Here is a 121896-nt window from a genome sequence, read left to right as displayed (position 1 = left end):
TTTCCAGCAACTCACAGGTCACGAAGCCCAGCATGGATCACAACAGGAACAAAGCATTTCCAAAGAAAACAATCTGGCTGTGGAAACAGCCTTCCAGAGGAAACTAGCTGGGCAATCTAGCCCTGAAGGCACACTGCATGCAGAGCTTTCCTCCTCCTATAAACTATTTCATCACAAGCAAAAAGTTTACACAGTTATTCCTACCCCAAAGGACTGCATTCAGCCTCTTTTTTCATATATTCAACATGAATAAAAAAAAAAAAGCACAAGATTTTTTAATGAGTTAAGCCAATACCATACTTTCCCCAACCACAGTTTTTACTCCCCAAAATAAGAGCTGAATAGATAATTCCCAGGAGGAATCAATACTTCTGTCAGACAATACTGGGGCCTTGAGCAAGCTGATCTAGTGGGTGACACCCCTGCCCATGGATGATCTCTGAGGCTCCATCCAACCCACACCATTCTGTAATTTCTATGATTCTGTGACTCCTGCAGATGATCTAAAGAACTAAGCTGGCCAGCACAGCACAGTGTTTCCCCCATAGAGCTGGAAGCCAAGAGGAAGAGGAGATACTTTGCAGGGATTGCAGAGTTGATACCACAAATGCATCCAACTGCTGTGGCCAACAAACTTCAGCTAGCCAAGGCTTGCCACAGCAATTGGAACAATCAATAGCTGGGGGAGCCCCTTTGTGCTTGTGTAGTAACCTGGGTCATGCAGAAGGGAAAAAAATAGTGTGAGCATCCATGACATACTGTAAAACAATCATGATATATTGTAACACAACTGTTCCAAAGCCTCTAGAAAAACCTTAGTAACACAGGTGAGGCTGGCTAGGGCAATAAGATCCTATGGGTGCACCCAGACCCTGCCAATTTGTACTTAATTCCTGCTAATAGAAAGCACCTGAACATTGTCAGGAACCTTCTAGCTAGGGAAAATTTTCCATTTTTGTGGGGGGATTTAACCCTTGGATGGCTGGAATAAAGGAAGAAGCCACATTAGGTGTTGTCTTCCCAAAGCCCAGGCTCCTGATCAACCCCCACTGTTGCCCAGGAGTTCAAACCTAGTAACGAGGCTGAGTTTAAATTTGATGAGCTCTATGAACTGGCACAGCTGCAGAGGATGTGACATAACTGTGCACCTGAAATAATCTGACAGCTTGTCCTTAAGTCAAAATGTCCTCTGATACTTTGCAGAGGCAAAATGAACCCAAACTTGGCTTGGCAAAAGCACCTGACAAATGGCACTTGCGTGAAACCCTCCCAGCTGATGGTGTAAGACCAGAGGGGAGCCAAGCCTGAGGACAAGGAGCACAAGGGGCAGGGATTTCTGTTCCTCACAAGGTGACAGCTCTCCAAACCCATCCCTGAACCCCCAGTCTGGCTGGGACACCATGGCCCATCTGAGCTGCAACCTCTGCTTTTGCACTTGCTCTTTGCTTTTCTCAGCTCTCAAGCTCAGGAGATGAGTTAAGCACATAAATAAAATAAATGGCCTTTTCTTTCCTCCTTTCCCTTTACCATACAATTACGGAATGGTTGGGTTGGAAGGGACCTTAAAAGACCACCTAGCCCCAACCCCCTGCTCCCTGCAGGCAGCTCCTTGGCACTTTGTGCTCTTCCCTGCTTTCTCTTCCAATTCACCAGCAGCATCCTCCCCCCCTCTGCTGCCTGCTGTGGCAGCATTTCTGCCCCACAGAAGAGAAGAAATACATCAAGGCTGTCAAAGCCCTGTTGTTTTGGCTGGGAGGAGGTGGTGCCCCCCTGCTGGGTGAGATTACTTCCCACAGGGATGGATGGCTCTCCCCTCACTGACAGCTCTCCAACAGGGATCAATTCCTGTCCAGCCAGGAAGAGCAGGCAGCAAACGTGGCTAAGTAGCCCTTGGGACTGATGAGGGCAGGGAGCGGGGACAGGAGCTCAGCCCTGCTCACAGCAGCCCTGCTCTGCTGCCTGGGGTGCTGCCAGGGACACAGCTGGGATCTCCTTGCTGGCCCTGCCTGGGATTCCCCAAGCAGGGGGTGGCAGTGAGAAATGGGGATCTAATATTCCTGCTCAAGTCTCAGGGCAAGTGTCAGCCTTAATCCTGCCCAGGCGTGACACCTGGAACCAGCAGCTCTCAGTGCCTATGTTAGTGACTGGGAAATTCAGGAAGACGTGAAGGTGGACAGGGAGGAACGTCTCCCTTTGCCCTTGGGAACACGTGTTTTCCATAGGCCCTTCACACTCCCCAGGCAGAAAATGTTCTGGGCAAAAACTCATCCTGAGCTGCACACTTGGCACAGATTTTGGGACAAGAGCTAGCAGGGAAGTGGCATTCACTTGGGAAATGGATTTCCCGTCGAGGGGGGGGAAGGAAAAAAAGCATAAAGAAAAGGTTTGGTCTGTTTGCATTTCCCAAATCAGTCTCTGAAACATCCAGGTAAGTTGAGGAGCAGCCACCCGACCTGCAGGTCATCACCTCACCCCAGGAACCTGCCATGGTGGTGCTGTGGGCTGGGGTTATGCCAGCTAAATTACCTTTAGATTCTTGGCTTTTTGAATTAAATACACAGAAAAGAGTAAAATGAGCATCGAGCTGCTGTGATGAGACTGAGCAGGATCACAATGAGTCATCTGGAGCTTCTCCACCTCTAGACCAGCCTCTTCAAAGACACTTAAGGGAATCAATTGCCCATATCCCACTCAAATCCTCTCTCTATGTGGTCTGAGAAGCTTTAAGCCCCTTTCCCACTCTCACAACCTCCATCCCTCACCTCTGAAGTCTCTCTGGTCCATTATTCTGGAGGCTGGTTCATGAACAATGTGTTCACTTTCCGTACTGCCTAATGAAGATGTTCCTGGCCCTGAGCATTAGATCTACTGCACGCTTAATGGAAAAAAATAGCTATTCTTACCATTGGTGGGTCAGATGAGTTTCTTGGCAGTGAGGGTGGTACAGTTATGTGGACAATCAAACAAGCCAGTGATTATTGACAATGCATTTTTGAGGAAATCATTGCTGTTTAAACTCTAATCACAACAATACCTCATTTAAAAGCATAAAAGCTTTCACTCAGCAGACCTACCTTTTTTGTAATAGCTAGACAATTAAATAAATCTCCTGACACTTAACCATCATTTACCCAACAGTCAGAAAATGGATTCAATGCCTTTGCATTAGTTAGATGATGATATTAGAGCAAAAATTGAACAAGTACGAGCAGGTGAAGGAAGATCTGGGAGGAGCGTGTGCTGCACTCAAGAATAACAGGGTAGCTTCTGCAGGGGAGAAGGGGATTTTTTGGTCTTCCCTTTTTCAGACACCAAGATCATTTTCAGCATTATTGTGTTGCACATATTTTAGTGTTCTTGGGTGAAAAAAGGAGTTCTTCCCTCTTTTATAGGCTGGAAACTGAAGTACAGGACAATGCCACTCTGAAATTCTGTGTCTGGATCAGGAATTGAGTGTGGATGTGATGAGTTGTTCAAAAAGTAACCTTTCTACACTTAACCCTCAACCAATCTTTATTCTGTCAGCATTTCCACAAAACTGGTACCTGAAGACTTCAGAGTAAGTGTGGATTAAAGTTCAAGAGGCAAAATAATCTGGGTTCTCATGCATTTTTGCTAGCATCTTAGGAAAAGCTGCATGATCTTACACCATAGCCCCCAAGTTAGCACTGAAACAACTGGGATTGACCCTGCACTGGTCTGAGCATCAGCCCCTGGCAGATGACAGATCTTTTATTATCCCTGATCCCAGTGGTGCTCTTAATTCCCAGCTGTAGCACTTCTACCTCATGTTCCTCAAGTGAAGAGCACTTCGTTCTGATGCCATTATTCAGAAGCTGAAGCTAAATAACTCCTAAATTTATTGCCTTCTGCCGGCTGTCAGCTACCAGTAGCTGCAGTGGGAATGTCTTTCTCCTTTTCAGATAGCAACAGCCATGACAGAAAATTCAACTCTTCCAAGCAGTGTTGGAGTTTGAAATGTATTATTATATATTCAATACCCTACACTGAATTTCATGGGTGCTTTATGATGAGCATTTCAGAAATAAAATATAAAGAAAGGAAGGCCTTTTCAGCCTCATTCCAGGCCCTAAATAACTGACAGCTACATAGACAGTTGATTGTTTCCTGATCTCTGCTTACTCAATTTTTAAAGAGATCCCACAGGTAAATTTATTATAGAGATGGATCTTTGTTTTTACCTCCCTCACACACCTCCTTTTGACAGAAAAATACGGCTCCACAAAGGTGTTTATGATGGGGTGGAAAGAGTTAAGGCCTCCTCTTCCACTCCTCCCTCTTGATTGTTTTAATTGGCTGTTGGATGACCTGAGCACCTCTTGGATGGGCATCCACAGGGTCTCCAGGAGGGAGCAGAGATTCCAGACCAGGGTCACCCTGGTTGGCACAGGGCCATCAATCAATGCCCTCAGGATGGATCCAGTGTGGCCCAAGAGCCCTGATGGACACGGAATAACCTCCCTGGCCATAACCCCGGCAGCTCCAGAGGGGTCACTGGCCCCAGGGCCGGCAAACTCCAAACTGGTAAAAGGCAACCATGAGCAAACAGCAAAACCCCCAAAACCAACACACAGGAACCGTCCTGGTGAGCCCCCAGAACCAAGGTGAGGGAGGGGAGACACATGGGAGCCAACAAAGAGGAGGAGCCCCTAGAGGGTGAAGTAGCACAGGTCTCTACCAGTAGTAGCTCCAGTCCTGGGCATCCCCCAGGGAACAGTGGCACCACCACAACAGGACAGCACAGTGACACAAATGTGCTTTCCACAGCAGAGTGAATCAGGGCACAGACCTAAGGCAGCACCAACCACAGGTCCTTTCTGAGATGTGTGGGGACTGTCATGGAGCTGTAAGAATATCCGTGCTATTAAAAGAGCAGAAAGCATGGAAAACCAGCTAAAGGAAGAAGGAAAAGTGGAAATATCTTTTTCTGGTGAGAATACTGGCTTACATTGGCCTCAAGAGCTTAAAAAATTACTGCTTTATGTGCTCCCTGGTATAAGAGCTGCACTAGCAATGACTTGTTTCTCTTGGACAGACACACCAAACACCTCAAACTACTTGAGAGCCTCTGCTTCTGAATAGGGCATAAAGGAGGGGTGATAATCCAGGTAACTCTGCCAGCTCTAAGGTGTCAGTCACTTCAGAAGCAAGATTTTCTCAAGAAACAGCTCCTGAATCACATGAGCACATCCCAGCAGTGGGAGCACACCCTGAAGTCAAGTCCTCGTTTCCCTGTTGCTCTGGAGACCAGGCAGGAGCTTCCTAAACTCTGCAGGCCACTTACCCCAGGGGCTGTGTGCTGGTTTCACACCCTCTGGCCTTGCCCCTGCCCTGGGCTGCACCTCCTCGTGTCGCTGCTCACGTCTCAGAGCTCAGAGGCTGCTCTGCTGCAAATATTTGCACACTCTGGGGGAGGAACACAGTGCATGGCCCCCAGGGGCAGGCGGCTCCGTATTTATCCTGGAATGGCAAACAACACCGAGAGCAAAGAGGAGAAAAAGGCAGATAAGATAAAAGTGTGTTACCAGGTCTAACAACACAAAATCAACAAAGACCACAGCAAAACTTATCTGCAAAGACCAACAAATGCAGCAGCAAGGGATCCTGATGGAGGACATTGGATCACCCAGAGGACTGGTGAGACAGAGCTGTTTGGGTCTTGGAATGCCCAGTATCAAGTCACAGGGAATCACTGTCAGTGGCTCAAGAAAATTGACATAAAAAGATGTTTTTATGGTCTTTGTCCTGCCCACACCATGACCCTGTAACTGCAACCAGCACCTTCATAATACAGAACTGAACCAAAGACTTCCCCACACGTTCTAACTCCAGAACAAGCCCCAGGCTGATGTGTGCCTGAAGAGTGGTGTGAAATGCTGCAGCAATTAATTCCCAGTATGTCATGGGACTGGATAATTCTCCCAGAAGATAGATTCACCCAGCTGTGAAGGTTTTCTCTGTCATTTAAGAAATATCCACATGTGCTGAAGTTTTAATTAATGTGCGTGGTTAATTTATAAAGTGAAATGAAGTGTACTTGTTAGACAAACTGCATAATGATGAATCCAGAGGGGAAAAAGCAGAAAGGAGGTACTAGAAGAACCACATGTGAAAACCATATGGAAGGGTGTTCCACCAGCTTGGAACCAGATGGAAGAAAACATTGTCCCTGGACACTGTACAGAGTCCTACTGATAACAGATGATAAATCATTCACTGAGTGTAAGCAGGAGAGTGAACATCACCACAGACTGAGCTGTGCAGGGACAACAGGACCACGAGCTGGGGGACATTAGATAAAAGGACAGCATGAAAAGCTCAGATGTCACCCCCTCGTGTCGATCTAATCGGAGCCATTATCAGCGGGGACAGCCCGAAGAGCTGCAGAAAGGAACAAAGGCAGAGCAGCAGGGGAGGAATGCACTGAGGGAAACCACAACACAGCCCAGTCTGAGTAATGAGAGGCTGAACAGGGAGAGGGGAGAGTTGTCTGGATGTTCACCCCTACAAAGGAGATATGAACTGAGCCCTGGCCCTGAGCTCTAACTTTTCTGTGTCAGCTCTGACAAGTTATTTAAGGTCACCTGAAGTGAAAGGGCACCGTCCCATTCACTCCAAAGCACTGCTGCCTTCTCCACCACACTGCATTTCCCAGGGAGCCTAAATCCTTCCACACTCCTGCTCATCCTGAGGGTTCTCTGTGACAGCATCTCTTCTCAGGAAGGACAACTGCTCCTGACACAAGAGCACTCAAGGTCTGACTGGGTCAGAAGACAGGACAGCACAACAGACAGTAGTAGCACTCAGAAGTAGGTTAGACAGAAGGTGGCTGTGCTTAATGATCAATAATTTATTCACAGCCATCAGTGTCAAAAAGCACGGCTGCCTGCAGGAGTCCTGCTTGAGATAACTGGCCTGCTACAATGCCATGGAGCTGCAGATTTCAGACTGACAAACAGTTAAAGCTTTCCATCCAGCTGTTTATGGCCCCAGAGGTCATTCCCAATCACAGCTCCTCTGCTCTTGCCAGTGTCTCCGTTTCTTTGGTCACAGCAAATTTTCCTGTGGGGAGGAGGAAAGCCTAATAATAAACATCACTACTTCATTCCCCCATGTGCACAATTACCTGTGTAAGCACCAAATGACTGCTTGCCTTAAAAAAGTCCTGAAATCTCTCTTGCAAGTACAGTGAAATGTTTTTAAGTGGTAGAAGCCTCTGTAACAGACCCCAGAGCAGGACGGGTCACTGTGTACAGAGACACACACAGACAGGGAAGCTGACCAAAACACACGCATGCAGGACCACCAAGGATGACCCTAAATTAGACCACCCAGTCACTTTGCCGGCCCTGTTTTGAGAAGCCAGAATCTCTGAGTATAAAACAGTGTCCACACACGGGTTCCTTGGCCTTCGTTTTAGACCATCACATATCTCCAGTGACTTCCTGCCACTGACCCTCACAATAAATCATTCTAGCCAGCCTCCCTCCCTCCTGGCAACATCCTGTTCCTTCCTCAAAAATCCTCCCACTCACAATTCCAAAGTTTGATATCAATCTTAAATAAATGCCTGGGCTGCATTCCCTGAGCCACCTTATCTCCTGCCTCGCCAGGATGCTGCAGTTCAACAAGCACATGCAGAAGCCCCTTAGGCCTTGCTAATTTTACTTCCATGCTTGTGTCCTTCTTTTCCCCATATTTTCTCACAGGGAAGGGAAGTGATCTTCAGGAGAATGTACACTGCAGTACAGCCATGTGCTGTGACTTCTGAGAGGGGAAAGTGATAGCCCAGAAAAGAGACAGTGCTGCAATTTTCTGTATGAAATATGGTGAGAAGAGAGTCCATGGCAGAGGTTTTCCTCCACTGTCTCCCTTGCTCTGGCTTCCCTCACTTCACAGTTAAGGTGAAGGAAAACTCTGTCAATGCATCTCCCCATCAGAGTTCCATCTTCAGCATCCAACAGATGGGGACCAGCTGCCTCCATCTGAACCTTCCAATTTCCATCCAAAGCACAGCTTGAATGAGGGTGAAAGGACCAGCCTTCACTCCCCAGATCACCACTGCAGAACCTACAGCAGGTCAGCCAGCCCGGGGTCTCCCAATCCCATATTTCAGCTGAACAATTGAACTAAGCAGGATGAATCCAGGCCCTGACACCAGCTATGTCTCTGAAAGGCCATAGAACAATGTGCAGTCAAAAGGAACCACACTGGCCCCTTGATCCAGCAACATCACTGAAAACTGGTTCAGGTTGGACTTAATTTAATTTTCACTCACATACTCTTTCCCCATATATTTGATTATTTTGTCAGTTCTGTCAACCTTTCTGTCACTGATTTTATCCACCACCCTCAAAACCTTTCAACTGGCAGGTTAGACTCCTTCCAAAGAATGGTTTCACAAACATCAGTGAGATTTGCCTGCTTAAATGTCACACTTACAAGGTGATACTGGTGCTTACCTGCTTGTCTCCTCTTCTTCTTATCTTCCTCTGCTCTACCCTCATCTTTCCTTGTGTTTAAGGGCACCAAAATGCCCCGATGATCTAATCCAGCTTCCTGGAGTCTATTTCAATGAGGATCTGTTTCTGGCTGAGGAAGAATTCCTTGGGTGTCCCCAGACTCTTTTTTTAAAAATTTAAGTGTAACTAATTCATTAGCAATTCACTTGATAGTGAGCCAAGGATCATCTCTGAGAAAAGCAGCAGCGACCTAGCAGATTTCCAAGTCAGAAGGAAAAGCTGGAGGAAAAGCAAAGAGAACAGGCTTTAGTCAGAAAAACCAAAATGGGGTGAATAAGATGGCATGGCAGGCTCCTAAAATGCCCTCAGAGTTTCTAAAGTAATCTTATTCCAGCACATGAATCCCAGAGATGCCCTCCTTCTCCTTATCATCCCACTCACTCAACCATGGCACCGACATATGTACTTAGCAGCAGTTATCAGCAGTGGCACAGAAATAAATGGCAGGTATCAAAGAATCAAGGTCGTCAACTCATCATGAATATTTCAGAGAAAAAGCAACATGAAAAGCTTCAGTGTCCCAGGCTCTCAGATTTCCAGCAGAAGGAATAAAACACAAACCACACACACACACAGAGACAGGGGCCGCTGGCTCGGCCATCACATGCACGGAGCTCATTTCAAGGCAGTACCACATATGTTACGAGACAATCTGTCACATTTTAAAAATATATAAATATATATTAGATATCTCCTCTGCATAATGTGCAAACTCTAAGCAGCTGGCAAGAGGGCAGTGGTGATTTAATGCAAGAAAACTGTGCTTTGCTGAAGGGGCTGGGGACTGGGGAGCTCAGGCTGTAAGGAGAAGCCTCTTTGACAAAGGCGCAGAGTGGCATCTTTTCACACAATTATATGTGGGTCACATTAACCTCTGCTGGGCAGGATTCCCCTGAGCTGCCTCTGTCTGTGTCACTGGGAAGAAATCTGAGATTCCTCCCTCCAATCTCCTGTTTTTTTCACAGCATTGGGCATTGCAGGCAAAGGATGGAGAGGGAATCGGGGCTCCCACTGCCAGCACAAGTTTCCCACTGAGCTCCGGAACAAACTCCACACTTCAGGGCCCAGCAGTCCCACTAATGAGATATGTTAATCAAGGGAGAGATCTGAGATTTCCAGCTGTGTCACTGCACTATTTTATATATATATATATATAAATTACTATTTATAACCAAAGAAACCCTGCTAAGCTGCCCTTTCCACTTGCATGCCAGATACTGATGGGAACTATTTCAATTTTGCTCTGTGGATGTGGAATGAAGGCAGACACACATTTTTTCACAGGCTTTGGAGGTTCTAATTTTCTGCTGTCAAGTACAACTCAAATTTGCAATGGGAAATTTTATCAAAACCATCATAGTTTATTAACCAAAACAAATATTTATTTAACCAAATAATTTGGGTATTCCACTGTTCTGGGTTGGCTTGTTTTTTTCAGTCTTTGCAGAGAATTTATTTCAGGCAACTCCATTTCTGGGAGTGGGGTGATAAATTTCCAGTAAGAATAATCTCCCACTTTTTAGTGCCACAAAAGTCTGTTTTTTACAGATTTTTTTTTGTTTGTTTGTTTTCCAGGCACCTCACCATATTCTTCTCTGGGCTCAGCTGGTTTGATGTGTTCTATAGCAAATGAACTTTATGTCCCATGGCAAACTGGATTTAAAGGACAAGATCTTCTAAATTTGAGAAAGTCACCGTGGAAACCCAGATTTCACTTATACTAAAACAGGTTCTTTCTCAATGAACTCCTTCTGGAAATGAAGGAAACATTCCTTGCAGTGACAACTGATACTTACACTGTCATTCAACTCCAATCCTTGTGCTCCTTCACACATTTCCAGTCCCAGTGGGCTGCAGGGTTTTGAACTTGCAGGACACAGTAGCTGAGGAGCCTTTGAAGACGGCTTCAGCCTGGGAGATAAGGACACTAACGGGAAGTGCCTGTCAGGACACCTAAAAGCAAAGATTAAACCCAACAATTTGAAAGGTATTTGAACATTTTTCACATGTTGAGTTCAGCTGCAGATCATGGGCTGATATTAAAGTACACTGGGGCATTCCCAGCACCAGTAATTGCTGCTCACCTTTCACCCTCCGCTGATCATTTCCTCTCCATGCCAAAGTGCTCTTTCCACTCGCTTGTGCCAGGAAAACTCGCTGTGACCAGGCACTGAACCAGACAGAGGAACTTTCCTGCTTTAAACAAACAAACAAACAAAAAAACCAAACACGTGAAACCGTTTTTTCCCCCTTCCCAAGCCCGATGGCTCCTCCCACCTGGTTCCCAGCCACAGGAGTGGCTGTGCCAGCAGAGCAGCAGGAACAAGAGGCCAGGAGACAACAGTGTCTTAAACCAATGTTACCACCAAGCAATTTGTAATATCAAACCACAGGCTAAATCTCAACTAAAAGCTTTTTGGGTTCAGAGTGAACACCTCTATTAAGATGAATTAAGCAATTCACAGTCTACAGAGCTGCACTTTAAAATGGAGTTTAAATCTTTATTTTCAACACTCACCCCTGTAGTGAAAATGGCCTGAAAGAAACCAGCTCAGAAAATCATTAATTCCAGGTTTCTGTTAGAAGAGGGTTTGTGCATATTCATTCTGGTTAATACAAAAGCCTATCTGCACTGCAGTCACTGCCACAGGGACTCCACTACACTGCAGAGACACCAGAACTACCTTAAAACTCACCAGTGCAAGTCCTGATAACCATCTAGACTCAACAGCACAGGCTTAGCATGGGCTAATTTGTCCTGACAAGATTATTTGCAAATTAGGTGAGGAGGTCAGACAGCTGCCATATAACCAGATAAAAATGTGGTAAACAATGGCTCCAAGTTTATGCCCTACCCATTTTTTATATGTTTTTCACTTCACGTGCCCCCTCAGCACCAGGTTTCACCCACTCTTAGGCCCAATTTCTGCCAGAATGTGCTTAAATCCCTTGCCCAGGCTGGATTGCAGATGTGTGCTCACCTGGGCCAGGTGCCTTTCAGCTAGGAGATGTGAAATAGATCCTCAGCTGGGAAGACTCCAGTGTGGTGAGGGAGAAACTGGATCAATGGATTTAATCACATGTAAAGCCAAGGAGGATGAGAGCAGGTTTTGCCTTGAATTAACAAAAGAAGTGCTTTCTAGTGGTTTATACATAGTAAGTCTGCACTAGATGGAAGATCCTGCCCCATCTGGAGGGCTAAACATCAGAAGATGTTACTGTGAGAACAATTTTGGATCCCAATCAGAACATCCTCCTCCATTAACTCTGCAGAGGATCTGTCTGTGTTGTCATGCGGAGGCAGGAGCTGCCTGTCAGGGGAATGAGCAGAGGATGAGGGATTTCCCACGCACAGGGATCCAAACCCCATGGACTCACATGAACCCGTTCCAGATGTCCCAGCAGTTTGTAGTGACACGTGGCATGAGCATGCCCAGATGAGAGAAGGGGCTGGAGGAAGGTTCACGCTTGTCTCTCATTCTTGATTTCACAGTCTGTTTGGAAAATAGTGCTGGAGTTTAGCCCCTGCTCGGTATTTTTGGGAAGTACCAACACAAGGAGGATTGCCTGGTTTGGGCCAAGGTGTGTCCCATGGAAAACAAGAAAAGGGTAGGATCCCCTAAATCCTATATGGAAATGGAACGGTGTCTGAGCACTACACCGCCACATCCCAGACAGGCCCCACAGGTCAGTGAGTGCACACAGGGCTCAAGGGCAGCCTGGGCAAACCCTGTGTCACCTTACAAAACTGTCTCAAGAGGCAAACTCCTTAGAACAAGCATCAGAGATGCCACTGGACCAAAAATCAATGCAGCTCGATACTGATCTCTACCAAAAGCCAGTGTGTGAAGGAGAACACAACACTGAGATCTTCCCAGGACTGACCTTCCCCTGCTCTACCTGGCTTCCATTACAGTAATTGGCTTGATGACTTCCTCCATCAGCACAGCCATCCATGGAGCCACCCTCCAGTTACACTCCTAAATGTACCTTCAGCATATTTGTGCCTTTGGCCACTGGATTCCCTGGTAGTGCCTTCTGCAATCTGTTCAGCCACTCAGGTCCCAACTTACTTCCTTCTACTTGTTTCAGACTCATTTCCTGGAGTGTTCTGCCTGTCCTCCTGACTCCAAAGCCTCTTTGGAAGAGCTATTCAGGAAACTTTTCAGTGCAATTTCATTGGGAAAGATCAAGTTAAACTGAAATTTCTTACAAAAAGAACTCTATTCTTAGTTTAAAAAAGAATTTAAATTCTTAGTTTAAAAAACAGTATGTTCTGAGGACTTGCACGGGATTTCTTCTGCCTCTTCACTCCATGCCTTGCTTTTAGGGTTACCTGAGTATCAGGTACCTGGAGTTTCACCCTCTATGCAAGCATTTAACCATGTGCACCAACCTGAATGTTCCTGTGTCTAATCCCGACCCAGGTAGATGGTTGCAGCACAGATCTCTTCACCTGATCCAGTATCATCAGAAAACTGTTAAAGTCAGCAATGAGAAATTCCCAAGGCATGATTCAGTTTATCCTGAAGTGAATCACTAAACTGGAACATGGATGAGTGAATCATGTAAACATCTCCAGTGTAAACCAAACTCACTTAAAAGGAATCAGGCCTTCTGTCTTTGCTGGGATTCCTGGTGACCACAAGGGAACATCACGCACTCCCATTTGCTCCTTCTCATTTTGGGAGCTTTAAAGGAGTGAATGCTCTCCTCCCACTATCCTTAGTTTTGATGGCACTGTCTTTGACTTTCCTTCTTTTTCCTTTCCCTTTTGAACGGTCTTGTTTTCCACTAACTCCATCAGTTCACAAAGCTCTCACCCAGCAGTCCTGAAAGCAGTAATCTCGTCCCAGAAGGAGAGTCTTCTAGCACTGCTTTATCCTATCCAGAAACCCTTTGTGAAAACCCACTACAGATGCTCTCAGATGGCTGCAATTAATTAGACTGAAATAACAAGAAGTGTGTTGTCTGTACACAACAAAACTTTCAGGTGCCTCCAAAATGAATTCAATTTTTTGGCATGAACGTGACCTCCCAGCACCAAAACATAATGATCCATACAAATAAGAAACTAAATCAAAGCTGTAAAAAAAAATTTCCACCACTCCAGGAACAAGCCTTTCTTACAATGTTGTCATATGAGCAACTTTTGGTTTGGGAGTTTCAAAAAGATATGAGGAAAACAAGGTGGTAGTGTCCTGGGGCTCTCTCTGAGAACATCCCATGGCCTTCTTCCATCTTATGTGTCTCATCTGAGCTCCAAACACATTGCTCTGCTCAGTGGCCTGGGGATGGGGCCGTCAGAAGTCATCTAGGACAAATTATTTGCAACCCTTAGAGAAATTCTAAAAGCTTTTTAGATACAGGGCTGAATTGGCTTTTGTCTGAGCAACTCTGATGTATAAAGGGTAGCCCCCTCAGCAGGTGACATAACCCAGATGCCACAGTGACTTGACACTGACTTTACAGCACTCTAGAGAGAGGAAGCAACTTTCCCTTGATCAGGCAACACCCAGGACCTCTCCTGCATCACTGAACACTCCAAAACACCCCATCCTGCCTACTCCCCCCAGACAAAATGAAATGTTGTCCCCTGTGCACCATTCATCAAAGCCAGGCCCCGTAATTAATGGTCCCATTTGTTCAGGGGATTTCAACAGGTACTGAAATCCAAAGCATCAAAGCATGGATGGTCTCATCCTGGTCTGGCAGACACTGTGTCACTCAGGAATCACTGGCCCTCTGAAAAGGCTGTTAAGGCCTTTCAAAGCACTCATATCCTGTAAACCAGGTCATCAGTTCCAGCATGGATGATCCTAAGAGAGCTCTGTTACTTGAGGGGACCTTGAGTTTGGTCTTTTTGAGCAAGATTTTGGGCTGGAATTGTCTTCACAAAAATGGGAACAGCCACAATTAAAACAAATACAAAGCTCCCAGCATTCCACCCAGCTTATTCTATGATTCTGCGAAATCAGGAGCAGTGAGGTACAAAGCAGCCTGGTCCTGCTGCCTTCTCCTTTGGCAACACTTCCCACCAGGCAGCAGAAACCAGGGAGTGGGCATTGTGAAGAGGCTGCTGCCCCCCTCAGAGATTCAGTCCAGACCTTATAAGGCCAGCAAAACAGAACCTACAAAAACCTTTTCTCCCACCACTGCCCCCAGAATGGCTCAGTCCAGCACAAGATCTCAGCTTTCTTCTTAAAACTCATCAGTTCCCCTGCAACAATTTTTTGGGGCCTGTGGTTTTTCAGTGGAATTTAAAGAACAAAAACTTTGAATCATTACATCATGGCTCCAGTAATGTCTAGGAACATTTTACATTTGATAAAATCTCCCCAGATTACCTTCTGAAAGCCTTGTGGCACGGCTGGGAAGGCAGGAATGATGTAAGAAACCACTGAATAACTCAGAGATCAGCTCCTCACATCCATAGCAGAGAAACTTGGGAGAGGCATCACGCCTTCTTCAAGGGAACCTGGCAATTAGCTGAATTCAAGGAGCTGCTGTGCCTATGGACAGACAGGAAGAATGGCCTGGAGTTAACACATGCTTAGCCTCACTTGGCAGGAATTCTGGGTCCAGGGTTGTCCAAGTGCCTACTCCCTGCCCCTCCTTAGCCATTCCTCCCTGTCACACTTTCCTCTGGGTATATTTTCTCACCTCCTGCTGGTGTAGTTTGGAATTTCCCCGGGGAAAGAAGGTTAAAGGTTTGGATTTGTAGGGTGTGAGCCTCTGCTCTCAGTCCTGGTTCTTTAAAAAGAGGGGAATCTTCCTAAAAGTGGGGACTCATACCTGGAGCTTGGCTATAGGGGTGCTAGAGGGGATGGGCAGAGGGTATCCCTTCCAAATATGCACAAATCTCACTTCTGTTAAAAGTAAATATAGTATCATGTAATAATAATAATAATAATAACACTAAGAACAACAATAATGATAAACAAGACAGGCAGAACACTGGGCGATGAAAACTGCCAAGCCATGCAGGGAAAACCTGAGGTGAACTTTTCCAAGTAACCATGAGTTTAAAGGAAGTCTCTGTTTCATTCTCCCTTCAGGAGACAAACACTTAATTCTGAAAATTCCTACTAACTGGCTAAGCCCTGTGCTTTGGTGGAGCTCTGTACCTCTCAGAGACACCGTGTGGACCTCTGATCTTCATGCAAAGCCGTGTAAGCACAACTTGTGTATTTAACAATGCAAGGATGGGCACAAGGCAACCTAAAATCCTGACCTCAGGTGACTTCTCCCATGTCACCCCAGTCAAAGATAAACTGAGACACAATAACCAAGAATTCTGATTCCCAGACTGTACTTATAACCACTAGTTCATGCTGCTTCTCATCAGAGCAGTGTCACCATGAGACTTTTATTCAGCTGAGAAAACAGAAGTGACAGCAGCTCTTGGTTGGGGCTGGCCCCTGAGCTTCCCTTGTCACACCATAATTGGCTGCACTGCTTTAGTGGAATTGGGGTGTTTCACTCACAAGTGTGTTTGGGTGGTTAATTCAAAGATTAAGTCTCAAAAGCAGAGAATACAACAATGCTAGAACCCCTAAGAATTAGATGTTTATTTTAACTAAGTGGCTTATCCCTTTTACTTGCTTTCTGCTAGACTTAACAAAACTCTTTATTTTTGCCTGGAACACTCAAAGGAGTTAGAGCTTCTCTTGAAAGCACAAGAGTCAAGGAGAGTACCAGCCCCAAAGAGCTGAGTGCCCAAACCAGGCAACTGGTAACAAAAAAAATCAATACTAGCACAAGGTCCTTCTCCTTATAAACCAGGAAATGAACCATGGGGAGATGACATGACCTGCCTGGGATCATTTCAGCCTGGGTAATGACTCAACCAGAAGACCACCCTTCCTCCTGAACTGGAGGTCTGAACCTGAGTAGCCTGGCAAAGGAGGGATGACACGGTTCATATAGCTGAAGGTTTCTAGATACCCTGGCTTTGTCCCCTCCACACCCTGGCACAGGAACTTTGTCCAAGCAGCTGAAGAGAAACGCCCCAGTCTTGTGTTGTTCCCAGTGGTCCATCTGCAAGCTTAGGCTCTGATTTCCTGGTCGGTGCTTTCCTTTAGAACTGGAATCCAATTTACAAAGCCTTTAATTTTAAACTTTCTCATCACTGACTTAATAAAAGTAAATGACAGGTAATGGTCCCAGAAGCCAGGACCCATTAGACCTTTCTCAACACTAATAAGGGCTGATCCGACGCTTGTGCGCTCCTTTTCCAGCTCGCAGAAACCCAGCTCCCCAAGGACTCTGCAGTGGGGAGAGAAACAGGAAGCCAACCCTTTCACAGGCAAGGGAAAAAGGGAGAGAAAGGGGAGGGGGAAAAAAAAATAAACAAACCCATGTGAATGTGAACACTTAGAGCTGAAAATGGACAGGAGGATGGGCACGGGTAACGCCTGCGCTCCTCCCGGGGTTCATCTGGGGCCCACGTGCTCGCTCCATTTCCCCAGCAGGGCACTGGGGGTTCTGCGAGGCGCTACAGGCGTCGTGGCTGCATGGAGCCGTGGAGCAAACCGGCTCTGATTTCTGCCCAAAGGCATCAGTGTCAGGCCGGTTGGGATGTCAGCTCGGCACAATGTCAAAGCAGCAGTCACGGTGTGCTGTCACAAAGAGAAATAGATATCATTTCAAACACACAGCTCTGGAGAGAGGAGGGAGAGGCAGGAAAGAGAATCCCATAATGCACTTTTATGGCGGGGAGAGAGGGACAGGAGCTTAACTCTGCTTTGGCCACACGAGAGGAGGCACAAGTAGAAGATGCTCCAAGTCCTCCAGCCAATGCATCTCCAGGCTGGGAGGGCAGGTGGGTACTCCAGAAAGGACCCAATGCTCCTCTCTTCTATTTACTTTTGGTTAGAAAAAAAGCATCTGGAACCTTGGCCAGCAAAAGCTTTACTCTTCACCTCTAGCACAAAAGGGAATGACAGTGGTGTGGCCACAATGACCAGGATTCTGGTGATTTTCTGTCCTCCTCAGGTTACACCTCCAGATTTTAGTGATAAAAGAGACTTTAAACCCAACCTGATTCCTACCCCAACTGTCTCAGTAAAAGCCAGGCCTTAAAGTCTTCACATCCCAGGTCTAAAATAATCCTGGCCCATACACTGCATGACACCCTCTCCCAGGGAAGGGTGCTTGTTACACCCACATCTTCCCCTCTACAGAAGCCAGCAAGGTGACTTAGGCATTATTTGGAGATGCTCTACCTTATCTATCTCATATCCAAGTGACAGAAGGCAACTGTGGCACAGTGATGACTGGAAAACTCAGCATCAGACTCTCCTTGCTCTCCTCCTTCACTACAAGACCGTGCTGGGGCAGCTCCTCACTCATTCATTTTCTGTTTGTCAGTATTGTCTGGCTTTTGCTTTTCACTGCTGTTCAGCAGGGAATTGCCTCTGCCATGACTTCTCTTTCCCAGACCTGACTTATTCCACACTGATTTTCTGTCCTTCCATGGTCTCAAAGGCACTTGACAGCCAGTGCACCCAGATGGAGGAGAAAAGAGAGAGTTGGAGGGGAGAGAGAGAAAGTCCTCACCTCAGTTTTCCTGGTTTGAACAATTTCATGAGACACCTGCCAGGAGTTCTGCCCACAACAAAGACAGTACCACTACATTCCCAGTGTGTTCATGTAGGTTTGAGTAACCATATTTCCATATTTTCAAAGCAAGAAACACTTTTCTAATAACACCTTCCAGTGTTACAAAAATGCCATCCAAGATTATATGTATTTTAATGAAAGGGAAGGGGATGCAGTTAATTTTTGAGAGAAACATGACACTTCCCAGAACTGATCATTCCTTGTTCCCTGTAGATCACTCCCTTCCTGCTCACTTGCACAGAGGGAATAGCATCAAGGAATCTCAGGCTTCTTCTTTGAGGGAATCTTTGTGGAAGGCTGGGAGACAACACAGCAAGATTATCTCTTACCCCACCACTGATGTCTGTGTAACATTTTTGATACAACAAGTCTGAATCACTGAAAACCCTGGAGCCCATTGCAATATAATTAATGTGATAGGAAATCTTGTACTGGAGCACAGCCAGGATTCTCATCACACTCAAGCCTCACTCAGTAACCACTGGACTTTCCATTCCTACCTCAGCCACCCACCTTATTTTTCTTTGCTTCCCAATTCCTCTGAAGCACCTTTTAAACCCTATTGACATGATTGTTAGCTGTAGTAGCACACAGGGTTTAGGAAGAACTCTGTCTGAAGCAAATTCTTTGCCTGTTGGCTCATCTCTAGTCTAAATCCAGGCTCTCTTATCCCTGCACATGACACTTGCTCACATAGCCTTGAAACCTTGCACTTCCCTACTCCCTTCAGACATTTTTACACTTAAAGTGGTTCCTCCTTCCTCACCCCTGTTCTTTTCCTCCCAAGTCTGGCTTTCCAAACAAAATTCTTTCAGCTTTTCTGAATGGGGAGAAATCTCCTGAGACTCTGCTTTATCCTGGTTATACTGTACCCCGTGCTCTGGATCTCTCTCTGATAATAAGGTGCATACACTGTGTATTACAGCTGTACAAAAAAGGGGCATTTATACATATGGCCTCTTCTAAGAGTAATACAGGCCTGGATACTCTCCCAACATCTGCTCCTAGTGTGGACCAAAGGAATGAGGGATGCTACAAGGTTTTTCTCATAAAGAATTGCAATGGCACAGTCCTAACCCATGGGAGATGGGTATAGACAGCCTCTTGGAATATGGTGTAGCCTCTACACGTTGCTTCATCTTGCAGTGGAGCTTTTTCACCTCACTCCTTACTTTAGCAAACAGCAAATAGCATTTGTATTGCTTTTTACTGCACCGCAGTGCTGGACAGACAAAACTATCTGTGGCTTGTAACAGATTTGTGAAGACATTTATGCCACATCCATACAACAAACTGAGAGCAGAGTGAAGAAGAGAAGTTGATGTCTCGATGGTTGGGGTTACACATCTGTTTATCTGAGTATTTCCTTGCTCTTTTTGGAAAAAGTCAACTACTACTTCTGTTTATTTCTATCTCTTGGCCATCAATGTGTTACACCAGGCTGTCACCCCAAGCAGGGTGTTGGTTCAGTTAATCTAAAATCTGAGTCTGTAGGGAAACCTAGGCAATGCCTTGTTGCCAGCTTTGGTTTAACCTGGCTCTGAAGTAACCCAGCTCCTTTCACTAGTAACACCTCCCTGTCCCCAGATTTTAATGATTTCTATTCCTTACAAGAACACAAACCTAACTGGGAATGTTCTCATTCTCCGTGTAAGGCCCTTTACTTAGATAAACCCAAAGGACTGTTGGGCTTTGTATCCATGGCTGGGGCAGATCATATTTTAGGCCAGAACAAAGCCCATGAAAAATTCCTGAAGTCTGTTGGAACACTTTTTTTGCCAGGATAAGATAAAAATACAAGGTCCATGATTAGACCAAAAGTTTCACAACAATCAGACCCAAAAAAATCCCTTAGACCTCAGAACCCACAGGAATCCTGAATATCAGCCCTTATGCATCTCAGGTAGGGTACCCGAAAATCAGGGTTACTCTAAACCTGTAGCTGAAGAGTTTGAATAACTGTCTAGTGCTGTTGGAGCTTTATCTGTGCTTGGCTTCCCTACATATGCCTTTTTGTGCATGGTTTTGTCCTCATGGGATATCAGTGCTTCAGACACTCTACCAGGATTTCACCTCATTGGAGTAGTATCTGTGGTTGGACCAAGAGTCCAAGCAAAACCCTCACAAATAGTAAACCTGAGATGTCTGAGATGCACTGGGAATGCTGAGATGCTCTTTTCCTGGGCAGGAAAAGAGCAGCCCTCACCTCCAATATGCTTATGTAGGAGCAGGACCTGGTTCATTAATATCACTGACCTTTAAACCAGCCATTTCTCAGGCTGGGTATTTCATTTGTCATCAAAAATATGGGTCAAAAAAGGTGTTTCTGCCTCGAATGGAGAAGAGCTGACTTGCTGTCTTGATCCTGCCATCACCTCTCTTGCAGACTGACAGCAAATTGTTCCATTGCCAGGCCTCAGCTCCCCAGCTGTAAAAGGGACACAACAGGTACCAGCCTCTCTCTCCTCCTCTGCTCCTCTCCACATTCACTGTACTGTTAATTCAAGCATTTCTCAGACCAAAGCAGCTCAGATTCAGTGCAGTGACTTCAGCTGGGCTCTTACAGGAGTGGCAAATCATAAATAGTAACAGGAGAGCTGTTTGTCCCAACAAATTGCAAACAAAAGATGAGATGTTGTAATTTGGATGAATATATTCCAACTCTCACCCTCCGTGACAGGGCTTTGGGAGAGCTGTGCAGCACATGCACGCCACAGCTGGGTTTGGGGATGGGAAGCATGGCCCTGGGAAGAGCAGCTTTGCAGTGAATATTAGCAGCAGAATCTCCCTGGTTGTTACAAGCTGTGAGCTCCTCTTAACTATTATTTAATTAGGGAATAGCACATCTCTTAGCAAGCCCCCTTCCTGTTCCCCTCCTGCGACTTTCCTTCTTGAGCTCCCAGGACTCTTTAATCAGGCAAAGCTTTCAAAGGAGCAGAAGCATGGCCAGATGGCCCAGCCAAACTGAGCTTGCCAAAGTAGAAAATTTGGGATGCACATGTGTCCCCTTAAAACATGTCCAACTGTGGGTGTTGAGGTGGAAGCTTAGGAAAGGCTGAGGGCCTGGGCTGCTCCCTCCCAGAGCCCAGTCCCAGCCCTGACAGACACTTCTCCTTCCCACTGCTCCCCGTCCCTTCAAACCACACAACATCGTCATTGTTCAGATGGCAATTCACAGCAAAAGGTGACTGTCACATCCCTCAGCTGGAATTGGCTGCAGTTCAGATTTCAGAGCCCACAGAAAGGTTTTTTCACAGCAGCTTTTCTGCTGGGACCACACTGACAAGCTCCTACTTCTCTTGTGCCAGGCCCTAATAAAATCACCAGACACCCAGGAGCTCCTCCAGAGCAGCCCAAGGGACTACAAGGGCAGCAGAACAGATGCCCTGCAAATCCCAGGAATCCTGTGGTGTTTAGCAGGACTCTCAGCTCTGTTCCTGCCACTCAGCTGGACCAGCTCCAGGCACTCAGGGTTCACACTGGATTTACTCCAGATTAAATGACAGTGTAATAGTTGATGTATGTCTCTATACTTAGGTTTGAAACCCTACAATTAAAAGGCTACAGGGACACAGCAATTTCCTTGTGAATCAGACCTGTGGGCCCGTTAGAGCAGGATCCTTCCCATTACACTGCTGAGTGCAAGGGTGACAACACACTCCTCTCTTCTCTGCTATTTGGGAAATTGCTACTTTGAGAAGGATGAAAAAGAAAACCTGGACAGTCAGGAGTAAAGAAGAAACAAACTCTGCTCAGAGAAATGAGGAGCTCCCTCTGCAATCCTACTGCTGGAATGTTTGTAACCCACACATAGGTCAGCCTCTGAGTGTAACAGGACTGTTGGGATGAGGGAAAGAATGGAAGTTCCATTTGGTAGAACTTCATTCATTCATTAATTGTGTTTTGCTTTGGAAGAGATCCCTCAGAATCTCAATATTCCCTGCAGAATTTCCTCTGGACTCACTAAAATATATTGGAAAAGTCTAATACACAATTAAACATGAATGTAAAAGAAACAAAAAATCATTGGACAAGAAAAATAACTCCTCTATAAAACCCATGACTACTTCTCTGAAGAAGACATAAAGGAACTAAATCATTGTCATTTCCTTAACCATTTCCAACAGGAAATGGCATTTTCCAAGGAGAACCAGATTATCAAGTTATTTATGACTGATTCTATGTAGAACAGTTCCTAGAGTATCAATGTGAGCTGTGATAATTAGGACAAGTTTTAAAAAGAAACTATGTTGTTGTGAGGGAATTCAATGCTTGGACATGAATTATAAAGCCATATGATTCCCACCACTCTGTTTCCACCTTCAGCTTTCAAGATGTTGGCCAAGGACAATTACTATTTTATTGTCAGCCAAGGACTGAGCTTATTTCAGAGGAAACACATGTATCAACAGCATCTGTCATGAAATTTTATTTTTATTCTGTCTTGTTTAGCTGTTTTCTTTTAGAAAGTCATTTTGCAAAAGAAAATATATCCTTAGTTCATCAGCACAAAGATGACAAAACACTTAGGATATTTATCTTGTCTAGATGCCATTTAAACTTCTATAAATGTGACCAGAAATTATTCTTACCAGCTCAGGGGAATACTTTTTTGGGAAGATTTTCAGTGCTGAGAGCTTTTGCTTACATGAGAAATACTGTGCAGAAGTGCTTTCTCAAGGCACCACGATGATGCAGCTGCCAATGCCAGCCCCTCTGAGGAATCTGAGAAGGGAATGAACAAACATATCAGTGTTTGTGCTAGATGGGGAGCTCTGGGACAGCCAGAAAAGTGGTGCTGTGCTCCACAAATGCTTCTCCCACAGCTCTTCCCTGCCAGTGACAAGCTCTCCCTGGCCCACAGCAGCAGTGAATTGCTGTCCCTGCACTGGCTCAGCTTCCTGGCCAGAACACAGAGGTGTGAGGTACTTTGTGTCTCTCTCCAGCCCTCTCCCAGCCAGAAGCTCTCTGTGAGCACTCCCACCTGCTCCTCATGCCCAGACACAGATAATCCACACAGGAGCACACTTGTGATTCCAGCTCTCAGAGTGGGAGCTCTGCTGGACTCAGGCTTGTTGGTCCCAGAAATATTAACATATATAATTCCCACCTCCCCAGTACATTAGTTGTTACATTTTCCCAGTCCTTTTAGTCCTCTTCAAGCATTCCTTGTGGCTGAGACACTGCCAGGTGTTTACCTGAATGAACTCAGCTGGGCTATTCCGTGAAGGGTCCAGTGGAAGGACACGCTCCCGTACCGCTGGAAATGGCTTTCATACCTGACTGAAGGTTAGCAGGGTCCTTATCTCCACACTTCAAAGAGCCTCCTCCCATTTGACAGCTTGGTGTCTCCCCCTGCATGATGTGAAAATCTTATTCTCAACAGTTTGGAGCCTTTTGATCTTCATAAAAGCCAGGTCACAGAACATCCTATCCTGGCTGTCTTGAGGAATGCCATAAACCCGGAGCCGTTGCCACATCGGGCCTCAGGATCTCTAATCTCCCAGGATTTATGAGCTCACATTTTCTTTGAAGGGACACAGCCTACTTTAAAATCACAAATATCATTACACATGCCTGCAATTTACATCAATAAAGGAAGAATAAAATCCACAATCTACTAATTTTTCTCCCACCAGTCCAACTTCTTTAGTCATTTGCATTTATGCAGATGAGGGAATTTCCAGCCAGCTCCATTCTTTGGGCAGTGCTGCACATGCCAGTACCACAGATATTATACTGCAAACCTTGTGGGGGAGGATTTTAATCTAAATAGAGATAGTGCTTAATCTGGTGTCTTTAAAACAAATGCCTGAATCCATTTCTTTTAGTAATATTTTGTAAGGTTGTTAAAATGCAGACCATAAGCTTATGGATGATGTAAGAAACTTATATGAGAAAATTCTTATATTTAAGAGACTCAGAAGATCAAAAGCAGAATGAGAAGGATTTATTTCTACACACTATTACTGCATTTCTTTTATCTGTCTGTGTGTCAGGACTTCTGAAAGTGCTTGTCATCACCTTGTTATCTCGAGGCCTGATCTCCATCCAGAGCTCTGGAGGTGCAGAGGCCCCTCACAGCCTCCCTGGGGACATTGGGAGCCAACAGCAGCCCTGGCCTCACCTCAGCCTTGCCAGGTCTGGCCACAGCATCAGGCACATTGTCAGAGCTATCACCAGCCTTATCTGCCTGCATTTCCTAAAGTCAAGACACAGAGAAAAAGGTAACATATCCCCAGCTCAAGGCATTCCTGAGCTGAAGAATTCACATGGTGCATTGAAGGAATGTGCCACAGATATAAAATCAGCCTTACAAAATCTCCAACAAGAAATGGGTCTGTCACCAAAGTGGTATTTCTACTAATTCTAGAAGAACTAAAAAATATGCTCTTTTTCTTTCCCAGCTTTGTTAGCAGAATATTCCAGCGCAGGTAGAATAAAATAAAGAATTGTTTATGTAGTCCTGTTTTGATATGTGTGAAAGCAAGCAAATATCCCTCCTTTTCTGGCCCTGCCACCTGTGCAAGGCGTGAGATACTCAAGCCTTGCTCTTGTTTATTAGAAGAGGAAGATCAAGCTAGGCCTCCCTTCACCCTCAAAAGAGCAGAGAATCCTGAAAAATCATGGCATTTTTACTATGTCAGTCAAATACAACACAGATCTTCCTTTTACAAACTCTGTCATGGACTGCGTCCCCTCCTTCCTGCTCGATCAATCCTTGTACAGAGACAGTAGGGCTGATTGAATTTGTGGTGATGCTTCACATTTCATGGAGTATTCCCCATCCCTCATCCACAAAGTGACAACAAGCCAGCACATCCCAAGTCATGGGGCAAAAGATCTACTGGAATTACTTTGCATTACAAAATATGGGAGAAATATTTCTAGTATCATTAAATTTCTCATTTGTCCAGTGCATTTGTCCTGATCATAAAATCACATCAGGGAAAACAACAACAACAAGGAATCAAGACAAAAATCAAATAGGAAAGGGGGAAGAAAAGACTGGAAAAATTAACACTACCTAAGAATTAAAAGATGCCACATTTGACAGTTTCCTTTTCTTTCTCTTTGAAGGGGAGGTTGAGGCAAGGAAGGAAATTTTATACACAGTGCAAAAACAGATGGGGAAGGGAAATAAAAAACAAATCAAAGGAAAGGAAAAAATCACAGGGCCTATGGGATGATGACAGAAAAAAAACATACAAAGGGTGTTGTCCTCCCAGTTGCCAGAGACAAGAAGGCACCTGGTACAACCTTCATCGATGAAGGCTGGGATCTGTGTCACCAGGAGACATCTCCCGAGGTCTGAGCCCTGATTGATGACTTTCAGATAGCCAGCTGTGACATAATTCACTGGGCAGCAAGACTGAGGTCAATACACGTTTAAGTAAAAAGGTTTTTCGTAAGCTTGTGGGGTCAATCAGGAAAAGCTGTCGTTGGAGGGGAGACGGGAGAACGGATGGGCTGGCAGGGGGAGAAGTGACCAAGCACTCAATTCCCGTTAAGTAACTGAGACCATTTTATTGCTGACCAGCAGGAGTCCAGCAGCAAAGCACATCCTGGAGCACGGGAGCCAAAAGGATTTACCCCTTTGGAAACAAATACTGCACCAAGTCTCCTGGCCCTTCCTCCCCATTCCCTGTAAGCAAATTTCTCCCAAATCCAGCCAGGACCCAGATTCACTGAGAGAATTGGGATTGTTCAGCCTGGAGAAGAGAAGGCTCTGATGAGACCTTAGAGCCCCTTCCAGTGGCTAAAGGGGCTCCAGGAGAGATGGAGAGGGACTTGGGACAACAGATGGAGTGACCTCATCCCGTTTCATGGGCAGGGACACCTTCCACTATCCCAGGCTGCTCCAAGCCCCAACCAGCCTGGCCTTGGACACTGCCAGGGATCCAGGGGCAGCCACCGCTTCTCTGAGCACCCTGTGTACCTTCTGTACCTTTACAGTATAGAAGTGACCTTTTTTTCTATACTTTCAGGGTTCAAGGCTGTGTGCAGGACTTTGGGATGTCAAGAGCTTCCTCCAAAACCCCTCTTGCTGCCTACATTCAGAGAAGCTTCCGTTTCTGTTCCAGGTAGCTGGGTCATTTCTGCAACAAATTAGTGTGGAAGCAGCACTATTAAAAAACCATTTGGCATACTAAATAAAAATATCATCCATTTCAGACCTGAGTTCTCCTGAGAAACAGGAATGGGTTGTTGGTTCAGCCTCTGCTTTGAATAACTGAAATGTAAAGCAGCATATGGGAGTTTATGAGCATTCGCTTTCAGCGTGGGACTCTGGAATCCAAGTCTTGTAAATCCAAGATTGGAGATCAGATACTGCTATCACCAGCTCTGGGCACTGCCTTTACAGGGCATTTAGGCCAGGCTTGAGAACCTCAGCTGCAAGGTGCACACAGGCTGCAAGTATTTTCCTCATTATTATTGCAGAGGCCGTAAGTGGCAGAGGCAGCTCATGTTTGCTCCCTGTTTCTAACTTGCGGGAAAGCTCGTTACTGGTGGGGCATCCTTGAAACAGCAACCAAGAGCATTAACTTTTAATATTTAATGCATTCTTCAGGCTCTGGGAGAGCAATGTGAGAAATATCCCGTAAAAATCTATTAGTGTTAATAAAATACCACCCAACAGGTTGTCCATTATCAGCAATTAAAGTTTTCAAAGCAGGTCAGATAACTCCCTGGAATGATTTGTGTGGCCTCTACATCCGTTCTTCTTCTTCTTCCATTTTTTTTTCTTTAATAAACTTTCTCAACTCTTTTTTCCCCCCTCCCTCCCACAGCCCAGCCTGAGTCCTAACCAGTGAATTATGGCACTAATGAGGTGTTTATACTCTCTGCCCATCAATCACAGATGTGTGTGAGTGAAAGCGCCAGCCGATAGTCGGGAAGTGCTGCAGCCTTTGCTGCAGCCAAAGGAATATTAGACTCCAGCTAGATAAATCCCCTGCTCTCTTCCTTTGTTGCTGTTAGCCCCAGGGCAGGAGCAAGCACACTCCATCTGATTTTCCACCCAGCATCTAAACGGGGACATCCTTGCAGCTCATGTGTGTAACCTCTGTCCTCTCATTTGTCTCACTTCACTCCTTACCCACAGCAATGCATCCCTGGAATGTGATATCCCTAACAAGCGAAGGAGCAGCTAACACAGGGTGCCATCAAACAAGGCAGGAGCTGCCCCAGCCCTCCTCTTTCAATGTTTTTCTCGGCTTTTCCTTACCTATGAGCCTCCAGAACACACATGGAGGAACCCTGAAGGACCAGCACCGAGACCATATACTTCCTTCATTTCTTAAAAGAAAACAAAAAAACCCAAAAATCAGACTTGGATTTTTAACACTGAGGCTTTGGCTTTCTTCCTGCTAATGAATTCATTTGAAAAGAAAATCAAAATGAAATCTAAATGAATAAACACCCATGTTTATGGAGACCTCAAAGAGCTTTACACCTACACAAACCCAGTCATTAAATGAGGTCTCTGTGGTCTCCATTTAGCATAAACTGGCAGACAGTGGGCCAAATTCAGTTGTAATGTTCACAAAGAACTCCTCAAGGTACATTTACTGCAGCCTCATGGTTCTCGGGGAAAAGACAAAAGCTCCTGGCTGGTGACCCTAGCAGCCTGAACAACAATGGCAAGTCTCCTGTGGGATCTTTAAGAAAGAGGGTTAGGAGCAAAGAGGAGCCATGGCTGGAGAGGCTAAAATCCTAAAAAAGCAGCTGCTTCTCTTCTAGTTTAAGAGCAGGAGCCTTGGCAACTCAAGCACCCCCCTCATGGTGTCCAAAGCCTGCCTGAGGGTGGTGGTGGTTTCACCTGACCTCAGCACATACTGGGGTGGAGCAGGCAGCTTTTCCTCATCCTGTTGAACTATTAGTATGTAGGGCTTCTGTATTTTTTTTAAAGAAAACTATGTTTTTACTTGAATGTGGTTGATCTCTGCGGTGCTTTTTGGAGCAGCATCCCGCCTTTACAAAAACAGTGAGCAGCCATCCCACCTTCCCTCCATTCCCACCATATTGATCTCATCTCCCTCTCGCAGGATCCTGTTCTATTTGCTCCTCTCTTCTGGTTTATGCTCTGCTCCTGTGAGCAAAGCTCTCTTTGTGTCCTGCTGCCACATGCTCAGGTGCCCACCAAAGGCAGGTCTGTCCTCTTGGGCTGCTCCCCCCTCACCACACTGTCCTTGGGACAACGGCAGCATCCTCTGGGACAGGGTCATGCCCAGGGCAGAGATTTCTGTGCCCATCCACCTTTTTTGTAAGGAAATCACAGGTCTTTGTGCCAATTCCTATCTAATGAAAAAATCACATTCTCCTTAGTTACTTTTCAAGAAAACCCTCCCAGTTATCCATGGACCCCCCAGCCTCCCAAGTAGAAAAACTTGATGGCATTTTCCAGTAGAAATAAAAGCCTTTTGTGAGCCAAACTATTGGGTCAGATCCTGATGGGAACCTGTCCCAGACTCTAGAGGGACAGACAGGCTCATTTCACCTTCTGGCAACACTGTTAAGTGACATCAAGAACATCACCCTGGGCCACAGTGCTTTTGGTACTCCAGAAAATGCCTCTGGAGGTTGCTGGGCTGTCTCGACCTCCCACTTTGTCTGGAGAGAGATCTGGATTTCTTGGTAGGAAGAGGGATGGGAAGGGGAGAGAGAGACAAACAGGCACTAGGTTTGTGGCGAGCAGTGGGGAGGGAGGACTTGGCAGCTCTTTGGAGCAGAGCAGGAAGTTTTAATCCTTGGAGCTGGCTGAGTAACCTTCGTGGTGACCTCCCATAATAGGTGCCAGTGTTCTCACACGGGGGGAAACAGTGGGAGAGGAAGAAACAGAAGCTGAGAGGAGTTGGCACAAACAAGCCCTGCAACACAGGGATGATGGGACACCATCCTAGGAGGGGACAGCAGACTCACTGCCCTGAGCATCTCCTAGATTCCATTTCTGCTCTTAGGGGTTGTGTTTCTATTTGTGCACCAAAACAAGTGGTTGGGCTTTCTCAAGAGCTTGGCACGTTGAGAAAATGTGGCTTTGAGTGTCCCAGGGGCTCCATGCAGATCACGGGGTAGGTGTGCTGTGCTGTCTCAGTCCTGAATCATCCCACTGGTGACATGGCCAGGACATGCTACGGCTCTCTGACTCACATGCCCAGGATTCCTTCCTGTGGAAAGCAGAGCGTGGGAGGGGAGGACACAGAAGGGGTGCACAACCACATCTCACAGCTGGGAAGGTCCTTGACACGAGAGTTGGGAAATGCTGAATATCCCACAGTTCAGCTAAAACCCCAGGGAGCTGCTGGGTGAGAATTTCCCTAAGAATTCAAGTTCTTATAGATTTTATCCTGACATCCCAGGCAACTACAGGACAGGGATTCCCCACTCCACCATGGCCATGAATGAGGTAGTCTCTGTGCATTCACTTCGTGTGTCCTGTTGCTAGAACTGACAACTCAAAATATAACTTGTCACTGAAATATTTTAGTTATCTCTTGTCCCCGCTTTGTCCTGTGCACAGATTAATAATTATTGTTAAATTTATACAAATACTTTAGCAGGGCTTAGCGAATAATTTCCTTCCATCACAGAAACTTCCTCCAAGGAGAAATAGAGTAACCACTTAGCAACACAACAACTTCTACAGAGAAATATACAGGTGCTGATGATGCCCATGAATGTTCTGAGACCATTTGTGCAAGCATATGAGAAAGATAGCCAAGAAGTTCCTCTCACTGTCCCCAGTACCCCTCTACCTTGCAGCAGGATGAGCAGAGCAGGACGTTCCTCCACACACACCCCAGAGCCTGGGAACAAGGGGAAGAGTGTGGGCAGCACATTGGTTTATGGGTAGGAATTCCATGTTTGGGACAATGCTTGGAGTCAGCTGAAAATCATTAAGTTTGGTCACTTGTGTGCTTTTGAAATCCATGTCCTAGCCAGGAGTGACTCATGTGGGGAACACACAAGGATCCAACACGCACAGGGACCCACACAACACAGCTGAGAGAGGTGTGAAACTAAGGAAAATTCCTCCTTAAGGACACCCTGAAGTATGTCACACGTGGCACTGGCACTGCTACATCCTACATCATTTCTCCTTGCACCATAGCCAGGATGGCAAAATGCACCCTCCAAAGTCAACACAGGCTTTTTGGACAATGCCCAGAATCTGTGTGCTGGGCTGCCTCCAGCAAGGGAAGGCAGGCAGGACCACATCACAGCCAGAGGCTGGATTGCACAGGAGTGGATAAGCTTGGAGCCAGCCTGGGCAAGCTGGAGTGAAAGCATTGATCGAACCCTGCCAATACAGGTGCTGGGAGCCCCGCTGGATTTCCTCTGCCTGCTGGTTTGGACTGTATAGGGAAATTAGAGCCAGAATGGGAGCAGGGAGAAGAGAATGAGGAGGAAATCACACCCCATAATTTTAAGCCTCTTAAAGGTAGGGATTCATTCCAAACTAATTGTTTAAATTCACTTTATATTCAATGAGAAAGAAAGTCCTTGACAGAATGGAATTTCTCTCAAATTAGGTGGGATATGAGTTCCTTGTTACTGTTCTCCATTAACAAGAAGGGAAATTTAGACAATTAATTTAGTCTGGATACTGTGTTTAAGAAGACTAAAATTAGGTGAGATGAATCCTACCCTAAATGTCCTATCCAGGTGTGTGTGGCACATGTCTGACAAAGTCCGGCTTTACTCCCTCATGCCCTGACACAGCATCTGCTGTTTTCACCACCTCTTCTCCCATTGATCATCACCTAACCCCCAGAGAAATCCAGGCAGCTCCTGCCACCAGGGTGCCAGAAAGTGGCAAATTCTAACTGGCACCAAAAAAGGCATGAATTTGGGGAATACTTTGATGAGAGGTGACTGGCATCACACTTAGCTCAAACTTCTTGAGCCAATCACATGGGGGGACAACCTCTCTGGAAACTGCCTATTTGTCCTGTTTCTAAGCTGCATTAATTAGGGGGATCTGGATTTCTCCCAGATTGCTGAGCTCTCTTCCAGCTTCCTTTCATAACAGCCACAAGAGCTGGAGCCCATGAACTTTTTCTCTCCTTCACCTCCCCTTGCTCTCCCCTCCCCCAGCACACAAAGCCTCGTGCTGAGCCGAGCTCAGCCATTCCGGGATGGAAAATGAAGGCAGCTGCCAACACACAGAGCTGCCATCAGTCCCCGAGTGCAAAGGAGGTGCAATCCACCTCCTCTGTGCCAGGTTACACCAACTCCACAATCCATGACATCCCTGGCCTCACTCAACAGCTCCAAGCAAACTGCACAGGCTTGAGCTGATACAACTAGTTTGCCTCAGCCCTGGAAAAGGAGAAGCCATGAAAAGCTACACTGAATCCTGCCTCTTCCAAATCCTCACAGCTTCCTTCTTTCCTCCTTCCTTCATTTTTTTTCTGTAATTATTTCTCGCCTTTTTTTTCCCCTTCTTTCCCTAATAACAGGGGAAAAAACCCAAGAGAGAAAACACAGGCAGCCAAAAGCTCATTAACATACTTGACCTTTCTGAAGAAAATTAATTCCAAATTCGCACATACCGGCTGTGTTGCTTGGTTTTGTCAAAACGGTGGCATCATTAGAGAGGAGACGAGATGGCTCAAGGGGACGGGGTGTCTGCCACCTCAATGGAACTTGTGCCGAGTTACTGAGTGCTGGCACAAATAAAGCAATGACATGGGCCATTCTGTCAGCTTTTCACATGAAATTAATCTTCGTTTCGTTGGCTGTGTAAATTTTTATCACCATGGAGTGCGGGGTGATGAATATACCAAAGCATCCTGACAGCTATGGCCTGAAAACTCGAGATTGTCTCAGCATCTTAACCGCAGTGGTGCTGGAACAATCCCCCTTCCCCGGCGCCGTCTCCGTGCGTGTGCGCGCGCGTGTGCGTGCGCTCCTGTCGGGATGTGTGAGCCATTCCCTGACACTCTCTCTCCACTCCAGTGTGCTGTGGCCTGGGAAACGCTTGAGGTTTGGATTTCCTGGCTTGAGGGCAATGGCAAACAAATTACTGCTTCTCTCTCACTCTCTGAGTCCCAGTCCAAAAGGCAGTTTGGGTCCCGGCATGCTTTGCCGAGGCTGGCAGGGTTTCCTAACTGATGAGCAACAAGAGCAGCTCTGCCTTCTCTCGTGCCTCTGGAGCTTGATGTTGCTGCTGTTTTTAAGGTGTATGTCATGTTGCAGTCCAGGTAGGGACATGACATTGTTTGCAGCCAGCAGGGATGTGAGAATAACACACACCTCTGCAGTGCCACACGCACCTTTCTGCCCCAGACAGCTCCGACAGGAACACGAGCATTCACCAACAGCTGCACGCACACAGACGTGTGAGCAGCCTCAGCTCTCCCAGATTTTCCCCCTGCCAACAGCAGCATAACCCATCCTCACCCTACACCAGGATCCACAGCACAAACAGCAACCTGGGAACCTGCAGACGTCCCCAGGGCCACAGTTTATTCTGTGCTCTGTATCTGAGACAGATGAGAGGCTTGCAATTTAAGTTCCTATAGAGCAGCAACACAAATTTCCTACGGATGCTTGTCTCCAAAGCAGTCTGGCTTCTGCTGGCCAGACCCAAACCCACAGGGGCTGGCTGAGAAAAGTGACCAGGCCCCTGGCCATTATCACTCATGTGGCACTTGCTAGTCAAGGGCATTGACTGCTCTTTTCAGAGCAGCAGAGGGCTCAGCCAAACCCAATCACCCCCCTGAACTCAAACTGTCACTCAGAGGCAACGTGCTCAGTGGGAATTGTGTTGCTTACACTCTTGGCATCAGCAGGAAAATCTAGATTTGCCCCCTGAAAGTAAAGCATGCATCACTCCCCAGATTAGAGTGTTCATTCCAAAATGCGCTTGTGTGACTGTTTGGTCACACTGCACAATGCCAGAGGTGTATCCTGACACAGATGTACACAACCTGCAACCCTAGCCATCAACATGGACAGTATTTTCAGCCCGGAGAACAGAAGACTCTGGGAAGACCTTCTAGCCTCTTCCAGTACCAAATGGGCCACCAAGAGAGTTGGAGAGGGACTTGGGACAATGGATGGAGTGATAGCACAAGGGGGATTGGCTTTCCACTGCCAGAGAGCAGGGTTAGATGGGATATTGGGAAGGAATTGTTCCCTGTGAGGGTGGGGAGGCCCTGTCATAGAGAAGCTGTGGCTGCCCCTCGAGGTGTCCAAAGCCAGGCTGCACGGGGCTTGGAGCAACCTGGGATAGTGGATGGTGTCCGTGCCAATAAAGTTGGAACAAATGAGCTTTAAGGTCCCTTCCAATCAAAATCATTCCACAATTCTGAAAAAATATACTCTTTCCCTTTGGCTCATGGCTTGCAAGGTAATAGGTAGGCAGGAATCTCTACAGAGCCTGAAGTTATTCCCCAAATTAAGTACTGCAAGATCTTAAACCTGTGATTTAGGCAGTTATGGATGTGACCAGTGTAGACACTGGCCACTGGAAGAAGAGGAAATTTCAAATGGTGGAATCCCTCCAAATAAAGGAAAGGTAAAATGTTCAGTGGATCTTCAAGGCCAAAAAAAAGGAGGAAAGATGAAACACATGTAGGAAGTCCGGTAGTTCATCTGATCCATCCTGTTCTCCCAAAGCTGGATCAACTACTGTGATCTCCTGAAGAGAGTCATGGAACTGCTTGAGATCTCAGATCCATTAAATCTGAGCCCAGACTGGTAAGAAGCAAAGTTCAGTGTCTAATTTTCTTATTTACTAATTTGTTATCAGTCCAATTCCAGCCAGGAGCACCTGACAGGCACCTGGCATCAAGGAAAGCTCACAGCAAACTCACCTGTACCAGCAGGTCAAGGGACACAATTATCCCTCTGTGAGTCGTTAGACCCCAGCTGGTCCATACCCAGGTGTGAGCTCACAAGTACAAGTAAAATGCTGATAAACCTCAACATCTCCAAGAGGGAGGCACCAAGAGGATGGTCAGGGGTCTGGGGCACAGACCCATGGAGATACCCTGAGGGAAGGGAGTTTGTCCACTCTGTTCAGGTTTTAGGGACGGCTACAGCAGCCTTCTTGATACCATGGCAGGTATAGGGAAACACACCCAGGCTCTTTGCTCAGGTGTTGTGGCAGGGGAGTGAAAGACAAATTAAAGGTCAAAAGAGAGGATAAGCATTGAAAGAGTAAAGGTTCCCTCTGAACATAAGGAAAAAACCTGGGCTATCACATCTCTGCCTCAGGAGGTTTTAAACATCTGACTGGACACAGCCCTGAGCAACCTTTTCTGAATTCAGGGCAAGCCTGCCTGGGACAGTGGCTGGACTAATATCAGAACGAGGACAAACCCGACACAGGGAAATTATGATCTCTGGCTCCAGATCAGAAGGCTTTGGAATGCTGAACATTTGCTTTATTAAAACTATACTATATTACATTAATATACTATTTAAAGAGATACTATACTATTCTACATACTTACTTTCCAACTTACTATATCTAACAAACTCACTCCTGACTCTCTCCTGAGAGTCCAAGCCACAGCTGGATCCGACTGGTCATTGAACCCAAACAACCTTCACCAGAATCCAATCAAGTAATCACCTCTAGGTAAACAATCTCCAAACCACATTCCACACGGGGAAAACATAGGAGCAGAGATAAAGATTGTTTTCTCTTCTTCTCTCTGTGCTTCTCCAACAAAAGTCCTGAGAGGGAGAGAATGTGAATGCCACAGACTGCAGAGGTCACTTCAGGCTCCATTTACTCAACGCTCCCGCCAACTTCTGCAACACTTTGGCAGGGTGTGTAAATGTTCCTGTGTCCACAGATCCCAGGGGAGAAGGCCCAGGCCCCCTGGGACACTGCTGCAGGTTGGCGTCTGCAGGGAGCAATGTTCGCACGCACCCAGAGAATTCCTGGCTCTACATTTGTGCGGGAGGACAACAAAGGGAAGGCATTTCTGTATCTGTGAGTGTTTGTACCCACACATCACTGAAATGCTGCATGAGGGAACATGTGCCTGTGAACACATGGGATTCAGGAGCAGCAGGGTCTGTTTCCAGCTGCATGGAGTCTGTAGAAGAGATCCCAGGGGAAAGCTGCACTAACATGAGCATCCTTCTCCCTCTTGCCAGCCCTTTGTGGCTTGTTGAAGTAATGTAGTTTCTGAGGGGGGAAGTCTTATATCTTGAGACAAACCACATACCTCCAGGGTGTGCATCCAGCCTGGAAGAGAGTGGAAGTGAGACAAGAGAACAGTCCAAGTCTCTCTGAGGTGTCATTGTGCGCACACGGAATGCAATGACTCGGCCCCATCGGAAGCGATGGGGTGAGAAGAGAGAGCGAGCTTCCTTGAGAGGGCTTCAGAAATAGAAATAGGACAATCCAAACACGCTTCCACTTGAAGTCATTCTCCATGTACATTCCCAAAGCATCAGGGATCCTCTAATGTGATTGTAGTTGGAAAAGGTGTTCAAACCCATGCATACAGAGGAACGGGAGGCACAGTAGTGAAGTGTGGTGTCAGAATGCACATGTAAAATAACATTTGGCATCAAGTGCTCTTAGCCTAAATATTCACCAAAAGAGGTTCTGGTTAATCTCTTTGCTTTAACAACCCTCTTGCCAATCTGGGTAGGAGCAGAGAAGCAGCACTCCCAAATTCCACAGAGATGAATCACTGGGTAACCTGGGGGAACCTGGTCATGCTGGAGTGAAGGGGAATTGAAACAGATTGTCAAGGAGCAGCAAGGCACACGGTGGGAGGAGGGATGGAAGCGTGTCCTGACTGCAGTCTGCAACCTGAGAGGGAAAAAATCCTATCCAAAACCTTCAGTTCCAGACACTGTTTGTCAGAGGAATTTGAATTTCAGCTCTGCCTTGACTGAGGCTGCTCCCAAGTGAGGAGCTTTGCCAGGTGCTCTGGGGGCCCTGGCTGAAGTTCACCTGCTGGAGCCCTGGGAGCTGCATACCCAGACCATTCTATCCCACAAGATCGGTGAGGAGGAATTCGTAAGCAGGTGATCAGAATAAATGATTTACCAGGGCACTAAAAGATCAAGGCAGTTGTTTCTAAAAGATCTCAGAGCATCTAAAGCCTAAAGTGTTACAGTGCTTTCAGGTCTGCCCCCAGGCTGTCAGCCTGGCTCCAGCTTCTTGGAATAAGTAATTGCCCCACTCCCCATCAGCCAAAAAGCAGAAAACTATTCCAAAAGCTCCTTGCACACTCCCCCAAGGACAGAGGCATGTGATAAGTATCTGCTTCTCCAGAATACTGAGCCATAAGAAGTATAAAGTTTCTAATTCATATTTTAAATGAAATTCTCTTTTGTGGTTCCAGTAGTATGAAAAGAATAAGAAAAAGAAAGGCTTTGAAAAATGCCTTCTCAGTATCAACTCCAAGTGTCACTCCAGGTTTCACTGCAATTCAGTAGAAGGTCATAAATCCCAGACCATGGAGGAGCAGCTGAGAGAGCTGGGAAAGGGGCTCAGCCTGGAGAAAAGGAGGCTCAGGGGGGACCTTCTGGCTCTGCACAACTCCTGACAGGAGGGGACAGCCGGGGGGGTTGGGGTCTGCTCCCGGGGAACAGGGACAGGAGGAGAGGGAACAGCCTCAAGTTGTTCCAGAGGAGGTTCGGGTTGGATATTGAGAAAAATTTCTTCCTTGAACGGGTGGTCAGAGACTGAACAGTCTGATCAGGGCAGTGGTGGAATCACCATCCATGGAAGTGTTCAAAAAACACATGGAGGTGGCACCTGGGGACATGGGTTAGTGGTAGGCCTGCAGTGGTTGGACATGATGAGCTCAGTGGGCTTTTCCAGCCTGGATGATTCTATGATTCAACCCATGGCTGTTTCTTTGTTAGTGCAGCTGTAACACCAAAACCCTCCTGTTTCCCCTAAAGAAGGTGAACCTTTGGGCTGTGGGAGTGTAACCATGGCCATGCCACCACATCAACAGCTGTGTGGTTTGACTCTCTTTCAACCACTGTGAACACCTTCCAACACTGCAAGCCCCACCAAGCTGGAAATGGGATGCTCCTGAGAATGTTTTGGGCAAAGGGGAGCAAACTTGGTATGTCAGGATTTGGAATGCCACTTCTAAAATTGAAGCCATTTACGGTCAGGGTGGAAATGGCTGTTTCTGATCACAGAAAGGTTGGATCTCACTCATAAATCCATGTGGGCAGTCACTAGAGGGGGCCAAAAAACCATCTCAGAACAACAGGGGCTGGAAAACCAATGCTGAGGCCAAGGACTTGGCTTTTACTCTCTGAGTAGTCCAGTTAGAGGAGTAAGACAGGCCCCAGAGCCTCTGCTTACAACGGGTGCCATTTACTCCAGGTGTAGTTCCATTGAAATGAATGGACATCTTCAAGAGGAAGAGTTACCAGTCCCATGAGTAAATGTGACACAATTTGGTCTTTAAATAGCACTACCCTTTTGATGACCTTCCACAACCATAAAATTAAGCCTAGAAAGACCTCAAGGGCAAAATCAAACTGAATTTGTCAAAATGTGTCAGAAAGAACGCAGTGTGTAGCCAACCTAAGTTGAAAATGTTTCCATACAGGAGAAAGTTGGAGGTCATGGAGGAAAAACAAGGATGACAGAAGCCATTGGAAGCCCATGGTTATGTGGGATTTATAACATGCAGGCTTCTCATTGCTCCCTCAGCCTCCAATAAATCTCTTGGGTTTGTTTCAGGAGCACTGAAAAGCTCCAGTCTGGCACAGGATCTTGGCACACCCAGAGCATGCAGGTCAAAGCACACAAAGGTGGAGGAGTTAACAAGTGCCCCAGTGAAGAGTGGCCATGCCAGGAAAAGGGATGAGCTTTCAGAAAGCCACATTAGTGCTGATGGGAAGTGGCCACGAAGACGCACTGCAGGATCCTGCCAGTATCCAATTACAGAGAGAGCATCTCCCTGTTAACTCTGCTGGGCACCACCTCAGCAGCCCTGGCAGTGCCTCCTCCTGCCCCTGCTCACCCCCTGAGTGCACAGCCACGGGCTGTGCTGAAGGAGCACGACCCTTGAAATCAGCTCTCTTGGCAAGATGATGCCAAACCAGCAATTTCCTCAGATAATTTTATTTTCTGACCAATAGCATAGACTCCAAAGCAAATAGGATCATACAATAGAAGAGAATCACAGAATCTCCTGAGTGGGAAGGGATCACCCAGTCCAACCCCTGGCCCTGCACAGATACCCCAAGAATCCCACCTGTGCCAAGGGCGTTGTCCAAATGCTCTGGAGCTCTGGCAGCCTTGGGGCTGTACCTGGTGGCCCCCAGCCCCCTGACTGATCACACAGAGATGTCACCAGGCTCACTGCAAGGAAGCAGTGACTGTCTGGCTACATTCAAGTCCATGAGGGCTTTTGCCATCAACTTTTTTCACCCTTTTGTCCAGGGATTTCCCTAGAGAACTTCTAAGGGCCTTCTGAAAGGTGACCAATAAAATCAAGTCTCCTACAAGGAAACACAAGTTTCCTGATGGAGACTCCACAGACAATATTTAGGAATCCACATGGTGGAAAACTGCTCTCTATTTACAGAGAGCTCTGAAATAGCTTCTGTAAAGGCCTGTCTTGTGCTAGGCAGGAAAAGGCTCCGTGCTCTCCTGCTGGGCAACCCTTGGGTCCAGCCCTTCCTTTGCATCTTACCCTCACTGCAAGGCTGTGCCATAAAAAAGTCTGATCTGGTATGAAAAGCTGTCAGTGATGAGAAAGGTAAGATTTGCTTTTCAATTCTTTTCTCCTCAACTGTCATTAAAAATGATTCACGATAAAGCCAAAGTCTACACAACTACATGATTAGAACTGAGACCTACCATAAATTAAAAGGCGTTTCTTTCTGTTCTTCCCTGGCTGGGCTGTATCAGGTTACTAGAACAGAATAAATGCAGGAATCCAGAGACAGCCCAGCCTGGTGACCAAAACTCAACTGCTACTAAAGCTAAGTGATATCTCAAGAAACACATGTTGGTTCTGTTGCTTAAAACAATGAATCCTTGTAGAAAATCATAAAGTTTGAGGTAAAAAAAAAAAAAGTTACCTTGTAAAATGACATTTCCCATAAGAAGCAGACTGTCAGGGCACTATACCACGTGCTGGGGTACTTCTCTAGGGCTGCTCAGCTGAGGAAATGAGAAAAAAGAGCTGAGAACTGCAAGCATTCCCAAGGTGTTGAAAGAGGATGGACAGAGAAGGCTTTTACTTATTTTTTTCCCATGGAGAAAAATGAATGAATTAAGAAAGTGGGGAGGAATAAAGGAGAAAGGAGAGGAGAGAAATTTAAGTGTCTTGCCTTTTTCTTAAAATCAAAAAACAGAGAGGTTTTAGTTAAAGCTTTGATTTTACTTTTTTGAGAAAGAAGAAAGAGAAAAAAGGAAAGAAATCCAGAAAATCTGAGGCTTGAATGGAAATTTAAGATATGGAAAACAAAACCATCTCATAAATATCCCTTCAGTAAGAAACAATAAATAATAATTATGTTATAATAAGGTTTTATTATGATACTACATCCCAGCCCTATGTTTATTCCAATGCCAACTGCATATCCACGACCATCTGGCATTAAAGATGTTGGTAAATGTATTTTGCCAAAAAGAAGGAACTTCATGTACTATCAAGGAACATTATGCCCCATCACCACTAAAACCCAGGATCTTACCAGGCCTTTTAAGGCAAGAGACACAAGGTCACATGGCAAAAAGAATTAAGACAGTGCAGATAAGTCTCCTCTTTCTGTTGCCTACACTAAAACTGAACACACACCTTAATTGTAGGAAGTTCTGAACCATTTGCTTCAAGTGTCCTCAATCCTTTTTTTTCTAACTGAACTGGAGAAGGAAAAAAAAAAAAAAACCAAAAACCATAAAGACCTAAACAAAATAAAACTGTGCAGGAAAGATAGTTTTGCTTTCCATCTCTACTGAGTAGTTGGGAGTTTTTCCTAAAAATCTCTCTGCATGAAATCAATGCTACAAGTCTGTCATGGCTGGTGAGATCCACATCCCAGTTTTCCAGAGACTACATGTGATATCCAGTAGCAGTTAATGTATTTTTCCCCCCTGCGGCTGTGTCTGGACTTGTCCCCCAGGTTCCCCTCTCGAGGCTGGTGCTCATTCCTGTCCTCTGGGTGCTCAGTGTTGCTGGTTCCCTCTGCATCATCCTCCCTGATGGAATGGCTGTTGCCATAGAAACCACTACAGTAACATCACAATTTCCACCAAGATGCTTCAGCAATTTACTTTGGTGATTAAACTGCAGCCATTTATTGCACAGAATAAATAACAGGGCAGTGGTGAATAATGGGGCTACGACTCCATCGATGGGTCCCGGTGACATCATAAACCACAAGAACCAAGCTCGAGTCATCACAGCTCCCGAGATGGAATTATAAGCTCCATCATTCAAATTGAGCTCTTTAAAGACATTTGATCTAACTTATGGAGCCAAGAAAACGAAAGGAAGAGAGGCAGAGACAGACCGTGAGGCTCTCAGGCCAACCACGGACTGTCCTGGTCAAGAGTGGGGACAGACAGACTGCCGGGCAGCAGCACAGCCAGGTACACACTGAGGGTGGGACAGACAGACTGCCAGGCAGCAGCACAGCCAGGTACACACTGAGGGTGGGACAGACAGACTGCCAGGCAGCAGCACAGCCAGGTACACACTGAGAACGGGACAGACAGACTGCCAGGCAGCAGCACAGCCAGGTACACACTGAGAACGGGACAGACAGACTGCCAGGCAGCAGCACAGCCAGGTACACACTGAGAGTGGGACAGACAGACTGCCAGGCAGCAGCACAGCCAGGTACACACTGAGAGTGGGACAGACAGACTGCCAGGCAGCAGCACAGCCAGGTACACACTGAGAACGGGACAGACAGACTGCCAGGCAGCAGCACAGCCAGGTACACACTGAGGGTGGGACAGACAGACTGCCAGGCAGCAGCACAGCCAGGTACACACTGAGAACGGGACAGACAGACTGCCAGGCAGCAGCACAGCCAGGTACACACTGAGGGTGGGACAGACAGACTGCCAGGCAGCAGCACAGCCAGGTACACACTGAGAACGGGACAGACAGACTGCCAGGCAGCAGCACAGCCAGGTACACACTGAGGGTGGGACAGACAGACTGCCAGGCAGCAGCACAGCCAGGTACACACTGAGAACGGGACAGACAGACTGCCAGGCAGCAGCACAGCCAGGTACACACTGAGAACGGGACAGACAGACTGCCAGGCAGCAGCACACCAGGGAGCTGTCTGGCTCTGGGATGGTGTTCAGCATCGATGCTGCCCGTGGGGTCTCAGCCAGCCGGGCTCAGAACCTCCTGCCAGGAGCAGCTGTGTTCCCAACCAGGAGCCCTGGCAGCACTGCCACTGCAAGCCGTGCAGGGAAGACTAAACAGTCTAAATGAAGAACAGGCTTCATTTTCCCTGCTAGCTCCTTTTTGTTCTCATGGAGTGTGATCACCTCTCTCCTGAGCTCTGAGCAGGCTCAGGTTTAGGAGCAGTCTCTCCTCCAAGCACTGGAGCAGCACAGTGGCTCTGCATCCCAATGGGATCAACCAAAGAGCTTTTTTTAGTGCAGACCAAGATAATTTGCTGGCCAAGACATTTCTCTAGGACCAGGTCCTGAGCAAGCTGTGAAGTGCTGACATAGATTGAAAGGAGCTGAGGCTCTAGCTTCAAGCCCTCTGTGCTGGGACAGCCCACACCTGCAGCAAGGGCCATGGAGCTTGAATAACATTGATTGCTTTGGACATTCTGGCCCATTAGATGTCATTTAAAAATACTGAAGTATCAGAGAACAGAAAGATCTATAAGATTAGTGATAGCAGATGGAACTCCTCACTCATAAAAGTTGTTTGTTTGACTTTAGTGCTTACTCAAAGTTGCATTTAGCAACTAGCAAATGTGAGGCTTTTTTTTTTTTTATCCTGTTCTTCTGAGAGCTTCACGCAGCCAGCTCTTTGTTTCTTGATGCATTTGATAACATAGAAGATGCAAACAAGTCATTCCAGGATCACTTTCTTCCTTGAGCTCTTCAGATTGCAAAAATAATTCCCAGGTAGGAAACTGCAATAGAAATCCCAAACCAGTATTAGACTGGGATGACCCAAACAGGGAGCTCTGCCCAGCTAGAGCTCCCTCTCATCTCCATTTCTCAAAAGGAACTTCAGGATCAAGTCAGACTCAGTCTTCCTCTAGTGATTTCACTTTCAATATATATACTTAATGGTAGCATTTTAGAAATCACTCATCACTGCCCTAAAATGTGATGCTATTTGAGGTCAGTGTTGTATTTTCCATTGGGGACAGTTTGACCAATGTTGAGTACTCTAAAATTTCCACCCCTACACACATATATGGAGACAGAGGAAGACAGACTGTAGGATGATACATGTATCTTAATGTACTAGACAGAGACAAAACCCACATTTTTAATAGCTTTCTCTATTGATTTCAGAACTATTTATCATGTAACTGCAATAACACACATTTGCAGACTTTAAAAACTCAAGTGCTGCTTCAAGAACGCTGGGCTTGACTCCAACCTCACTGTAAAATGGTAACATCTCCAATGAAGATAATTACCCCCATGTCCATGGTTTTGGAAATGGGAAATTTTGCCTCACTGTACTTAATTTTTAACCTTTTTTCAGGCAGGAAGGCGTGTGGAGATGCAGTTTAGATCTGTTCATGCCTTTTGCAAGTTGGTCCGAAAAGAACTTTGGAGCTGTTTGTGCTCATCTCAGATCTGAATTTACTCCTCCTCCTGTACTGAACTCTCTCTATTGCTGCCACACATGCTCACTCCTTTCAGGTTTAGTCTCTCCTGCTCACCCTTCACCCTGTATTTTGTATTGCTACAAAAGGAACGATTCAGCTCAGATGAACTGAAGATTATCATGAGCAAACTCCCATTTTGCTGCAGAACCCACCTGAGGGTGGTGGAACTCCTCTCTGTCACTCTCTCCAGTAGCACAAATGTCACACTCGGGTACTCAAGCTGATCTGGAACACTGGCTGCTGGCTCCCATTCCCTGTAAGTTTATTTTCCAAAGGATGGGCTCTTTACCTATATTGTCTCAGAGAACAGACAGGGGTACATAAAAAAGTGCACAGCAGCAGGAAGATGACTTGCTATGGTTAATTAGTAATTTACTAATTGCATATTCTTGCAACCAACCAGGATCTACACTTTACCAAAGTAAACTATTACATACAGAAAAAAGAGAAAAGTGTAAAGAGAATGAATGGAAGAGAGTATTCCAGACTCCAGGATCCCTGGATTGGGCAAGATCCTACAAACACCATGGAAAGGGTAATTTTCCTAATGCTATAAATGAGAGAATGATAATGACAAGATTTCCAGCAGGCATCTCCTCTTTATGTAAGAAAAAAATGGTCATATATACGAGGTGAGACTGTTTTCTTCTGCCATCACAGGCTCTGGGGCCACTTCTAAAGGGATCACAACTGATAGCAGAAAACAAAGCAAAAAGCAGAACCACAACCCTGGAATTCAGGACAGCAGTCTTTGGCCTTTTCAAGGATCTACTCTGAGGAATTGCATGGGATACAGAGCTGGAGAAAAGAAAGGCCCAGAAATGCTGGTGGATTTGCACCCCTTTGAAAGCACTGTGTGTTCTATTGCTGGGGTGCTTCCACAGAGAAGGATGCAGGATTTGGGAGATGTGAATCACCTTTTCCTGAGTTCACACAGAAACAGACAAAAGCCAAGAAAGGCCCTGATTAGACACTCCCAAGGTAGTCTCATCTCCCGGTGTGTGCATGTTGTGCTTGTGGAATGCCAAGGGAAGCTGGAGGAACTAAAACACTAAAAGCCCTTTAAAACACAGGGTCCATTGTCTCCCGTGGCCAAATTTGCTTTAATCAGGCACTGGCTCCATTTCACCTCTGGAACATGAGCTCCCAGATCTGCAAGGCACACTGAACCAGTGAGTAGGCACAGCAGGAGGGGAAATAACCAAAGCTAAACTTCACCTGGCCTGAGATTACTCTTTCCCTTTAGTCTCTTTGCCCAGGTGATGAGATGCTCTCACCCAGCCAGAAGCAAAAGAACAGAAGTAGAAAAATCAAATGCTACCAGGAGGAAGAGGGAGCAATGTAAACTGCCTGTTGTTTGTGCATGCTCCCCCCCTTAGCCCCCCCCCCTTCTTTAATTTCAATTTGCAAAGACAGTGAAATGGAAAATGTGCCTCTAATTATTACCCCTCTGTTCTTCCTAAAAGCCTCTCTCTGAACTTTTAAGTCTCCTCAAGTTTCAGGTCCTCTTTTTCTCCCTCTCTCCTTCTCTCTTTCTCTCTCCCCCTTTTTTATTTAAACTAATCTAAAAAAAGCTATAAAAAGCCTCTGACACTATAAATTCCCTTGTAAACCCTGGTTTTATAGGTTTAATTGCCTCATTTTACTGCCTTGCATGCTTTGTTCCTTCAGTATTTTAGAGAGCTGCCCCAGTATTTAGTACAAGCAGGCAACTTGGGGAAAGAGAGACCAGCTCGGAGCCCTGGACTAGAATTTGGCTGTGGTCAGAGCTCTGGCACGGTCAGCACCCTACAGAGACTGAGGCTAGAAGTGGCTCCACTCAGGCTCTCACGTGTGGGATGCTGACCCAGACAAAAACAGAGGAAAAAAAAAAAACCTCAGCACTGGGGAGTTCAAGTCCCCCTTGATGGGATAAAATCAGGCTCACAGGCCTGGAGGGAATGAGAAAACCCACACAAAGAATCTCTCACAGGGGAAGGAGTGCTGGGGAGGATTCTTCTTTTTCAGGAATAGATTCTTCCTTGAGCATCAGCAAAGCACAGTGCAAGAATCCCAAAGATTCCCAAGCAAGCAGCAAGGGCTCTCTGTGGTAGGTGCTGTACAAACATGGAAAAACAAGTGAGATCCCAGTCCGGGGAGCTCCTCATACAAATAATTATCCTCTTCAAATAAAGGCAGGGGGCTGAATATGAAAATCCTACCAAGATTCCTCCTGGATCCTTCATAAGCTCTCAGTCACACACTTTTGATCCCAAAGCCTTAATGCCCAAGCAATCAGCAAAATCCACTTTTGCTTCAGACATAATTTCCTAATTATGCCACTATCTGCTGAAAGGCTTCCACAGATCTTAACCAGACACTGTGGCTGTGCCTCACCCTGAGGGGTGCAAGAGGAGAAAAGACACACAGGGACTTCATATGGGGAGCTAAAAGGAGTCTCTGATTTTATTTCAGGGTTAGAACTGCCAAATGGACTTGGAAAAACAGCCCACAATCACAGGGCAAGATTTTTTCTCATTAAAGAACATACACAACGTGTTTCTGTGCAGGTATTGCCTCCACAGCCATCCTCACCAATGGCATGGAAGTTTCACTCCCTGTCTTGAGCCTTGGATCCAAGACCCTGATGTCCAGCAAAATGGAACAGCACAGACTCTGCAACCTTTCACCAAAAGGCTGGGGTGCTTTTCCCCTCACTGTTTCCAGAATCCATTTTCTCCCAGAGAACATGAAATGACACCCTTGGTTCCATCCGAGTCTAGAGATTTTTTTGCCTATCACATCCAGATGATGTGTTAGGAAGAAGAGACTCTGCAGGATTTTATTCCTGAACTCCTTCTTTTACCAGTTCTAATTCAAGCATGGGAAATAAAAAATACTAGAAAGAAGGAAAAAATCAATGAAAACCTAAAAGCTTTCAAACTCTTTGGTTTTGGCTTAACTGAGGAAATGATAAAGGCATCCAAATGTGGGTTTTGTTGGCAAATTAAGGGTTTTATTTTTTACTCTGTTTTCCTAAAGAGGCTCCCGAATCCTGATGTGTGTGCAGCTTGCACTACATTCTGGTTTATGGCATCTTCAGAAAATGTTGAGCATTCCTCACCAAATATGTCAGAGAGAAAGAAGTCTCAAGATTGTTAAGTGTCTGCAAGTTTTATAAATACAAGTCAGCCAGTAAGGGAGCAAGATACAAATTTGTTTCCCCATCTTTAATCTAAACCATACATTAGATTTCTTTCTGCTGTTCACCAAGTTGCCATTCTCTGAAATGCTTCCCCCAGCTCAGGGAAAGGGACATACACTTTATGTGAAGAACTGAATCTGCTTTTTTTACTAACCAAGGTAAAAGAGTAACAACCTCTTTATTTTTCCAGACCACTTATGATTTTATAGACCTGTATTGTATCTCTCCTCAGCTACCTCACAGATCCCTGCTCTATTTAACTGCCCTCCATAAATATGATGGTTTTCCCTCTCTTGCTTCTGCATTTCTTTTCTTGGCTGTGTCCTGTGAAGAAGAAAGAAACATTCCCTATTTGTGAAAAGGGAATTTAAAAGTATGTGTTCACACACAGGTTACTCCCTGTGAACAAGCAGATCCTGAAAAAATACCCTGCTTGTTTTAGCCATTAAACTCTTGGCAGCAGGGCAGGCAAGAGGGACGGCAATGGAAGGAGAGAGGCACTCAGAGGATCAAAATCTGCAAGAAAAGGAGGTTTAAAACAAATGAACTGAAGAAAGAACTTGTTGTTGGTGAAGTTGATCCTTCATGCTGCTCTGCTATCTTGTAAAAGGAGTTTTATTTGCCTTTTTGTGGGAGTCCTGGGAGGAAACGATTAAAGCCCCAGGCTTTAGGCAGTTTGTGGGGACGTGGATGCAGGCACAGGGGTGGGTGCGTGTGTTTGGGCGTGCACAGCTGGGTTTTCTCCCTCCCTTTTACAAGGGCCGGTCAGGTCACAAGGTTAAAGCCAGGGGGGACTTATTTTGTGTCGTAAGAATTTTTACAAAGTGTAAAGGATCAAAGTAATTAGCTGAGGGTGAGAGCCCAGGACTGTCAGAGAAGCAATGCAGCCCCTGCCCAGGAGTCCTGATGGCAGCCGGCCGGCCTCAAGCTCCAGATCCTGGGAATAACCTTACCCAACAGGTCTGCATAGCACAGGGGGTGCTGCTCCATACGAAACTTGTAAGGAAGAAGAAAGGCAAAATTTTGGATGGAGCAACTGGAAAATGTTCCAGTAATGTGGCTGAATGAAACCCAGGAGCTTTTAGGTGTGAACATTTTAAAGCCAGCTGTCTGTGCTGCTGTGAGAGCTGCCAAACCTCGCTGGCACTCTTTGGAGAGCAGGTCATTGCTTCCTGCTCCCAGCTGGCCAGCAAAGATCATCCCAAAGTCAGTCAGGACTCTCAGTCCCTCCGTTTGGTCCTTCAAAGCAAACAGGCAAGAAGGGAAGAGACACACGGAGTGATAAAGCATCAGCATCAAAACAGTGGATCCTAGGGGTGGATCAAAACTACCGCCAAGAACTTCCTCCTGGAAATCTCTATTCCCTGTGCTGGCTCTCCTGCTGCCTGTCCTTGGCATGCTCCTGATGCAATTCAAGTCCATCCAGCAGCACTCTCACTAAAGCAAGCCAGGCCACAGCACATCTGTAGTGTCTAGGCAAGGAAAGCCCCTAATGCACCACTGTCCTGGGCTTCCAAAGTGGACAGTCTTAGAAGCATCCCAGTCACTCCCTTCTAGATGTTCACAGGAAGGAGCTTTGCCTGTAAGCCCACATTGCTCATCTCGGGAAAGAACCTTTGATGACATTGATCTCCTGTGTCCCTTGAAATAACTCAGGGTTTTATTCCTGGAATGACAGGGGTGCACGAGCCCAGCATCCACTGCACTGCATGAAATTCAATTGCTCCTGACATTGCACAATCCATCCAAGTGCTCCAGGATCCCTTTTTTTCCTGTTGTACAGACAAATATCCAATATTAGGAAACATATGCTTTTTTAGAAGTTTTTAGGAGAAGGATTGGGATGAGATCTCTAGCCAAAGAGACTGCCCTACTCATGCATGACTGCCACAGCTCCAGGGGTGGCTCACATGTGTAAAATGCCAAACCATACAGCACATGAACACGGAGTGCAGCCCTGGAGAGCCTCCAAGGCCCTGGAGTCCCCCATGGTTTGGACTGGCACTGGTAACTGAGAAGAATAAGTTATGTTTTAAACACAGACCAAGCTCTTCCAGATGGCCACAGAAGGACTTGCTGGGCACTGGCCAAGGCCACCAGATCCCTCACCTCTCCCAGACTCCTTCAGCAAGAAGCTAATTAGCTGCTACTTTAAGAAATCAAGGGGATGCGAAGGAATTACAGTGGCAGACTAGAAATCCCAGTTATCCCTGCATCACAGCTGGAAATGAACTGTGCATCCTCCTTCTCTGGAGCGCTGGGATGACAGAAGGAGGTGGCACATCTACACCCTACCTGCAGCTGCTGTGTTGGAAGGAGGATATTGACTTACACAAAAGCTTCTTTTTTAAATTACTGCATTAGTTTTATTAAATGTTTGTAATCTATGTTTCACCTTTCCTCCCCAAATTACACTCATCTTTGTGAAAGTATAAAAATTAGCTGCCTAACCACAGCTTTGGCTGCGAGCCGCCTCCAGTCCCGGCGAGGATGAGTTAGTGCTCGTGGTGTTATTGATCTCCAGGCACAGATTGCGTGGCTCATGAACCTCATGTCTCCTACCCCACCCTGAGAACTGCCTCTCCTTGGCATCCCCCTGATCTGAGCCTACTTGAGATGCAAAATGCAGAGCTGGCAGGTGTGGCTGCACCATGGCCCACAGCCATTTATCACACACTTCTCAATAAGCTAATAGCCCTAATGTGTGAAAATTGATTTCTGGGGTGAATGCAAAAGTCCCAGTGATTTACACTCTATTTCCAATTGATGAGGCTCAATTGATTTCAACGAGTACTAAAATATTTACCATAGTGGGAGGCAGAGGGAGGGGTGTGGGGAAGGCTGGGAACAGGGTCATCACTCATGGAAAGCATCCCAGCAGTGCTGGTGAGCAGCACCATTAGCCTCTGGAGAAGCCCAGCAGTACATGAAGCATTTGGTGGAGCAGGAAAACTACTTGGTCAGCCAGAAAGAAAGCAATGACAAAAGAGAAGGAAAAACTGATGTGTCATAAACACAGCATTGCAGCAGTGGGGTGAGTGGGGTGAGCTAAGACTCATAAAATTCCCCTGATTTCTTGGAGGAATAACTCTGGGAAAGCACCTTTGATGCTGTGTCCTGCCAAGAGCAGTTTGAACTCAGCTGCCTTTGCTCTCTGACTCTCAGGGGCTCCGTGGGCTGCAGGACAGCACAGCTACACCAAGGTTAACAAGAAAAGGTCCAGTGACCTTACCACAGCCACCATCTGCCCTGGCAGCACAACCTCTCTAGCCACAGCTGCCCATAACACACATTTGTGCTCCACAGTTTGATGGCTGGGACAGCCCAGGCTGAGTGGGACAATTCCAACACTGACCCCAAGTGCCAGTGTCCTCCCCGGTCACCCTGGCAAAGCAAACCAGGATTTCCAGGAGAAGGCAGACAAGGGCATGGGGGAGGAATGGAGGTTGAAGCACTCTCACAATCTACAGTATTTTCCTGAGCCCTCTCAGCATCTCCTTCCACCTGAGCTTGATGCAACAAACTCAGCGCTCAGGTCCACTGACCTTTCCTCAGCCATCCTCCCCTTCCCCTATTTATTAATCCTCCCTTCTCCTCCCCTTCCCTCACCTCCATAGGGTAAGGTTCTCATTTACCAGATCAAAGGTTAGCACGTGTCAGACCAAAAGCTTTGAACTACATCTCAGCAATGAATAATTTCCAAGTTCAGAGCTGCCCCCATCTCTCTCTTTGTCACCCAAAAGCAGTTCAGGGTAGAGGTTTGCAAGCATTTCACACAGAATGCCAAACCCCAGTCTTTTAGCAGTAGGGTCAAGAAACAACGTTCAGATGCAGGTCTAGGTGTGAAACTACCAACAGTCACAGGGTGGTAACTCCTCTGTGAGGTAAGAGAGCTTTCACTCATCACACACTTCCCCCAGACCTCACCATGGCAAAGTGGAGGTGCTGCCCCATCACAGTTCTCATAGTCCTGTCTGTGCCTGGAAACCCAATAGCATTTCAGTCCATTTCTCCAGGTCTGGGCCAGCACCTCAGGTTTATCTGGCATGTTCTATTTTCTTAGCAAGTGGTGGTGAATTTCCCATATAGGTCTCATTCTTCTGAACTCCTGAAGGTGCTGCCATAAGCAGAATTTTTCTGTTTCTTATCTCTCTACTCATACTGCTGTGCAATCATGATGACAAAATGCCCCAGGGACTATGAAACAGCAATAAATAAAGAAACGAAATTCAGCTAAAATAAAAAAAAAAAACCTCCTACTTTTCCTAAGTTCCCAATGGGACAATATCAGAAGATGAGGAGCACGACACACTCAAACTTCATGTACAGAGGGCCATGAGTTGGTCCCTCAGCCCTGAGCCCACCTGCCGGTGCAGTGCCAGGAGCTCAAGACAATTTTGTTCAACCCTCCAAATGAGAATCTGCTTTTGAAACATTTGTTAAACCATCAGAGGGGAAAGCCAGATGATGAGCCCGAGGACAACGTTCAGCTGATGAAAAGCATGGGGAGCCAATGGAGCTGGATCAGTTTAGAGCAGGCAACTCACTGCAACTTTAAACTCCTTTTCAAACACTCCGAGCAACCCTCAATCTGCCAGCTGCAAAGGAATTCACTGACCACTATTTACATGATTCATGTCTGTTACTCTGTTCTTCTTGGAAACTGCAAATGAAAAGCCCAGCTTTGCTCTTCAGCAGTTTTGGTTTCCTGCCTCAAAGCACTGCCCAACCTGACAGCTAAGGAATGCTCAGTGTGTCCAACTGCATACAGGTCTTTGTGCTAACACCAACACCCAGACCTTCATTCATCAACAGACCAAGTGCAAACAGATTCTCCTGTGGCTGTTTTCTTCCCATCTTGGCACACTAAGGCAGATCCTTCAGCAAAACGAAGTTATTTGCCCAAGCAAAAATGCTTCTTGCTGCTGGAAAAGGTGTCCTGCTGGCAGGTTTGCTCTGCTCATTTCACTCAAAATGGCAGAGAAGGAGAAAAGGAGAGATATTAATCACAGAATCACAGAATAATGAGGTTGAAAAAGACCTCTAAGATCATCAAGTCCAACCTATGCCCTAACACCTCAACTAAGCTATAGCACCAAGTGCCATGTGATGAGCTCAGTGCAACAGCTCATCCCACTCATCCTCTGATTTTCCAGTTCCCTGTTTTAGAGAATTCCTTACTCTTCTTCTTAGTTTACACAATTCAGATCAATCCTTCCAGAGAGACTAGGATATGTGAAAAAAGAAAAAACAAGTCCACAGAACAACCATATGCCAAGTGGGCAAACCCAAAGCAATTCTGCTTCCACAATTCCTTATCCTCTGCCACTGTCCTACTCCATCAGCCTCTGCTTTTTCTCACCTTGCCAAGAAGCTCCAAAGGTGTTGCACAGGGAAAACCTGGTGCAGGAAGCTCTCACAGCATAAAGCAGCACTAACTGTTATTCACCTTCACAAGAAGATGATGCAGGGTTTAATCAGCAAATGTCCCCATTTGAGCTCTCCAGGTGAAAAATGATATGCAAGTGCAAAGTGTTACTTAAAAATACTGGAAATACATTTTATAAATAATAAAAGAGGAGAAACTTCCATTTTAGCCTGTGTCTGTTCCTCTGGCCATCCCCATTCCCCTCTCTCCTGCTCACTCTGCAGAGCTGTATAGAAAATCAGAATCCAATCTCAGCAAATCCTATTGACTGTCTCCTGTCACTCACCTGATTAAAGGTTCCACTTACATCCAAATGCTTCAAGCTCACTCTGAGCCATTCATAAAACTCCTATTGAAGGATTAGCTTTCACAAACTTTGCCTTAATGATTATGCATTCTATTGATCAGCAGGGGAAACTATAAAAATTGACACCAGAATAAACTTTGAAGGACTGCTCTCGCTCAGCAGAACTCGGATCAATTGGAATCGACCAGGATGATAGGGAAGGGGGGAAAACAAGCTCTCTCCATTAGCTGGGTGTAATCCTGATTAGCTAAATGGTGAAGTTTTTTTCTATCTGTCTCTATTTGACTGCTGAAATCCAACAGCATCTCAGTGTGGTGCAGATTATCAAACTTTGAGGATAACAACAAATGCATTGGTGTGTGTTCATTCCACCTTTGCTCCACAGATAAGCCCTCCTTCAGCACTGCTTTGATGTTCAGATTTCCTTATCCCTGCTCCCCCATTTAAAATGATCCAACACACCACAGAGATTATTTTGTTCATGGAGGGAATAGGTATTAGTCACTGATAACAAAAGGAAACAGTGTTAATGTGACATTCCTAAGGTCAGTCAGGAATTCTTTGGGTTTCGCCCTCGGAATCCTTTTCCAAACCTTTTTCGGACAACACATGCTATATACATGCAGGTATCATGCTTTGGTGAGTCTGTCTGAAGTAGGAAACAACTCAAGAGAGATGAAACCAAAACTTTGATTACTTTTCTAAATATTCCACTGGGATTAATAACAGAAAAAAAAAAATCTTCTGCCCATAAAATCTGCCCCTCACTTCCTTAGACCATCATGGTTCCAGAACAATGATTCCCTGTGTTCACTCTGCTGAGCAGTGCTTTCCAGCTTCCAGCTGGGATGCACAGATATGGATACAAACACCTCTCAAAAAGCAACTGCAAGTTACCTGAGGATACCCAGTTCCAGTTCCTCATGTTCTCTGTATTTTACTGCCTAATCCCAGTCACTGAGGTGTCATTTCAACACAGCCCTCCTCAGTTCCTCCCACCTGAGCATTTGGCATTGCCAGACACCAGCAGGAGCTTCCTGAGAGGGTTTACTAGCAGAGCTGGTTCCAGAATTTTGCTAACATCTCCCATGAGTAGCTGTCCTATTCCAAGGAGTATGGACAACATCCAGCCCAGGAAAGCAGATGTTTTTAGTTTTAACTGACCTTACCTACAGCCCAGCCTTACAACCACTGAAGTCCAGCTCAAGTTCACATTGTGCTGAGATATTTTCCCAGACTCAGTTCCAGGTGGCCACTGAAATCCAGCTTTCCTTTTTACTGTGAGATTACTCACAGGATGAGCGATCCATTTTCTGTTTGACAACCATGTACCCTTTCTTCTATGGAATCCCTGAAAGCTGGGACCGTCTTAGAAGGGGTTACTGAAAAAGAGAACTGACAATAATGGCCAATTTGAAGAAGATTATTTCAATAAAATCAGATGGCCAAGACATACTTTTCCATTAAAACATTTCTAGGGTTATAGAAACTTGTAACTATGAACAGCATACATCTCAGATAATTTTAGCAGTCAGGAAATGAGGTCTAGCCTAGATAATCCTCCAGGCTCTCGGCTGAGCCAATGGCACAGGCACGTCCCAAGGTAATACATCCCATCTGTCCCAGAGAACTTTTGGGGATGAAATGGCTCACTCTGTAAGGCTAAACACCACCTCAGAGTGCCAGGTATGGCCACCTGCATGGACCCAGAGAGGAGCAAAAGTGTGGCCAAGGCAAGCAGCCAAAGTCCCTGTGATGAGGTCAGGCAATACTCCAAACTGATTCTTGGACATACTCAAGGACACAGGAACAGAAACCCAAGATGATGTACTCAGTAAAATTATGGTCTGCTCCAAAGATAAAGTCAGAAGTAAAGCTGGTCCTTAAAAGAAAACCCTGAGTGTATTAACTTTGTCAGAAGCCACACCCAGACATACTCAAATTAGCAGTTAATTGCTCTAAAGCCATGGTAATTAACAGCCACCACTTTTCTGGAAGTTACAAAGAAATGGATTCAAAGGGCCTGGCCTCCTTTGCAGAAGAATTTGGACTACACAGCACATCCCGCTGACTCACATTTTTTTAATCTATGAGAAGAGGGTTATTTCCATGATTAGAAGAGAATGGCCGAGCAAGAAAATATATCCTCTAATAAATGCAATTTCAATAAAGACATAAAAAGGAACTAAGAGCAAGAGCTACCATAAATAACAGTATTAACTGCATCGAGTTGTTAGTAAAGATCCAGTCAATGTTTTTTAATACACCCTCTGAATGTTATTTACTTAAAACTGCTGTCCAGCATCTGTTCTACTCCCAGAGTTTTCTAACAGTTTCTGATTTTTGAGTGGATGGCATTCTCATTTAGATTGGAGGCCTCAAAGAATATATGGGAAATCATTAAGTTTTGCAGCAGACCAAAGAAAGAAATCTATGTTTGAACTTCAAAAAGTATAATAAATGATACACCTACCAGAAGTGATCCATAATGGATGTGAGCTGGGTAAAAATGACCTAAGTGCTGATCTAGGGAAAACAGAAACAATACTTGAAGTGTTTATTCCACACAGCAAAGCAGAGAGAAAGAGATATATGGGGATAATAAACTGATTTGGCAAAATTCATTCCAAATCTACGCATGATCAATAAATGTTCATGGAAATTGTTGAAATATGAGGTTGCTGGCATTCAGCAAAAAGACATTAATAGACATCTAAGTGGCTAAAATCATTTATTAACAAGGTTGTTTCAGAATCTCATTACATGACTAAGGCTGCTGGGTTGGAAGCTCTGCTCCATACTGGCACAAAGTATCCATCAGACTTTACAGGAATTTCCAGAAGTGCCTTTTGTCTGAGCTTTACACACCCTGAGGCTGGCACAAAGGTGCTGACAGAGCACAGAGTCCCTTGGTTTGTCACGAAGAAGAGGCAGGAAGGGCTCCAAGGGATGAGTTTCACACAAAGCCAACAGGACAACAGAGATGCAAAAGTCCTAAAACCAGTTGTTCTGCTTCCTGCTCGTTTAGGAACCTTGAGACTTCTCTAAACAAAAAATTTTCTGTTTCCAGCTGTTCCTTTGCTATCCTCTGCTCACCTCAAACCACTGGAAAAGGACCCATTCAATAAAGAGCTGGGAATGCTGAACCAAGTGGCAGCCTGACCCCAACACTCCTGGATCATTTGGGCCAAGAATGGAAGTTATTGGGGAATGATTACAATGAGAGACTTCACGTGAGCTTTTGGGACATCAGTGGATAACAGGGTGAATATTTATCTTTCTAAAGAGCAACAAAAAAAAAAAAAAATACATTCCCTTTGCAGTTGCCAGTGATAATGGATGCTGTGTGAGCTAAAAACCCAGCAGTTAAAAGCTACATTTATTATCACTCTATCTCACACCAGCAAATTTATGATCCCTTCCAGACCTAAAACATCAAAGCAGAGCAGGAGTCAGAGCCTTTTCAGACTGTTGGGGTTTTTTTTTTTTTCCCTTCTTCTTCTTTTCACATAGATTGCTTTATTTATTTTTTAGAAGGAGGTGGGCATTAAAACCAAAATCTGACCTTTGATCCCCTGAGGCAACTCATTACTTACAAGGGCAAATAGGGAGCTGAAAGTTTTTCCTGCATGAAACCGTAAATAATTCTTCCATACGCCCACAAATCACTCTAGGTTGGTAAAGTAAATAGTAATTGGTGGGTTTCTCCCTAGAGGCAGGTCTGAATGGGGGTTATAGATTAGAGTTAGGGATTTTTTGTTTAAAAAAAACTTTAGAAACCATGTTTCCCTCAGCTCAGTGCTCCAGATGCTCAGGTAATACATGAAGTTTTGGAGGGGTGGGTATGGGCAGGGGTGTGGGGAGGGGAAGGGTTTGCTGGTTTTCTTCTGTTCAGTAATTTCTCATGCTGGAGTTTAAGAGATTCACAACTTTAGGGCAAAGGGGAGTATTAAAAAAAATTAAATGCCAGGTATGTACAACAGCTTTTTCTGTGTATTGTCAACAAGAAAAAGAACCATTAAAGAAAGAACCTTCTTCCCAGCTCCTCCTGCAGCTCCACTGATTACTGGGAAGGAGAAGCAGACTTGTCTCCCTGCTTTTTTAATGTGTTACTACATCACACATTATCAGCTTTCTCCGTTAGATAAATTTTACCCAAAACTCTTGAACTCTCCCTCACTTCAAACGTCTTTTCAGCCATCCCTGTTTCAATATTACCAAAATGGTTTTATTCAGTAAGAGTCATACAGGAATATCTACATAAAAGGAAACTTTCCATGCTTGGTACTGCAAAGCAGTTGTTACAGCAGCCCAGGGAATGGAGTGAGATGCAATTTGTTATTATCAACACCAGTGAAAATGTTCCCATTCGGGAGCCACCAGAGCTGGCTGTCATCAAACCAGGACTGCCCAGGAGTGTCACAGTACAGGGATTTTCCCTGCTGGGAAGTTCCGTAAGAGCTTGCTGAGAGCATGCCAAAGAAAAGCCATCAAACGTAGATTAGTCCTGTGTAAAACACAATAATCCCAGAATAAGGGATGTGGGACTGTTACATTTTGATGAGAGAGGTCAGAGCCTTGAGGACAGAGAGAAAACCAGTAGGAAACTGGGAATTTATAAACACAACTGATATGTTTCTACCTGCATGAACTGACTGCAGCCACAGTTATTTGCAAGGAGAAAACTGGTCCCAAGCCTGGTTCTATTTCCAACAAAAACAACAGGTCATAAATCTGTATTTAATAATTGAAACAAACGGCCTGACTCCCAGCCTGGCTGAGCACAACACAGGGAAGAAACTTAAAAATACTGATTCAGACACGGGACTTTTCTACCTGGCCTCTGACTTCTTTGAGACCTTCAAAGTCCAGCACTAAAGCCACAGGAGTTTCATCTCAGACAAGATAATGTTGGAAAATTCTAATATTTGCCTTTGAGGCTCCTCGGTGCTGGGATCCAAGGGAGCACCAAGGGAACACTGAGGGCCCAGCAGACAGAGCAGCAGGGGCAGGAGCTGCACTGGCCCCCTTCACAGCAGCCTCCCTTTTACACCACCTACATCAGACCCATCTGGGAAAGGAAATGGCAGGAACTCACCCTACTGAAGCTCGGGGCAGTGGGAACATTTGTTGTTGCACCCCTCTGAGCTCCAGCTTCCCACAAAGGATCCATGTCCCTGTGGCGGGGATGGCAAAGCCAGGCAGGAGTCACAGAGTCACTAAGGGTGGAAAAGCCCTCTAAGAACATCAACAGCTCCCCAGTGCTGGCAAGGCCACCACTGACCCCACATCTACATGGCTGTTAAATGTCTCCAGGGATGGGATTCCACCACCTCCCCGGGCAGCCCCAGCCAATGTTTAACCCTTTCCATGCTGAAAATCCTCCTAGTGTCCAACCTGAGCCTCCCCTGGCACACCTGAGGCCGTTCCCTCTCCTCCTGTCCCTGTTCCCTGGGAGCAGACCCCGACCCCCTCGACTGTCCCCTCCTGTCAGGAGTTGTGCAGAGCCACGAGGTCCCCCCTGAGCCTCCTTTTCTCCAGGCTGGGCCCCTTTCCAGCTCCCTCAGCTGCTTCTGGGGCTCCAGACCTTTCCCTGGACCTGGGTGGCTGCAGTTCACACACAGAATTAGTCAGGTAAAACAAGCCAAGAATTGGTTTTAATAAACTGGGTTGAAAAACACCATCCATTCCAAGTATGCTTCACAAGGAGCTCAGTCACCTCTCCTGAAATAATGGCTATGCAGGCCTTTATTTTTTAACTATTTAACAATAAAGTGATTTATTTTCAATCTCCCAGTTGAATCAGGAAATTGTTGCTATTCCCAGACAGGGAACAGAGACAAAGGAAGATTAAACACCCAAATATCACACTAGAAGCCTTTGGCAGAGTAGGAAACTGAACTCACCCCTCCTTTCTGAAACGTAGCTCAGCTTCTTAACCATCAGCCCATCATTCCAGCCTCACGTGACGGGAGACAAACCCTTCTGCAGGGCTCCAAAGCACAAAGGCAGCAGCCAGTAAAAGATCCCTGCTGGCCCAGGCTCAGATCCTGTCTGGACTGAGGGAACAGGTTTCTGGTTTCAAAAGGAGCAGAGCTGAAGTTGCTTTTCTTCAGTTGCAACCTTTTTAACAAAACAGAGATTTTTCTCCAGCAAGTAAAGCCATAAATCAGGACATCTCCTGAGGTTCTTTTTTTCTTTTTTTCCTTTTTTTTCCTAGTTAGTGTGCCCTGCCTCCCCTTTCCATCCCTCCAGACTTACTTCATAAACATTAGCTTTCAAGCATCTCTTCCCCCAGAGGACATATCATAAACATCATGTTAAATATTTAGAACAGGAAACCACCTCACTTTTCTAGCTACATAAAAGCTATCTTGGGAGGGTGCATTTTCTGTTCTTATGGCTTTTATTTATTTATTTCCTGGTGAAGATCAGTCCAATAATCACTAAATTTACCAGGGATGTTTGACAACAGTGTTAAGAAGTTCCCCTGTACTTGGGCAAAGCAAAATACTACTGGATAATTCAGGAATATGCATTTCCAAGGCAACCTGAACCTTGAGGGACTTTCCCAGGACTTGGAGAGTCACTGGTGCAACCACAGAGCTGGGAAGAGGGACTCAGCTATAACAAACCTTGCAGCACTCCCATCACCCACTTTAATTTCCAGCTTGTTTTCCTTAACTCCTCCAAGTGTCCCCAGAAACCATTAAGTTAACACACAGCAAAGATATTTAATAACAGCCAAGCATTAAACACCACCAAGCACCATAAACACTGGCAGCTCTAGGCTTGGTTCAAAGCCAGGGGAGTCAAAGGTACATGGCACAAAAGCCTTTTTGACAACTCTCCTGTGAAATGCCTCGTGCCCTCGCCCTGGCTGGATTTATTTATTCAGATCCAAGGAAAAGGGCCCAGCCCAGTTCCAGGCTGTCCCATCTGCACTGTCCCTGCCATTCCTCACACACACGTGGCAGCACCTCGGGACTTTGGGCAACTCCAACACTCAGAAATACAACAATCCTCAGGACAAGGAGGAATGGCTTCAAATGAAAAAAATGGGAAATTTAGGTTAGATACATGGAAAAAATCATTTCTTGTGAGGGTGGGGAGGCCCTGGCACAGGTTCCCAGAAAAGCTGTGGCTGTCCCATTCCTGGAAGTGTCCAAGTTTGACTGTGGCCTGCCTTCCACACCAGCAAGGAATTTGCACAGCCTCCCTTTGAAAACTCCCACTAGTACAGTGACCCCTCCAGCCCAGAAATCCATGCCCAGAAAAATCTCCCCTTTCCACATCAAGTCACCATTCTCAGCTGTTCTTGCAGCCTCTTACTCTGTCCACACTGCTCATCTAAACTAAATCTCCTGAACTGAAAACTCTTCCCCAGAAGTTGGGCTCTGTAGACCTTTAACATTAATTTACTTTCTCCTAAGCTTCCAGTTTTTGGTAGCTGGCTGCCCAAAATGGGATACAATTGTCCAAGCAGAATCTAAAGCACCAAAGCCATGGAAGAAAGAAAATAATCAGCACTGCAGCCCCAAAATACTTTTTTCTTTCAAAGCACATTGTAAGGTCACGGTAATTCATTCTCCACCCTCACTCCCTTCATTCTGCCTGGCTGAAACTCAGTTCAGCTTCAGGGGAAGGCAGTGCAACGGTCTGGCAAACCATAATGTCCTGCTTCAGTCCTATTTTGAAGATTTAAAAGGTGCAAAGGGCTTGATGTTGCCTTTTCAAACATGGACAAATATCACCCATTGTACACAGGTGAATCAAATTTTCAGTGATGCAAACTGGAAATGCTTGCCAAGTATGCATGCAAGAGAAAGAAAAACAAAGATCATAAAGATTTATAGATTGCTTTAAAATGCATTCAACCTAAACCATGAGCTGCTCTGAAAAGCACTACCAACCTGGCTGAGAAGCTGTACTTACATGAAGGACTCACTCTGCTGGAACGAGTGCTTTTGTGAAGATCGACAGAATTAACGAGCTAAAAACTTCAGGGTATTAGTTCAGTACCTCACAACAACAATAAAATTAAAAGTTTTATGCCTTTGATTTATATGTTTAAAATTAAGAGGGATATTTCAGGCTCTAAGGGCATGTGGGAACACAGTGCTCCAGCTCTTTATGCTCATGCCTGACACTTCTCACAGAATTAAACTGCCTGGTTTCTGTGAGCTTCCACCTCTGTCACTTCAAAACCAGAAATCCAGCAGAGCAAAACTTCTGTTGTGCAAGGCTCTAGATCTACTTTAACTAAACTGCAAGCTGGAACAGAACTAAAATCCCTCTTCCCAGGAACAAATCCCCTTGCCACAGCCCTACTGCTTCCAGCTTTTAGTTAGGCTAAAAACAAGGAGAAAATGCAGTCTCTGCAGCATTACAGGCACATCCACTTGCACTGAAGTGGGATCATGAATAGAAGTGTGTGAAAATACAACAAGCAGACATCAAAAAACAACAACAGATCATATTTTGTGATCAGTTTGTCTCGCGCAGGAGGGCTGAGGCTGGTTCTAATTTGAATCGAACCACTTGGCCAGGCCCTACCTTGTATATTATCTTTGGAATGTGAGTCATTTTGTTGGCTTAGTTATTTCTTCTTCTGTAACATGGCACTCCTGACTGCAGCGGTATGTGGGAGCTATTTTTATTGGGTAGTAGTGAAAGGAAGTGATGGATAGAGCTGGTTGGGAGCATGTCACCATTTTTTCATTAGAATTTCCTAGCTGCTCCAGTGTGAAGTTACTCACTCTGAAGTAGCTGGTTCCAGATAATTTTTTAATTTGAAAATAATATCATAAAAAAATTTTCAAAATAGCCCATTTTGGTGTTTTGAAATAGAAATGTTCAATTGCTTCTACCAAAATAATTTAATTTTGACATTAAAAGAAGAAAATGAAGCTTAAATGTTATTGGAGCCAGGCCTGATGAAGGAGCCCTCCCAAGCATGCAAAGCCAACTCTGTTCCTTGCCCAAGTATGCACTTGATTTTTTTTCTTCCTTTAAATTCTAACCTCTCTAAAGTTTTCAAGAATTTGGCTTTTCATCTCAATTCAGAACAGTAGCTCCTTTTCCACATCCTCTTCAAGAATTTCAGGAACATCAAAACCTTCCACTTCTTGGTATTTTGTGGGTTTTTGTTTTGTTTTGTTATTTTGTTGGGGTTTGTTTTTTTTTTTTTTTTTTTTTTTTTTTTTTTTTTTTGGCAGAACAGGCAGCACACTGTATGAGCAAGGGCTTGGAAAGGCAGAATCCTTGGAACACCTCCTGATCAAGGTCCTCCTGGTCCTGCAGCCTCCAGTCCCTACGTGATGTGGTCAAATGGAGATGGTAAACCACATGCTGGAAACCTCCCAGTCCCAGGTGCCCACAAAAGCCAAAAATTAAAAGTGTGTATCCTCAATGGATGACCAGCCACTCCTGAGGCCCTGCCTTTCCCTCTGGGGTTTTCCTAACAGCTTTCACAGGCACGGCCAGCTACAACTTAAGCAAAGCTGGCCAGTGATCTAGGAAACTCTTCAATTATAGATGAGCACCAATAAACAGCCAGTGATTTGCTGGAAATTATGAAGTATAAATAATTGAGAAGCAGGGAGTTGGCCCAGAGGTCCCTTCTCTCTTGCTGATTCGTCTTTAATGCATTTCCTTGATGCAGCTCCCTGCTGTGCTCCCAAGGCTGTGGGAGCAGCAGGATAATGGCCCTGGCAGAATATGCTGACCTGCTCGTGCAGAGTTAGAGATATGTGAACATCCACGAACCTCAAAGGTGCAACTGAGGAAAGGGGGTTTTTACCCACCCCACTTCCAGTATGGAAATCAGGGATTTTACCTGAGGACGTAGGGATTCTCCAGACACAGTGGACAATGGTCTGGCAGCAGCTTGTGTGGAAGAACTTCACTCTATATTTCCTGCTGCTTCTTCCTGGTGCCACTAAAGAAGAGATTCCACCAGTGCAGTGCAGGAGCTGCCTGAGGATGCTCCGATGTGTGCTCAGAGACAAGAGAGTTAACCTGAGATCCTGATCTTCCAGCCTGGAGAGCTCTGGTCTGCAGTGGGTTTCCAAACAGCTGAGTCTCAAATGAGTCTCAGCTCTTGGGGTGGGCATGAAACCAACCCCAAACATCAGACCTGAAGCTCAGCAAGACCCAAAGACGACAGCACTGCAGTGAAATTCCTCCTTAGGTGAACACAGCTTCACTGAGAGCTTTGCCCTTAAGGCAAAGGGAAAAATCCTTTGGGAAAATGGCCCATGAGAGAGGATGTAATAGAGGGGATAATGTCCTTCTGTGCTGTGGGCCAGAGATAATGAAAAAAGCCAAGGGGATGTACAGCAAGGCCCACAAAGGATACCGCCCCATGCTAATCATTGCTGACTCTAAGGGCATTTCACTGTTAAAATCCATCAGTTAACAGCTGTCTCACATCTTAATGCTGATACACTTTTAGTCTGTTTAATAAAACTGTGGATGCTGCCACAAACCATATAAAATCTTTCACACTACAAAAATTGAAGTCTCACTGAAGACTGGTAGCAGTGGTTCCCGCTCAGTAACCAAGCACTAGGCCATAAGCACGTTTATCTTCATGAGCTTTAAATGTGCCACTGTTACTTTAATGAAAATCTTTTGGCTTTTGCACTGAAAATGAAATGCCTGATCTATCTGAGGTGTAAAAGATGGGAACCAGGAAAGAAAGATGCTGGAAGACAGAAAAGAAGGTGCTTCATCAGAGACTTTCAAAGCTGCTAAGGACACTGTCAATTAAAGCATGGATGAATCAGGTCTAACTCAGATGTCTGAGCCAAGGTTCAGAGCTAATTATCCTCTATTTTCCTCACAGCTTTGGTAAATGAGCAATTTACCTTCTTGTAAAATAAATTACTTAAGACTAGCACATGAAGTGCCCTCTGGACATGTCAGGTTGTCCCCACTGACTCAAAAGAAATACCATAAAAAATGCCCAGTCTGACTTTGAATTTTATCAAGTAAAGGAGAACAGCAAACAGCTTATCTAAATACTCTTAAGACACTCTCCCAGTTTTAACATGACAGGACAGGTGAATGCTGTACTGATCCTTGGCTGTCCATAAAACTCACATCCACAGGGGAAAGAGAGAAAGAGAGGAAAATAGGAAGAGAGAGAAAGAGGAGAGAGAAAGAGAGAGAGAGAGAGAGAGAGGAGAGAAAGAGAGAGAGAAAGAGAGAGAGAAAGAGAGAGAGAAAGAGAGAGAGAAAGAGAGGAGAGAAAGAGAGGAGAGAAAGAGAGAGAGAAAGAGAGAGAGAAAGAGAGAGAGAAAGAGAGAGAGAAAGAGAGAGAGAAAGAGAGAGAGGAAAAAAACCTCATATATAAAAAAAGAGAACCAAAAGGCAAGTGGGAGAGAGTCTGGGGATGGTGACTGCTTGTGACACTGAGGTCCACCTGACAGCAACCCTTTTTTACCAAGGAAAGCTCATCAAAAAAAGGGAATTTCAAGACACACACAAAAGAGGTTGGCACATAAGGAAACAGGACTTCAGAGAAGGTATTTCCATTCATTTGTGGCATAACATTTTTTATAAGAAAAGGATGCCAGTAATTTTAAAACACTCATCACCTCCTCACCCCATCTGCACTGCGCACACCACACCTTACTGAGCCAAGCCAGCGAGCTGAATTTAGCTCTTTACCAGCATTTCTGAATCCATCCTGCCCCCACAAAGGCAGAAGTGGTCCCCTGGCTCCCTCCTGCTCCACGGCACAGAGGAGCCTGGCAAGCACAGAACGCTCCCGGTGTGAGGAGGTGGCTGCGGAGCAGGCGGGAGCTGGCAGTGTCTCCAAGGCCAGCATCAGGGCAGGGATGGGCTGATGAAGTCTGAGTAGATGCCACAGCTCGTAGCTTTTAAGATCTCAGTAAACAGTGTAAAGGGACATGGAACCAGGGCTCAGTATGCAGATTTTACTCCATTATGTTTTTGAGCTGTTTTTTCTCTTTTCACTCCCAGCTATGGAAGACGCCAAAGCTGTTAAATATCAAGCGTGTATAATGGGAATCCCATAAGCTGGGGGAATGGCCAGGATTCAAGGATATGTCCAGAGTAGAAAAAAAGCATATCAGTAAGAAAGAAAAATAAGAAAGAGAGAAATAAGCATAGAGACGTGGGTGGAGAGAAAGGGAAGAGGGGGGAGAGATCAGGCCCATGACTTCTCATCGGCCATTCTGGTTTTTTAGGTCACAGCTTAACGGCACTGCAACGACTTTTATTATTGTTGCTACTATTATCATTGTTGTTATTAATTATAGCCCTTACCCCTGGTCCCAAGAATCTTTAAATAACACAGGTCACTTAATGGCAGAGGTTGCATGTGAGCACACACACTTCAGGGCACAACATGCTCCCAACCTCAGCACCTCACTCTCCTCAGCCCCTCCTACAACCCTTCCACCACAGGAATCTCACCCTAAACACTGGAAGTGCTCAAGGCCAAGTAGGACAGGGCTTGGAGCAACCTGGTCCAGTGGAAGGTGTCCCTGCCCATGGCAGGGGGGGATGGAATTAGATGAGCATCAGAATCCCTTCCAACCCAAGCCTTTCTGATTCTCCGATAACAAAATGCTTCCAGAAGCTGCACCTCACACTCACACACATTTTATAATCCTGCAACACAACTGGCACCACTGTGGATGGATAAAACAACGAGACAAAACTAAAAGAAAAGGCTCTTCCCTTCTTATTCCAGCTTTGTGGTGGCAAAAACTATGCAACAGGATGAGGGCAGGGGAAAGAAAAGCCAATTTTATTTCCTCAGCCACTTATCTAGGCAGTATCAGCAAATGCAGCTTTGCTCAAGATTATCAATAGTCAGAAGAGGTCCCTCCCTCTACAACATTTAGATCCTGCAGATTTGCTCCCCTTACACAGGTAAATCTGAGGTGAGGCTGTTGCTGAGCCCCAGGTGAGACTGAGCTCAACGCAGCTCTTATTAAACAAGCCACTGTTTCCCTCCTATCAGTCAGTGTGAAATCCCACTGGCTGAGGCCTGAGGGGCAGCACCAAGTCATGGTTCTGGAAGTGGTTTAAATCTGGCACAACAATAGAAAGATGAGAAGAAACCACTAAAAAAGCTGCATCGGCCCCTTACAGCCTCAAATTCATAATAAAGTTTTAGGAGATAAAAAACCACCTTAATGGGAACACAAGGTGCAGATAAATAAACTGAAAAAGGACAGACAACTGTATTTAGCAAGTCAACAAGAATCATTCCCTCTTCAAAAATAATTTCTTTCCTTACCTTCTAGAAACTACTCCCCCCTGTGTCAGGCAAAAGTCTGAAAGAAGAAACAGGGTATTCCCCCCCCTTTCTTTTTCATAAAATAATCCATTTTTCTTCTTCAGACAAGCTGTAATTCATGTTGAACCTGTCCATCCCTCCCACTGGGAGCTCCAGATGGATTTACCAGCTAATCCAGTTAGTAGCTCCTGCCAGCCATGGCATTCCAACATCCCCTGATACAAAGCTGGGGAAAATTGCCAATGTCCGTGTGTCTTTGTGCATCTGTGTGTGTTCAGGTCAGGAAGGGAGAGAGTGACCAAGAAATTACATTAACACAAAAGCCCCTTCCTACTCTCCCAGCTGAGCTAAACTTCCAAGCTGAGTGGAGAAGCTCTGTCAGAAGCAGCTAAATAAAGGAAAATGATACTAACAGCAAAGTAGCATCAACCCAGCACCTCTTCTCTGTGCCCCTAAAATTTCTGGTACTGATGTGATGACAAATGTCTGCTATCATCAGTATTCTCACAAGACAGGAAATATGAGCAGCCACTGCAGAGGTTCATAGACTTTGACCACCAAGTCTGGTTCTGGTGCTATTCAGTGACAGCCCTATTCCTTCACTCCCCTCCCCACTAGCAGTTCCCTTTCCTTCCCTTCAGCTCAGGCAGTTGGTTGTGTTAAAAAAAAAAAAAAAAAAAAAAAAAAAAAAAAAAAAAAAAAAGGCAAAGATCAGAACTGCTGGAACTGCTGTTGCCACAACAGTTCAAAGGGAATAAAGTTACAACCAAGGGAAAACCAGCAGGCTGATGCTGCCTGTGCAATGTTGTACCAATGCTTTGGCCCACAAGTGCAACGGAATGTAAAACTGCCGCTTTAATAGTGACAGTGCAACGCTGGGGCCATACCTCCAAAAAAAGCATCACTTCTCTAGGAAGACTATTTGGATAGCTCTGCCTCCAGATTCTTCCACCTTGACAACAGGACAAGACTGATGGAGAGGCTGAGGGAGCAAAGGAGGTTTTGGAAGATCACCTAAAGGAGCCCAGGTACAGACATGGAGAGGCTCCATGTGCACATCAGTGAGAAAAGCACGGGGAAGTGTCTCCTCGGTGAGTGTAGAGATGTGCTGGACTGCTTGTGTGCTGTTGCAAGCACTCAGGATTGCTTCCAAAATGGCTCCAGATCACTGGATGAAGCCATGAGCTGCTCAGCCCCTGCCACTCCAGGTCACTCCTCCTCCTCGGAGAGCCGCTGCAGCCGGATCGGGAAGGTACCACAGCGAGAAGCACTAAGTGGGAAATGAGCAAGTGTCACGGAACAAAATCAATAGCCTGGAGCCAAAGCTGTTTCTCTGCCTTTCCTGTGTCTGATTTGTGTGTGCGTGTGACTCCAGGGCTTCTTTACCTCCTCCACCCCTTCTTCCCCCGCCGCTGCGAACGCTGCGGAGCGCGATAATGAGCGCTGGTGTCCGAGCCACCAGACAGGCCCATCACTGCAATCAGCGCAAGCCGAGAGATCGGGGCCCGCGGGCTCATCAGGCTGTCCCGGCGCTGGCCAGCCCCCTGCACATGAAGATGCCAATCTCGCCTCTCCTCAGCCCTCCTCCTCCTCTTTGGCAGCCCGGTGTCCTCACCCTCCTCCCCCTGCCACCCTCCCTCTTCCCTCCACCCCTGCTCAGCACCAGAGGAACGCCAGCCTGGGCCACATCCCAGCCCTTCTCCCTTAACGATTCTGATAGGAAATGCCCAGCAGGCTGAAGCTTTCCTAGAAAAGCAAGGGCAGGTCGGAAGGCATATGGTTGCTGTCCTCTAAGCTCCGGGTGACAAGGTCTGTGATGCTGCATCCTTCCCAGGCGGAAAGGGGAAAAAGAGAGAGAGAGAAAGAGAGAAAAATCGCCTGCTTGGGCTTTGGGAAATCACAAGCTACTCCCTGCAGGGAGTGAACCTCTCCGACCCTGTGCTACATTGCTGGGCACGGCTCACACCATGCAGGAGTGGCAGAGGTTGGCCTTGTCTTAAAATGAGAACTGAAAAATGAAGAGTTGGAAATACCTCGGTGGTTTTTAACACACTCCAGGTCCATAACAAATCTCTAGCTGATTCTCCTCCCTGACCTAGAATCGCAGGGTTTTAGGCACATTTGCTATTAAAGCTGAAGAGCAAAGAGGGGACAGAAAAATAAGTCAGTATTTTTCCAACTTCTACTGCTGCCATTGGCAAATGTTTTGCTCAGTTCTACTCCCAAGGTTACTTAAAGCCTGCTGGAACCAGGAGTTCCCCCTAGTTCACTCAGTGAGCTGTGCTGGATGTCCAGGCTGCTCTTCCTGGCAAGCGCAGTGTGGTCCCTGGAGAACGTGACTACCCCACCCAGGAGGGTGAAGACTCCTCTTGGAGACTCACTCTGGACAGCCACATCCAGTGGCTGGAAAGCAGCAGGATAATATTTCCTCCAATTGCTTTATAAGAGTCCATTCCATACCCTCAGCCCTGGGCATCTCTGCTATCGGTATGAAGGGAAATCTGCAATTCCAGGTTGTGTTTTGCCCTGAGGTACAGGATCAGTTTAGACTGCTACAGTGCAGGCCTTTTAAGGGTTGTCTTTCAACAGCAGCGTGTTCCCATAAAACACAGAATGGAACAAATATTTTCCTCCTTAAATGAGCATAAAGGCTCTTCTTTCATACAAATGACTTCCCTCAACATATGAATTCTCTGATCTCTCTTACTACACCAACATAGTGTTTCTTTCCAAACCATAGACCTCACCTTTAATAATCAATATTTCCTTTCCACTTGCTCAGCTTTCAAGGTCATACATTGAACAGATTAATCACACTTTCAGAACTCTCTTCCTCTTAGGCTGATACTAGCACTAGCATTATGTGGAATTGAAGCAAAAACATTCTGAACAGGGCTTGGGTTTGTCTTCCCAATGGAATGTTAGGCCAAGAAAAAGAAACTGTTGTTTGTCCAGAGTAAAAGGGCAAATAAAATAATTTCCAGACTCTTAAAGAAGCTATTACATACAGTGAATTAGATGAAAAATTACTTGATGACAGTGGCCTTTTAAAATGCTACTGAGAGCAGGAGCAATGAGCAGTTAGCCAAGGGCTATCTATATCCTGCTACTCCTCCATGTGCTCGTAGCTCCTGCTTTAGACAAGTCCATTCTCAATCATGACACTGTATTCATAACACAGAACAATTACCTGTAATCCTACATGCCATCATCTCCACTGATTCCACATGGGAGCTTTTAAAAATACTCCCCTAAATGGGATCCTAGCATGCCCTAACACTGCATTGGAATGCAGGGTGAGCTGTAAGCAAAGTGAAACAGAAGGAAAGATTGAAAATTTTTTTGGTCATCTTTTAAGGAAAAAAATGTTTCTGTTTTTGTGAGGATTCGTGTCTTAGAAGTCAAGAAATGGAAAGAAACACCACCATCCTGGGAAAGCTGTGGCCACAGCACTACACAAGATTATCTACTACTGATGGGCTTGAGCCAGAACCTTCACACCTGAACTGGGAATGGTTGGTTTGGACAGCACTGGTCCTAATGGGAAAACCCAGGAGCTTGCCAACCAAAAGACCCCTGGTCTGTTCAGCCTAAGGTGGACTTCAGATTGGAATCTTCCAGCTCTGACACGAAACTGAAAGGGGTCTGTACCTGAAAATTATCTGACTGGAGCTCACCCCACCTGAAATCTTCAGTGAGATTTCCCTTGTGAGATCTGGCGTTTTAACAGGCTGACAGCTCTCAAGACCTCACTGGCATCCCAACAGGGTTTGGCCTTAAGCCTGGAGTTTGAATTTCCAGCCTCACCACTGACTGCTCTGCTGTTAACCACCGCTTTACTTTCACCAGCCCTTCCACACAAGGATCCCAGAGCAACCCAGCAATCCCAGAGACAATCATTCCAATCATCTTCAGTCCTGGAGGCAAGTAGAGCTTATTGCCCTGCTGTGGCAGAGAGATACATTACACAGGGAGTTGACATGAGCTGGTGAAGGTCAGGCAGCAATGAAGTGGCTGCGGTTTGGAGCAGAACCCAGAAGTCCAATAGCCCAGATCCCCATTTAATCTACTCAACTTGGCTCTAACCAGCTTTTGTTTCAGAAGGAAAAGCAGAAGAGTAACGACTGTGACTTCCAAAAAGTCCAAACACAAGTGGGGGTTGGAAAGAAGCATGTGAGGCTGCCTGACTATTCCAAAGTGGGGAGCACTTCTGTGCTCATTTCTCTTGCTGTGTCACTAAGAATTACAACCTGCCTAAATGACTAAGCACATTGAGAACATAGAACAATAATTAGAGTGTCAGAATTCCCTTCGAGAGCTGAGCGAGATCTTGTTTCCTGGAGCAGCTCAGGGAGAAGAGATTGCAACTACAATTTGCCCATTCTTTGCTAAGCAAAAATTTGGGATGTATTTTCAATTGCAGCTGAAGGGCAGACAGGAGCCACCTGCACAGTGCTCCTGACAGTCATGACGTGTTTGTGACACCACAGCAAGGGCGAGTGACGATGGGTTCTGACATCGCTCCAGAATGGAAACCTCGATTTTTGTCCAGGGCTCTTGGAAAGATGCACAAAACTCAATATCTCAAATATCTGAATGTTTTTGACCAATGCAGGTCACTGCACCTTCCCTCAGCCTGTCAAGCTTGTGGCTCATTTCATGCCCAGAGTCTCCTATTCTGATGATTTCTCCCTTTCATGCTCTGCTGGAGAGTGAGGCCATCCCTTGCCAAGGAATTTCAGCTCCCCTTATCCTCAGTGGGAAGCAAGTCCTCTCTCCCTCCCTCTCCACACACTCCCTGGAGAAGTGGTCCCTGAAAGGCCACCAAGAGAAGCCTTCCAGCCATGTGCAGTGTCTTAGCTCTGCGTGTTTCCTGTGCCAGGAACGGGTTAAAGCCATCAGGGCAACAACAAAAGCAAAGATCCTGAACATCATTTCATGCAAATGACCTTTCAGTGGCTTCCTGTGCTTCACTGTGCTCTTGTCTGCCAGGGCCCTGGGGCCTATGAAACCTGGGGCTAGATTTTAACTCATCTTCCCTTATCTGCTTGACTGACTGTCAGCCTCGCACATCTCCCTGCTTGTGATGAAGGCTTTAATTAGTGCTTGTCTGTTTACCCTTTTCCTATTGCCACCTCTCTTTTCCTTCTCCTCTTGCTATTCCTCTCCTTTCTCTCTCCCTTCTCCCATCACCCTGGGGCTTGTTTGCTTAGCTGGGCATCTCTTGTTTACTCAGTAGGGAGGTTATAATATATGTAAATAAAGTAAGTCAGTCCAAAACTCTATAAAAATATATCACATACACGACACAAAAATACCAACACAGAAACATATTTTTGCGTTCATGGACATTGCTGAAGCTGGCCTTGCTTTTCTTCAACAAACTAAACCCTTTTGTTTTCTTCTGAATTCAGTGGCAATAAGGAAACAGAGCTGCTTTTTTCCTTCTCCTTTCTTCAGAGTCTTTATTCCACAAAGCACATGGGCAGCATTTAGGGATCATCCAGTACCTGCTGATTTGGCGTTTTGGAGCAAATAACACTAAGGTTCAATCACCTGCCTCACCAGACCTTCTACCCAGAGAAGGGATTTAGAATGCAAAATTTGTTCAGCTTTCATGAGAAGTAGGAATAAGGGAAGAACCATCTCTTACATCCACTGAAAATAGGATGCAGTGTGCATTCCTACTGGGAAATCTTCACTGCAAGGTTTTCCCTGGCACATTCCTCCCTAATAAAAGCTGCTTCATACCCATAAAATTCATTTTGTAGCTGGATGTTCAGTGAAAGCTCTGCAGGGCTCTCAGGACTGAACTGTGACAGTGTGTAGTTGTGATGATCCAAGAGGAGCTATGAGTATCCACTCAAACACATGGAGCAGGTGAGTCCTGTGCTACACCAGTGCTTGCCAAAGGAATTTCCAGACTTATCAAACACCACAGGAAACAGCAAAGTTCAGGGGCTGCAAAAGAGCAAAGGACAGGAGAGAACAGTTCTCCCAATAGCAGGTAAAAAGACGTTGGTTTTAACGGGAGTTATGTGCTCAGATCAGGAGAAGCAGGGAAAAGGAGCAGAGCACTGATAAAGGAAAGCAGAAAAGGAAGCATGAGGAAAAGCAGGAAGAGAAAAAACAGAACAAAAAAGTTTCTCCCTCTGGCAGGGAATTATCAGAATAAGATCATTCATTTGAGAATAATGCACACACTGCAGTGATGTCTGAGGGAAGGGAGAGGGGAGATACAGGCACAGGAAGATGTCCACATAAAAAGAGGAAGGAATGTGGAAATGCAGGGATACACGGAGACAGGATTGGGGGATGTCTGGCAGACAGTCACAGGCCTGGCCAAACATGTCCTGACCTGTCCAGCAGCCAGGTCCTGTGCCAGATGCCAGGATGGGACAGGCTGGTGAGGCCAGTGGTCCTCCAGCAAGTGCTCGCTCCACTCACTGCCAGCTCCCTCCAGCACTGCTGCCTCTCCCTTTCTGGGACTTACTGGGGATTAGGATTTCCAAAACAGCTTCAGAGATTCATGAAAAAAGAGTAAGAAGTCAAGAGAAAGAAAGAGCTGATAACGTCTTCTGTAAGAGTTGTAGATATTTCTGGGTTAGTTCTCAGAGATGTGACATTTTTACACCTACATTTGCAGGTGGATCCACTCCCAGCTACAAGCAGTTCATGAGTCAGAGACCCAAGGTCATTTTGAACTGGGTTCAGAGCTGTTTCAGGGCAAATTTGCAAAGGAAAATGTAAATTTCAGAGAGTGTGCACTCGTTAAGAGGGTGTGTGCAGGCACAGCATTCCCTACCCTTCAGGTGATCAGGATCACCAGCTGCCTGTTGGGGCCTGAGCTCCAAGATCTCAGTTTGTCCTGATCGTATCTTCCAAGCCTGCACGTTGCAGGGTTGCGTCACTGCAGGGCCATAAACCCCAGTGACACAGCAGGAGAAACACCACACCTCGAGCCCAGCAGGAATGGGGGCAGGAGCATGAGCAGTGTCCTTTGCCTTCCAAGGTAAAAGGGATGGGGTCTCCTCACCACAAACTCCACGTGGGGCAGGACCAACATCTTGTGACCACAAAGGCGAAAGCAGCACGAGTCAGTCCTTCTGCAGGTGCTCCTTCTTGAGCGGGGGGCTTAGGGCACACCTGACCCTAAACAAGAGCCCAGCAGGAATGAAGCAGCAGGATCTATCTCACAAACAGATCTGGGTGGCCTGAGAACAGAGCAGAGAGCAAAGGAAGTAGAAAAGGCCTGTTGGTTCCTCCTCTCTGCTCAGCTCCCCTGGCAGCACAGGAAGCTCTGTGGGATGTTGGAGTGACCAGCAGGTCCACACGGGGGTTCTTGTGACACACTAATTATTGCCTGGGCCCAATCTCTTGATGCCGGTCAGGGTCACCAGGAACTGCACTGGCAGTCAATAAAGACTGACTCCAAGAGCTGCTCTTACATCTTTTTCATTCCAAAAAAATAAAAGTAAATAGGCAATTGCAGATAAAACACAGCATCAAACAAAAGCAGCAAACCCAGACTGATACAGGTAATTAAGAATAGAATTAACAGATGTGGGCATCTACATCATAAAACAAGGCAGCAGTCCTAAAACCCACCATCCTGTCTCCTTGACAGATAATATAATTGTTCTGCCTTTTATTGGGCATCTGCCAATACCTACTACCTCTGAAGCAAATATCAATGGCTTTCTGACCACAAAGCCATTTTTAGTTACCAGGTACTGAAATATAGCCCAGGAGTCAGTAATTTCCAAGACAAGACACAGCACTCAACTGCACAACTCAGCACAATCCTGTCTGGCCCAATCCTGCCTGGCCCAATCCTGCCTTCTCTTGCCTGCAAAAAGTTTGCCAAAAATGGAAAAAAACCCCAAGAAACCCAAACAAAAACTTTAGAAATTACAATTTTGGTTATTACTTGAAGAGCTAGAAAAAACTGTCGCTAGTAAACCACTAATAAACCTCATAGAGGGTGCCTGTTTAAGTCACACCTTGGACCTTTTATTTCTCCATAGCTCTTGGATGTGATCCATGTAATCCATCCATACTCCCACTTCTTGGCACCAAAGTACCTCACCTTTATTACCTGAAAAGGTTGCAGCAGGAACTGCTGCAAGCATTTACTGCAAAAGAAGAAAGATGGAGCAAAGGAATATTGAGCTGCTCTGGAATTTTCCTCTTCCCTTTGACTGCCTCTCTTCCTTCTCCAGTGATTCAAAATATACCTTTAACTCCGTGATGGACCTCCTGCTCCTGAGAACCTCAAGGAATTCTGGGACATGTTTCATCCTTCCTATGCATTCCTAATAAGTATTCCAGACAAAATGGGAGCATTTCCCTCCCACAGAGTTGTTTCCTTCCACAGAGGGTGGATGGGGCTGTATCCCAGGTAATGTGACCCTCACACTACAACCCAAGTGTTTTATAGGTATTTTATCTAGGTTTTCTTCTTGTTCTAAAATACATGGAAAGATAAAATTGTGTCTCCACAGTTAAAATGCTTCCAAAGCAGACCTTGGTTAAACTGGTCTGGAAGCAGTTTGTATAGGAATCTTCACCATCAAAGAAATAAACTCCTTAACTGCACTGAACCAGAACCTGAAACTGAAAACTGAGAATTACCCAAATCCAGCAACCCTGAGGGAATGACAGCTCATCCAGGAGAGCTCAAAGGTTTCATTTTGATATCAACAGTTATGTTTTTACTGGATTTAATATTGACATAATAATAAATATAATACAAACAAATGGAACGTTTCAGTCTTAGAATTAGAAATTTACCATCCCATAATAAATCTCAAATAGAATTATTATCCGTATGTTTCAACACTGCCAACATTTACCATTCTGCTACTTGTAAAAATTAAGGATTTAGACTTTTCCTGCTGAAATCTCTCACTGAGACTGACTGTTCCCTGGAGTGTTGGATTTCCACAGAGCTCCACATTTTGTCAACAACTTGCTTCACTGGCTTTTTCTTTTTCAATGGTTTTTACTTGGGAAAATATTTTTTTCACCCACCTCCTCGTCTGCCATCCCCTCCCTCAGGTGGGAGCTGTTCCAAAGGGAGCCTGCAGTCAAGACACCGAGTTTCTTTTGTTTGCGCTCCCATGCCAGCCTTGCTAATGCCATGGCCTGGGCTTTGGGAATGGAGGTTGGGATCACAGCCAGCTGGCACGGCCTCAGCAGCATTTTCCTTCCTGGAGCCTGGCATACACCACACCAAAAAGACACTCTTCTCTCTTTGGAAGGTTGCTGCACTTTGTGGGAAAATCAAATTACTTGACGACGTCCCTTTCAAGTTCACAATGGCTCACACTGGAAACTCAATTCAATATTTTCTTCCTGCCACAAGAGGAGGAGATCACAAACTGCCTGCTTTGTTTCTGGCTTCTGAGTTTGGTTGGGGATGAAGGGAAGGTTCATTTTTTAATTATTACTTTTTTTTTTTTTTTTTTTTTTGTAAAATAACGAAACCAAACTAACAACACAAACCCAAAATCAATGAACCAACAACAGCATAATGTAGGGAAAAAAACAGGAGAGGAACAATCCTGGAGACAGGAGAGTCTCTCCACATGGACTGACATTCACTGCTATGTAAAAGTCCGTGCAATAATTCCTGTTGGGAAGTCAGTAGTGAGGGCTAAAGGGAATGTAAATTCCTTTGGGAAGAAGAATAGTTCCAGCAGCCCAGAATCCATCCTGCCTCTCTAAGTGGGTTTTCAAGCCAACATTGAATCTGTCCTACCATGTTACTGCCTGTCCAAATCAATCACAGAATGGTTTGGGTTGGAAGGGACCTTAAAGCCCATCTCATGCCACCCCCCGCCATGGGCAGGTACACCTTCCACTACCCCAGGGTGCTCCAAGCCTCTCCAGCCTGGCCTTGGACACTTCCAGGAATCCAGGGCCAGCTACAGCTTCTCTGGGCATCCTGTGTCAGGGCCTCACCCCTTTCACAGGGAAGAATTTCTTCTTAATATCTATCCTAAATTACCCCTTTTTATTTTGAACCCATTCTTCCTTGTCCTGTCACTACAGTTCCTGATGAACAGTCCCTCTCAGACCTCCCTGTAGCCCCTTCAGATCCTGGAAGGTGCTGTGAGATCTCCACACAACCTTCTCCAAGCTGAACAGCACCAACTGTCTCAGCCTGGTGACAATGTTTTATCAGACAAACTTCTCTAGATAGTAGCAAGTAAAAAAGATCTGTTGTACACCAGCTTCTAACAAGTATTAGGGAATTAATTTTATATTTGAATCATCAAAGGTAGAATTCAAGAAGTGACAGAGATTAAACTTTCTGTGACTGCGCAGAGTCTCAGCTGCTTTCTGAATTAAGATTTCCAGTCTGGCACTAGCAGCTGAGAAACAGATCTTAAATGGGAGGGAAGAATGTAGAAAAGACTATAATGGTTAAATTCAAATGCCTGGTCTAGTGGAAGGTGTCCCAGCAACTGGAGAACAACCCTCATGTAGTGCAAAGATGAGGATGCTTCTGTGCAGGAGCTGCACTCCACTGGTGGGAATTTGTTTGGTGTTGGACTCTTCCAGGGTTATTTTCCTGTTGCCCCCACATGTTGTCCCAGCATTGCAGTGCTCTGCTGAAGGCAGAGGAGAGGGAGGAGGAGGGAAAGCTGTGAGTGGATCGGTGGAAGCAGTCCCAGGAGCTCCCGTGGCTGGGTGTGATGCTCTGAGTGCAGCTGACACTGCGGGCGCAGTAGGGCCGGGCTGCTCTCGCCCAGCTCTGTCACCCCCTGGAGCAGCGAGTGCCCTATATCTGTGCAGAGCCACGAGCCAGGGCTCCCAGAGCACCGTGCCAGCCTGAGCCAGGAGGAGCAGCAACACAGAAGTCTGACAATGAAAGCAGCTCAGAGAGGGCATTGCACAAATCCAGCACACACAGCCATTTCCTGAGCACATGGGACTGCTCTGCCAACCTAAAAAAGCCAAAACGGTGAAAGCAGATGGGAGAAACATGGGATCTCCACCTATCACCACCAGCCTGCCAGTCTGTGTGCAGGGGTGTGATTAAAAGCTGTGGATGTGACTAAAATCACTGCTGTGTGTTGGTTCCAGTGAGATCTCTGCTGCCTCTCATTCCCAGGGGATAACCGGCCCGTGTGGAATAAAACCATACCTTGCAATCCTGACCTCCTGCCTCGAGTGAAGGTCAAATGGAGAGTGGAACAAGGACTGGCTGCCCTCCCCAGAGCAATGCTATGACAGAAAGAAAAAGACTAATAAAGACAAAAAGAAAAAATGCCCAAGGAAAAAACAGGAAGAGATCCCAGGTAGGAAGGCACAGCTGTGAACAGAGGGCTGGAACTGTCAGATGTGCCTAAACCTACAGTAACTGGCTTTTAATTCCCACTAAAAGGAGTTCTGTAAATCCCAAGTGATTCTCTAAGCCTCAAATTTACTGGAGAAATATTTAATTGACTAGCAGCTACTGGAATAAGAGAGTCAGAAAACATAAACTGTGTTTAGGAAGGAACTCCATCAATAATAAAATCTATATAAATGTTTTTCATTTCATCCTGTCAGGATGTAGCCAGTGACTGTATTTAGGAATAAGTAAATAATTTCCTTGGTAATTTTGCTGTAACTGAATAAAATTCAATGAAAATAATTCCAGGTTAACTGGATTGCCTTAAATAAAGAGGCTGTGAAACACAGAAATACAGCCAGATCAGGGTAGGTGCTCAGCACTTGGCAGGTTCTGAACTCACCTACTCCTGTTAAAGGTGATACCTTGTTCATTTTAAGCTATATTCCTTTAAAGCTTCAATTAAATAAGCAGCTGTCAGATTTAATCCTCTTGGCCCTTCTATTAAGTTGTATGTGGATATATTTGTCTTTTAACCCCATACAATAATTCTCATAACTCGTAGTCTAGAGTTTTCTCTAAGGAACTACAGTAGATGTTAAATATCCCAAAGGATATATATCCTACACAGAAAATTCCAGATCTGATTGTGACATAAAATAATCAGGATTCAAGTGCTGATATTGGGAACTCCTACTTCAACATTCATCTCCTATAACACTGCAACATTCTGCAATTAGATTTTGCTGCCTCCATGTTTGTTGTCTAGAATGCTGGAAGTTAGCAATGAAAAAAGGAAGAAAGAAAACTGAAATTATGCCAATTTAGAGCAAATATAGAGAAAAGTTCTGAGTAAAAATGTGGTGCAAGACACTTTAATTGCCTGCTTCAAGTGTGTCAATGCAGACTAACCCACCTGAATCCATACTCCAATGACACAGGTGGTCTAATGCCATGCTCATCTCCAAATACCTGAAGTTCTTAATTAATGCTGTTATTTGGGAGAGCTGCCTGTCCAAACTCCAAGGAAATGTCCTTACTGTCCTCATTTTCTATCAAACAGAGTACCCCAAGAGCCCAGTCCTCCAGTCATTGCTACCTTCAACCTTCAGTGCAAGGCCATCTCCTCCCTAGAGCAGTGTCTGCAACAAGCCAATGTCCCTCTGACTCCATGGGGGCTGCACTTCTCTGTGCCCAAAACTGGCCAGATCAAGGCTCCTGGGCCATTTACATTTAGCTGGGCTTGTGCAGACTGACTGTGCTGCCTTTTCTGAGAGGGTCTGGACTCCTCCCCACAACCCTAAGCCCAAGAACGGGGAGTTATTGGGACTAAATTCATCCCAAGACTGAGACATTTGCTCAGCACTAGAAGTCTAGGTCAAACACAGAGCAGAACTGCCTGCTGCCTCATTTAAATATTCAGTGAACACTGCAAAGATTAACATTTCCTCTCTTGAATATCTAAATATTTGCCCACAATCCCCCTGCTAATGAGCAAAGACAAGTGCTGGTAAGTGGCAAGCAGCATCAAGCCTAGAGTCAATCAAACGCTCCAACGGGCCCTTCAGCACCACCACAAGGCCCAGCGAGTGACATTCGGAGCTGGTGGCTTGCAAATGGCCCTTCTCTCCTGCTAACTCTCCCCCCACCACACATCCACACACATTCCTCCTTCTCCTTCCCTCTCCGCCCCCTTTTCCGCTCCATGACCCACTCGGGGGCATAAAAAACTGGTACTGAGAAACCTGCCAACTGCTTTAGACTTTGGAACACGAGCTGGGCTCTTGTCAGCTCTAAGCCTGCCACACAATGGAAAACATTACACATTTCTCTCGCTAACGACAGCGCTGCTCATTTACATGTCTTAGGCAAACACCAACAAGGTCGCAGCCAGAAAAGTGCGGTCAGGAGCTACTGCTCCTGGCAAGAGGTTGGTGCCTGGAAAAGGGCTTCACGGGAAGCTCTTTAAACACCTTGGAACATGTGCTAAGCTGCTGAAGTATGAGGTGTGGTGACAGCAAGGTGTTGAAACAGGGCTTTTAAAAGCTGCCAGTCATAATTAACACGTCTCCGCAGAGCGCTGGCAACAGAGCAAAGCCAACACCCAGAGCATCTTCTTGGAGGGTGGGTGGGAAGAGAGGAAGAGAAGAGGGAGCAGGTGTGGGGAAGACAAAGGAGGAGCATGGAGTCATCCACAGGGGGTTTTCCCTCTTGGCCTCAAGCTCAGAAATTGCCTCCCCTGCTTCTCAAAGAGGTGATGAGGTTGTGGCTCTTCAGGAGCTCCTCTGCTACATGCCTGGACACCTGCAAGGTGAGCTGTCCCCCTCTGGGAGTTCCTGACTGTCCTTGTCCTTGCTCCTGTGGGGATCAGGTATTCCTACCACTACTGGGGTTTGGGAAGCAGCCACCACAAACAAGGCACTGCAGAGCAAGGAGGGAGAACCCACCACCAGCCACTTGCTGGAGATCAAGAGCAAGAGCCACGTTCAGATTTCCTGTTCTGTTACTCCTGGGCCCCCTGCAAAGAGGCACAATCCCAATTTTGCAATACCACCATGTCTGAATGTTGTACTTACTAATTTTTGATAAAATTTTTATTTGTAATTTTTTCAGTTGCATGCTCATCCTAACATTAGTCCAAACTTAAAAAAAAAAAAAAGCTTATGACTTTTCTTGTCTGGCTACTTTTTAAAGACCCGAATCACCACCACAGACAAGATCTTGAGCAAAACAGCACCAGCCTTGATCCCTTCCCCAAAATTAAGTTTTTTTTTAATAGTATCCAGCACTATAAAGTACCTGGATAAGAAAGTTTGTGTGAATTAGAAGAAAACAGCCCTATTGAAATATAATTCAATCTCTTAAGAGTCTAAAACTGTATCACGCATCAAAGTCTTAAATATTTATTTGAAATTATGCACCCTAGTTATTCCATATTCTAAATCTGTGCAGCAGAGAGGCTGTAATTGTAATGGATTTAATAAAAGCTATCATATTCCATAATTCAGAAGGAAAGATTATGCAGAGCCCTGAGATGTAACTAAGAATAGCTAAGTTTCTTCTTGTTGGTGATTGTTCTAAGAACTAAAAGAAAAAAATTATACATTTCTCTCCTGTTCCTTTTTCTGTCTGAAGGACTCAAGATCCACCATGTCCCACCGAGGTGCAAAATACTCTGTTCCCCTCTTTTATGAGCTTCATTATATCATTAACCCATAACAAGCACAGCATTCCTCAATATCTTGCAGTTTTTATCCCCAGGTTTCCAGGAGCGAAGTGAATCCATATGCAAACTCAACTCCCCCAAAAAACCCCACCTTCTGTGTGATGCTGATGTCACAATTTTGACAGTCCAGTCTTGGACAAGCCTGATCGAGGGGCAGAGGTTTCAAATGAGCTTCCAAATGAAGGAGAGGCATTGAAAATTCAGCAGTTTCCCTGGCAGGAGCAGCAGCAGGACTCAAAAGCTCCAAATAACACATTCCGTGCCTTGTCCTGGGTGGTGGGGACACAGCAGGGACAGGAATGTCATGAGCTGGCTGGGTTGTAAGACAGAAGGTACAAGTCCATGGGGACACCAGGCTTCATTAAACTTGCTGCTCATGCAAATCCTCTTTCTTTATTCCTTTGCTTTCCTATTCACACAGACTAAGTAAAACTGAAGCACTAAAAGATCAAAAGCACGATGTTTTAAAGAGTGATTTTTGGGGTCTAAGCACTGAATTACCTTTCAGAAAAGTCTAAGTAGAAGTGACTTGCATAAAGATAGTGAATTAATTATTCAATCATGTCTTTCAGCATTCAGATTTTTAGCAAAACCACTAAAAATGCTCTGTTAATTCTTATCTTACCTGTGGATAATCATTACCGGAGAAGAAAGGTGAGAATAAAAATAATTAACACAAAAAAGTAAAACCCCTTCTTCACTTTAGAAGGGGAGCCAGGGAGACGAAAACTGACATCCAACTTTCTCCTTTTCCTGCTGTTTCTCCTACACTTGCCCACACTTACACACACCCTGTAAACAGCTTCATCAGGTTGATGGATATGTGCCACACCTGTTCCCAGCCCCCTTTAGGGAGGTTTTCCTCACTCACCTTCAAGGCAGGGGCTGTGCCTTCATTTTGTGTCTGCAGAGTCCTCAGCACAACGAGGCTGGGCCTTTAGGCACTATAATGACAATAAATAATCATAATTCAGGAGTGGGATGCTTTCAAATCCCAGACTCACATTCTTCCAAGCTTCCCAGCACACATAAACACCCCCCTGCACCCTTCTCCCTTTATGAATGTGACCTCTGCTCCTCTTTAGAGCTGAAACCCTCTGTTCCTGCAGGCTCCTGTTCAGAGGGGGATTCCCCGGAAAGCCCAGTAGGCCAGGTGGGATGGGATGGCCATTAATCTGTTCACACCTTGTCAACAAGGGGCCTGATCTGAACACATCCTCCTTTAGCTTTAGGAAATTCCCACAGAGGATGGCACAGGGAAACGAGGAGAAGCTGTGCAGAGCTGAGGAGACAGCAAGGAACACTAGAGAGTGCAGGACACAGCTCATTAAAATCCTGGCACATGGCATGACCAAGAGGGGTCTTCCTCTGCCCTTAGATTTGGGGCCACACTGAGCACTTGGAAGGTGTTGATAGTGAATCCCAGAAGAACCACAATGTCCTTTATATCTGCAGAGGGAGATGACAAACCCCAATGCCTTTGATAAGACCATGCCCTGTAAATGCACAACTGGAGCTGCTTCAGCAATGCCTCCACTGCACCCTGCAAATCCTCTCCTCTCTCCCCATAATTCCAGCACTATTCTTTCCCCCTCTGCTCTTTTCTCTCTGTTAAAACTAATGGTTTTACCACATGTTGGAAGGCAGCAAAAGGAAGCGGTGAAGTGACAAATGGGAATGTTCATGCTTTAATTTATTATGACAATCGTGCCCGGGTCCACAAAGTAAACTGAGTCAACAGAGAAGGACTTTGTGCCAAGTTATTTATCCACTTCACTAACTGGGGGATCTTTTTTCCCCCAGCCAGCCATGAGACTGGTTAAACTCATCAACTTTATTGATGAGCAGAAGCAGCAGGGAATTTTCTCACAAAATATGTTGTACTTGAAAAATTTAGATTTGTCCAAACCAAAACCCTTTTTTCCAGGAATGGTTTGGTGTCACTAAATTTCCAGACACAAGGGAAAAAAAGAAAAAAAAAAAAAAACTGTGAAAAAAAAAATCCCAACTAAGCAAAACATGCTGCTTGAACAGTCACTTAACATTTGCTTTCTGTTCAAATGAGCTTTCTGTGCTGTTTAATTACATTTTGAAATGTTTCATTTTGATTCTTCCCCTTTTTCTCAGTTTTACATAGAGATACAAAACAAAACATTTCAACCAAGCAAAACTTAACATTTTTTCCTCTTAGCCTGTCAGCACATGACATTTTTCAGTATTTTTCACTCCAGCTTGGCACAAGGCAGTTTTCCAGCATCTCCAAATTTCCCATCCAACCACATTGTGGAATGCAACCCCAGTGAATTTTACCCAGCTACACAGGGCTGGCCAGGATGACTGGTGGATAAATTGGTCCAAACTTCAACTGTTTCTCTTTGCAGGAAGGCCATGAGAACAAATCCTGCCCAGCCCACCAGAGCAGAACACAGCACTCATTCCTCAGTGTCCCTGTCTCCTTTATTTTTCAAACCATATGACATCATGTTGGGGGAGGCCACAGTTCAGCTCATGTTCTGTACCCAACTGTGACAATGTCTAGGAAAGTCCTGTTATTAGGACAAGAAACAACTGTCATTTCAGTTTTCAGGGGTAGAAGTTCCTTTGGATTTAACTGCTTGCAAAAGATGTTTCTACAAAGAATTTGTTTTTTCCCCCTGCTTTACCCCTGTTTTTTTTTCTGATTATTGCAGTCAGACTAATCTCAGGGGGTATTCCCAGGAGCATCACACTCAATGGGGCTCATGGAATGACTTTTTCTGGCACAGGTAACTTCTCAGCCAACTACAGATCTAATTTTCAGCTATGTCAAAGGGCAAAGTAGAGAAGAGTGGATAAACCCCATCAGAGTTTAAAAAATGCTGAAGACCTTTAGAAAACAAACCCTCCACACACAGAGAGGCTGAAAGAAGAGTGTTCCTGCACATGGAATACGTGCCCTGCAGCCTTCCCCTCCCATCCCGAGCAGGGCGCTGCACGACACCCCTGTAAAACACGGCCGGCCGAGTCTTTCACACCGAATCACATTCCAAGCCCATGACACAGCCTCCAAAGCAGCGTTTTTACCTGCTGGGCAAAACAAGCAGGCATTGTTTGCTCTGGAGCTGGAACGTGCCCACATCCGGGTGGACACAGGACTTCCCCACACACATCACACCCCAGAGAGGACAACAGGCTCTGATCCCTATCAGTCACCAGCACCAGAGTAGCCAATGCAGACTCCAAGTCCCCAGATGATTTCTGTGCTCTCCCAGGGTATTTTTCAGAGGTTACAAATGTTTCTGCCCTTCCTCGCTGCGCTGCATCAGCTGCTGAGCCCACCCGCAGTGCCTCTGAGTGCCCTGAGTGGGACATCTGAAGGGCTGATCCATGGATATGTGGGGTGTCAGTGCGTTTTGGTTCTTCAATAAATAAATCTTGGCTAATGGGCCTCAATGGTAACTCCTCAACACCCAGGACAGAGAGCACTGTGGTGTTCACAGTGTGCAATTTGCCCATAACAGGGTTCCAGACCTGAGTGAACCCTCCTGAGCTCAGCTTCTACTAATTTTTACTCCAATGGCATTCCCCCAGGTTTTACGTGGACAATCCAGTACTGGCATTAAGGACATGGTGTTTGACCAGTGTATGTGTAGATCCTGTCACTGACCCTGGGCTGAAGCCAAGCCAAGTTCCAGGGAGAATCTCCATGGTCCTGCCATACACACATCTCTCTTATCTTGTGTCCAGTGGGAGGGCTGTGGTTTGTATTTGTTGAAGTTCATGTTTCAGACAGGCTGCACAATCAGGCAAACACCACTCAGGCCATATTTTCAAACTTTACATCTGTGACAGTTGGAAATCTGGGAGGCTCTGTGAGAAGGGAAGGAAAATGAGGTTTACCTCTGACATTAGAGGTTAAGTATATTCCATTGCTGTGATATCACTACAGGTAAGAAAAAAACTTTATTTCCATTTTATCATAAATGGAAAGAAACTGGCAATTCCTGACCATCTGACCGGTTTTGGATCCTTTAAGGTAAATTTAAGGTCTCCTTTAAGGTAAATTGCCTCAGCAATGTCTTTTCACTGTTGCCAGTGAGGTTGGTCCAGATGAGACGTGATGGGCTGTTGAGCAAAGCTGGGCAGCTGAAACCCAGCCAGGTGTGAGGGCCTTGGAGTGATGATGCTCCAGTTGGGGCTACAGCTCCTTCTCAGCATCCTCACACAACCCCAGAGCCACAGCCTCAGAAACAGTCCAGGGCTGCTGTTTAGTACAGCCCTAAAACATTTGGGGTTTTGCTCTGTCTCTGCAAAACACATGTGCCATTGCCTCTTCCCAGATTTGTTTTGGGAATATTGTGATGTAACAGGTTTATCTGTGAGGAATTAAGATGAGGTATAGTAGGGAGGCAGATTATACAAGTAGTAAGGGTCATACTAGGGAACCAGGCATACCCCAGTGACAACTCCTTTATTGCAAAACAGGGCCTTTCTCAGTCTCCTTTCATTAGTTCTGGAACTTGCTGCCCTCTGGAAGAGATGCTGGACTTCATCTAGTCAGCTCACCTGCAGCCCAACCTAAGGAGCTGCTTCTCTGGCACATGCACCAAGTGGCAAAGTTTACCTTTGCTGCAACATCCCTCGAGTTGCAGCTCATGTGGTGAAAAAGCAAACCACTGCAATAAGATTTTCCTCTCTCCAATAACACTAAGGAGTTATAGTTCATAACTTCCAACTGACTTCACTGTACAGCCAAGCGTTCCTAATGAATTCCCCTAATGATCATGCCCTAATGTTTGACTTCATTATGTCGCTTTTGCAATAGCTGAAGTACAGAAGAATGTGTCTTTCTTTCAGTAAGGATCACTCAACACTCTCCCTCCTCCTAAAGTGTATGAAAGTGTTGGCCCTGGGGAAGTCTCCTCCTTCCTATCCCCTGCCAGAAGGAAGTGACCTAGAGAACAATGTTCCAGAGGAGGGGCTGCCAACTGGTCTTGCCCAAGCCTTTTCCCAAAAGGTTTCTTTCCTTCACATATCCTAAACAATACCCTTCAGATATCCCAGATGATACCCCAGGAAACTTGGCTACTCACATCCCCGCCTTTCCATCAGGGATGGTGCAGAAATGCATTCCTAGCTATTTCCAGCTTGGAAGTGCTGAGGTAGAAAAGCTCGAGGCACTTAAAGAGTTTCTTTAAAAGAAAAAAAAAAAAAAAGGAAAGAAAGAAAGAAAAAAAGACCATTGTAGGATTGAGAGACTCAGAATTAAAGATGCTCCTGACATTTTTTCCTGTGCATTACTCAGCCCAATCTGTTTAATGGGTCTTCATCAGAGATTGTGATTGCTGATTCGGGCTGGCGACATCATTCAATTGGACATGGCTTTGAAGCAGAAGAATAATTATTTCCCATCTTCCAAAAGACCATTTAATTCATGCTCCCCAATCTCTGGGAACAGATAACCCGCAGCCCTTTTAGTTCATTAACTCTCTGGGGCTGTCATCAAAGGATTGTCAGCTGCTGGGGAATTTGGAGAAGTGGCTGAAGGCTGCAGTGCCCCTTTTACCCATGGATTCAGCATCTCCTGCCATGGATCCTGAATTGTCCAAACAGCTTCTCAGAAAGGAGAAAGAAAAAAGGGAAGAGACACATGACTTCTACTGCCTCTCCATCTTCTCCCAGAGCGGGATCAAGGCAGTGTAACCCAGCAGCTGCTGTGCTGAGGAGAACTCAATGCCACAGAGAGAGAAACCAAAACCAGGCACCAACAAGGCCCTGGGGAAGGCAGGGGGTGTTACCAGCAGGAGAAATTGCTGTGCTGGTGTTTGGGATATAGCAGGACTGTCTCGGTGGAAGGATGACACCATGGCTTACAGGGAAATCCAGAATCTAGGCCACAGAATCACAGCAGGGGAGCTATCAGAGCTGGGCCATCTGTACCAAATCCAGAGGTCAAATAAGTGAAATTTAGCAGAAGATTATTTTCTTATTTCCTTACCCCTCTTCACAAATATCTGGATGCTTTGAAAAAAAGGAAGACAATAAATAAGTGAAAATCCGTCTTGAAGACAAGAGCAGAGGTTAGTTCTGGGAGGAGCCAACAGATATGAACCCAGCTCTTATGTGTTTTTTAAGACTAGATTTTAAAACACTCTCCAAAGGATGGAAGTGCCATCTTCCACCTTTGTGAAACAGGGGACTGAAGCTTGAAATGATGGGAAAGTACAAACCCATTCAAGGCCTAATGGCAGGTGGGGACACATCTTGTGTGTCCTGCACCCTCATCAACATCTTCTCTGACCTCAGACACCTCCATCCAAGAAACTTTGAGTCCTGAGTGCACTTGGAGCTTTTTGTGTAAGATGGGAAATGAACAGGCATTGCAGAGCAAAAGCTCCACTTCTAGCAGAGTCTGAGTGGAAAGAATTTAGCTAAGAGGCTTCAGTAAATCAGCCCAGGCCTCCTTTCCTCAGTCTGTATTATTTATCTCCCTATCCCCTTGACCACACTAAATTCTGAAAGGCATCTTGGCAGTATGCAAACACAGAGGGGGAGTTTATTGAAAGTACTAAACATGTTCTAATTGTTTTCTTCTGCACTACTCTGCTAAAACTCCCTCTGCCGTGAGCGGAAGCCGAGTTGGACAATTACTGGGGCACTTGAAGCAATCATGCCCTTGATATATGGGAAGTGGGGAAGTTTAGCAGAGTGAGGACCTCTTCAATTCCTGTCTTTGCTTTGCAACCGTTTTGCCAGTCAAAAAAGACATTGTCTCACTTCTCCAGCAGCAGAGAACACAATAACCTTGTGTCCCTAATCACAGGATACCGTGAGGTTCGCTTGAACAATACTCACTAAAAAGCTTTGAAAGTGATAAAGTGCTATATAAATATTCAGTTGGACGGCAATTAAATTTTTGGCATGTGGTTTACATGTAAGTGCAGAAATACCATCAATAAAAGTCAATACACTCCTTCCCCTCTCTCTGCCTTTCCTTTGCTATTACCCAGATCTCTGTCAGTGTTCGCTGAATTTTCATAAGGGAAAAAATTACTTCCTAAAATGTTCAAAAGCTTTCCCTTGGTTTGTTATTAGAGCAATTATCTAGCATAACACAGTGAAATAGCACAAAGTATTCTAATGGGAAACAAATGTGCCAAAGAAGTGACCAAACTTGGAATCTTTATTGAAAAATGAGGGGAAAGCGATTAGTTGAAGAGGCAGCAACGGAAAGATTTTCCACCTGGCCTTGGGCAACACATCAAACAGAGCTCAAAAGGGTGCTATTTATAATTGTTGTCTGGCTGTCTGTGGAGGCCTGTCTGTCTGTCAGTCTAGACCCTTTTCTCTCCTCTCCTCTGCCACGTGTGCCAACCCCAATGTGTTTATGCAGCGCAGGAAGGATGCTGCTCTGAGCCCTCTGCACTCCAGAGCAGCTACGTGGGGTTCAGGGGAGGGAGAGAGGTATAAGCAAGCACAAAACACTGCCCCTCACACGGTGGTCTCTTTTCCCCACATGGAAATGTGGGGAATCTGTACTCTTCTCCTGGAGTACAGAGGCTTTGGGGCTGTTTGTGTTACTGCAGAAGGAGACACAGGCAGAGTAAGGGCTCACTGAATCCCAGATAATGGACAATACCTTGTCTGGTCATTTCCTTACAAGAAAATCAGTTTAAAGTGGAGACAAAAATGTTGCCAGATCAAGAAGGTCCAATTTCACCTCCACTTCACTGTGACATAAACACCTATGGAACTTGCAGGTCAAAGGCCCATCAATCTCAGTGAGTTTGCTTTGGTGTAATTCAAGAAGCAAAGACATTTTGTAAGTACTGTGATGATTTATAAGCACATCCAGAAAATTTTAGGACCACTGGTATAACAGACAAAGGATGAGAAAGACTCATAACAGTGATTTCTCACTACTCACTGATGCTCATTTAACACTCTGCTTTAACTGTTTCACTTAATTTAAGGAATTTTAAAAACCAACTGAGAATCTAAATCCTCAGCTAGAAATCATCCTGATTTCTCATAGCCTTTGGAATGATAATATTTTACAGCAGCTGAGGAACTGCTTTTCTTGTGAGAGATAATAAACCTCACAACACAAGCACAAATGGACCAGCAACTGAAAAGAAGGTCTGAATCGGTAGTTAGCAAACACCACCGTGGGCTAAAATTCACACCCATAAGATATCCAGGAAATAAAAGCAAGGAGAACATTTCTATCTGAACAGAAAACAGAGTTGTTAAGTGATGGAGCTGTGAAAAACAGTGGGCAGCACATTGGCAAGGAGCACCACTCTCAGCAAAAGATTTGGCCCTGCTCAGAGACCCCCAGAGGCACACAACCCCCACGGGCATGCCACAGCTTCATTAACCAAAACAGGCACTTTTGAAGTTCAGGCATGAAAAATAAAGCCTGATTTTATCTCTGCTAGATTCCATTTGCCCAAAGATGCCCAAACCTCAAAAGGGGTCAGATGTTCAGTACAGATAATCACACAAAGTTTGGGTGTGTAGCTGAAGCCTATCCAAATTCTCCCAGGCTCTCGAGGATGAAGGATGGGAAACCTCGTGAGAAGAGTTAAGAGACACCAACAGAAGCTTTCTGGTACATTCTGCTTTCACTCTGATCATAAATACTGCAAGAGCAACCTTCGCTGTGGTATTTTAATGTTTCCAATCTTCAAGTTCCCTCAGCTCTACTTAGGACAATGCATTTCTAAGTGCCCACGCTCTGCAGGTGAAATTCCATACCTCTGTTGGAGAGCACTATGCTGCAGGAAGCATCTCTCCCTTCTCTCACTCCATTTCCCACACAATCCCAGTGACTCAGGGATCACAGAGTATCTCAAGTTGGTAGAGACCCATAAGCATCACCAAGTCCAGCTCCTTGCAGGACCACCTAAAGCTAAACCTGGCTGAGGGTGTTGTCCAGATGCTCCTTGAGGCTTGGTGCTGTGACCACTTCCCTCAGGAGCCTGTTCCAGTGCCTGATCAGCCCCTGGGTGAAGGACCTTCCCCTACTGCCCAGTCTGAGCTTCCGCTTCACTCCAGGTCCTCATGTGCAGTCACAGGGGTGACATTGTGCCTATGCCACTGTGAGGAGCAAAGCCCACCTTGATGCTCTGTGATCATGAGGGTGAACACAGTCCTCTGCCCATTTTGGTGCCAATTTAAGTATTCAAAGAAAGACAAAAACCTGGAATCAATCTCTGACCTCACAGAATCACTCTCTGAATAACATGGCTGCAGAAGAGAATCCAGGGGTCAAGAAATCTGGAAAAGAAACACCTGTTCACAATCTTCCTTCAGCTTCCTTCAGCTACAGGCCAAAACCTCTTTTTGTGAGTAACCTCCAGCTCCTTTATCTCCTTACCTTATTGACACACCCTAAGGCCTTCTCCTTTCCCTAAAACCAACCTCAGCAGCCCCCAGCTATATCTCACACTCTGAAACATTCACATATTCATGCCTGGCACTGAAGGGTGACTGCACAGGCAGAGTTTGCCAGGAGACAATGGCTTTATTTTCTCTTCTCCTGACAGAATTCATTAGGGGATGGAATATGTTGTGTGAAGCAGAACAAATGTCAGCAGCACAAACCCCAGTGGAAACCATAAATCTTGAACACATCATCTGGATTCTTAATTCCAGTTGCAGGAAAGCAGCTCCGGCTGCATAACTGGCTGAGATGCTCACACTGTCTTCATCAGCCTTCTGACCACTGTGTAGGCTCAGAGAAATGGTTCTACACTAAGAAAAGCACCTTTCTAGCTTTCAGAATTATTTTGGCATGAATGAGAATGGTCACAGAGGAGCTATAGGTCTCCAGAGCAGGAGAAATGCTGTGAGAACAGCCCAGCTAATGCCATGACCAGTCTGGAGTTGTTCTGTAATGTGGAACAGCTACTTCCTGCATCCCTGGTCATCTACTGCTCAGGGCAAAGCTGTGTCTTCTCGTCTTTCTCCTGACAGATCCACCTTTCATAAGGCCATCACTTGTGTGACCTTGCAGCAGAGCTGCCCTAGGGTCTCCCCAGTGTTGCTACAGTGGAGGAACACTCAGTAAGAGCGACCCTGGGCCTGTACACGAGCACAGAACACAGGGAACTGCACTGGGGTCCAAGCTCCACCACAGGGTTGGCGAGTATGGTTTGTTGGGAAACTGCAGCTTCTGTTTTCCTTCAGACTCCCCTTTTTTCCTGCTCTATTGAGACTGCAAGCTCTGTAGGACAAGAAAAATGTTTCCCTGAGTGTTTACTCAGCAGCCAGGCTCCATCGAAGCAGGGCCTGGAGTCCCCAGGAGCACAGAGAACTGTTATCTCACCAAGCTGTCCTCAACCTGCTGGGGACAGTGATTTACTGTCTGCAAGGGAGGTTCTGCTAGAGTGCACAGCTCTGAACTGACTTCACACAGAGCCATTACCTCATGAGCTGGGCCCTGACTAGATCAGGAGTGCAGACAGCAAACTGTAAGTAGCTCAATAACTAAATAAATTTATTTAGTTAGTTATAAATAAATATTTAGTTATTAGAGGAGCAGTATTTCAGTCACCTTAAATGCTTGTCTTTAGGGGAAACTTCCAGCTTCCTCTCCTATTTAGGGCCATGAGAAGGAATAGCAAATATCTATATTTCAGAGTTATTAATTGTGGGTTTTTTGGTATGCTGAATGTACCTGATAACTTCTATGCCTGGCTCTCAAAGCACACTCCGGGCATTCACAAACATGTTCCCAGCACTTCCATAAATGAAAGTTTCATCTTTGTTCCCAGCACGTGTGTTTAAATGGAAGTGTCACAGCATGCTCATGGAAATGGAAATGAAAATCAGGAGTCATCTCAGTGATCTTTGCCAAATCAGAAGCTGGTAATAACTACTTAGTTAACGCCAGGCCTTAACTTAGGAAATCAGGGAAACAATTAGCTCAGTTAATCAACTCTTTGTGAGTAATTCCTGTAGAGTGTCTCCTCCTGAAAGGCACAGAAAAGGCCAGAAAGTTCCAACAATGCCATGACAAGATAAGGGAACTGCCACAATGCTGCCTCCAGCAACAAATCCACTTTAGCCAGGCTTTCCCAAGGGACAGTACTGTGGGCAGAATGGAGACTGAGGAAAACTAACCAGAGAGTCAGGAGAAGAAAAGGACAATTTCTTCTCAATTGGACACAAAGACTGAGGTCCCTCTGCCATGAATATCCATCAGCTGACAAGTCTGGGGAGAAGAGCAGAAACAGGCTTCTAAAGTCTTTCCACATGCAGAGAAGGCACAGCAGTTCCATTGGTTTTCCAGCACGCACCCAAAATGTTCTCACTGCTTTTCATCCTTTCCCTCCATGGCTGCCACCACTGAAGAGCTCACAAAGAGTGGCTCACTGGAAAGTGTCTCCCTTTGGGATGCTACAGGTTCTCCCTCCACCTTTTCCCCCATTTATTTCACAGATAAAATTCTAACAGCAATAAATAAAGAGAATAGGCCCTCCCAGGAAACCAGTGAGACCAGTATGGAACGAGAGCTGCAGGCAGAGCAGAGAGCTGCTTGAACACCGCCCTTCCCAGCCACGCTCCCACCCTCACTCCCAGCAGCAGCAATTCTGCTCCTTCCATCCCTGATGGAAATGAACCCTGCTGGGTTACACAAACACACGGAGCTCAGAAGATGTCACAAGTCTGACCTCTGCCTTCCTTTGCTGGATTTCTCAGCGTTTGACGCTGGCTGTCGAAGAGAATACAAGACGGGATGCACAGAGAGCAACATCAATGAGCCCAAAGGAATTCTGGCCAGACGCAGAAGACAGCAAAACCCTGTGGAAATGATCTAAGTATGTCACTTGGCAACCTTACGATTATTGTCTTGTTTTGTATGTATTGGGTTTGAAAATCTGATAATTGTTCTCGTGTGCCAGTGGAGATTAGAAGGCCATTTGTGTTGGTATCAAAGGAGAAAAAAATCTTTTTCCACCCTCTCCAAGAAGAGCAGCAACACCATCTTTCTACCAGGCAATGTCTCTTCTTGTGAGACTCCAGTAAAACAATGGCGTTTTATCAGTGATGAATTTGGTCCATTGTTTTCATGGGATTAATGCCAAAATGAGGATAACTGTGCTGCTATTGTTTGCATCTCTGGTGTGAGCTGTAAGGTAAATAATGCCCCAGCATGGTCTCCCTCCAGACAAACATCTGGGTTTCTACTGATTGCAATTTAGCTGCATAGACAATGAAGACATTATTGTTGCAAAAAGCATTAGAGGCTTCTATAGCATTGGCCATATTCAACTGACCTTGGGCAGAACCAACTTTAAAAGGTGGTTTTAGTGCACACAGAAAAAAAATTGAGAGAGGCACCTCATCAGTGCTACTTTTTATGCCACTTACTGGAGGGAAGTTCTGCTACATCAGCTACCAGACACTTCTATAGGATTTCGTGGTGAATGCAGCCAGTCCCCGGAGGGGTTTAGAGGTCTGATACAGGGAAAAGAACAAAGCCTTACAAGTCTTGATGCCAACAAACACACAAAGAGCTGATGCGCTGTACAGCTGCTTTTCTTGTGTGATGGGAACAGCCTTGTGCTGGAAGCTGAGCCTTCCAGCCCAACTTCAGGAGCAGTTCTGTGTCAGGGGAGTTCATTCCCCATCAGCTGTTCCAGCTTCAGCTACAGCAGTAGCAAGGTCACTGCTGGTGTTCCATGCTGTGAGCTCTGATCTAATTAGGATTGGACTGAGACCACCAACTCCTCTCACTCGAGTTACAGATCAACAGTCATTCATTTTTATCAGCTCTTACTATTTTCCTATTAGCTCTGTGCTGAGAATCCCACCCAGAAACCAGACAGATACTGCATTTTCAACCTTCTGATGGAACTATTTTTGGTTTTCTCTATGGAATAACACTGAACCAAGAACTCTCTTGAACACTTCATGTCTGGCCCATGCTCAGACAGTAAACTTTACAAGACAAATATGTTTTCTTTCAGCTGTACTCTTTCTTTTCCTTCCCTATTTTGAGGTCTTTGCATAGAGGTCGAAGACTGGGGGCCTCCCACGTGCTGGAGAACAGAGTGCTGCAGTGACAGTGCTACTGCTGGCAGCTCTGCTCCCCAGGAGCCACTCAGCCATTCACGCCTGGCATTAATCCATGACTCCAAGCAATCTGCAGTGTTTGCAAGTTCAGCCTCCTCGTTTTTCTCCCAAGACACTGAGTAGCAGTGTCCATCTTCCCAACAGCCAGGATATCAGCACTATCCCCACACTCCTCCAGTTCAGTGCCTCGCAGATGTTTGTGACCAGAAAAGGACCTTTGGGGACTGGTGTCTAAACTTCCTGTTGGGGTGAGAATGAGATAAAAGAACTGGCCTCATCTGGACTGCTCTAATTTGATTCCCAAGGAGGGAAATCCCTTTTTATTTAATGCATCCTTATCGCCCCAAGCAGTGCAGCTGTGCAGTGGAATTAACCTTGGAGGACAGTGGGAGTTACACAGAGGAGCATCCTGCATGGGACTGCCCACGGCTGGACTTTCCCACTGCTTCTCTCCCACCAGCCACGGGAAGATGCTGCTTCTCCCCTTGACACTGCTCTGCGGTCAGGACTGGTTCCAGCACAAAGAGGAAGCGAGTTGTCAGCATCAAAACATAAACCATCTTAACTTATCACAATCACAGCGTGCTGTTAAGTCTTCAGCAAGTGTTTTTCGACTTCACACTGAAGTTGTGAAAGATATCTTCAGACTTCTGAAGTACTTTACAGGGAATCTGAAAGGGACTCTTGTCTACTTAGCTAAATATTTTCAGGTTCTGCTTTCAAACACAGATTTCTGTAAGACCTAAGCTGCTGCTAAAACACTCAAGACCATCTTTTTGACTTACAATCTCAAATACCACATAGGTCCATCAGGTGTGTTAGCAGTACACAGAACCAGGGACTTTAAAACCAGTCTGCCACAGATGTCATTGGAAAAAAAAAATAAGTGAGACTACTGAGAAGCAAATTCCACTCCTGGCTTTCACAAACATTATTCTTATCCATAGAGTGCTTTGCCTCAGCACTTTGCTTCTTCCTTCCTAGTTCAGTGGCAGTCCTGGTTTCCAGGAAGAAGCTCTTTTCCCAAAAAAGAGCCACATCACACCATGGCTTGAGCAAGAGAGACATTTCCTTCTCTCTGACACAGCCAGTGACAGTCATAGCTCCCAGACACAGGCCAGGCCATGCACAAGTGATGGAAGAAGCATGTGGCTGTTCCAATCTGGAAACGGTTGCTTAGCAGGATCAGGGGTGTCATGGAACCACATGACTTTGAGCCCCACAAACAAGGCATGCAAGACATTCAGCCAGTAGAAAGCAAAGTGAAATAACTGGCAGTGCTAGGCTTAAATTATACTAATGCAACAATGTCAGGCTGACATTTTAAAATATCCACAGTCATCTGTTCTGTCCTGTCTTTGAGGGAAGCAGAACATGTAGGAACAATGACTGCTCCAAGGTCAAGAGTTGAGATTGTTGTTCTTTATAGGACTGGGCCAGAGACCCCTGTGAGTCCCTGTTAAGAGAGAGCACATCCCAAAGGGAAGGTGGGCAAAGAGAGGAGAGAACAATGGCAGGACAGCAGGGGGGTCTCAGGACCTCTAACTCACAACCTAGCTGTTGGACAGCTAGAGAATGAGAGGAGGACACACCTTGCTCCCTTCCCAGATGAACCTGCTTCATTCTTTTTTTCTCTCATTCAAAATACACACAGATAGCATTTGTGCTTTAATTGCATTTCTGGGGAAGGAAAAAACACCAAATATTTTGTTTCCCGTACACTGCTGTGCCTTCCCCAGTTGCGGGAAAAAAAAAATCCACCTTGAGAAAATAACACCTTGTTCCTGCACATATTGGCACTTGTGCTGCTTCCGTGTCATGTTTGCTCTGTCAAAACAAGTTTTCCTCGCCCCTCAGGGTCAACCCAGCTTTTGAAAACCAAGCTGTCGTCTCCAGGCATCATCACTAGCAGTAGCCAGATAACAGACTACAAGTTCACATTCCAGAATGGTTATGACTAGTGATGAATGAGCCAGCTCAGAGACAGCAGGAATTTCCTACAGGTTACACTGACCTTCCAGGGAACACATTTGTCTGACTTGGGGAAGGCAGCAAAGAGGATATGTTAGGCCAGGGGGGTGAAGGAGGAAGGGAGAAAACCCTAATTACAAAGGAGGGGATAGTACAGCCCAAATCACTGCTGCTCAGAGGATCTATCTGCTCCCAGAATGCTGCAGGTGCCTTATCCAAGGGTAAATGAAATAATTATGCATTAAAACAAGGTAAAGAGACTAAAAAGGCTTTGCCATTATTGACAGAGAAAATTTGAGGTAAATGTAGGTTACAGGAAGATAGGGAAAACCCATGCTAAATGTATAATGGTTTATGGATAAATGCTTGGTCTGAAGATCACCAGCAGCAGGATGACAAAACATCACCCCAGTCAAAGCACCAAACCCAAGTGTTCACTCTACATTGTCATAATGCTAATTGTACAGCTTCAGAGACCCTTCCTGCCTGAGGCAGGAACCAGACTTTGGAGCATGGAAAAAGCCAGAACCCATTGCTTGGGCCATGTTTGGTACCTTTGGTGTGTCTGAACACACAACGGGCCAAACAAGCAATGAAATCCACCCCAAATGTTGCATTTCAAACAGCCCAGTCCTGCAGTGCTTGTATGAGTTTATGACTAATCCATCAATTGATAGGATCTGCATTCCTAGGATTTCAGCTGCAGCTCTAAACCATTTAGCATAGCTAATAAGTATTAATTCACCATTTATCACTTGCACTTGTAAGAGTGAAAACCCAGCCTTCCTCCATCAGTCAGCCTGAAGTATATTCTGTCAATATCATCTCTAGCCTACTCCAGGTACAGGCAGTGCTTGCAGCCTGCTGTGAGGTTTTGGGGTGCTGAGAAGACCCCAAAAGGCATTTTGCTATCCTCTTCAGAGCCATGATGAGGGAACCCCAGGAGAGAGAAGCTATCACATATCTCTAATAGATACTACATTAAACTACAGATGCTGGAGTAAACCCAGGACAAGATATTCCGAGGGTGTCAATCTGCAGAGTTTTCCTGCTCCTGTATCAGCCATCAGCCTGAGCCTTCTCATTCATCAGCCCATTTATTAGAGACAATGTGGATGGAGCAGACACTGAAAAAGGAAAAAATCTCTTTAGGGCTGTTGAGTTTATAATGTTTGGTACAGGCTGAGTTTTTGCCAAATTAAATTTGCTTATTTAACTGGGACAGAAATGGAGACTTCAGGGAACAGTACCTGCTTCAGTCAGCTGCCAGAGCTGTATATAAGACACTGAAATTTGCAAATACCTTTAAAACTTCAGAGAAATTAGGAAGGAGAAAAATTAGGAAAATATTTTCTCTTAAAAATTGCATTTTCCCACCCTTTATGACTCAGTATAATTCTAATTCCTTGCTGAACCAGAAATATGCTGAGGAAAATGTTTTGACTGAGCTATTTTAGGATTTCCTTCCACAGCAAGAAAGAGGGAGTGAGAAAAACCCCTTGAACTTCAATAAACATCTCTGAGGGAAAGTTCAGATCTGTTCTCATTGTTTGTTGACCTGATGCCTAATGCCTGGTTTTAGTTTCCTATTAAAAAAAAAAAAAACAAAAAACAAAAAACAAAACAATTTGTTTTCAATCAAAAAAGACAACATTAGAAATAAACAGATTTGTTGCTATGAGCAAAGTTTGTCTTGAGATGCAACACAATACCTAGAACTCTTGAACTTCCTCCTGGAATGAATGAAAGCACTTTTTAAACTATTGATGTGCTTTTAATGGATATATATTCAGGCAGTTCATTCATGACAGGGTGACATCTATTTGTGACCATTCCTGCTGAAGTCCAGGCATTACCCAGGTACCCCTCATGGGAATGTAGTGACCACCTTGCCCCCAGCCTGGCACCAGGGCAGCTGCCTGTGCTGCTCCTGCTCCAAAGACACCTGGAAAACTCCCCTGGACACAGTGACCATCCAGAACTTTTCCTTAGGCTCTCACCGAGGGAGAGGAATCAATGTGTGGCTGTGGGTGAGCATTCTCTCCCTTGTTATCTCTCAAGTTTGTGCTTCATCACTTGCCATGGTCAACAAAGAGCCTTTGAAGTCCCTCTGCACGCGAGTGGAAAGTTCATTTGGAGTCTTGCTGCGTGAGGAACACACAGTTTGAGAAGCCCCTGCTTCAGTTAGGAGGGAGCATCAGTTTGTGAAGGACAGATGTTTTGGAGCAGCAGCAGCCCTGTAAGGACCCCTTGACTTGAGTCCCTCTGTGCTACAAACACTAAATATAGCCAGCTCTCAGGGACACTGAATAAGCTGTAAAGAATGAAACTATAAAACCCCATCCCAAAGTGAGAAAGGGGAGAGGATGAAAGGCCAGGATGTTGTCCTTACCCCCAGAAGTCACACTGCAGCACAGCACTCAGGTCAGCTGTGGTAACATCCATTTTTCCAGTGCTGTAACTATTTCCACTCCTCTTAAACCTCCAAGCATCTCCCCCTCCCCACACTCTACATCCCATCATATGACAAATGAGTTTGACCCTTCTCCAACCCCTCTCTGCAGTCTCTCATGGCTCCAGCACCATTTGCTTCCTGCCTTTATTAAATCAGATGGGCTGTGTGTGCTCCGAGGCCCAGAGCCAGAGGAATACAGAGAGACAGGGAATTAAGGGCCATTCTCTCCCAGCCTCCAGGGCTGTGTGTCCTCCATTTCCTCACTCTGTTGCTTCATGAACATGCCATTCCATCATTTTTTTCTCACTCTCATGATAAAATCACTTCTTCCACCCACAAGAAGGAGAGAAATTCAGGGCTCTTTCCAGTGTCACTCTACACTCCAGGACTGCATTGTGGGCTTTCCAAGGTATTTATTATTGCACTGCCTTACTTTGACAAGGCTCATTTTCCTTCTGTCCCTTCCCACACTGCTTATTTCTCTCTTTCTTTCTCTTTCATTTCCCTGCACCTTTGACCTTTTTGTTCCTTCTCTCTGTCCAACACACTCTGACAATCTGCCCTTCTCCTAACACCAGTTACCCATCTCTCAAAGGGAGACCATTACCAAATCTCTGGTCACTAGAGATTTCTAAAATTTTAACTCCGACTTTTGAGGCTCTTATTTGCTTCTTATTTCACTGTGTTGGGACATTGGATCCCTCTGCTTTCTCACTTGTGTTTGGATGGGATGAAGAAAGATTGAGAGAATAATTCAAGCTAAACATTTCTTTTGGAAATTAATAAACAAAGATTCAGCAGGTATGGGTTGGTCTGCCTCATTTCTCATTTGTCTTTGAGAGCCCTGACTGGGACTTCTGCATCCATGAGGTCCTGAACACTCCCAGCTGTGGTCTCTTAGGGAGCCCATCACTGGGGCTGTCCCTGCTGATGGTCTCAATACCTGTTATACCAAATGTGGGTGCTTCATTTCTAACCTGGACAAAACCAAATGCAAAAATATCAAGATCCTTCACAAAAGCTGAGTTCCTCTCTCTCCAAGCCAGGCAGCCCAGTGCTCAGGGCACTCTGGTAGAACAGCACCAGACCCTCATGCACCTGAGGACAGCACTCACCTCTTGCCAGCCCTGACAATTTCTGACAGTTCAACATTCTGAAGTGAGAGATTTGTGCCCCCCATTAGAGTAAGTGGGACTTGAAAGCAGATCCTGGAATTGAATTCCACACTTTCTAGGGTGGCGGATGTATAAATACTGCATGGAAGATCAATAAATGATTACTAGCTCTGTTAACAAGTGGCTAATGTCTTGTTACAGACTTTTACAGAGTCCAGTTGGTCAATAGGTTGCATTTAACCATGACTTATGATCACCTATATCACATAATAACCATGCCTGTAATATGCTTACACAGTCTATTCATCATGCATTAATCCTTTTAAATTTATTTATGAATATACTCTTACTCTAATGTTTCACCAAATGGAGTAATAACAACTGGCCAAAGAAGAAGAAGAGCTGTGCATTTTGCAGCCATATTTTACCTGGCCCAAGGAACTGATTTTGAGTCACAGGTTCCGTTCAAACCCACTCCTGGGGATTACACCCAAGGCATTTTGAGACTCCCTGAATTCTGTGGGAGAGAACACCATCAGCCATCTCAGAGATGGACAACAAGGGAGGAAAAACACCAAGATGCCCAGAGAAGCTGTGGCTGCTGTGGTCCAACCCTGGAAGTGTCCAAGGCCAAATTGTCTGGGACTTGGAGCAGCCTGGGATACTGGAAGGTGTCCCTGCCCATGGCAGGGGGTGGAATGCAATGGACTTTAAGGTCCCTCCCAACCTAACCTTTTCTAGGGTTCTCTAACTTGATGATTCCTAGGGGAAAAACATCAACCATGAATGAATAAATGGAGGCATAGACTCCAATAATGGAACAAATTATTGCAAATTCTCTGTTTAATTTCTTTGGACTAGAAACTTTAAATGTCTATGTGCCAACTCCAGCTCTGCCTAGAAAGTCCTTCACTGATGTACCCAGCCACTTAAAGTGAAAATTGTCACTCAATGGAAGGGTCTCCCTTATGCCCTTCTGTCCTTACTCTCTCCCACTCTCTCCCATTCTTACCCTTTTTCCATCCCCAGCTTTCACACAGATCATTTTAGGCTGATTTTAGTTTTAGGTTAATTGATTTAAATTTTAGTCTGATATTTCTCTGTGTGCTTTCACCACTAGTAAGTAGGAGAGTGAACCTAGCCGACAAACTGCTGCACTTTCACTTTACTGTTAAACTTGGTTTTGCTGATATCTTTGCTCTGAGTGACCTAAACCACTCATTTGTGACACACTGGTGACACAGCTGTGGCAGAGTAGAGGAACAGGGAACTCCCTGGACTATCATCTCCAGCGACTAAGCCTTTTCCACACAAAATAGATCTTTGTTTTAAGAGCTCCAGCTCACACCTCTTGATTCACTGTTCCACCTGTAAGGGATCTTGGACTGACTCATCCCAGAGTATTTTCATAGAACAGAACAGCTTCAAAGCTTCAGTAGTTTATATTAAAATCAGGGCCCTCCACACCCTCCACTCAGCAAAGCCATTAAAACACAAGACGCAATATCTACTTTTTTCCCCTTCACATCTCCAAACTGTTGAGTGCACCAGCTATTGTACATATAATTGTGAGGAGTGTTAAGTTTTGCCTATCATCCTAAAAATCAAGTAGTTAAAGGGTATTTCAGAAATACTTAATGGGATTTTCCCACCAGTAAACCCTGTGCTCAATGGTACATTTTAATAACAGCAGAATCAAAATCTCATTTATGGACTAAGAAGGTTGTACTGAGGGTAACATTACGGGAGGCTTTGCCAGAGAAAACAGAAGACTTAATAAGAGAAGGGCTCAAGAGTATTAGTAAGAAAAGTTGTGAGCTGCCTACAGGCTTTTTCTCTTCTGGTATCAGAGGGGAAGAAAAGCCCCTGTGGTTGATTCATTATGCCATTTCATTTCTTCATATATAATTTACATGCAATGTAAATACAGTAAATTATTATTTCTGGATTGCATTCTTGGGCCCTGATCCAAAGCCCACTGAAGCTGAGAGAAAGACTTCTAGGTTACAAAAAATCAAACATTATTGAGAAACAGGCCTGTTCTATGCCAACATTCATTAGAAAGGGGTCCCAGCAAGGGTTAAAGACTCAGGGCCCTGCTCAGCAAAATGTTAAGTACATGCTTAACTCTAAGGTTATGCTCAAATCCCAAGTGGATCTAAAGCACATGGTTAATTGCTTTGCTGAATCAAAGCAAGTACAGATTTTTATCTGAATTTAACTGCTGCGTAATCTGGAATACAGCGTGGCTGACACCACAAGGTTCCACAAGGAACCTTCTTGAAGAGATTTGAAACATTCTTATTCTGGATTCATCCAGCCACAAAAAAAAAAAAAAAAAAAAAAAAAAAAACAAAAAAAAACCACAAAAACAATCATAAGGAATAATCACAATGACTAGAACTGTTTTTCAAGTCAGGAAAAAAAAAATTCTGTATCAGGTTAGTTCTTAGAGGAAGATTTGCATCTGTTTTTCTTTTACATTAACTTCTTTGCTGTTTGACTTTTCCCATCATGCTGCTCCAGGAGCTCAGTGGGTAAATCCTCCTACCTCAGGAACAGCAAAAATTCTTTTTTTGGATAGCAAAGCAAAGAAAATCCCATGTTGGAGCAGGACCTCAAAGGTATTTTCAATTAAAATCTCACAGATGTAACAATTCTGCATAAAGGCAGTAATTCAGATGCTGCTCATGGCCCATTCCCCCCACCTTTGGCTTACCTTCATTGTCTTGCAGCAAGGTGGAGAATATCCTCATGGATGGATGAAGGAGCTCCCTTCACCTCCTTAATTCCATGGGATATATCCAGTTTCTCTATAATTCCATTTTCCCCACATCTGAATTTAAGGACATCTTCACAACTTTTCGTCCTCTCAACTCTTTTTGTCAGGTGACAAAGAACAATTAGTCCTATTCTTGAGGTGAGGAACTCAAAGTCTGGCAAGTTTAACTATGGCCAAACCAGTTGCTGCTCAAGTTATTGTGCAAGTACCAATAGGCTGGCCTGCTCTAACACAGCAGCCTTGGTTTTTAATGGTCTTTTTAAAAAACACATTTCAAAACTCACAATCCTAATCACAGGAACTTTTACCATTTTGCATGAAATCACACAGAAAGTTTGTGGCAAACAGTGACAATGACTCAGTCATAAATCTACCAGTTTCCAGGTTTGCATCTCAACATTGAATTTTCCAGCTCTACCACATCCCCTGGGCTCAAACTACTGCCAGCAGGGCCTCCTCAAAAGGACAGGAGCATGTCCTGTAGCCCAAGAGCTCCCAAATTCCTTGGTTTTCTCCCTACAGTGCTCACAGAGCAATTTCAAGATTTTCTCCCTGTTACTTTGTAAGTAAACAGCAAGTTTGAAAAGCACAAAGGGCTGCAAATAAATGTTAAATAAACTTTCCATTTCACCCATGAGCCCCAGGATTTCACTGCAGTCTCCCTGCTCAGGCTCTCCTGTCCCCAGGGAACACAGTGCCCTGATCCTTCAGCTCTCCTTGGATGGCCACAGATGCCTCTGCTTTGAGGAATCTCTGGAGAAATCCTCCAGGGCTGTGCAAGGATTTGGTAACGTCACTGGGAATGAGGAAAGATTGCAAGGGAGAATTCACACATATTAAAACCAGAGAGACGACTCTGGTATGGGTGCTGGAGGTCTTTCAAGGTTACCATATGCCACTGGATTACTCCCAACAGGTAGAGGTGAGAAACGTTCAAATTATTTGATTAACTTCAAAAGGAAAGATTTTTACGCCTCTACCTCTTGGCAGCCCACCTCTGCTCCCAAGCCAAGAAGAACTAGAAACCTCACGAGAAAGCCAGCTCCATACCTCTGACCAACACATTCCAAAAGTGTTGCAATCCTGGCTCACTTAAATCAGCCAGTTTTAAGAAGGAAAAATCTGTGCCAGTGTTACAAAAATTGCCTGTCAGGAACCTCTTTATTGAAAAGCCTATTTTTTTTCTTTTTAAGTAGAAATTAGGACAGCCATGGAGAAATATCAAAGCTCTATTTTGCACCACTGAGAGCTCCTGACAAGCAGACAACAACCAATTCCCTCCCAGTTTCACATTTGCTGTAACAGCCTGTCAGAAATACACTGGGGCTGTCAGTGAGCACCCACAGAGAATTATTTGTACTGACCCACTGCAGCTGACCAGGAGCCAGCATTTGCCATGAGACTGCAGGATTGTATTCCAAGTATTCCCAGTGAATTTCCTCTCTCCCTTCTTGCCAAGTGAAAGTGAAGCAGAAGCTGGCTCAGCTGCTGGCACTTATGCTGGATGGAGCACTCCAGGGCAGGGCAAGTCCTCTGAATGGGGCAGAACTTCCAACCTCAGGAAGCCACAGTGTGAGTCATTCTCCTTCCAAATATTCCAGCAGAACTGGGAGCCTGGAAGCGCCAGCCACTGGATTAAAATTCTTCTTGGAAATTTTTCTCTGTTGTGGGGCAATCAGGGACTATAACAGCTCTAAATCCCCACTGAATTCCATGGCATCTTTTAGCAGTTTGAAAGGAGTGGCAATCCAAGTACAGTCCAATCTGTTCCCAAAGCTCTGCTCTGCCACCTTCCATAACCACAGGTTTTCCTCCAGCTGCCAATGAAGAAGGGAGCAAGACCATTCCCCTTTTACAGGAACAGCAGACAATACTCCATCCCTGAAGGTGCAAGAAGCTCAAACCAATAAATCAGGGAAATTACACGTGGAGGTTTGCGTAGGTGCGTGGTTTATATCCCATAATCCCACTCCAAAGGGAGCTTTCCTGTTGCCACTCCCTAGCAACCCAACAAGCAGTTTATTTTAGGAGTCCCTGAGTGCTTTCAGGTGTGCAGGGCTGAGCAAGGTGCTGTGTGGGGCATGGCATGATGAACACTTGGGCTCTGAGGGGCTGCAGGTGAAGTCAGGGCACAGAAACACCCCGAGGAATGTTCTCCATGGGCAGGAATCCCACGGCACGGGGCACAATCCAAGAAGTTTCCAACCTGAATGGCTGCCTCACGCTCCCAGGGAATGATGCAATGTAACACACTGGTTTTTAATTTCAAAAACCTGGAAAAGAACATTCACTGATCTATTCTGAATTCAGCTGTCTATAGTGTAAATAACATTCCACCTATATGTGCATTTTAATTCTCATGGCAGCTGATCAGTCTGTTCAGATGGTGTAATTCTCAAGTGTTCTGTGAAGCAATATGTGTTATAAATTTGTTATTTTTATGCAGCACAGTATTTTTTCCTAATGAATTAAAAAAAAAAAAACCAAAAAAAAAAAAACAACCCACACAAGCTTAATCAGAGGGGTACAGAGGGCTAAGCCAGAAATTATTGTTTAATTACTGCTGCACAACCTGCAGGTCCTTGGAAATAAACTCTCTCTTCACAGGAAAGTATGAAGAGCATGAAAATGAGGGGATTACTGAACATAACCAAGATTTCAAAACAAGGAGAAGTGCACACAACCTAGAAATTTAGCTTGGCAAAGCTCCTTCCAAACCCACCCTCCCCAGCTGCTCCTCCCAGGCCAGTTTTCCAATACAAGTCACAAGGAACTGCTCTTGAAGAAACTTCTCAGAGGAGAAAATGCTGGGCTGATGCCATGTCCTGGTGCTATTTTGGCCACCAAAAGAGGCTGCTGTAAGCAGAAATTCCAGGATAACACTCACACCTGCTGCTCCCTGGTCTCACCAAGAAGAGCTTTTAAACTTCTCCAGAAAACCTTTCTACCATGTACAGACACGTTGTCACACAGTGTGGTGTGTCGGACAATAAACCAGGTGCTTATTTGTAGGTGTTTTATGGATTCCAAGTTCTTCCTACAGAAGCACAGGAACCATCCACCTCTGGCAGGATCCTGTGTGCAAACCCTGCACTGGAACAAGCAGACTCAAACTCACAATTTCCCTCCGTTCCACACTTGGCTCATGTCGAGTTGCTGGCCCCAGATCTGTGCCAGCTGGGGAGGAAATCACACTGTACTTCTCTCGTGCCAGCTTTTAGGTGTTGCAAACTTACTCATCCTCATACCATCGTGCTGACACATTCCTGATTTGCCCAGACTAGAGCTGGCATGGCTTGGGGAAAGACTTTACTGGTCAGCTCTGGTTGACTCATTCCCAGTGGCTGTGAAGTCAACAGAACTGACACACAGACATCGTACACTGAGCTTCAGCTTTGCTTCACCTCTGCTGGAACAGAAGTGCTTTTTCATCCCTGTAATTGTGCAGACTCCAGTCATCCCTTCACACTGCTGGGAGGCCTGGTTTCTTATATTACATATTTTAGCAGATTTCCTGTTATGGGAGACTCATTTTCCTTCAGTGTCCTGGCCCCTTAACAAGGGCCTTCATACAAAATATTTCCTGACTCCACGCTATTATGGAGGTGGTGGAGTCACCATCCCTGGAGGTGTTTAAGGAGAGACTGGATGTGGCACTCAGTGCTTTGGTCTGGTTGACATGGTGGTGTTGGATCTTAGGTTGGACTCAAATCTCAGAGGTTTTTTCCAACCTACTTGATTCTGGGATTCTCTCTAGATTGTCCCCATCCTCATTAAGCACAGATCTCCCAAGCTTCCCCCTCCATTTCATTCCCCACAAAAGTGTTATGACCCTTCAAAATCCCCATGGGTACACTAGCCAAGGACATTCCCATTAACTATCCAAGCTCCAGTGGATGCTTGAAGTCCATTTGGACCTTTTGGCAAGACCAGTCTCATGCTAGTTGTGCCTTCCATATAGTACTAGAAATTCAGAGACCCTGAGCTCACAGAGAGGGTGAACAGACGCCAGCAGTGTTTTCAACTATGCAGGCAACACCCTTGATGCCAATTTTTCTGGATATGATTCCTAACACCCAACTAGTGAACAAGGAAGCATATGCAGATGCCCCTCATGCATCCTCCCCTCTGCCAGCTGAGATAACAGAAAAGCCTCACTGGTGACAAGGAGAACCTGGAGCTAGTGCTGACCCAGCAAGATCCATTCAACATCTGAAGATTCAAATCCTTGTTCAAACATTAGTGCTCAGGAATACCAACTAAAATTAATGGAAGGAAGAAAAGCTTTTTGTGTACGACTTGCAGACCTTCATGATGGTGAATTTACATGCAATGCACATCTCCTTGGAGTGAACTGTCACTTACTGTTTCTTAGGACAGTATCAAGCCCATTGTAAAAGCTGCACTCAGCCAGACTCTCCAGCTCTGCAGGACAATGGAGCACAGGGAGAAATAAATCCTCATCTGCACCACAAGTTAATAACGAAGCAAAAGCCAGGATCAATATCTCCAACACCCAATGCTGCATGAACCGAGACACCAAAAAGCAATTCAAGGTTAACATCTGTCACTCTGAACTCCATCCAAAACTGAAACATGGAGTCAGACTATTGAATGAGCTAAGAGTCGGGTTCTTAAAGGACTCCAACTCATCAAATCAGCTCCAGACTTCCAATAACTAAACATCTACTGAATCCCTTAGAGGGCAGATTTCCAGAAGAGGGCTGGACACCTAACAGTCTGCTCATTTATTCAGATGTCTAAACAGGAATCAGGACTTCTAAAAGACCCCATTCCCACACCAAAAGAGACAACCTAATGAGTGACAAGAATCAGTCAGTGATGTAGCAATGGGATTCATCAAATCAATCCAAGACTCACTAAACTATACCCAATGGAAACAAAAAGCGACCCCTAACACCACTAGTGAATCCTTCTTTAACTGATACTCCTGAAAACAGTGAGACATGTCATGGCCTCAGTTTTAGATACCTACCAATACCATGTTGATGGGATTTTAAGCCCAGTCCTAGCCTCATGTGCCTGGAGAAATTCATATTCCAACTACTTGTTTGCCAGCCCAGCCTGACAGCAGCTGTGAAGACCCAGGGAGATGACAGAGTGAGACTGCCAGTGGTGCTGAGCACAGTGAAAGGAAGCATCCCAAGAGGTGCAATTTCTGAGGAGCAGAAATTAATAAAGGCAACTGGAAATTTTTCAGTTCCCCATACTTAAATCCAGTGATGCCAATGGCTACATGTAAGCAAGTGAACTGCACATTGATAGCACATTTCTCCACAGGACGTCCTTCTCTGAGACACGAGACTTGCAGAGAAAGACTCCTTAAACATGTATTTAACAGTCAGGAATTCTGTGGTGCAGGGATGGACCTTTCCACTGCTCTCTCCAGATTCCACCTGACTGCAGAGAAGGTCAGAGGGCCGAGGACCCCGTTCCAGGGATCTAAACTGAAGGTGCAAAGCTAAAATCAATATATCTGCCCGCGGCAGAGCTTTCAGACGGGTTCAAATGTAGCAGGCGAGGAACTCTCTGTACTCAATCATCCTTAGGTGTGTAAATGCTTTTGGCTTTGCTATTACTCACCTGACTCCAGTGCTTTGTGTTCTCCCCAGTACATCAATATATAAACAGAGGTCATGGACAGATGGGTGTTACACTGCTTCCCCAAATATTAGTGATTTATTCCCGGTCCCTCGGATATTATTTTAATACATCTTACTTTGTCAATATAATGGTGATGGAATGCCCCTCCAGGTGAAAAGCAAAGCAGCTCTGTTCAAAGCAGCAGAGAAATGAGGAAAAGCAAATGAGCAAGATGTGTTGGATGCTGTCTCAGGAACACCTGTGCTGCAACAGGAGTTAAATGGAAGTAGGTACAAAGTCTCTCAGGTTTGGATCTCACAAGGCTCTCCCACCACACCCCACCACACTGCACAGCCACGGCAGGTCATGCACAGGAACAGACACTGGGCCGTGCTTCTGTGAGGAATAAAATCTACCCTCATTAAACTATTTGCCTTACACGTTTTAGACCAATACCTGGAGAAATCCTCTGGAAAGTGAAGGCTTTAGTTCTAAGGTGACACATATTAACCTAGATATTATAACATACATTTTATAAATGTGAACAAGAACGTTAGGTAAAAAATCCCAACAGATATAGTGATACAATTTCACCGTTTTAAGAGATCCCAGTGGAAGGAAATGCAAACACTACTGATAACTACAACATTCACTCCTTCCTACGGCATAAGTTGTTTTGCACATTCCTGCCTTTTCTGCTAAGTACAGGACTTAATATAGTATTCTCTCCATGAAAAGATGTTTATCAGAAGACAGGCATGACACACAGTCAGCCTGAGTAAACATCAGGGTTCATAATTTGTATTTTTTGACATTTTGTGCAGCCTTAATGTTAAATTAATCTTGTTTTATTGCATTTAACTGAGCAGTAGTTGGAGCTGACAGCTAAGTTGCTACCACCATCAGAGCTCTGGGAACTGAATTTCTTTTCTCTTCATTTAAGCCAACCCTCTGCAAGCTTCACTGATTTTAGTAGAGGAACTACCAGATCATACCTTCACGGTGACAGAAAATGAGGCTCAAAGTCTTTCTGAGAGACTTTCACCAAGTGACAGCTCACTCATTTCATTAGAGAGAAGCAGAGTAAATACCTTAAAATCTCTGGGCTTCCCTTGTGGCTTCTCCCAGCTCCAAACCCTAAGGACTTCCTGGGCATCTCCGGATCCAAGTAATGGCCATCGAAGTCAAGAGCATCTTATGGGAAAACAGCCCTGACTGCTTTGATCTACAAATTGGGCCCCGAAGTTCACCTGCCCCAAGCCCTGGGCTGCATGGCCCAGGGCAGAACAACACTGACCCTCTCACAAAGCCTTGTTTTGTTTTGATTCCCCGTTCAGTGCATTGCTAATGGACAAGGATATGCAGGAAGGGATAAGAAGAGTATAAAATGTAAATTCACATATATAGTTTTCCTTTAGCTTCCCCCCTCTCCATTTCACCCTTTATAAACACAGTCTCCCTCTATATAAATATATAACCATGCATCTTTGTGTACTGGAGCCCAGGGCTAATGTTGAGCTGACAATAGTGGCACTAATGCTAATGAATTCTGATTATTCGGATCGGTCATTAAACTAATAAGCACATCTCCAAATTAGCGTGGCTGCTTCAGCCAGCGAAAATTTAATCAAATCTGCTTCATTATTTCAGACGTGGTGCACTTGGCGAAAGTGACTGCAGGAAAGGAGAACGGGACCCTCATCTGATAATTTTATCACTTGACTGCCAGACCATGAAAAAATCGGTGTGATGAATTTTTTTTTCTCTGGGGGGTGAGGGTGTGGAGCAGAGGGTGTGTGCATGCGTGTGTGCGCGTGTGCTCTTGGAGCTTTTGCTCATGTTCCCTCCTAATTAAATGGAACCATCCTCCCTTCTTCTGCCTTGGAACTGTTTTGTTTTTTCCACATCTTCCCCCACCCCCTTCAACATCTTCGCTCTCTTCCTTCCCCCAGGACCTCCTCTGCCTCCATCTCATCCCCTTTGCACGCATGACCAATGAGCAGCATTCAGCATGAGACAGAGGTTGTTGAGACTTCCCTGAGCTGCACAGCCTCTGTCTTGCCCAGCTCCAGCCTCCTTAGGCACAGATTTCCCCCTCTTTGCCTCCTCAGCTTTATTTTTCTCTTCATTCCTGAAGAGAACAAAATCAGCAAACATATATCCTGGGAAAACCCCCCAACTTTCTGTCTTGCTTCCCACCCTTGTTTTTACTTGGACTGTGAGCATTTCAAATGCAGGTTCACCATCACTCCAAAACCAAAAACAAGCCCACCTTATCAAAGAATCCCAGAATGGTTTGGACTGGAAGGGACCTCAAAGCCCATCCAGTTCCACCCCTTGCCATGGGCAGGGACATGTTCCATTATCCCAGGTTGCTCCAAGCCCCATCCAACCTGGCCTTGGACACTTCCAGGGATGGGGCAGCCACAGCTTCTCTGGGCAACCCATGCCAGGGCCTCCCCACCTTGGCAAGAAAAACTCACCCTCTACAGAAATCTATACCCTCATATGTCCATAAGGCAGAGATCCATCAATTCCTCCAGTTACAAAAGCTAAACAAAACAACAAAGTATTCCTCACACCAAATATGGATATAAAAACAACATTCCAAAGCCAGAATGTAAATAAATTATTTTTTAAAAGAATCAGGCCTCACAAATGCATGAGTTTCATCATTGTGCAGCCATGTTTGGTGCTCTTTTCTCAGTAACTGTGTTTATAAAGACAAATCTCAGAGTTTTAGTACTTGATGGCCCTGCTAGCAATGAAGTAGGATAAGACATCTTGTCAGTACAAACATAATAAAGCAGTGGTCATCCCAATAACCAGGAAGAGCAAAGGAGCCAAGGCAAAACACATCTTTCTCCAACAATGAGCCAAAATCTGGGAGTACATGTGAAGAAAAGCAATTTCAAACAGCAGCAACTGTATTTCTGCTACAGCACATGGTAGATGTCTCAGGACTTTACTGGCAGGGGTCTGAAGGCACCTGGAGGTCTTGCATTATTCCCAGAGGTACTCAGTCTTCAACTTCTGGCACAGATTTCCTCTCAAAAGTTGGGATTCATTTCCCTGACTAACAGCATCCCAGATCTAAATTAGTCACCTAGGTTCCCTTCATCTGCAAAAGACAGAACAGCTTCCAAAGGGCTACTCCTTGATTTCAATCATGATCTTCCATTTCAAGACAGAAGGAATACTCCCTGCAGAACAGTCTGGTTTTCTCTCATGACTATATTAGAAACACAGACAGTTCTCTTTGATTTGACCGAAGTTATGTCTAAAATTAAGTATGATGAGCTCTGGAACAAGGAAATATTATCTGTGATATATCTTGGCCTGACAAGGTTTGTGAAGGTCTGAAGCATCTAGGTGCACATTTGATCTGCAGCAGAAATCCTTACAAGTGGAATCAGGCACTGAAGATAAAGTTGACTGGCAGCTGACCAGGCTGTCAACAGCATCAAACACAACTGCGCAGATGCCTTCTTAGAAAGGTACCAGAGTGATATCCTGCCATCAAGCAAATGAGCTCAAATGCTCACAGGAAAGCGGAAAGGAATACTTTGGATCCAATGCCATCAGTTCAACGAGGCAAACAAAACATACGCTCTCTTAGTAGAATCACCAGTAATCCCTTAGTTGACAACCAGCCCTGTTCACTGCTCACTGGATGCCAAGCTTCAGCCTGTGACATGTTCCACTGTGCTAAAGTGCTCTTCCTCCCTCCTTCCATCACCTCCTACCCACTCATCCCTCCTTAGGCAGAGCACAGCACGTGGACCTCCTCTGGGCAGGTATCTCATCTAAAGGCTCTTTGATTTAGCACAGCAAGTTCCAGATAGACTGGGCTTATCCCAAACAACAGTCAGAGCTCTCAAACAGAGCTCTCCCTGCAGTCTCCTTTCCCCAGCCTTGTTTAGATTGTTTCAGTGTCTCAGAGTGATTCTGCTTCTCCTCCTCACCCCCTCCAGAACTTACTTATCCAGTCAAACACTCCATCTAATTTCAGAGTTGAAGAACTGCAAAGCTAAAAGAGAATTAATCCCACTGAGGCTACAGAGGATGGTAGCTAGGAATGGAACTGGGATCCTGTGACTGACAGTTTTAGCAATTAGACAGCTCTTCCTTCCAAAATTCAGGTTGATTTAGTTGATTACACTCAGAGAAGGTTCTTCCTTGCTGGCCCACCCACAGGTATACACATCTATGTGAGTTAAGAGCAGAGGTGAAAATACTCAGCAGATTACAAAATACAGATGTAAGGCAGGCTTTTTGGACATTAGAGGAACCAAAGAACAGAGACTTTGAAACTAAATTCAAGCACTGCAAAGCAGCCTTGCTGGGCCAGAGAGATCACCAGCACCTCAGCCATCACCTCCCACTGCACCCCTCTGTGAGAGCCATGTCACAGAAAAGGAGCCAGAAACACTCCAAAAGCCAAGGCCATGGAAAGGCACTTCAAAAAATATTTAAAAAAAAAAAAAACATTGCTTTGAGCAAGGCTGGTGACCCCACTATCCTTTCAAACCAACACTGCAGAAACAATTTCTTTTCCTTTCTGCCCAGGAATTAGTGACAGTCAGGATATAGGTGCATACACAGAGAGACACAGAGCAGGTTTGCTATGAGAAAGGTTCAAGCTCTCGTGTCCTATCGCCTCGAGGAGCACAGGACATTTAGATCGTCCTCTGAGAGGGCCAGTGAGACCTTTAAAAATGACACACAGTTTGGGAGCCCTGAGATTCAAAGAGACAGGTACTCTGGTGGCCTTCTCAACTCTCCTTTCAGTCATCAGGACAAAAGTTGGCTGCAGACATGAACTATCCCCTCCTGGAAAAGGCCTGCCCATGGATCTGTGTCAGCACTGATTAGCTGTTGCCTGGCACGTCATCCATTTGCCATTTGTTAGGCCAAACATGCCAACATTGGTAATCTAATCTTTGGCCGGCAACGGCCTCTTCCAGGTTAAATGTATTAAAGGAGTCGAGGAAACGGGGCTGACTTCACAGGCTGTGGCCTGCAGCTCTCCACCATGGCCTGACCCCCCTTCCCACCCCCTTCCCTGGAGATTGCCGGGGTCAGGACCTCCCCAGCATGGAGCTGAGTAAAACACTAACAGAGAGAGATGAGAGGATATTGGAAACATATTCTCAAGGCCTCAGTGCTTTGGAAATCTGAGAAGAACATGAGGCGTTAACTTAGAGCTTTCACTGCTGGGTTGTGTCTCTGTGTGTGTGTGTGTTTAAAAAAAAAAAAAAAAAAACATGTTTCCACAAGAATTTGATAAAGATATCAGTAAGACAAGGTTGAGGGGTTTTAATGCAGCAGCAGCAAAAAGGGCTCTGTTCATGGAAGAATCCATGTTATAGGACACCTTAACACACAGCTCATGCTGGGAAGAGGGATACTTTGTTTTTAAGTATTACAAATATATCAAGTACATCTTTTCAAAAAAAAAAAAAAAAAAAAAAAAACCACTTTTATCTGCCATACGTTCCAAGGTATTCAGAAAAAACAGCACTGCTCTGGCAGGGAGGGATGCACCTGGGAATCCTTAAAATTGAGAATTAGGGATCTGAAACCAAGGAAAACAGCTATCAGGATTCCCAGAGTCAGTTTTTTCCCCTCTGTAGGAATTCTCCTACAGAGGTGCCACATAGCTAGGTGTGTGAGACCCCTTGGAGCTCTGTCAGGCAGATTGAGGTCCCTCATGAGACCATTTCACTAAAATTAGGGGTTAGAAATTAACTTTAACTTAGATGAAGGTGCAGAGGACCGACACTAAATTCCAGAGACAGGCTCTGCTGCAGCTCAGCATTGGATTACAGATAAACATGCTTAGGAAATATTTCCTACAAAGTTCCCTTGCCTTGGAAACAATACTCAGGATGTTTCACAAATGACCCAAAATAAGAGAATTTTCTCTGGCTTTAGTCCACCATAGCAGCCAGGGTTGTGTTGCTTCCCAAAAAGCTCATGGACATGAGCTGCCCATTCTCATTATCATCACTGCTTTATTTGCATGTTTCTCTCCAAAGATTAGCTTGGGACACACATTTCCTCTGTCTTGTCAACACGCATGTACTTGGAGAAAATTTCATATTTACATAAGAGGAAAAAAAGATAAGTTTGCAATGATCATTCTGACTGAAAGAAAATTTACTGATGAAAAATCTTTGAATGCCCCACCACTCAAAATAATATTTGTGTGTCAGAACTGGTTCATTCCTTGGGGAAAAATTTTAATGGAGCTCAAATATTTGTGGCAAAAAGTAGCCTGTCCCCAGACGGTATTGAATGCTCACGTCAGGAAGCCAATTCCTTCTTTGTAGTTTTCTTGGTGCTAATGTGTATTTTTATCAGTTATTTCTTCGGTGCTAATTCATTCTACTTCAAATAGGCTGCTGACACCAGGCAGTGGGGTAGGAAATGGATATAAAGGTGGAACCAATCTGGGAAGGGAGAATGATCAGGGCACTGGGCTGTACTGGCAACTCGGTGCTAGGCACAGAGAGAACCTGACACCCAAAAGAAAGCATTTAATCCCACTGATGCTGAGTGGAACGGACAGCACAGAGCAGCTGCAAGCAAACTTCACTTTCTTTAATCCTATGCTCCTACTTAACATCCCCTTTAAGAGAAGGACGGACTGGGGAGATGTCTATGATCTGTCTGAAGAGATGACAGGCAAGAGGAGGCTTTGGGGGGTTGCTGAAGGACAGACACTGTGGGCAGGGAAACACAAGTGCCAGCCCATTCACCAGTTGTCCTCAGCATAACAGCTCAGGCATCCAAAAATCACCACAGAGATTTAATTCCCACTGTTCTGGCCTGCCCTCCCAAATACCAGTGTTGGGAGAACAAGGCATTCAAATGAGATCATCCTGTGATGCTCGAACACTGCAAAAACCCCATTCTCTGAGTTTTGCACTTTCTGATTCAGGCTTAGAAGTAGAAAAGTGTCAAAAAGCTGTGTAGCTGTGTCAAAAAGCACTTTACCTCACTTTTCTCAGTTGTTTGCCTCAAATTCATGAAAAACCCTCATGGCTGAAGGGCCTATTTTACCCAGTAAGTCCAACCCACACAGAGAAGCCACAGGGTCCCCTGAGAAAGGTCACATTTGGGTGTGATACAGAGCCCTGGGAGCTCTGGGAAGCATCTCAGTTATAGGAGATGGGAGAGACTGCTGCAGAGTCCAGCTGAATTTTCCAACCAGAAACCCCTCAGGACAGGCCCTTCCTCAGGTCTGGAATCTGGAAAACACTTGCCTTATTCACATTCCCTTGAAATGACCTGCAAGATCTGGCTCCAAGGCTTACCTCTCCCCGAGATTTTATTTCTCCCCCAGAAAGAGAAATTAAATGAGTTCAGGAAATGTTTTTTATTTTGAACATGGTTCTATTTCCCCATTTACTACATGAATTCTCTATGCAATGCCAGTGCTATATCTGTAAATATGTTTTCTTTACTGAATTTGATGGGATAACTCAACATTTCCTGATCTGGCCCAAGTCCATCCTTCAAAATGTCATTTTCTTTGCAGGTCTCTGGGTTGTATGTTTTTTTGCTTTGTTTCTGTTTTCTAATGGACAAGGGTGAAACACACTGAAACCTGAACCAGACACAATTCTGAGACCTGCTGGTGTGAAAGAGGTTTGGCATTAGATTTGTACAGAGATTACTGCAATCAGTGTTTGCTGACTGCTGTGCATTTTGGATCAGGCCCTTGAACTCAGGGTGCTTTTTTCCAAAGGAAGCTGTTTAGGGTTCTTTACTGCTGGTAGGAAACAGAAAGGGAGCTGCAGTGGTGAATTATTGGCATGGCATTACTCCTGGGACCCCAAAAAAGAAATCCTATTAAAGAGAGTCCTTGTGATCTCATCGCTGTGTATTTCATGACTCTTCAAGAGGCTCTGCTAAAGTCATTCCCAGAAAACTTCCCCTGGAAAGGCTCAGGGGAGAAAGGAGCTGGATCACCCTCTGGTCTGTTTACCATTTACTGCTTCTGGAAGCAAAAGAGGTTTTTTTTTTCTACAAGCAGCTCCACTGTGTAAAGAAGCCTGGAGATTCCAGGAGGAGAAAGCCAAGGCAGCCAGGATGCAATATTTCACTGCTCAGCCCTTCACGGGCAGCCCTCAGGGCACAGTGCACCTTCATGTGTTCCATGGACACTGCTGACACTCTGCCCACTGCAACAATTCTGTTCAATAGACACAGTCAAAAGCCACAGTGTGAATGAGGACACACCCCACTAAATGCCTGAAATCTTAAATAATCATGAGAATCCCTAAGCAGAGGGTAAGAGAGAGCCATCTCTAAAGTAAGGCCAATATTCATTTTTATGGAGGAATCCCAAACCAATGCACTACCTAACAAATAACAAAGATGTTTTAATGAAGTTCTCCTATACAAAGATTTCCTTGGACAAGAACCCTGCTCAGTACTGCTCTAATCCCTCTGGATGTTTCCTGTCCATTGCAGACCCTGCTTACTGATCACATTAATTCAGCAATTGTAGGAAATTAATTCCTACCAAGATGAGATCTGGAGTCACTCATCCTTTCTTACTCCATTACCTTTTCTCACTCTTTAAAAGCACATCACACAGGATAAAGTCAAAATTTTAAACCACCCTACTTACTACTTGCACAGCCAAATTCAGGACCCTGGAAATAGTGGAGGGAAGAAGGAACAACAGCCTTACTTAAGCCTGCCCCAGTGCTCCTTTGAAGGCTCCATTTCAAATCCACAACCCCAATCCATGTGATAAAGGACAGGTTGGTCTGTTGGAACACAAAAATTTAAACAAGTAGCCAAGGACAGGTCTCAAAAGCACAGTAAGACAGAGCAGGATGGAAAAGCAAAGAGCTTTTCCAAAACAGTGAGTTCATTTCATTGCAAAATGCTCTGGTATCTTGATTACAATATAGCAGAGAAATCACAAAAAATTTTATCAAGTTTTATGTTCTTTATATATATATCAAGCTTTATATTTAGATGAAGAAAATCCCCCACTGAAGAGAAACTGTGCATAAAAAGAGAAATATTTAAAGTTCAGATAGTTATTAAATTACATTCCATATATATAATCAGCACTATGCTTAAGAGCTACAAAAATGCTGCAGCTTTACAGATTGATATCAGCACCAGGGCTTGGGCTTTATTTCACTTTCACACAGTGATGAAGGTGAAAGCCAAGAGAAGCATTTTCAGCTGTTGGATCAGAGCACAGTTTAACACAGTTGTAGATGAAGTCCCCATTAGAAACAGCTTTTCTTCTACACATTTAAATGTTCTGTTGAGAACCCTTGACAAGTAGAAGGATTTAATTTATTTCTGCCCAAATTTTCTCTCTCCACAGTCCCAGGCTGAGGCTAGGCTGGGATGACTCCTCAGAGCAGGTATTAGCAAAGAGCTCCTTCTCGACCTCTCATGTGGGGCTTCCCCTCCTGTCACAAGCATAATTCCCTGACTGGTACTGAAATGGTGACATCAAGTCAAGAAAAACTTGAAAAGTAAAGGAATTTAGAAACCAAATATTTCGTGTTTTCTGCTTTTGGGATTGTTTTCTGTCAATACTTAACACTATTAATATCAACATATCAGACATAAATAACTTTCCTTAAAAACTCCCTTGTCTCTCCAGTTAAAATTCCAGAGCACTGAGTATCTCTGGCAAACACAACCACACTTCCAGGAAAACAGAAGTAAATTTGTATTTATGGTATTTTCAAGACACGAGCAATATACTTTTTTTTTTAATGTAAAACAAATGCAAACAGAGAACTCTTAGAGGCTTCCATAATAAAGAAGCAACTTGGGTCAATCCCAAAAAATCAGCAAACAAACAAATTAAATTACGGGGCAGTCTTTTGCGGGTCATTTTAGCCACAGGTCTGCTCCATGCTGCCACCATAGTAAAACCCCTATTTTCACGGAATGAGCACCAATTTTACAGAAATTTACTCAAACTCTGCTGGATTCCAGATTCATCACCATCCTTTGCAGAAGGTTAGTACAGGGAAGTGACAGAAGTTTTCTCTTCATTTGAAAACCACCCTTTCTCTGCAATTTATATTAAAAGAAGAGACAAAAAGAAGTGTTTCATGCTGGGGGAATAAAAAGCAAGATATAAAATATACTCAAACTGATAAAATCAGCTCCATCTCTAGCTGTGAAGTTGGTAGTTTCCCAGCTGGACCCAGTTCATACTGGATTTTGCCTTGTGGCTGCCATACAGAGCCCTCCAAGTACACCTCCCATAGCATGATTTGTGTGAGACATCAGGGTCAGGAAAACTGGGCTTTATCCCTTCCTTGGGATTTTTTTTTTTTCCTCTTCTTCTCTTCCTCTTTTTTTGAGGGGAGACAAATTTCTCAGTGCTGCCAGTCTCAGAGGCAGATGCGGGGAGAGGGAAAAGCAGGAAAGAAAGGATAAAGGATATAGTTCACTGGGGTTAGAAAGTCCCAACAGGACAGAATATTCTTGGGCTGCTCCATAGGCATTGTCTAAAGGGTTTTTCCCTCTGGTAATCTGTTCCTTCCGGTGAGAGCACTCCATACGTGAGCTTTGCCTGCAGCTCCCTTCCCATCCCATCAGGAAAGATGATATATCCTAAATACCTCCTTGATATATGGCAAAGAGCCGCTTTCAATTTCCAATCAGCATCCTCACTCCTGCCCAGATGCTGATTGGAACCTCCTCTGAAGCTGTGCATTTTTATTTCCCGGGCTGGGTACAAAGGAGGGAAGCTCCCAGAAGTGAACTTTCGGGGGATTTAAGCAAGGGCCCTAAATTACAGCTGAATGGAGGGACCTTCCGATGGAAACCCGGCCCTAAATCACCTCCCTGACATCTCTGAGGCCGCTGTGAGAGTGGAGGAAGGTGGGATTTCTTACCAGGAGCAAAAGTTACAAAATATTAAGCTGAGAAGTGAGGCAAAGGAGACTAGGGAAATAAATGGAAAATTTCATCTGTACAGAACAAACCATTTGTGAAAATGTCAGGATTTGGGGCATGTCTGCATTTAGGAGAGGAAAAAGAGTGAGGAATCCCTCTACTTTTTAAAAGACAGAATTCTTAGCAAGGCTGTCTCATTGTGCAGGATTTTGTCTTGCCCTGCTACCCCACCTCTCATAGGAAAATACAACCAGTTGTAGCCATCACTCTACCTGTTTCCAGCGTGGGGAAGGTACAGAGGAATTTTTTCTTTCAACTGTTGCAGTGTGAGGAGTGCAATGCTCTCAGGATTATTTCAGCACAGTTCAGACTCTTGTTACTCCTGTAAATTCTTTTACAGTGTGGCAGGAATTTTCCCAGACTCCCAATGCTCAGACTGACACCATGATCCTGTATCCAAAGAGAAGGAACTGCTGAGACATTTATTCCAGCTGGGGCTTCACATCACCTCAAATCTCAGACTAACACTATCAAGGTGCAGTGAGTCTCTGATTTTCTGTAAGAAAACACCCCTAGCAGCTCCCAGTGCCCAGACTCCCTGCAGGAATGAGCCTGAAGTGAAGAACAAGGTCATCCCTGGGAAGGAGAGCAAGGCAGGCACAAACTGAAACACCAGATCCGAACGCGCGGATGTGACGAATGTGATCCCAAACACTGCTTCATTTCAGCTTCACATCCTTTCTTCTTCCACTGACTCCTGCTCACAGCTGCTCTTATTAGAAACAGTCAAGAGATGTTATTTTAAAAATATATACCTTGTAAAAGGCACTGGTTTTCTTTCCCCTTTTGTTTCTTTCCCATAATGTGCATGCCTCAAAAGATTACCATCAAAATTCTCAGTCACTTCCATCCAATTCCAATTAAACCATCATTAAAATATGTGCATTTTGTCATTCACTGTTTTCTTGAGAAGCAAGAGCAACAGAGTTTAACTTCCAACACACATCCAAAATCCATATTTGTACAAGAAATACAATCCATCCTTCCTGACCTGCAATAATTTTGCAATATTGCAAATATTGAAACACCGTAAAATTTTGGAAGACATCCGTTTGTTAATTTATTATTTATAATTAGCCAAGCAATTTTTATAACCCTTTTCATGACCTCTAGCTAACAAATGACTTGTTATTAACCCTTCAAACTTTCCACACAATTAAAAAATGATTAACAACTGATGAATGGGCTACAATTGAAGAAATTAGGTTGCAATTAAGAAGACATTTAAATGAATGTTTAAAACTACTTGGATTATAATTAGAACCAGATCAACTACGAAGGTCACTTTTGAGTGGTGTTCTCGTGGCATCGGAGATAATTCAGCCAATAAAGCTGAATTTAGTGGTCACTATCGGCACTGCTGGTGCATGGCTAAAAACCCTCCCAAGGATTAACCGAGCCTACCAAAGCCAGAGGCTAAGCCTAAAACTGACTCCAGGCTCAGCCCTTAATCTGAGCCTTGTCAGTGTGGACCTTTCGGAAGCAAAATTGTTGCATTTCTCTCGAGACCATCTCAGTGTATCACCCAGAAAGGATCTAGGAATATGATGATACGGGAATAGAAGAGACACCAGAATCCATGGATTTCTCTAGGACACAGCATCACAGCCTCTGCTCAGCCAATGCCACCAAGTCCTTGAGCCACCAAAGTGGGGTTTTAGTCATAGTGACAGAGCCCTTCAATGTGGGGTTAAAAGCAAGGAAATTGCACTTTAAGTGCTGGGAATATATATTTTTTATCATTATTGTTATTGTTATTATCTGCTCTGCCAATCTCACCCCTATCTCAAGGCACTCAAGAGGATTTCTGATCTTTTGAGGGGTTGGACACCAACTGCAAATGGCTTCAGGTAGCTTTGAAAAATCTCAGGCAGGAGTTAAAACTTAACTGACTCTGCACATTAAAAGCTGTCCCTCACTCTAAAAAAAATTACCACCAGTATTTATTCACTTTATCATCTATGCACACAAAGCCAGTAATTACTAAATTCAAGGCAAGCAAATGTAAAGATTCAGGACCTTTGGGCTCAAACAGGAAACTACACAACACAACTAAGAAACACTAGAAAATCAACAATTTTGATAATGTTCTTCAAAAAAGTAACCAACTGCTGTTAGCAGACACAAGAATGTGGTCTGTGATTAGCTTTGTGGCCATTCCTTGTGAATATTGCACCGGGCCCATTGCCACTGACCAAACACCACCTTTTCCTGCACTCCCATTTCCATCATGATTGCTTCTCCCTCTTTCACCCTCAAAGAGAAATGACATCCCATTTTTAATGAAATTATTACTCCCCAAGACTTCCTCTCCTGTGACTCCTCTCCCCCGTTCTGCTCTGGGGGAGCAGCTGAGCCTTTCTTTGGTGTTTTGCCCAGCTCCCAGCACCCAGCCAGGCCTCACCAAGCAGCAGGACACACAGCTGCCAGTTCCCAGAGCAGCCACCCAAATCCAGCTGCTCACGAGCTACCCAACAGCTCAGGAGGGGTAGCACAAGTGATATTAGGGATCTGTTATCACCTCAGGATCTCCAGACAGACAGAAGAACTGAGGAAACACCACCAGAGCCAGCTGCCCACAGGCACTGACCCAGAGGTGGGTGACCAGCCCACAGCTGCCTCTGGAGCTGCCTTTCCACAGCCTCTGGGAAAGAACGGATCCATGTATTTCCTTGTATCTCACTTGCTTCTTGGCTTAGTTTTTATTTCCTCAGGACACAGGATAAAGGCTCTTTCTTACATTCCAAACCTGTAATACTGAAACATTAATTAGCTCACTACAGTGCTTGGTAAGAAAGGAGACAAGTGTTGAGGTGATTTCCAGGCACTCAGAGCCTGGAACTGCTGGAACTGCACACTCAACAGAGCTCTCAGGGAATTCTACCTCCATGCTTTTAAAACTGAGGCCTGAATACACACACAGAGTATCCCAGGAACTCTACAGCCTCACCTGTGCTGAGCTAAATTCAGACCTTGCTGCAAGTTCCACCTCCCATCCTCAGGCTTGTGCCACAAAACTGACATAGCAGCTGAGGGCATTTGCCCTCAACAGGAAGAGTTGCAGATTTAAAACAGAGAAGGCTCTATAAAGGAGCTGCAAACCAGACTGAGGCTTGATCTTGGGAAGTTGAATCTTAAAATCGAACAAAGCATGGGGTGATCTCCAAACTAGCACAAATAGGCATTTCCAGAGAAAGTGGAAACCAGTCAGGGTAGGAATAATTATGGATTAATCAATTCATGCAGTGGTGGAAGAAAAAAGTTACTTTTCTAGACAGAAAGAGATGAGAAACTCAAACTCTCTGTTGTCCCAGACCTCCCAGAAATAGCATCAGCAGCCCTTCTCTTCCCAGAGACTTCAATATTCATCAAATTCATTATTAAACTGCAAAGGGTAGGTGGGAAAACAAAACAGTGTGACCCTTTGAGACCAAATCCAGTGCTGATGCAAAGCCTGTGGAGTGGTTCCAGCTTGCACTAGGCCTGAGCTGAGCTCCCACCATGCACTGTCCCTTCTGATGTCAAGTTGATGGATTACAACTTCCTAATGCAGGACTGATGCATTATGACATCCTAATGTTGGGACGATTGATTGTGACTCTTTTTTTAAGTATGGCTTACTAGGCAATTATTGACACCATCCATGCATTAGAGCCCTAATTCAGCACAAACGGGCTGACAGGCCAGTGCTGGGGGAAAAGATTAATCTATTCCAAATTTTATAGATCAGGGTGAGACAGGGCTTGTTCTGGGACAGGGCCACCCTCTCATTACAGGCCTTCGGAGACAGCAAAACCTAAACAGTTTATGCCACATCTCAAAGAAAATTGCTTTATCCCTTCACCTCTAAGTGGATTCAGACGCTGCCAGTTGACTTGGGAGTGCTTTGGGGTCAGTGCACACACGCCGGAACACAGAGAGGGAAAAAATCCAAGGAAAGGAAAGAGAGGGGTAAAAGCCAACACTGTCAGCTCCTACCCTCCAACATCTGTGAATAATGGAAGTGCAGAACCCAGGCTGGGAGTGGGGAGGTGAAGGGAGAAAAGGATGGTTGTAGCAGTGACAAACAAGTCTAAGGGGACTTTTCTGCTCTCAAATGTCACTGGGGGAAGCAGACAGGAGACGGGGGAGGTAAGGAAGAGAGAAGGTCACGGCTGTAATACCCAGAGCGAGTGGACAATCAAATGTTTGCAGCTGGGCTAGGAAATGGCA

The 121896-nt window shown here is 45.1% G+C and overlaps 4 long non-coding RNA genes across 5 annotated transcripts; 1 reads left to right on the top strand and 3 right to left on the bottom strand.

Annotated features, from left to right (window-relative positions):
• Positions 1-8504: 8504 nt before the first annotated feature.
• LOC137484787 (uncharacterized) lies at positions 8505-16371 on the bottom strand. Its single transcript, XR_011005035.1, has 5 exons — positions 14891-16371; positions 11922-12037; positions 10628-10736; positions 10340-10496; positions 8505-8762 (listed from the first exon to the last, which is right to left on the bottom strand). It is a non-coding gene; the product is annotated as an uncharacterized lncRNA (long non-coding RNA).
• A 2011-nt stretch (positions 16372-18382) lies between these two features.
• On the bottom strand, positions 18383-81185 carry LOC137484785 (uncharacterized). 2 transcript variants are annotated; one of them, XR_011005032.1, is made up of 5 exons: positions 80800-81185; positions 80602-80674; positions 23366-23522; positions 22760-22892; positions 18383-18464 (listed from the first exon to the last, which is right to left on the bottom strand). It is a non-coding gene; the product is annotated as an uncharacterized lncRNA (long non-coding RNA). The 2 variants fall into 2 exon arrangements; XR_011005033.1 differs by lacking the exons at positions 80602-80674; positions 80800-81185 and adding an exon at positions 57788-58812.
• Positions 60259-61758, bottom strand: LOC137484786 (uncharacterized). The gene is made up of 2 exons (XR_011005034.1): positions 61720-61758; positions 60259-61194 (listed from the first exon to the last, which is right to left on the bottom strand). It is a non-coding gene; the product is annotated as an uncharacterized lncRNA (long non-coding RNA).
• Positions 81186-89824: 8639 nt separating the features above from the next.
• Positions 89825-91763, top strand: LOC137484784 (uncharacterized). The gene is made up of 2 exons (XR_011005031.1): positions 89825-90187; positions 91158-91763. It is a non-coding gene; the product is annotated as an uncharacterized lncRNA (long non-coding RNA).
• The last annotated feature ends 30133 nt before the right edge of the window (positions 91764-121896 follow it).

This window comes from Anomalospiza imberbis, chromosome 18, assembly GCF_031753505.1.
Source record: "Anomalospiza imberbis isolate Cuckoo-Finch-1a 21T00152 chromosome 18, ASM3175350v1, whole genome shotgun sequence".
In the NCBI taxonomy this organism is placed as follows: domain Eukaryota; kingdom Metazoa; phylum Chordata; class Aves; order Passeriformes; family Viduidae; genus Anomalospiza; species Anomalospiza imberbis.
This window is presented reverse-complemented; position numbering and strand designations above follow the sequence as displayed.